The sequence below is a fragment of the Cherax quadricarinatus genome, chromosome 33 (genome assembly GCF_038502225.1).
Source record: "Cherax quadricarinatus isolate ZL_2023a chromosome 33, ASM3850222v1, whole genome shotgun sequence".
NCBI classification, from domain to species: domain Eukaryota; kingdom Metazoa; phylum Arthropoda; class Malacostraca; order Decapoda; family Parastacidae; genus Cherax; species Cherax quadricarinatus.
Genome location: NC_091324.1, coordinates 28,805,741 through 28,949,919, shown reverse-complemented (window position 1 = coordinate 28,949,919; position 144,179 = coordinate 28,805,741). Strand labels below are relative to the sequence as shown.

The 144,179-nt window shown below is 41.8% G+C and overlaps 3 protein-coding genes across 9 annotated transcripts in view; all 3 read right to left on the bottom strand.

The window, feature by feature from the left end:
- The window catches only part of Atg6 (Beclin-1-like Atg6), an 18,096-nt gene extending 1,251 nt beyond the window's left edge, over positions 1-16,845 (bottom strand). The window contains exons 1-8 of the mRNA XM_070090991.1: positions 16,724-16,845; positions 15,814-15,942; positions 13,298-13,449; positions 12,743-12,949; positions 9,335-9,522; positions 8,570-8,843; positions 6,803-7,026; positions 1-1,704 (exon numbers count right to left, since the gene is read on the bottom strand). The exon at positions 1-1,704 is cut by the window's left edge and continues 1,251 nt beyond it. Coding sequence (XP_069947092.1) covers positions 1,584-1,704; positions 6,803-7,026; positions 8,570-8,843; positions 9,335-9,522; positions 12,743-12,949; positions 13,298-13,449; positions 15,814-15,922 — 1,275 coding nt within the window. The 5' untranslated portion in view covers positions 15,923-15,942; positions 16,724-16,845 and the 3' untranslated portion in view covers positions 1-1,583. The remainder of the gene's footprint in view (positions 1,705-6,802; positions 7,027-8,569; positions 8,844-9,334; positions 9,523-12,742; positions 12,950-13,297; positions 13,450-15,813; positions 15,943-16,723) is intronic.
- Positions 16,846-31,635: 14,790 nt separating this feature from the next.
- Top1 (topoisomerase 1) lies at positions 31,636-86,572 on the bottom strand. 2 transcript variants are annotated; one of them, XM_053783863.2, is made up of 11 exons: positions 86,429-86,539; positions 86,128-86,155; positions 73,655-74,292; positions 70,249-70,428; positions 61,568-61,708; positions 51,336-51,466; positions 48,785-49,022; positions 47,565-47,921; positions 41,111-41,353; positions 40,745-40,996; positions 31,636-33,848 (listed from the first exon to the last, which is right to left on the bottom strand). In XM_053783863.2, the coding sequence occupies exons 1-11, from the start codon at positions 86,456-86,458 to the stop codon at positions 33,204-33,206; spliced, it is 2,883 nt and encodes a 960-aa protein (XP_053639838.1). In that variant the 5' UTR covers positions 86,459-86,539; the 3' UTR covers positions 31,636-33,203. The 2 variants fall into 2 exon arrangements, with proteins under 2 accessions (XP_053639838.1, XP_053639837.1); XM_053783862.2 differs by having other exon boundaries at positions 33,053-33,848; positions 70,174-70,428; positions 86,429-86,572.
- Positions 86,573-127,784: 41,212 nt separating this feature from the next.
- On the bottom strand, positions 127,785-143,368 carry LOC128693940 (uncharacterized). 6 transcript variants are annotated; one of them, XR_008407781.2, is made up of 5 exons: positions 143,315-143,368; positions 141,639-141,755; positions 130,242-130,413; positions 128,357-128,558; positions 127,785-128,034 (listed from the first exon to the last, which is right to left on the bottom strand). XR_008407781.2 is itself a non-coding variant. In XM_053783857.2 (4 exons), exons 1-4 carry the CDS (start codon positions 143,351-143,353, stop codon positions 128,422-128,424), a joined length of 465 nt encoding a protein of 154 aa, XP_053639832.2. In that variant the 5' UTR covers positions 143,354-143,368; the 3' UTR covers positions 127,785-128,421. The 6 variants fall into 6 exon arrangements, 5 of the variants coding, with proteins under 5 accessions (XP_053639832.2, XP_069947091.1, XP_053639833.2 ...); XM_053783857.2 differs by having other exon boundaries at positions 127,785-128,558; XM_070090990.1 differs by having other exon boundaries at positions 127,785-128,558; positions 130,349-130,413.
- Positions 143,369-144,179: the final 811 nt, after the last annotated feature.

The window sequence follows — 144,179 nt, the reverse complement described above, 5'->3', positions numbered from 1 at the left end:
AGTGTGTTGAAGCATCTTTGAAATGAAAATAGCTTTTTTTATTTTTTATTAGCACACTGGCCAATTCCCACCAAGGCAGGGTGGCCCGAAAAAGAAAAACTTTCACCATTATTCACTACATCACTGTCTTGCCAGAAGGGTGCTTTACACTACAGTTTTTAAACTGCAACATTAACACCCCTCCTTCAGAGTGCAGGCACTGTACTTCCCATCTCCAGGACTCAAGTCCGGCCTGCCGGTTTCCCTGAACCCCTTCATAAATGTTACTTTGCTCACTCTCCAACAGCACGTCAAGTATTAAAAACCATTTGTCTCCATTTACTCCTATCAAACACGCTCACGCATGCCCGCTGGAAGTCCAAGCCCCTCGCACACAAAACCTCCTTTACCCCTTCCCTCCAACCTTTCCTAGGCCAGCCCCTACCCCGCCTTCCTTCCACTACAGACTGATACACTCTTGAAGTCATTCTGTTTCGCTCCATTCTCTCTACATGTCCGAGCCACCTCAACAACCCTTCCTCAGCCCTCTGGACAAGTTTTGGCAATCCCACACCTCTCCTAACTTCCAAACTACGAATTCTCTGCATTGTATTCACACCACACATTGCCCTCAGACATGACATCTCCACTGCCTCCAGCCTTCTCCTCGCTGCAACATTCATAGCTTATGGATGCCACAAGAATGTACCAGAGTATAGTAATACCAACATTTTATATGGATGTGAAGTATAGGTGTTGAACACTGAAGCAAGGAGGCAGAGATTCCACGATTCAAGGAATTGGACATGACCTTTCCTTCTTTAAATCAAACCTGTATGATCCCTAATGGTTTAGCCTCTTCTTCCCTAAATGAATGTAATAAGAATTTATGGAGAAGTGTCAAATCTGTAGGTCATCAGTATTTTGAATGGGAAGTTATCAGGTCTGATTTGAGGAAGGACTGGTTGTTCAAGTTTAGAGCCTATTTATTACACAAGGGTCATTAAGGCTGCATGAAACATGTTCAATAACTGAAGAATACATTGCACTTTTATTCCTAAATTAAATTGAACTGTATATACTGTATACACTTTCTTTCAACACACTGGCTATATCCCACCGAGGCGGGGTGGCCCAAAAGGAAAAATGAAAGTTTCCTCTTTTACATTTAGTAATATATACAGGAGAAGGGGTTACCAGCCCCTTGCTCCTATTGTATACACCTATGTATATATTTATTGGTCTGAGAAAGAGGGTGACTCCAATTACTTGAATCAAAAGTCATTCATTGGCATTGTGACACATTCCTTGAAGAGTGCCATTTCAAATTAACTTTTCATATACACATTTTTTTAATTCCTATCTCTTAGCATTAGTTTATTTACACTAATTACAACCCAAGAAACTCATTTATTATTATTATAATCAAAAAGAAGTGCTAAGCCACAAGGGCTATACAGCGCTGCTAGAAACTCATTTATAAATACAGAAAATATATATATCACCTTTCCATTCCTTATTTTAGTATATCTAGAACAACCTCACCCTCAAGTCTTTCCCCAAGCCTATTTGATAGGTTTATCTTGAGTCCACAATTTTTGTACCTAACTTTCACCCTGTGTACTAGAGAAAAGGGCTGAAGATACCCATGTAAGTCCCCATTTCAGATTAGTCAAGAGGAACTTGAGAGCTTTGGTCCACTGTTCTTCACTGTTGAACTGCATCCTGTAAAAGATAACAGTTTTAAAGAATATAAAAGGCACAATACCATGACTGGAATAACCCACACTTAGGAGACAAACTTATGATGACATTTTGGTCCAACTTAGACCATTAACTAGTCTTACAAATACGATGGGAGAGGAGTGAGAATGTATACAAGGGGCAGGGGATGGGAGAGGTAGTATTAGCAGTAGTAGTAGAAGTGCAACAGTGATAGACATGGCAATGAAAAGGTAGTAGTGGTAGTGAAAAAAAAGAGGGCACAGAGTGGTGCAAGTGAAGGACTAGTAGTAATAGTGGAAGTAGTCTAAGGAACAAGAAAAACAGAGGAGCACTGTGGGAGAGCTAATGTTCCATGGGAGTAGGACAAACTCCTTGCAGGACAAAACCCTACAGGACAGAGTGCACCTAGACAGAAAATAGTAATGGCAAAGAAAATATAGGCAGGGTGAGGAAGCAGGGAAAGGAGATAAAGATCAGATCAAGTCGTGAGTATTTTAAGGAGTTGACACTGTAATGAGAAAAGGAAGTATTTACAAAGCCAGGACTAAGATTTATACTAATTATGTTGTGTATAAGGGATGCTTCAACAAGACAGTCTGTGAAGCCAGACAATTTTGGCAGAGGACTAGTTAATAGGATGATCATAATCTCTATCATGACCAAACAGAGCACTGTTAGTGTCAGCATCTTTTGTGTTCCTTATGTCTGTCAGAAAGTGAGCGGCCAGTTTCACCAAAGTAATGGAAACGACAAGAGGTGCAGGAAATGGAGTAAACTTCAGAAGCATCAGTAATAGGAGGAGAGGTATGAACAAGATTACTACAAAGAGTACTAGTTTAGCAAGAAGAAAGTGTGATTTCTAAAGAATAATGTGTTGTTAAGATATGGAAGACTGGAAATATAAGGAAGCAAAGGGTAGGAGATTTCACAGAAGAGAGTTTGGGAGAGCAGAAAGTCCATTTAGCATGTGAATAGGCAGAGTTTATGAAACTGGAGGGATAGCCAAAGCAAAAGAGCAAACTGCAAAGAGTAGAAATTTCTTAGTCAAAAAACTTTCTATCTAGATGGGTTCTGTTCTATGGGGTTTTGTCCTGCAGGGATTTTATCCTACCCTTGTGGGACATTAGCTCTCCTGTGGTGCTCTGTTCTTGTTCCTTGAACTACCTCCACTATTAAGATAAGAACGAAGGAACACTGCAGCAGGCCTACTGGCCCATGCGAGGCAGGTCCAAGTCTCCTACCGGCTTAAGCCAATGCACCCAACCTAGTCAGGTCAGGTCACCTTGACTTAAGGGAGGAACACGGCAACCGTCCTGGTAGCACAAGCTAATCAGGTCCAACTCACACCCACCCACACCCACTCATGTATTTATCCAACCTATTTTTAAAGCTACACAACGTTCTGGCCTCTATAACTGTACTTGGGAGTTTGTTCCACTCATCCACAACTCTATTACCAAACCAGTACTTTCCTATATCCTTCCTGAATCTGAATTTTTCTAACTTAAAACCATTGCTGCGAGTCCTGTCTAGGCTAGATATTTTCAGCACACTATTTACATCCCCTTTATTTATTCCTGTCTTCCATTTATACACCTCAATCATATCCCCCCTAATTCTACGTCTTTCTAGAGAGTGCAGTTTCAGGGCCTTTAGTCTATCCTCATAGGGAAGGTTTCTGATACATGGGATCAACTTTGTCATCCTCCTTTGTACATTTTCCAGAGCATTTATATCCATTCTGTAATACGGTGACCAAAACTGTGCAGCATAATCTAAATGAGGCCTAACTAAGGATGTATAGAGTTGAAGAACAACCTGAGGACTCCTATTATTTATGCTTCTTGATATAAAGCCAAGGATTCTATTAGCTTTATTGCGAACACTTATGCACTGTTGTCTTGGTTTCAGATTACTGCTAACCAGAACTCCTAAATCTTTTTCGCAATCCATAATATTAAGATCTACATTATTTAGTTTATATGTGGCATGGTTATTGTCCTGTACTACTATTCTTTCACATACGCTCCATTGTGGCCCCCTTTTCTCACTACCAGTACTACCTTCATATAGCCACCTCTTTCACTGTTGCACTTCTACTACTACTACTACTGCTGCTGTTGCTACTACTACATTATTGCTACTCCCTCCTCCAATTCTACTTCTCCTGTCCTCTGCCTCCCCCCCCTTTATATACTCTTACTCCAATCCCTTTGCACTTCTGTGTAACTAGATAATGGTTGAAGTCAGACCGAAATGTTGTCATAATTTTCAGTCTCCTAGGTGCAGGTTATGTATAAAAGATTTAGTTCCATTGGTTAAAAGTATTTCAGATCACAAGCTAACTTACTGTTATGCAATTAATTCTAAGTAACAGGAAAGCCAGTGTAATCTTATAAACATCAGCTGATCTTAATGCTTCATAAAAAATTAGTTTAAAGTACAAGAATAAAAAATTCCATGATATCAATCTTGTATGTAAGTCATCTGAAGAATACAGCATTAATTCATCTGAGAATAGTGCCTGAACGAAGCACTTTTAATGTATCCTTATTTACTTAATGTACAGTACAGTGGACCCCCGCTTTACGATCAGCTCCCAATGCGACCAATTATGTAAGTGCGTTTGTACGTGTATGTTTGGCGGTCTGAAATGGACTAATCTAATTCACAATATTCCTTATGGGAACAAATTCGTTCAGTAATGGCACCTGAACATACTTCTGGAATGAAATAATATCGTAAGCTGGGGGTCCACTGTACAGTTAAATACTGAAGCTTCAAATTGATACTTCGAAGAATTGTGAACTGTGTGTTTGTACTGAAAATAAGGATTACAATTTTCTTTCCTTTGGGAAAATCAAAACCAAATGATATATTTTAAACAGGAAAGTGATACATTTACAGGTGGTTCTTGACTTTCGATATTTCAAATTTACGATGGTGCAAAAACAATTACTTTGGAGATGAAACATAAGATAATTACCCAACATGAAAACAACAAATCCACAACTTATATTCTTTTTTATTTACTTTTTAATACTGGTATTTAATTAGTTTAATTATTTATTTACTTATTCAGTGACAGCGAGGGGCTTGGACTTCCAGCAGGCATGCGTGAGCGTGTTTGATAGGAGTGAATGGAGACAAATGGTTTTTAATACTTGACGTGCTGTTGGAGTGTGAGCAAAGTAACATTTATGAAGGGATTCAGGGAAACCGGCAGGCCGGACTTGAGTCCTGGAGATGGGAAGTACAGTGCCTGCACTCTGAAGGAGGGGTGTTAATGTTGCAGTTTAAAAACTGTAGTGTAAAGCACCCTTCTGGCAAGACAGTGATGGAGTGAATGATGGTGAAAGTTTTTCTTTTTCGGGCCACCCTGCCTTGGTGGGAATCGGCCAGTGTGATAATAAAAAATAAATAATAGAGGTAAGACAGAATGTAGGATTGCGGATGAGCAAGGAGGTTTTAGAGTGGGTAGGGGATGTGTAGATCAAGTGTTTACATTGAAGCATATATGTGAACAGTATTTAGATAAAGGTAGGGAAGTTTTTATTGCATTTATGGATTTAGAAAAGGCATATGATAGAGTGGATAGAGGAGCAATGTGGCAGATGTTGCAAGTATATGGAATAGGTGGTAAGTTACTAAATGCTGTAAAGAGTTTTTATGAGGATAGTGAGGCTCAGGTCAGGGTGTGTAGAAGAGAGGGAGACTACTTCCCGGTAAAAGTAGGTCTTAGACAGGGATGTGTAATGTCACCATGGTTGTTTAATATATTTATAGATGGGGTTGTAAAGGAAGTAAATGCTAGGGTGTTTGGGAGAGGGGTGGGATTAAATTTTGGGGAATCAAATTCAAAATGGGAATTGACACAGTTACTTTTTGCTGATGATACTGTGCTTATGGGAGATTCTAAAGAAAAATTGCAAAGGTTAGTGGATGAGTTTGGAAATGTGTGTAAAGGTAGGAAGTTGAAAGTGAACATAGAAAAGAGTAAGGTAATGAGGGTATCAAATGATTTAGATAAAGAAAAATTGGATATCAAATTGGGGAGGAGGAGTATGGAAGAAGTGAATGTTTTCAGATACTTGGGAGTTGACGTGTCAGCGGATGGATTTATGAAGGATGAGGTTAATCATAGAATTGATGAGGGAAAAAAGGTGAGTGGTGCATTGAGGTATATGTGGAGTCAAAAAACGTTATCTATGGGGGCAAAGAAGGGAATGTATGAAAGTATAGTAGTACCAACACTCTTATATGGGTGTGAAGCTTGGGTGGTAAATGCAGCAGCAAGGAGACGGTTGGAGGCAGTGGAGATGTCCTGTTTAAGGGCAATGTGTGGTGTAAATATTATGCAGAAAATTCGGAGTGTGGAAATTAGGAAAAGGTGTGGAGTTAATAAAAGTATTAGTCAGAGGGCAGAAGAGGGGTTGTTGAGGTGGTTTGGTCATTTAGAGAGAATGGATCAAAGTAGAATGACATGGAAAGCATATAAATCTATAGGGGAAGGAAGGAGGGGTAGGGGTCGTCCTCGAAAGGGTTGGAGGGGGTAAAGGAGGTTTTGTGGGCAAGGGGCTTGGACTTCCAGCAAGCGTGCGTGAATGTGTTAGATAGGAGTGAATGGAGACGAATGGTACTTGGGACCTGACGATCTGTTGGAGTGTAAGCAGGGTAATATTTAGTGAAGGGATTCAGGGAAACCGGTTATTTTCATATAGTCGGACTTGAGTCCTGGAAATGGGAAGTACAATGCCTGCACTTTAAAGGAGGGGTTTGGGATATTGGCAGTTTGGAGGGATATGTTGTGTATCTTTATATGTGTATGCCTCTAGGCTGTTGTATTCTGAGCACCTCTGCAAAAGCAGTGATAGTGTGTGAGTGTGGTGAAAGTGTTGAATGATGATGAAAGTATTTTCTTTTTGGGGATTTTCTTTCTTTTTTGGGTCACCCTGCCTCGGTGGGAGACGGCCGACTTGCTGAAAAAACAAACAAACAAAAAAAATATTCATATTCGACTTACGATGGGTTCATCGGAATGTAACCCCATTGTAAGTCAAGGAGTACCTGTATACTATGTTTTATACAAAGGATTCACCTTATAGAAAGAGAATTGCCAGATGTAGGATCTTCAATACAGTGTTTATTGATACGGTATGGCAGACAGAAACGAGCTGCTTGACCTTCCTGTGCCTCAACATGTTGCTGAAATTCTGCTACACATTCCAAGAAGGCTGTCATTCCTGCATCAAACTTGGTATCCCACAAGAATCGGAATCCACCAGATCCATACAAGGGTAATTCACGATTTTCACCAATAACCTGCAGAAAGTGGAAAAAATCTTAATCTTTTGTGCAAAGTAAAGCATAACTGATAACTGTCTCTGCTTATGAGCATTATTTCTATTTACAGTTGACCATCAGTTAACATGGTAGTTACATTTCTGAAAACAGCGTGTAAACAAAAATGCATGTGAAATGAACTGAAGAACATATGGGGAAAAACAGGGTTACGTTTATTACACCTCCACTTTTCTATTGCTGGCAAATGCACGTTTTTGCTGGCATCATCTTCCCATGAAGGCTTGTTTTGTCAACATTAAAACACTTGCTGAGGCTTGCAGCTACCCTCAGAAATAATTTCCTGTAATTCAGAAGGGAAATTCTTCCCTGTAGCAGTGGCCAGCAGAACCACTTTCAGCAGAAAATTTAATATTTATACAACTGACTGCAATATGAACTTGTGAAACTAACCTGTATTAAACAAGCACTCTTATTCAGGTGCACCTTTCTTGTTTTTTTGCTCAATCTGCTCAATAACTTGCATCTTATTTAGCTGTTCTGACCTATTTGTCATTCTTTTCAGGAGGTCACAACCTGGGTTACTCATAGAACAAGCTTGTATCTTTGCCTCATTCTTCCTAATTGTGTAAATTGATGCCTCATTCAGGCCATAGGCCTATGCCATCTCCACACGTGCACCCTCCTTAAGCTTATTTAATATCTAGAGTTTCTTCAAAACACAAAGACTTAAATGTTTATGTATCTTCTTTGCACACAGAATCACTCACATTCCTCTTGGGTGTCATGGTTACTATTTAGAGACAAGATGGGATGAGGAAAGCATAGAACTGAGGTGGGAGAGGGAAGTTGTGTATATTGCATAGGCCTGTCCCATAAAGCAATAGACTCTACCTAAGGCTCACTGTAAGATGGAAGAGAAAGAACCCAGCATATTCTGCATTTTCCCTATATGCACTCTGCTGTGTAAACTGTTTAATATGGAATGTTCACCAAAAATATGCCATATTTTTGCAACAACGTTAAGGTGAAAATGTGTTAACAGATTGTGTTAGCCGATGATCTAATGTAGAATGTTAGTAGTAAAATTGCAACATGAAATTTGACTAGACCAAAAACCCAAACTAACAAAATATAACGAACTACAGTACATATATCAATTATTTTGTTCTCAGATACATATGCCACAGCTGAACTATAGTATATATATTTGAGAGCACTGAAGAATGTGATTCTTTATCAACTTTGATTAATGAAAATGTAAGAAATGTCTTAAACTGAGTAAAGATAATGCACAATTAACATACATACAGTACAGGTAAAACATCACAGAATGTTTAATGGTATATTAATTTTGAATACAATGACTCCCTTAAAGGAGGTGTACTTGATGCTGGTGAGGCACTCTTGAGTCAGGGAAGCAGACATATCCTCTTCTTACTTGGATCAAGGCCAACTTGTGCTGTATGGCCCCTGTAGGTTTTGTGTTGTGACCCCTATGGGTTTAGAACATCCTTAATTATAATAATACATACACTGTCACTTGTTATTAAAAACCACTAACCTCAATATATGAATGGTTGCCATAAGGAACTAATCTGTATTTAGAAAACTTTAGTCCTATCTTCCTAGCTAGCGAAGCTAAGAGCAGAACAGTCTGGCCCCAGGCAGCATTTATTTCTTGCCAGGTGACAGGAGCAGTAGGAAGACGACCTAAGCGAAGATTGTTTATTGTTCCAAAATGGCCAGAATGCCAGATATGGAAAGTTGTATTAAACACATTTGTCTTTTTCAATCGCTCGAGTTGATTTTGCGTGTAGGTCAGTTGGCTTTTCAAGCTGAAAAGATACAAGAAAAAATAAGTTAACATTAGATTTTTCAAGGAAGCTTTCATTTAATTACTGTGTGACAATTATATTTCAATATACAGTACTTATTATCTACCTGTTAATTTTTTGTTCCAAAATAGGTCAATGTACTGTAAATGTAAACAAAGAAAATGCAAAGAACCATAAGAATGAAAGCAGTGTAAGTAGAGCACTGCACAAAGAAAACTTGGTCATTGCATAAGAACTCAGATCAACAACTCGTAATAAAAAAAGAAATGTAAAGTCTAAGGAAATACTTCTTATCATTTTATTTAAAAGAGAAATCCTCCTTTGTTAAAAAAGACAATAAAATTTAAGCAAAAACAAGTCTTCTAAGAGAGTGAGAAAGAGCTACTTGGCTGATGGCTGGACAGAATATAATACCTACACTGGGCCAACTTAAATGCCTTCCTCTATTACCCTCTTCTGCATATTATCTAACTAAATTTTGCATGTCTTGCCTTCTATTCTCATCTTCCATAGCAGTGAGCTGTGACTTGTGAGTACAATACTCCCTCCAGTAACGTTCTTCTTCATCTTCCAACTGTGCCTTTTCTTCTTCGTGCTTCTCCAACACCTTTTGAGCAGCATCTTGTTCAGCCTCCACCTCTGCTAACTCCTTGATCAGCCGTTCTTCTTCAAGTTGTAGCTGAAATATCAGAACTAGAATATATAAAAAATTGTCTTTGGTTAATAATATGCAAGTACAGTGGACCCTCGACTAACGCTATTAATCCGTTCCTGAGAGCTCATCGTTAGTCAAAATAATCGTTAGTCAAGTTAATTTTCCCCATAAGAAATAATGGAAATCAAATTAATCCGTGCAAGACACCCAAAATTATTGAAAAAAAAATTTTTAACACATGAAATATTAATTTTAATACACACAAACTGAAGAAGACATGCACAGTTACATGACACTTACCTTTATTGAAGATCTGGTGATGATTGATGGGATGGGAAGAGGGGAGTGTGTTGATGGTCTTAGTGTTCAGAAGGGGAATCCCCTTCCATTAGGACTTGAGGTGGCAAGTCCTTTTTTCGGGGTTACTTCCCTTCTTTTAATGCCACTAGGACCAGCTTGAGAGTCACTGGACCTCTGTCGCACAACATATCTGCCCATAGAGGCCTGTACCTCCCGTTCCTTTATAACATTCCTAACGTGTTTCACAACATTGTCAGTGTCACCATTAAACACTTGTTCAGGTTTCAGTCCTTCATTGTCTATGTACTCCTTGAATTCCTGCACATATTTTTCAGCTGCTTTTTGGTTCAAACTGGCAGCCTCACCATGCCTTATCACACTATGTATGCCACTACGATTCTTAAATCTCTCAAACCAACCTTTGCTGGCCTTAAATTCACTCACATCACCACTAGTTGCTGGCATTTTTCTAATTAAATCGTCATGCAACTTCCTAGCCTTTTCACATATGATCGCTTGAGAGATGCTATCTCCTGCTATCTGTTTTTCATTTATCCATACCAATAACAGTCTCTCAACATCTTCTATCACTTGCGATCTCAGTTTCGAAAACATAGTTGCACCTTTGGCAAGAACAGCTTCCTTGATTGCCGTTTTCTTGGCCACAATAGTAGCGATGGTTGATTGGGGTTTTGTGTACAGCCTGGCCAGCTCGGAGACATGCACTCCACTTTCATACTTAGCAATGATCTCTTTCTTCATATCCATAGTAATTCTCACCCTTTTTGCTGTAGGGTTGGCACTAGAAGCTTTCTTTGGGCCCATGGTGACTTATTTTGCAGGTGCAATCACTAAAAAGGCTGTGATAATATGAAATGTTCCGATTGTATGCTTGGAAGCGACCGTGGTGGCTGGCTGGCTTGTAAACACTGGCCAGAAGTGGACGCGTCTCAGACGGAAGGAATAGTGTTGGTCGAGTTTTTTAGCGCTAATCGAGGCAAAATTTTTGCGATAAAATGTATCGCTAGTCAGATTTATCGTTAATCGATGCCATCGCTGGTCGAGGGTCCACTGTACAGTACTGAACTGAAGCCAATGAGTATTTGCTACTGTGTATTTTGTGCAAGCAAACACACACGTATAAACCACCCAAGAAATTTGATTCTCAACAAGCAAAGCATAAAGACTAAGATAAAATTGTCTCTACTTCCAGGAATATAGAAAAGTCAGAGAACTACTGGTTTAAATACAGGTGTGCAGTATTGAATCCTTTTGGGTAAGACATACAAAATTGCCCAAATTTTACAATATGGCTAACATTACCCAGAATTGATGAAAAAGACACCAATTGTTTCTTTTTCACCACTTTTCAGTTTTGTGTCATTTGCTTGCAATGCCCAAAATTAACAATTTATTCCTAAAGCAATTAAAATATAATTATGGTGTATTTCACTAATGAAATAAACAATGTTAAGGTAAAACAAATAATTAGTAATTAAGAACATATACATAAAGGAGTGTATCTCACTTCATATAAGTTGAACATTTACTTTAATCCTTACTTTAGGAATTAAAGTATTCTTGACCTAAGAGTTATTAGTTAGAAATTGTCACTGGTGCTCATATATATCAAATTATGAGAAATCCCTATGCTACACTGGCTAACTATAAAATAGCTTTAAAATACAGTGGACCCTCGACCAACGATATTAATCCGTTCCTGAGGGCTCATTGTTAGTCAAAATTATCATTAGTCGAGTTAATTTTCCCCATAAGAAATAATGGAAATCAAATTAATCCGTGCAAGACACTCAAAAGTATGAAAAAAAAAAATTTACCAAATGAAATATTAAGATGAAATTAAGACACATGTGCAACATCTGAGTATCTTTATTGTAGACGTTTCGCCATCCAGTGGCTTTATCAATACAAATTCTAGGACATAACTTGAAGACAGTAGAACTATGTACAGAAGATGAGGTAATCAGTCCCTCAACCTAGGAGTAGGTGCGAAGAGCACCATAGTCGTGGAGATTCTGGATGGCGAAACGTCTACAATAAAGATACCCAGATGTTGCACATGTGTCTTAATTTCATCTTGTCGGTATTATATACCATTCTTACACAACATGAAATATTAAGTTTAATGCAATAGAATAATTACAATAACAACAACAATAGATTAATAACAATAGAATAATTGACACTTACCTTTAATGAAGATCTGGTGATGATTGATGGGATGGGAGGAGGAGAGAGTGTGGATGGTGTTAGTGTTTAGAAGGGGAATCCCTGTTTTCCATTTATATACCTTGATCATATCCCCCCTAATTCTACGCCTTTCGAGAGAGTGCAGATTCAGGGCCCTCAGTCTATCCTCATAGGGAAGATCTCATATGGGGGATATGATCGAGGTGTATAAATGGAAAACAGGAATAAATAAAGGGGATGTAAATAGCGTGCTGAAAATTTCCAGCCAAGACAGTACTCGCAGCAATGGTTTCAAGTTGGAAAAATTCAGATACAGGAAGGATATAGGAAAGCACTGGTTTGGTAATAGAGTTGTGGATGAGTGGAACAAACTCCCAAGTACAGTTATAGAGGCTAAAACGTTGTGTAGTTTTAAAAATAGGTTAGATAAATACATGAGTGGGTGTGAGTTGGACCTGACTAGCTTGTGCTACTAGGTCTGATGCCATGCTCCTTCCTTAAGTGGAAGTAACCTGACTAGGTGGGTCATTGGGCTAATCCGGGAGGAAGGGGGGACATGGACCTGCTTTGCATGGGTCAGTAGGCCTGCTGCAGTGTTCCTTCTTTCTTATCTTCTTATGTTATCAAATAAGCAATGAGAGCTAGCTGAATAGCTATACTATTTTAAAAACAAATGGAAAAATACTAAAGCTATACTATTCTTGTAATATTAACATAAAAGCATTTCACTTACATTTTTCAACTCATTCTCAAGAGCTGTAACATCAGTATCTGGCATATCTGTCAATGAAGCATATAACTGTTGTGACATCTGTGCCTGCTTTTGAGTTCTTGACAGTGTAGTGTCCATCAGGTCTAGCAGAGCATCAGTGCATTCTTCACAAAGAGGATGATCAATGCCACTGTTGGAGCTCACTAAGTCATAAAGATTTGTAGCTACCTGAAAAGGTATTCATATTTTGTGTTGAGGAACTAAAGAAAACACTGATGCTATAATAATACCTCATAAAAAGATGCAATCTGAAAACATATCAGCAACTAAACTTTTCTACATGTAATGTACATATATTACGCAGGACAGTATAGAAATATCTTAATTTCCAGGCTTTATAATAGCTTTTCAAATTTAACAAAATCAATAATTTAAATGCAAAATAAAATATTTTTGCTCTACTGATGGAGTCGACAATTAAAATGAGATGAAAAATAGGTTATTATTAACTATTTTTATTTATATGCTTACTAATTTACTATATTGAAAAGAAAAAAAAAAAGACTTTATAATGACCTTAAGAGGTTGTGTTTTTTCAGTGTCACCTGATTCTCCAACTAATGTAAAGCCATGAGGGTGGTGGCCTGAGTCAGTCAATGGAAGTGGAGGTACCAATTTATCTACCTCTGATGGATCAAACTCTACCTCTTCTCCAGGATAAATAGGCACTGAGAAAAAAGAAGTTTGCATATAAAATTTATTTTAAAAAATTTAAACAAAAAAAATTAGGAAAATTACTTCAAGTATTTTTCATAAATTAAAATACATACTGAATATACATTCTGTATTATCCAGCAAATCACCATTCACAAACATTGTTTGATATAATCTCTCTCAATGTCCAGAACAGCTATGTTTCTCAATATTGCTCTACTTCATATAAATATCAAGTACATTGCATTTATATGTAGTGTGTATCATATTAACTGGTAAAATTTAATCAGTACCTAAATTATCTGTTAAGGTAAACAAAAAATCAAAGTCCATGAACAAAATAAATCAACTGACTGTTAGAAACAAAAATTGAATTCATGTTAGGTTACTATAATCTTAATAAAAATGTAAACAAATTAGTTATGGAATGATACACTTGTTCAATAAAGATTCCCATTCTTCAACTTAAACCATTTACATCACATAAATTACTTATATTTAGTAAGGATCAAAACACACCAAAATTAAATGGCAATTCATTACAATGATGACATACACAGAACCTACATAAATTATATAATTTAGCTTATAACATTCAACAAAAATTCAACATAGTCCCATTAAGCTTTCAGACAAATAAATGAGTTCTCTTCATCTAATTTACCCATTTTCATGGTTTAACAAGAGATCTGGCTAAAACATGATGCAACATATGTGCAACATTTAGTTTATGTAGGTACAATGCTAGTCATAACTGTAGGCCCAAAAATGGGGAAGGGTGGTACTATAATCTATTATAAAATAAAATAAAATGAAATATATGTACATAGGTATTGTAAAAACAAAGCATATTTGACGAGGACAAATTCAAACAATTTGCCACCAAAAACACTATATACAAAATCCCTCACACTGTACTAACCCAAAAAAATCAGTAATACTATCAGAAACAAATACAATTCATAAAAAAGTAAGAAAAAAAGACACCTACCAACTGCTGGATATAGTACAGTACTTTCATATTAACCTACATCAACAGAAAACCAATGAGTCACTGACATAACTGATAGCATGTATTTCTGCCTGCTATTGCACTCCATTACAAAACCCTATCTTCTACATTAGAGTAAATATGAACTAACATATTAGTAACAGCCCAACAAGAAGCTTGCACAATTACTGACAGGGCAACTGCCCACCATACTGCAATACATACATTATCTATAATTTATTGTTAGCACTTAAATTGGCACTTGAATATATAGGAAGGATTATTTGGTATTTTAACTCATCATATACCAAATTCCATTTGCTGAGTGTAATTAGTTTGATGAAACAAATCATGAACATACCCACAAAAAATCATTTGAACAAACATGGAAATTTAAATGCATAATTTTAACCAACATATATTCCTTTAACCCGTAAACGGTCCAAACATATATATACGTTCACTACCGTACTGCCCCAACTTTTTTGAGAAAAAAACATTGTTGTTTTTTAATAGGAAAAAAGAGCATATGGTACCCAGGCATCCCCAATTATTTTAATATGGTGCACAGTGAGTGCTCACACCCATTCTCACATGTCTAGGCGACTCAGGCTTATCGTGGCAATGTTAAATGTAGGACACATAAAACGTATATATACGTTTGGGGCACTAGCGGTAAAAACGTATACTATATACGTTTGAACCGTTTACGGGTTAAAAAACATCAAGTTATTTGAGAATATTATAATACTACTTCAATTCACAAAAGATGATTCTTGCATATTGTACACTTGGAAAATCTAGTCCCAAATCTGCACATGGAAATCACTCCCTACGAATGCAAAAGCTTCAGCATGTGATGCAACATCCCCCCCCAATGAAAAGAAGGGGTGCCATGAGTAAGCTAAGAGACAACACAATACTTGTAAGTGTCAGAGGCCCAAGTTTATTCAACTGCCTCCCAGCATATATAAGGCACCTAAAGTCAGCTCCTGACCAGCAAGGTTGTGGTTTGTATGTCGGTTTGCATGCAGCAAGCATTAACAGCCTGATCAATCAGGCCCTGATCATGGACTGGGCCGCAGGGTCAAGAAAACACCCACCAGGTATACTTCACACCTTGTTCCATTGCTCGCAGTGCTTTTTAATACTGCATTTAAAGTTTTAATGCAAAATTAACTGAACACCATTAAAATTTATGTTCCTATTACCTTTTATACAGTTATTCTTTTAGAATTTAGCAAGTAATTCTGGGCTTGGTATATGGTACCATATTTAAATTTTGAGATAATACTATTAAAATCTACACATACTTGAAAGAGAAGATACTGTACTTGTATTGTAATGAAAACCAACATGTATACTGATAAGAATGGATATTACTTACAAGCAAGTTCAGCAAGTGTGTGTTCATTGAGATGCGAGAACCCTGGATCCAACTGAATAGGGTGCAGGCAACGCTGGCATACAAAGTTGACTATAATACGAGGTTCCATATTTGCTTCTTCAAACAAGCCTGAAGACATCATACAATACTTTATTATTAGTAGAAGTAATAGTAGTAGTAGTAAAATAAGATTTATTCCAATTTTTAACTCTTGGGAAAGTTAGCCACCCAGGATAACCCAAGAAAGTCAATGCATCATTTCTCTTATTTCTATTGGGGTCCTTTAATCTTGTTCCCCAGGATGTGACCCACACCAGTCGACTAATACCTGGGTACCTTCTTACTGCTGGGTAAAGAGCAAATTGTACGTGGTTTACCTTTATTAGAAAAGTCAGTGTGATAGTTATTCATGTGGTAGGTTCAGAAGAGTATGCACACACTCATGCCAATGACAAACTTAAAGCCACAAGTGTCCCATCAAGGGAGGTTCCTTGATGCTGGTGAGGGGCTCTTGATCTAGGGAATTGAATCTGTGCTCCAGTTTCCTGAATTGAGCCTGAATACCATCCATCCCCCCCCACTTATGCGCTGCATAATCCTAAGGGTTTAGCGCTGCCCCATGATTATATACAACCACTAGTGTACTGGACCTCAGGTTGTAAGACCAACACACATTAGTAATGAGACTGGGTAGTAAGTTTATTTAGGCACAGGTACACCTAAGTACACAGTGTGAATTATACAAAGTAAATTACCTAGGATAACCCAAAAAGTCAGTCGAAGTGACTTATTTCCACTGGGATAACCTATTGAAGTTAAACACTGACGTATTTCCACTGGGGTCATAATTAGTGCATATATAGGTTGTAAATAACAATCAATAAAAATCAAATAAAGCAATAGGTATTACCCAATTGTTATTAGTTAAAACTGGAAGCTTTTCTTGAGGTTACTGTTGTTGTTGTGGTGGTGGTCTGAGGGCCACTGACAGCTTCCCTCCTATTGAATCCAGCGTCAGTTAATAATAAAGTAAGTCAGTCAGTAAGTTTATTAGTAAGTAAGTTTATTCAGGTATACACAAATAGTTACATAGATTATCATATACATAGCAGCATATGTGTAGAGAATCTGGGATAACCCAAAAAAAAGTCAGGGTGACTTATTTCCATTGGGGTCCTTTAATGGAATGATCGCTTTCTTTTAAGAAAGTGACTTAAAAATTAAATAAGTAAGTAAGTATATTTTTTTTACTGCAATATACAGGTAATGTAGTTTACATGTAATAAAATATTGTTAAGCAAAAAGAAAGCCACTAACATGCAGTGCATGTGTTGCCTGAGTAGCTAGTTTATTGTGCTAGCACATGCATGCTAGTAGCTTTCTTTTGTGCTTAACAACATTTTATTACATGTAAACTACATTTTTATACTGTACAAATAAATAATATGTTTGTGCATTCCATGCACAAACAAACAGCATTACAGAAGTTACAATGTGTCTTTATCAGACCTCGCTGAGCATTGTTACATCACTAGGAAGGAATATTTAGTCATTTTGTATTTTACAGTTATTTTATATAGTTGCTGTACATGGTACAATAGGGAATACAATCTAAAAACAAAATGTTTCGTATTACCGCTAAAAAAAAAAGAGATTGGTCATAGTTGGGTTGCAGTCTCTATAAAAACGTAAGTTAATTCACGTACAAATACACATAAATAAGTTACATAGTTTTTATACATAGCAGCATATGAGACAAAACTGACCTAATTTTCCCGACATGCTCTAATTAACAAGTGAAGGACTTATGGGGTGGGGGTAAGAGTGCAAGCGATTTATTGGGGTGGTGGGATGGGGTTGCGAAGACGAGGATCAGGCAATATTATGTGCGAAGGGGAAAGAATGAGGCATGGATGACATATGGGCTTCAACAGTATTTAGAGGGGCGGTTGCAGGGTTGTTATCAGAGGGGTGCTGTGACAGGTGTGTATCCAATGGAGGAAATTGAAGCATTAAAGTGGCAGATAAGAGATATGCACAATGAGAGATTTGATGAGGTGAGGGTGCAAGGTGGGTTAGAGGAGGCGATTTGGGGTGATAGGCCGTCAGCCTGTGTGTTACGGGGTCAGCGGAGACGCAGGTTGGCAATGGAAATTGATAAGCTGGTAGTACACGAGAACTTAGGTGGGTATACGAAGGGTCAGGAGTTGCGAACTACTGAGGGTATGAGTGGTTTTATGGATAACAAAAAGGCACAATACCGTGACTGGAACGATACACAAATAACCCGCACATAAAAGAGAGAAGCTTACGACGACGTTTCGGTCCGACTTGGACCATCGACAAAGTCACACTGTGTGTGACTTTGTCAATGGTCCAAGTCGGACCGAAACGTCGTCGTAAGCTTCTCTCTTTTATGTGCGGGTTATTTGTGTATGGTTTTATGGATAGTTGGTTTGGAAAATATTTGCGGAGTGTAGGAGTGAACGGTGAGGATTTAGAGAGATTGGGAGAGAATGTATCTTGTGTGCTGAGTGGAAGTGATCGTATGGCATTGGGAGGGGATATTGAAGAGGGGGAGGTATGGAAAGCTTTGGAGAATATGGCGAGAGGTAAAGCGCCAGGTATAGATGGGTTACCTTGTGAATTCTATGTGAAGCATTGGAGTGTGTTGAAGGATTTTTTAGTGAACCTGATGAATGTGATGAAAAGTGTGGGGAGGATGGGTGAGTTGCAGCGTACTGCAGTAGTAGTATTGATTCCAAAAGGGGAAGGCCCTACTACAGTGCAGAACTACAGGGCATTGTCGTTATGTGCTGATTATAAGATATTCGCAAAAATCTTGGGGAACAGGCTGAAGTGCGTGATAGAGTTGTTGCGAGAGGTCAGTATGGGGTGCCTGGAAGGACGATGTATGAGGGACATGGAATAATAAAAGATTTTGTGGAAAGTATGGAGGGAGAATAAAAGGGGGGGGGAGGTGTCTTAGCATTGGATTGGTAGGCTGCGTATGATTGCGTAGAACGAAAGGCACTGTGGCATATCTTACGGAGGCAGGGTTTTGGGGAAGAGATGGTACGTTGGATTGAGACTTTGTATAATAGGGTAGGTGTACGTGTGCAGGTGAATGGGACATTGGGTGAGTGGGTTTCAATGGGTAGAGGCATAAGGCAGGGTTGTCCTCTGTCTCAACTGTTGTTTGCTTGTATACAGGACCCTTTTTATAGGGCAGTGGGGCGATGTTTAGGGGTGGTACGTGGTGTGGAGAATGGTGGGATGGGAATAATAGGGTATGTGGATGATACAACAATTCTAATGAGCAGGGAGGAAAGTACCAACAATACCACCAGTCCGATAACATTCTTCTTTGCAAATATACAGGGTCTAAAGCCAGCAACAAACAACAAAATACCTTTCATCCGTGGACTGCTTGCAGAGGCAAAAGCAATGTTCGCGGCTTTCACTGAGACCCACATAAAGGATCACTTGGACAACGAAATATGGATCCCAGGTTACAACCTATACAGATGTGACAGAGTGAACAGGCAAAAGGGGGGGGGGGGTTGGCCTGTACATTGCAGAGTCACTTGTTTGCACAGAACTGCTTAATGCCTCAAATGACGTAGTGGAAGTTTTAGCAGTAAAGGTCGAGAACCAAAACCTAGTCATTGTGGTAGTCTACAAGCCTCCGGATGCAACATCCCAGCAATTCCAGGAACAGCTGTTAAAAATTGACCACTGTCTGGAAAATCTTCCAGCTCCTGCACCCAACATCTTGCTCCTGGGGGATTTCAACTTAAGGCACCTAAAATGGAGGAATATAGCAAATAATATTGTTGCAGTAATAACACCAGGAGGCAGCTCTGATGAAAACTCACACTCACACGAGCTTTTAAATCTCTGCACAAAATTCAATTTAAACCAGCAAATAATAGAGCCTACTAGACTGGAGAATACACTAGACCTCATCTTCACTAACAATGATGATCTGATAAGAAATGTCACCATATCAAAAACAATATACTCAGATCACAACATAATTGAGGTTCAGACATGTATGCGTGGAGCCCCAGACCGACAAAATGAGACTAGTCACGAGGGAGCATTCACCAAATTCAACTTCAATAACAAAAACATAAAGTGGGACCAAGTAAACCAAGTCCTAACCGATATAAGCTGGGAAGATATACTAAGCAACACAGACCCAAACTTATGCCTAGAACAGATTAACTCGGTGGCACTCGATGTATGCACAAGGCTTATTCCTCTAAGAAAAAGGAGGAGTAGATGTAAAATAGAAAGAGACAGGCGCTCCCTTTACAGGCGACGGAAAAGAATAACAGAGCGGCTAAAAGAGGTCAATATATCTGAAATGCGCAGGGAGACACTGGTCAGAGAAATAGCAAGCATCGAACTTAAGCTAAAAGAATCCTTTAGGAGTCAGGAAGCGCGGGAAGAACTAAAAGCCATAAATGAAATCGAAAGAAACCCAAAGTATTTCTTCTCCTATGCCAAATCAAAATCGAGAACAACGTCCAGTATTGGGCCCCTACTTAAACAAGATGGGTCCTACACAGATGACAGCAAGGAAATGAGTGAGCTACTCAAGTCCCAATATGACTCAGTTTTTAGCAAGCCGCTAACCAGACTGAGAGTCGAAGATCAAAATGAATTTTTTATGAGAGAGCCACAAAATTTGATTAACACAAGCCTATCCGATGTTATCCTGACGCCAAATGACTTCGAACAGGCGATAAATGACATGCCCATGCACTCTGCCCCAGGGCCAGACTCATGGAACTCTGTGTTCATCAAGAACTGCAAGAAGCCCCTATCACGAGCCTTTTCCATCCTATGGAGAGGGAGCATGGACACGGGGGTCGTCCCTCAGTTACTAAAAACAACAGACATAGCCCCACTCCACAAAGGGGACAGTAAAGCAACAGCAAAGAACTACAGACCAATAGCACTAACATCCCATATCATAAAAATCTTTGAAAGGGTCCTAAGAAGCAAGATCACCACCCATCTAGAAACCCATCAGTTACACAACCCAGGGCAACATGGGTTTAGAACAGGTCGCTCCTGTCTGTCTCAACTACTGGATCACTACGACAAGGTCCTAAATGCACTAGAAGACAAAAAGAATGCAGATGTAATATATACAGACTTTGCAAAAGCCTTCGACAAGTGTGACCATGGCGTAATAGCGCACAAAATGCGCGCTAAAGGAATAACAGGAAAAGTCGGTCGATGGATCTATAATTTCCTCACTAACAGAACACAGAGAGTAGTCGTCAACAGAGTAAAGTCCGAGGCAGCTACGGTGAAAAGCTCTGTTCCACAAGGCACAGTACTAGCTCCCATCTTGTTCCTCATCCTCATATCCGACATAGACAAGGATGTCAGACACAGCACCGTGTCTTCCTTTGCAGATGACACCCGAATCTGCATGACAGTGTCTTCCATTGCAGACACTGCAAGGCTCCAGGCAGACATCAACCAAATCTTTCAGTGGGCTGCAGAAAACAATATGAAGTTCAACGATGAGAAATTTCAATTACTCAGATATGGTAAACATGAGGAAATTAAATCTTCATCAGAGTACAAAACAAATTCTGGCCACAAAATAGAGCGAAACACCAACGTCAAAGACCTGGGAGTGATTATGTCGGAGGATCTCACCTTCAAGGACCATAACATTGTATCAATCGCATCTGCTAGAAAAATGACAGGATGGATAATGAGAACCTTCAAAACTAGGGAGGCCAAGCCCATGATGACACTCTTCAGGTCACTTGTTCTATCTAGGCTGGAATATTGCTGCACTCTAACAGCACCTTTCAAGGCAGGTGAAATTGCCGACCTAGAAAATGTACAGAGAACTTTCACGGCGCGCATAACGGAGATAAAACACCTCAATTACTGGGAGCGCTTGAGGTTTCTAAACCTGTATTCCCTGGAACGCAGGAGGGAGAGATACATGATTATATACACCTGGAAAATCCTAGAGGGACTAGTACCGAACTTGCACACGAAAATCACTCACTACGAAAGCAAAAGACTTGGCAGACGATGCACCATCCCCCCAATGAAAAGCAGGGGTGTCACTAGCACGTTAAGAGACCATACAATAAGTGTCAGGGGCCCGAGACTGTTCAACTGCCTCCCAGCACACATAAGGGGGATTACCAACAGACCCCTGGCAGTCTTCAAGCTGGCACTGGACAAGCACCTAAAGTCAGTTCCTGATCAGCCGGGCTGTGGCTCGTACGTTGGTTTGCGTGCAGCCAGCAGCAACAGCCTGGTTGATCAGGCGCTGGTCCACCAGGAGGCCTGGTCACAGACCGGGCCGCGGGGGCGTTGACCCCCGAAACTCTCTCCAGGTAAACTCCAGGTGGAGGATGTAATTGGTGGTTTTGAAGGTGTTACAGGTTTAAAAGTGAATGTGGAGAAATCGAAATTATTGGTCTTAGGGAATTGGGTAGGGAGGGCGCGATGGGAAAGAGCTGTGCGTTGGTGTGTGGTGGATAGACTAAAGGTGTGTGGGATAATTTATATGGGGAATGCCGAGGAGGCACGGATGCTTAATTCTGGGAGGGCAGTGGATAGGTTGGTGGGTAGGTTAAATGTTTTGAGACCCTTGCATTTGACGATACATCAACGTGTAATAGTGGTGAATGTGATGTTATATAGTATGGTCTGGCATGTGGCAGCAGTATATCCGTTGGCAGGACCGGACATAACTAGAATGCTAAAAAAGGTTTTTCGATATATAAAGAAAGGTTTTCGATATATAATATGGGGTTCTGGGTGTGATTGGTTGGGTAGAAGTGTTGTTATGCTACCGGTCGACAAAGGTGGATTGGGTTTAATAGATATAAGATTAAGGGTTAAGTGTATATATTTGAAGAGGGGGTTTCTCCGAGTGGAAGGTCGTGTGGGGAAGGGTGTGCAAGCATTATATGAGGCACGAAGGTGGTGGGTAGGATCAGAGATGAGAGAGTGTGAGGATGTGCTGCGAGCTTTATTGTATGTTAGAGATCCGTCTAGGATACAGGTAGGTGTTCTGGAGCGTGCTGTAGGGGTGAGGGTGATTGGAAATGTTGAGGGCATATACCCAATGTATGCATGGGGAGACATTTGGGTAAGGTTGCGGTTGGTGCGCATCAGACCAAGAGTGAGAGAGGTAATGTTTCGTTTCCTTCATGGAATATTGCCGTCTGGTGTGGTGCTTCGGGAGAGAGGGTTGATGGTGGAGGACGTATGTAGGGTGTGTGGGGATAGGGAGACAGCTTTTCATGTAGTATATTTTTGTAAAAATTTGGAGTGTATACGGGAGTGGATGGGTGGGATTTTGAGGAGGGTGGGTGGGGGAGGGATATCGGTATTAAGGGCATTGAGTTTAGATGTGGGAGGTGTGGAAGAGTCTGTGCAGCGTGCTTTGGTGTACATCATAACTGATTTTGTTTTCGTATCATGGGCCATGAGGGGTAATGGGGATTGGATGGTGCGAAAGAAGGTATTGGCTGCAACAATGTACAAAACACTTAGTCGTAATAGGGGGATATATGGAAGTAGATGGGAAAGGGCTTTTCCTGAAGGATATCGAAGTATGAATGTCAGAGGTTTGTTGGCGCAGTAAGGAAAAAAAAAAAAGGGGGGGGGGATGTTTGGATTTTCAGGGGTTGCACCGGGCTCGTCTCAGAATTTGGGAATGTATGAGGAGTTCCATGATATGGTGTGAAATGGCAGTGTAGTTGTGGAGTGTGTTTTAAGTAAGTTTGTGGTGGTTCGTAAGGGAAAAGTTGTTGAGATTTTTATGGACATGGAAATGAGCAATATTTGTGTGCATGTGAAAAGTATACGGTCATACTCAGAATGGTATACTGATGTATGTTATGGATAAGTTAAATTTGGAATATGTTGTAATGTATTATCAGGATTGGTGGTTGTATTAAAGCAAAGGACATGAGGGCGTGATAAATATGTCTGTGTACCAAATGTACTGTTAATAATGAGATAATGCAATGTGTGTGATTTTTATCATACATCAAGTGTATATAGCAGTATGTAAGAGAGAATTTCATGTACTCAGTATGGGTTGTATATTGGTATTCGGTGAAGTTCAAGGAATATTATTGACGAGTGATGGGTATATAAGGACGTGTTCATGTACAATGTGTTAAGTAGTGTTAGGATGGTGAGGCAAGAAATGCTGCGGTCTGTAGAATAAGAATATAGTCTCGTTTAAGTTAATGTTTAATAGTAATGACTATGTATATTTCATTATATGGTAGAAGTTTGTTACTCAAAACTGGAAATTATATTTGAAAAATATTACTAAATATACCTGATTGTGTAAGTTCGCTTGTGGGATGAATGTAGTGTATGGAAGTGAGGTGGGACGAATGTAGTGTATGGAAGTGAGGTGGGACGAATGTAGTGTATGGAAGTGAGGTGGGACGAATGTAGTGTATGGAAGTGAGGTGGGACGAATGTAGTGTATGGAAGTGAGGTGGGACGAATCATTTGTTATATTATACTGTGTTTAGTTTTTCTGTGGTGAGGTGTGGAGATTGTTATTTTCTAACCTTTATTTGTTTCGTAATTATTGAGGTGTTACGTATTATGTATTTGATATGAAGTTTAATATACAACAATAGTAAGTGTGTAAAGAATTTTTGGATAATTGAGAATGTCTTCGTACATACAGTTTTTGTAAAATGTCAATACATGTGACATTCTTTGGGTTATATTGCATATTGTGTTTATGGCTGCAATTTTGGATGTAATAAACCCACCTGTATATGAAGCTGTGGGCTGTCTTTAGTTTAGTTCTTATGTATAAGTTTAGTGCTACGGTAGGGAATGTGGAGTTTTCTTTTGTTATATATAATGGATACGTTTCATTGCTTACATTATCTACATGTATAACTATGTATTGCGTTTTTTCAAAAAAAAAAAAAAAAAAAAAAAAAAAACAAGTGACCTCAAGTTGACATGTTAGCCAAGAAGAGTACCCAGAAGGAGACTGTAAAATATAACTTTAGTATATCTGTGTCTAGCATTAGGAATAATATTAGGAGAGAAGTAAATAATGAAAATGATTGTTATAGGAATGCGGTTAGAAGCCTGAGTGAACAAACTGACTGATGTTTTGTAGTGGCCAAGCTTAGTCTTGGTTACAAGTACTGACTGATGTTTTGTAGTGGCCAGGCTTAGTCTTGGTTACAAGTACTGACTGATGTTGTAGTGGCCAGGCTTAGTCTTGGTTACAAGTACTGACTGATGTTGTAGTGGCCAGGCTTAGGCTTGGTTACAAGTACTGACTGATGTTGTAGTGGCCAGGCTTAGTCTTGGTTACAAGTACTGACTGATGTTTTGTAGTGGCCAGGCTTAGTCTTGGTTACAAGTACTGACTGATGTTGTAGTGGCCAGGCTTAGTCTTGGTTACAAGTACTGACTGATGTTGTAGTGGCCAGGCTTAGGCTTGGTTACAAGTACTGACTGATGTTGTAGTGGCCAGGCTTAGGCTTGGTTACAAGTACTGACTGATGTTGTAGTGGCCAGGCTTAGGCTTGGTTACAAGTACTGACTGATGTTGTAGTGGCCAGGCTTAGGCTTGGTTACAAGTACTGACTAATGTTGCAGTGGCCAGGCTTAGGCTTGGTTACAAGTACTGACTGATGTTGTAGTGGCCAGGCTTAGGCTTGGTTACAAGTACTGACTGATGTTTTGTAGTGGCCAGGCTTAGGCTTGGTTACAAGTACTGACTGATGTTGTAGTGGCCAGGCTTAGGCTTGATTACAAGTACTGACTGATGTTGTAGTGGCCAGGCTTAGGCTTGGTTACAAGTACTGACTGATGTTTTGTAGTGGCCAGGCTTAGGCTTGGTTACAAGTACTGACTGATGTTGTAGTGGCCAGGCTTAGGCTTGGTTACAAGTACTGACTGATGTTGTAGTGGCCAGGCTTAGGCTTGGTTACAAGTACTGACTGATGTTTTGTAGTGGCCAGGCTTAGGCTTGGTTACAAGTACTGATTGATGTTGTAGTGGCCAGGCTTAGGCTTGGTTACAAGTACTGACTGATGTTGTAGTGGCCAGGCTTAGGCTTGGTTACAAGTACTGACTGATGTTGTAGTGGCCAGGCTTAGGCTTGGTATCAAGTACTGACTGATGTTTTGTAGTGGCCAGGCTTAGGCTTGGTTACAAGTACTGACTGATGTTTTGTAGTGGCCAGGCTTAGGCTTGGTTACAAGTACTGACTGATGTTTTGTAGTGGCCAGGCTTAGGCTTGGTTACAAGTACTGACTGATGTTTTGTAGTGGCCAGGCTTAGGCTTGGTTACAAGTACTGACTGATGTTGTAGTGGCCAGACTTAGTCTTGGTTACAAGTACTGACTGATGTTGTAGTGGCCAGGCTTAGGCTTGGTTACAAGTACTGACTGATGTTATAGTGGCCAGGCTTAGGCTTGGTTATAAGTACTGACTGATGTTTTGTAGTGGCCAGGATTAGGCTTGGTTACAAGTACTGACTGATGTTTTGTAGTGGCCAGGCTTAGGCTTGGTTACAAGTACTGACTGATGTTTTGTAGTGGCCAGGCATAGGCTTGATTACAAGTACTGACTGATGTTTTGTAGTGGCCAGGCTTAGGCTTGGTTACAAGTACTGATTGATGTTTTGTAGTGGCCAGGCTTAGGCTTGGTTACAAGTACTGACTGATGTTTTGTAGTGACCAGGCATAGGCTTGATTACAAGTACTGACTGATGTTTTGTAGTGGCCAGGCTTAGGCTTGGTTACAAGTACTGATTGATGTTTTGTAGTGGCCAGGCTTAGGCTTGATTACAAGTACTGACTGATGTTTTGTAGTGGCCAGGCTTAGGCTTGGTTACAAGTACTGACTGATGTTTTGTAGTGGCCAGGTTTAGGCTTGGTTACAAGTACTGACTGATTCTGTAGTGGCTAGGCTTAGGCTTACCTGGAGTTTACCTGGAGAGAGTTCCGGGGGTCAACGCCCCCGCGGCCCGGTCTGAGACCAGGCCTCCTGGTGGATCAGAGCCTGATCAACCAGGCTGTTGCTGCTGGCTGCACGCAAACCAACATACGAGCCACAGCCCGGCTGATCCGGAACTGACTTTAGGTGCTTGTCCAGTGCCAGCTTGAAGACTGCCAGGGGTCTGTTGGTAATCCCCCTTATGTATGCTGGGAGGCAGTTGAACAGTCTCGGGCCCCTGACACTTATTGTATGGTCTCTTAACGTGCTAGTGACACCTCTTGGTTACAAGTACTGACTAATGTTGTAGTGGCCAGGCTTAGGCTTGGTTACAAGTACTGACTGATGTTGTTTTGGCCAGGCTTAGGCTTGGTTACAAGTACTGGCTAATGTAGTGGCCAGGCTTAGGCTTGGTTACAAGTACTGACTAATGTAGTGGCCAGGCTTAGTCTTGTTTGCAAGTACTTCTGGCAGTTTGGGAGACACACAGATGATGATCAAACTAAATGTAAATTATGTGATCAGGCATATGGTCACTCTCTTGAACACTATGTGCTTAATTGTCCACTTATTGAGGAATACAGAGACAGACAGTATAATAACCTATGACATGTCAAGATATCTTATTAATGAAAATAAGATACCAGATATACTAAGCAAATTTCCTAAATTTGCCTGTAACAGATAACTGACGTATAGATATGTAGATATAAATCCATATGTATTCCGGTTAACCCTTTGGGGCCTAGTTCCTGGACCTTTTGAGTATCCATATGCTCTTGCTCTACCGTCCACAGGATGGATATGGGGTGCACAATAAACTAGCCACTTCGGTGGCAAAATCTAATAACAAGTGACTTTCTTGTTTTAGGCCTCTTGCAGTGTCCTGTGGCTTGGTTCAAACCGCACTTAGCTCAAATAATAACAAAAAAGGCACAATACCGTGACTGGAACAATACATAAATAACCCGCACATAGAAGAGAGGAGCTTACTACGACGTTTCGGTCAGACTTGAACCGAAATGGTCCAAGTCGGACCGAAACATGTGTCCGTGGTTCGATTCCTGACGTGAGTGTTATTATTATTATTATAATAAAAAAGAAGCGCTAAGCCACAAGGGCTATACAGCAGACGTGAGTGGAAATGTTGGGCACGTTTCCTTAGACCTACTGTCCCTGTTCACCTAGCAAGCAAGTAGGCACCTGGGTATTAGTCGACTGGTGTGGGTCGCATCCTGGGGGACAAGATTACAGGACCCCAGTGGAAATAAAGAGTCTTCGATGACGCGCTGATTTTCTTTGGTTATCCTTTCGGGTTAAAAATCCTAATTATTATTATTATTATTAATCACGGGGAGCGCTAAACCCGATGGGATTATACAGCGCCTGGGGGATGGAAGGCATTCAGGGAACTGGAGAACAGATCCATTTCCCTAGATCAAGAGCCTCTCACCAGCATAATTTAAACTATGTTAACCCAAAAATCAAATGATGTTACCAACTTTCCTTCGGGTTAAAAACTCGAACATTTACAGGAAAGCGCTAAACCCAAAGATCACAGAGCAGCTAGGGAATGGGAGGCAATCTGACTATCCTAGGGAAGAGAGTCCAATTCCTTAGATCAAAGAGCCTCTTCCTGGCATCAAGGAACCTTCCCTAGATGGATACAAGAACAATTTATTATTAAAAGATACGATTATTATATGTACGAGGTGCCATACCCGCAGTGGTCAAACATTATTATATTTATGGGGAACATTAAAGTCATATGGATCATATAGTACCTGGGAGGCATTCAGGTTCAATCCAAGGAAGCTGAGGGCAAGTCCAATTCTCTGGATTAGCAGCCCCTCACTGGCATCCAATAACCTCCCTTAGTGGGAGAGGTCATACATCACATGGGAGAATGGGAAGCAGTTAGATTTAATCCAAGGAAAGATAAGGACAGGGCCAATTAGATCAAGAGGTCCTCACTGGGATGAAGAAACCTCCCCTGAGGTTATCTAGCAATGAAGTTACTGTACCTGCAGATAGCAGTCACAAAAAAATGACCATTTCAATATTACAAACAATTCCTGATTACATTCATGGAAAAGAGTTAAACATATAGGGGTCCTGGAGCACCTGGGGAAATGGGAGGAATTCTGGTTCAATCCAAGGGAAGAAAGGGTTGGTTCAATTCCTTGGACCAATAGCCAATCACCAGCATCAATTATTATTATAGTCAAGGGGAAGCGCTAAACCCATAGGATTATACAACGCCTGTGGGGGGATGTGGAAGGTATTCAGGTTTAATTCAGGGAACTGGAGCACAGATCCAATTCCCTAGATCAAGAGCCCCTTACCAGCATCAAGGACCCTTCCTTGAGGGGTCACCAGCAAGGAACCTCAATTGTGGAAACTGAATCATGCAGTCATATCCTGGGCAAAATGTTAGTGAATAAGTATTATAATCAAATCAAGCGTTAAACCCATAAAAGGTATCTACACAATGTAGGGCATCGAAGGATGTTATATATCCAAAGAAAAGAAGGAAAAAGTCCAACTCCTTGGATCAAGAGCCCCACACCATCAAGGAACCTCTTGAAGGTTATCATTATTATAATCAATTTAAGCACTAAACCCCTAAGGGTCATACATTTGAGAGGTATCAAAAGATGGAGATTTTCATTATTATAATCAAAACCAAGCGCTAAACTCATTAAACCAGAAAATTTAAACCCATGAGTAGTGGCCCAATGGGAAACACGGTTGACAACATCCTAGAGTGAGGTTGCTATTAGGTGACAGTCAGCGCCTGCACAAGCTATAGCAAAGTCATAAATAAAGTAATGACCAAATATTAGAAGGGAGAACAGAGGCCAGATTATTTATAGCTAGCAGGAAGAGTGGTGCTAAGTACACATCCCTAAGGGACACCAGCTCTGACAAAGTCCGGGGAAAGCAAATTATTACTCCGAACGTGGAAATGTCTCTCGGATAAGAAGTTTTTAAGGAAAAGTGAGATTGCCTCGGAGGCCCAAATAATTAGCTTGGGCCAAAATGATGCATTCCAAATACTGTCGTATACCTTTTCAACATCAAAAAAGACTGCGATAACCGAATGGTTTCTAGCAAATACGTTGCAAACATAGGTATCTAAGCGGAGCAAGAGGTCAATAGTTAAGAGGCTATGAAAGCTAAATAGACTAATGGAAAGGCCATTGTCTCTAAATACCCCACCAAATGTCTGTTTACTAGATGTTTCATCAACTTGTAAACTGCATTGGTATGAGCAATCGGACGATAGTGTAAGGCATAATGGCCCGAAGTCCCTGCTTTACGAAAAGGCAGAACACCAGCAGTTTTCCACAACTGGGGAAGAACTCCTTGTGACCAAATAAGACTAAAAAGACAGAGGACTGCAAGGGCTGACGGATGTAAATGCTGAAGCATTCGAATATGAATGCCATCAGGCCCAGCTGCTGCTGATCGGCAAGCAGAATGCGTTGATTCCGGTTCTAGAAACCTAAACGGCACATTATAAGATTTGTCTCTGCTAGGAAAGTCTGGAGGTAGTGGAAAATGAGTAAGCAACGCTGAGAACAAAGTCGTGTAGATGGTTTAGATAAGTGAGGAGGAGGAGGAGTAGGCATGATGGGAAGTGGATCAGTGTCCATCATTGGTTTTGTCTCGTCAATATATTCAGAGATAGCTTCAAGCATTTCATAGGACAAGGGAGCTGCAGGTAAAACGACATCAGAGATAGAAGGGGAAGGGTGAGTAAAGATCGGAGACAATGGAAATTACCAAAGAAGGGGGGAGGGGGGAGGGGGGAGATGAGAGGTTACGGTGAACTTGGGAAGAAACGTGGGTGGGGACAGGAGAGGAAGAAACTTGGAAAGGTATAGAAGAGGAAGAAACTTGGGAAGGGATAGGAGAGGACGGAACTGGATGAGGGAGGAGTACGAACCTCCACATCCATAACACAGACAGTAAGAGATAAAGTACCAGGCACAGAGACTGGAAAGATGTTTGGGAAGGATAAGTGAAAGAGGGGCTAAAGGAGATCTGAACTTAGGGGATGTTTTAGACTTTGGAGGAGAGGTGATGGGAAGGTGTATTTGTGGAAGGTCTTGTAGACACACAAACATACGAGTGAGAAGTTGAAGACTCAAGGCCAGTATGAGACGAGCAGGGACTGTGGAGTCCAGGGCTGCAAAAGCTGGATACAGAAGTAATGAAGTTGTGACCAGAGGAGATTGTGGAAGTAGGTACCACCGAGGCCAGAGGCCACTTAGTAACTCTAGAATAAGAAAGTTGTGGAAGTCTCCCTTGGAGGCAGAGAGGACTGCCATAGTGTAAGTGAAACCGCCTTTCTCTGTGAGACAGCGGATTTTTCATTCTTTTTAAGTAAACTTGGCAACGGCAAGAATAAGCTGGGTGAGCTCATTACAATTAAGGCAAGAGGGAGGTAGGCTGCAGGATGTACTGGTATGGTCTGTAGCACTACAGACTGGGTATTCTGCCATGGACCTGCAATATTTTGCCAAGTGGCTGAAGCGCCAGCAATTTCCACACTGATGTGGTGTAAGGATCAACTCTCGGACTTGTAAATGGTGTCCTGCAGCATAAACTGAGGATGGAAGTTCACGGCAGTCAAAAGTAAGCGAGTTACATTGCAGGGGAAGCACCTTCGCCCACAGGTAGGTAGTAAATATATGTCCACTATGAGAATTGGGAGGTCTTGGAGCTCAAGTTGCTCAAAAGACGGAGAAAAAAGTGACAGAGAAAAACTCCTTGCATATGAACAACTTTTGAAGGTCATGAAGATATACAACAAAATTTCCATGATGAAGGTTTATTGATGATAATAATTATGTACACAGTGCATATCACATAATGGTATGGAATGGCCAGCTGAACTGGGAAGATCTATTATAAATTTTAGAGATGTGAAAACACAGACCATAATGTTAAGTCCAATTTTAGCCAAGTTCCAACAACTAGGTCCAGAATAACTTGTTTACTTTAATGGTCCCGTGAGTTTCTTGAAAGGCTATACATCCTGGTTTACAGTATACATATTTTCACATAGGATGCCTACATCATGACCCCTTATGTATCAAGTATTCCACTGGTGCATCAGCCAACACAATCAAATTCCATAAATTTACCAAAAAGTTACACCAATTATAACTTAAAAGACGTCTTAAAAAGCTATTCTAATTGACAGCCAGCAAGGGATGTGGTAAACAGCCATACAGTACATACCACTAGCTGCCCAACACAACCATCCTGTAACTAAGCCCCAAAAGTCAATTTACATAATTATAAAAACATAGGGTGGCACCTCATAGGCATAACTGATAATTAGCCTAGAACTCTGACGAAAACAGTGACTGGCTTGTGTTACATGCTACAGCAAATAATGTCTTGCTAACCCTGCCTAGTCAAAGGCTCAAACCTACCTCTTGGGTTGAAAGACCAGAGTGTTACTTTTCAACTATGAAACCCTCTTCAATAAATACTGATGTATAATGTAAATTTGAACTCTGCCTAGATACACCAATTTAAAATAAAGTGCAGTTTTAATATCAGTGGTGACTTACCTAGAATACGAGTTAGCTTCTTATTTAAGTCAGTCATAGTTAAACTTTAAGAGAGACCAGAGAGACTTCACTGCCCAAGTCACAAAATTCAGTCTTCTCTTTCCAGTTTAACACTTTAAATATGGTATGATGATAATTCACTATTCAATTATAAAAACTACCTGTGTATTCTTTGAGGATTTTGATCACTGTCAAATTATGCAGTGGCACGTGACCATAAAAGGGCTGTTAATTAGCCACTGCAAAATGCCCACTCAGGTGAAGTCACTCACTCTCCATACGAGATTCTTCAACAATTTCATATTTATAGGCCAATAATTTAAGATGTATACTTACTACACTTCTATATATGACAATTCATATAAAATAATAAATGATCTTTAATATAAATCATAAATACGTACAAACCAATCAACCCACAGGGCCTGAAGTCAAAGTGTTCAGTAAAAACCTTTTATTTCTGTTAACATTTCCAGACCTACACTATTTAATAGAAAAATCAATTTATACACGCAAAATAGTTTAGCATAGCAAAACTACATACAAACACTTAAAATTATGGATGTGTAATAAATACTCAAGGTACACAATTGAACCTCAATAAAATAGTTCTATAATTAAATTCTTATGTTCTGTTTCACAGTTGCACATTTTCACTATAATATAGTGATTTTAAAAACAGTGGACCACAATGGATCTCTAGGGTAAGATGTACAAGATACTCTGAGAATACATCTTCACTACAAATTACCAAAATATCATCTTTGGTCATTCTCAAGACAGTTTATGATAGAAGACTGCCTACTCATCTTCCTCCTCCTCTTCATCCTCAGGCTTAATGTTCATTGGTTCTCCCATGAAATTATAGTCTGCAGTTGCCATCTCAATTGCCCACTGGAACTTCTGCCGTTGAGTCTTATTGTAAACCTTCTCAATTGGTACTCCATATTTCTTGCACCATGCTACAGATATACGAGGATCCAAGTAGTTGAGCTTTGAAGTACCCAAGGCAATAGTTTTGTTTTCTTCCTTGTCTGTTGCAGAGAGTTCCAGCTTCTCCAACTGTTCCTTCAAACGTTCCAAAGCTTTCTTCTTCTTCTCGTAAGCTGCTTTATCTTTTTGAGAGCCAAATGATTTTACTGCCTTTTTTAATTGTGAGCATTCCTTCATTGCCTCCTCAACCTGTTCTTTCTTATCCTCCATCTTCTTCTGCAAACTCGCCATTGATTTATCAAAGGTCTTGGGGGCGGCACGCTGATGGTTACATAATATTGCAACTGCTCGGTTTGCTCTGTTATACGATAAGATTTTGGCAGGGATAGGATCATCATCATTTGTGAGTAAATCTAGCTGTTCTTGTAGGGTACGAGAGGCATTGTATGTACGGAAAACTTTTGCAGTTAGGCCATCCATCAGTTCATTCAAATGTTTATTAAGGATTTGCGTCTGAAAAAGAAATTAAAATAATATAGCTTATTTAGAAGCGGATGTGTCATCAGATGGTTCTGTGAGAAATGAGGTGAACCACAGAACTGACAAAGGAAAAAAAGTGGGCAATGCACTGAAGAATCTGAAGACACAGAGCTTTATCTATGGAGGCAAAGAAAGGAGAATGTACCAGAGTACAGTGGTACCACCACTGCTATATGGATGTGAAGCATGGGTTTTAAATGTTGCAGTGAGGAGTTGGCTGGAGGCAGTAGAGGTGTTGTGTTTAAGGGCAACATGTGGTGTGAATATTATGCAGAGAATTCAATGTGGAGATTAGGTAGTGCAGCAATGCTGAGAAGGGGTTATTGAGGTTATTTGGGCATTTAGAGAGAAAAAGTTGGAGGGAGGATGGGTAAAGGAGGTTTTTGAGTGCTAGGGGCTTGAACATCCAACAGGCTTGTATAAGTGTGTTAGGAGTGAGAAAGGTAACATTTATGAAGGGATTCAGGGAAACAAGTTAACCAGACTTGGGTCCTGGAAGTGGGAAGCATAATGCCTGCACTATGAAGGAGGGGTAAGGATGTTGCTGTTTAGAAGATTATTTGAACTATGGCAGCACACTTCTGGCAAAACAGTGACTGAGTGAAAGTGTCATCTTTATTGTCAGGTCACCATAGCTAGGCAGGACATGGCCGGAGCGTATAAAGGAAAAAAGTACAACATAATGCATTTTAAAAGGGCTAAATAAAAGCTTAGTGAAATAAGTTATACTGGGTCATACAAAGACCCCAATACAAACATAATCCAGGTTACAATAAGAAAATTTTTAACTATGAAAATGTGTCCATAATACTCAGAAGTGGTGAAGCAATGTAAAAAGAGAGCAAATGAGAGAGTGGGTGAGATGTTATCAACAAATTTTGTTGAAAATAAGAAAAAGTTTGGAGTGAGATTAACAAGTTAAGGAAGTCTAGAGAACAAATGGATTTGTCAGTTAAAAATAGGAGAGGAGAGTTATTAAACGGAGAGTTAGAGGTATTGGGAAGATGGAGGGAATATTTCAAGGAATTGTTAAATGTTGATGAAGATAGGGAAGCTGTGATTTCGTGTATAGGGCAAGGAGGAATAACATCTTGTAGGAGTGAGGAAGAGCCAGTTGTGAATGTGGGGGAAGTTCGTGAGGCAGTAGGTAAAATGAAAGGGGGTAAGGCAGCCGGGATTGATGGGGTAAAGATAGAAATGTTAAAAGCAGGTGGGGATATAGTTCTGGAGTGGTTGGTGCAATTATTTAATAAATGTATGGAAGAAGGTAAGGTACCTAGGGATTGGAAGAGAGCATGCATAGTTCCTTTGTATAAAGGCAAAGGGGACAAAAGAGAGTGCAAAAATTATAGGGGGATATGTTTGTTGAGTATACCTGGTAAAGTGTATGGTAGAGTTATTATTGAAAGAATTAAGAGTAAGACAGAGAATAGGATAGCAGATGAATAAGGAGGCTTCAGGAAAGGTAGGGGGTGTGTGGACCAGGTGTTTACAGTGAAACATATAAGTGAACAGTATTTAGATAAGGCTAAAGAGGTCTTTGTGGCATTTATGGATTTGGAAAAGGCATATGACAGGGTGGATAGGGGGCAATGTGGCAGATGTTGCAGGTGTATGGTGTAGGAGGTAGGTTACTGAAAGCAGTGAAGAGTTTTTACGAGGATAGTGAAGCTCAAGTTAGAGTACGTAGGAAAGAGGGAAATTATTTCCCAGTAAAAGTAGGCCTTAGACAAGGATGTGTGATGTCACCGTGGTTGTTTAATATATTTATAGATGGGTTTGTAAGAGAAGTAAATGTGAGGGTCTTGGCAAGAGGCGTGGAGTTAAAAGATGAAGAATCACACAAAGTGGGAGTTCTCACAGTTGCTCTTTGCTGATGACACTGTGCTCTTGGGAGATTCTGAAGAGAAGTTGCAGAGATTGGTGGATGAATTGTAGGGTATGCAAAAGAAGAAAATTAAAAGTGAATACAGGAAAGAGTAAGCTTATGAGGATAACAAAAAGATTAGGTGATGAAAGATTGGATATCAGATTGGAGGGAGAGAGTACGGAGGAGGTGAATGTATTCAGATATTTGGGAGTGGACGTGTCAGCGGATGGGTCTATGAAAGATGAGGTGAATCATAGAATTGATGAGGGGAAAAGGGTGAGTGGTGCACTTAGGAGTCTGTGGAGACAAAGAACTTTGTCCTTGGAGGCAAAGAGGGGAATGTATGAGATTATAGTTTTACTAACGCTCTTATATGGGTGTGAAGCATGGGTGATGAATGTTGCAGCGAGGAGAAGGCTAGAGGCAGTGGAGATGTCATGCCTGAGGGCAATGTGTGGTGTGAATATAATGCAGAGAATTCGTAGTTTGGAAGTTAGGAGGAGGTGCGGGATTACCAAAACTGTTGTCCAGAGGGCTGAGGAAGGGTTGTTGAGGTGGTTCGGACATGTAGAGAGAATGGAGCGAAACAGAATGACTTCAAGAGTGTATCAGTCTGTGATGGAAGGAAGGTGGGGTAGGGGTCAGCCTAGGAAAGGTTGGAGGGAGGGGGTAAAGGAGGTTTTGTGTGCGAGGGGCTTGGACTTCCAGCAGGCATGCGTGAGCGTGTTTGATAGGAGTGAATGGAGACAAATGGTTTTTAATACTTGACGTGCTGTTGGAGTGTGAGCAAAGTAACATTTATGAAGGGGTTCAGGGAAACCGGCAGGCCGGACTTGAGTCCTGGAGATGGGAAGTACAGTGCCTGCACTCTGAAGGAGGGGTGTTAATGTTGCAGTTTAAAAACTGTAGTGTAAAGCACCCTTCTGGCAAGACAGTGATGGAGTGAATGATGGTGAAAGTTTTTCTTTTTCGGGCCACCCTGCCTTGGTGGGAATCGGCCAGTGTGATAATAAAAAATAAAAAAAATCACTCAGATTCAATCTCACAAGTTTAAGTTTCCAGTCTTCTTACATTTTCTTATTCCAAATTCACCCAATAAATAACTTTATTTTTTTTTTATTATCACACTGGCCGATTCCCACCAAGGCAGGGTGGCCCGAAAAAGAAAACACTTACACCATCATTCACTCCATCACTGTCTTGCCAGAAGGGTGCTTTACACTACAGTTTTTAAACTGCAATATTAACACCCCTCCTTCAGAGTGAAGGCACTGTACTTCCCATCTCCAGGACTCAAGTCTGGCCTGCCGATTTCCCTGAACCCCTTCATAAATGTTACTTTGCTCACACTCCAACAGCACGTCAAGTATTAAAAACCATTTGTCTCCATTCACTCCTATCAAACATGCTCACACATGCCTGCTGGAAGTCCAAGCCCCTAGCACACAAAACCTCCTTTACCCCCTCCCTCCAACCTTTCCTAGGCCGACCCCTACCCCACCTTCCTTCCACTAGACTGATACACTCTTGAAGTCATTCTGTTTCGCTCCATTCTCTCTACATGTCCGAACCACCTCAACAACCCTTCCTCAGCCCTCTGGACAACAGTTTTGGTAATCCCGCACCTCCTCCTAACTTCCAAACTACGAATTCTATGCATTATATTCACACCACACATTGCCCTCAGACATGACATCTCCACTGCCTCCAGCCTTCTCCTCGCTGCAACATTCATCACCCATGCTTCACACCCATATAAGAGCGTTGGTAAAACTATACTCTCATACATTCCCCTCTTTGCCTCCAAGGACAAAGTTCTTTGTCTCCACAGACTCCTAAGTGCACCGCTCACTCTTTTCCCCTCATCAATTCTATGATTCACCTCATCTTTCATAGACCCATCCGCTGACACGTCCACTCCCAAATATCTGAATACATTCACCTCCTCCATACTCTCTCCCTCCAATCTGATATCCAATCTTTCATCACCTAATCTTTTTGTTATCCTCATAACCTTACTCTTTCCTGTATTCACTTTTAATTTTCTTCTTTTGCATACCCTACCAAATTCATCCACCAATCTCTGCAGCTTCTCTTCAGAATCTCCCAAGAGCAGTGTCATCAGCAAAGAGCAACTGTGACAACTCCCACTTTGTGTGTGATTCTTTATCTTTTAACTCCACGCCTCTTGCCAAGACCCTCGCATTTACTTCTCTTACAACCCCATCTATAAATATATTAAACAACCACGGTGACATCACACATCCTTGTCTAAGGCCTACTTTTACTGGGAAATAATTTCCCTCTTTCCTACATGAGCCTCACTATCCTCGTAAAAACTCTTCACTGCTTTCAGTAACCTACCTCCTACACCATACACCTGCAACATCTGCCGCATTGCCCCCCTATCCACCATGTCATACGCCTTTTCCAAATCCATAAATGCCACAAAGACCTCTTTAGCCTTATCTAAATACTGTTCACTTGTATGTTTCACTGTAAACACCTGGTCCACACACCCCCTACCTTTCCTAAAGCCTCCTTGTTCATCTGCTATCCTATTCTCCGTCTTACTCTTAATTCTTTCAATAATAACTCTACTATACACTTTACCAGGTATGCCCAACAGACTTATCCCCCTATAATTTTTGCACTCTCTTTTGTCCCCTTTGCCTTTATACAAAGGAACTATGCATGCTCTCTGCCAATCCCTAGGTACGTTACCCTCTTCCGTGCATTTATTAAATAATTGCACCAACCACTCCAAAACTACATCCCCACCTGCTTTTAACATTTCTATCTTTATCCCATCAATCCCGGCTGCCTTACCCCCTTTCATTTTACCTACTGCCTCACGAACTTCCCCCACACTCACAACTGGCTCTTCCTCATTCCTACAAGATGTTATTCCTCCTTGCCCTATACACGAAATCACAGCTTCCCTATCTTCATCAACATTTAACAATTCCTCAAAATATTCCCTCCATCTTCCCAATACCTCTAACTCTCCATTTAATAACTCTCCTCTCCTATTTTTAACTGACAAATCCATTTGTTCTCTAGGCTTCCTTAACTTGTTAATCTCACTCCAAAACTTTTTCTATTTTCAACAAAATTTGTTGATAACATCTCACCCACTCTCTCATTTGCTCTCTTTTTACATTGCTTCACCACTCTCTTAACCTCTCTCTTTTTCTCCATATACTCTTCCCTCCTTGCATCACTTCTACTTTGTAAAAACTTCTCATATGCTAACTTTTTCTCCCTTACTACTCTCTTTACATCATCATTCCACCAATCGCTCCTCTTCCCTCCCGCACCCACTTTCCTGTAACCACAAACTTCTGCTGAACACACTAACACTACATTTTTAAAGCTACCCATACCTCTTCGACCCCATTGCCTATGCTCTCATTAGCCCATCTATCCTCCAATAGCTGTTTATATCTTACCCTAACTGCCTCCTCTTTTAGTTTATAAACCTTCACCTCTCTCTTCCCTGATGCTTCTATTCTCCTTGTATCCCATCTACCTTTTACTCTCAGTGTAGCTACAACTAGAAAGTGATCTGATATATCTGTGGCCCCTCTATAAACATGTACATCTTGAAGTCTACTCAACAGTCTTTTATCTACCAATACATAATCCAACAAACTACTGTCATTTCGCCCTACATCATATCTTGTATACTTTATATTATTATTATATTTATGAAGTTAGAAAACCTGTGGGCCATAAAGCAAATGCAATTTTAATAATTTAAAATGTGTGATTTGTTAGAGGAATGAGGCTCCTCCTGGAATCCCCTTCAATGTCATAAGTCCTCAAATTAAAAGTGCTGACAATGTTGGGAATTTAAAAAAAAAAAAAAAGTATGAAAGGGTAGAGAAAATTTTTCTGACTGTAATGGGGGAAAAAAAAAAAAACTTGATGGAAAACTTCCGGAATTAAGCACGAGCAAAGTTTGTGGTCTGGGCACAATTTCCACATTTGCAATTATACCCACTCTGAATTCTATTTTATGTCAATTCCATTGTTCAATTTGACCAAATTCTTCACTATTTTGCTAGTATGCCATCCATTCTATCAACTGAACACAACAAACTACCCATCTACCTACCAAAACTACTCTATAAATTGCACATTAGTCAAAAATAGATAATGTATGCATTCCAGACATTAAAACATTTTTACTCAGTTCATTAATCAAATTATGAGACCTCTCCTTTATTGCACTCGCCCTCCATTTTCATGTCATCATCAAACAAAAAATGAAGTTTTACCCTATTTCTTGGATAATATAACTAATAACTGATGCAGACCTAGTAAAAACCCATACAAAAAACAAAGGGGGGGGGGGCATATCTATTATCAGGAAAACTGGCAAAAATCTAATATTTCTGCTACTGAGCCCCATTTCAAGCTACTTCCTGTCCTGAAACCAACCAATATCTATTAACTGATACCAACAAACAATCCAGAATATACCACACACAAGACCAGAAGTTTACTTTTTTCATCACACAACACTTGGAGCAGGATTTTTTTTATACCGTGCACACTCACCACACAAACCCATACTCTTATTTCTAGGCCAAAATTTAATGCTCATCACATATTTGGGGGAGATGTGCTTCAAACACAGATCTACGCGAGTAATGGTGGCATCAATGTAATATAAATTTATGTACAAGACAGTCAAAGGATTAATAAAACTAAGCAACAGATCACAACCAAGATACAGTGGACCCCCGCTTAACGATCACCTCCCAATGCGACCAAGTATGTAAGTGCGTTTGTACGTGTATGTTTGGTGGTCTGAAATGGACTAATCTACTTCACAATATTCCTTATGGGAACAAATTCGGTCAGTACTGGCACCTGAACATACTTCTGGAATGAAAAATATCGTTAACAGGGGGTCCACTGTATTTCAAAAAGTCTACGTGCACTACCCAACTAATGACAAAATATACACAAAATGCTCACAAAGACTTACATTAAGACGATCAAAGAGGTCATTTCCATCTTCCTTGTTTTCCTTAAATAGTTGTAGGTTCTTAAATACCCTCCTTTCCACGCTGACTTCATTATAGTAGCGAATTGAATCTTTACCCAAGAAGTCAAATTCGACAACATATTCTTTGCCATTCTTTTCTTCATGCAGTGTTATGTGCTCAACACGCAAAGAACAGCAACCCACCGTATCTGCTTGATCTTCATCCTTCTCATTGCCCGCTCGAAGGGCTAACTGGTACATAAATGCAGGGAATAGCTATAAATTAATTTGTTTAAGATAATATAGGTAATAAGCTCAAAATTATTTGATGACATCTAAGCATCCAGGAAATATGACTGATCTTACCTTATCAATGAAATACAGAGCTACAGCTCTTTGTCTTATTCGCATCTCTTTACTTTTCCAATCTAATCTATACTGTTCACGAATTCTGTCCACATGCTGATGAAGTTTTCGAGCCATTTCATATTTCTGCCAGTCCTTTTCACCTTTAAGTTTGGAGGCAGCATTAAGCATTACATATTTTGTTTGACCCTGCACATTTTCCACCCAACATGCTAACCAAGTTACCGAAGGGTCTGCTCTAACCTGTAAAGAAAAAAAAAAATAAAAAAAAAATAAAATAATTCCCAACTGTGTTAAGAAAAATACCCAGTAGAATTTTTAAGGTATGTATTGTATACTGATTTAGTATTTCTTTACAAATTCTCTAAGCAGCTACTGCTGCTTTTTCCCACATGACTGCAGTACTTATTCAGTAGCATTCATTATTTATATATCCATTTCTTATCACAATCAATCATTAGTCAACAAATAAGAATAGTATGAGTAAGAGAAATTAACCCTTAGACTGTCGCAACCCCAAATCCTGAGGTGTCTCCTGGTGAGGGGGGGGGGGGTGGGCTTATGAAATGATAATCTTTTCCCGATTGTAATGACACCAAAAGAACAAAATTTGATGGAAAACTGACGGAATTACGCTCTCTTGAAGTTAGCGACCTCGACGATATTTAAGAATCAGCTATTTCACCCAATTTGAGCCCTATTTTAGGCTAATTCCATTGTTCCAGTCGACCAAACTCATAGCTATTTCTTTAGAACTCTGTTTTCTATCAACTGCGTACAAGAAACTGCCCATTTACTGATTTCAACTACGCAATAACATGGTCAGAAATTTGTAATTTGGCCAATTTCACAAAAATGAAAAAATATGAGAATTTCAAAATAGGGTCCAGAATGAACAATGCAGACATTCCTGGCTCTAAAATAACATTTTCTATGTTCATCAGTCACGTCTCCAGGCCCCTCTGATATTATTCTTGCTTTCTATTCTGAATTTTTACTCAAACAAAAAATAAAAGATTTACTGTTACGCAGACTACTGCAATATTGTAATAATTGCATAAATAATGTTAACCCCTTCATGAATGTACATTAAAATGGCTACTTGGACATTTATTGGGAAATGACATCATTTGTTTACTTTTGAGCATCGGCAAAAATCCAACACTTCCCCTACTTTGAGCTCCATTTCAAGGTTCTTTTCATAGTAAAACCAATCAAAATCACCTCTATTTCTATAATATGTTTTCCATTCTATCAAATGAGACCAAGAAAACGAGAATACAACCATAAATACTATATAAAAATTGACCGCAAAGCAAACATTTTAATTAAAAAAAGAAAAACAGTCGGAGTTTTTATTTCTCATTATGCACTGCATGCTACAGTTTTTTTTTATATGGTGCACACTGACCACACAGATCCATTCTCTCACATGTGGGCCTACCAGCTTTCTCCTGCTTGATTTGAAGCCGCTAGAATTTATGAGTATATATACATCAAAAACGGTGGCTCGTAAGACGTATATATACGACCAAAACAGTCAAAGGGTTAAAGGTCAAGAGTCACTTATTCATCAAAACTATAACTGTTTTGGGTGCAGATCGGTACCAGAAGAGTAAAAAAAGCACACTGTACATCCAGTCATAAAACACTACATAATGATGAATAGAAGTTCCAGACAATTTCAAGAGTATTCACTAATCCGAAGACACCCTTGGAATCCAATAAAAAAAAAAGTGCCGATAATTTCATATCTATTCGCAACAAGGGTTGTATTTGTCTCCAGGCTTGCCTCCCTCCCTCCTAGTTTTAAGCATTGCCTGATGTGGAATGACTTGGCAATGCATTAAAGATAACTTGCAGACATATCAAACCTTCCTAGGTAGTAGGTTGGTAGACAGTAATCACCCAGAGAGGTACTACCGTCCTGCCAAGTGAGTGTAAAATGGAAGCCTATAATTGTTTTACACGATGGTAGGATTGCTGTTGTCTTTTGTCTCATAAACATGCAAGATTTCAGGTATGTCTTGCTACTTCTACTTACACTTAGGTAACACTACACATACATGTACAAACATATATATACACATACCCCTCTGGGCTTTCTTCTATTTTCTTTCTAGTTCTCATTCTTGTTTATTTCCTCTTATCTCCATGGGGAAGTGGAACAGAATTCTTCCTCCGTAAGCCATGCGTGCTGTAAGAGGACTAAAATGCTGGGAGCAAGGGGCTGGTAACTCCTTCTCCTGTATAAATTACTAAATTTAAAAAGAGAAACTTTCGTTTTTCTTTTTGGGCCACCCTGCCTTGGTGGGATACGGCCGGTTTGTTGAGAAAAAAAAAAATCAAACCTTCCTTGTAGATAGCTGTATAGCTGTATTATTTTTTTTTTTTTTTATTATCACACTGGCCGATTTCCACTAAGGCAGGGTGGCCCGAAAAAGAAAAACTTTCACCATCATTCACTCCATCACTGTCTTGCCAGAAGGGTGCTTTACACTACAGTTTTTAAACTGCAACATTAACACCCCTCCTTCAGAGTGCAGGCACTGTACTTCCCATCTCCAGGACTCAAGTCTGGCCTGCCGGTTTCCCTGAACCCCTTCATAAATGTTACTTTGCTCACTCTCCAACAGCACGTCAAGTATTAAAAACCATTTGTCTCCATTCACTCCTATCAAACACGCTCACGCACGCCTGCTGGAAGTCCAAGCCCCTCGCACACAAAACCTCCTTTACCCCCTCCCTCCAACCTTTCCTAGGCCGACCCCTACCCCGCCTTCCTTCCACTACAGACTGATACACTCGAAGTCATTCTGTTTCGCTCCATTCTCTCTACATGTCCGAACCACCTCAACAACCCTTCCTCAGCCCTCTGGACAACAGTTTTGGTAATCCCGCACCTCCTCCTAACTTCCAAACAACGAATTCTCTGCATTATATTCACACCACACATTGCCCTCAGACATGACATCTCCACTGCCTCCAGCCTTCTCCTCACTGCAACATTCATCACCCATGCTTCACACCCATATAAGAGCGTTGGTAAAACTATACTCTCATACATTCCCCTCTTTGCCTCCAAGGACAATGTTCTTTGTCTCCACAGACTCCTAAGTGCACCACTCACCCTTTTTCCCTCATCAATTCTATGATTCACCTCATCCTTCATAGACCCATCCACTGACACGTCCACTCCCAAATATCTGAATACATTCACCTCCCCCATACTCTCTCTCCCTCCAATCTGATATCCAATCTTTCATCACCTAATATTTTTGTTATCCTCATAACCTTACTCTTTCCTGTATTCACTTTCAATTTTCTTCTTTTGCACACCCTACCAAATTCATCCACCAATCTCTGCAACTTCTCTTCAGAATCTCCCAAGAGCACAGTGTCATCAGCAAAGAGCAACTGTGACAACTCCCACTTTATGTGTGATTCTTTATCTTTTAACTCCACGCCTCTTTTCAAGACCCTCGCATTTACTTCTCTTACAACCCCATCTATAAATATATTAAACAACCACGGTGACATCACACATCCTTGTCTAAGGCCTACTTTTACTGGGAAATAATTTCCCTCTTTCCTATGTACTCTAACTTGAGCCTCACTATCCTCGTAAAAACTCTTCACTGCTTTCAGTAACCTACCTCCTACACCTGCAACATCTGCCACATTGCCCCCCTATCCACCCTGTCATACGCCTTTTCCAAATCCATAAATGCCACAAAGACCTCTTTAGCCTTATCTAAATACTGTTCACTTATATGTTTCACTGTAAACACCTGGTCCACACACCCCCTACCTTTCCTAAAGCCTCCTTGTTCATCTGCTATCCTATTCTCTGTCTTACTTTTAATTCTTTCAATAATAACTCTACCATACACTTTACCAGGTATACTCAACAGGCTTATCCCCCTATAATTTTTGCACTCTCTTTTGTCCCCTTTGCCTTTATGCAAAGGAACTATACATGCTCTTTGCCAATCCCTAGGTACCTTACCCTCTTCCATACATTTATTAAAAAATTGTACCAACCACTCCAAAACTATATCCCCACCTGCTTTTAACATTTCTATCTTTATCCCATCAATCCCAGCTGCCTTACCCCCTTTCATTTTACCTACTGCCTCACGAACTTCCCCCACACTCACAACTGGCTCTTCCTCACTCCTACAAGATGTTATTCCTCCTTGCCCTATACACGAAATCACAGCTTCCCTATCTTCATCAACATTTAACAATTCCTCAAAATATTCCCTCCATCTTCCCAATACCTCTAACTCTCCATTTAATAACTCTCCTCTCCTATTTTTAACTGACAAATCCATTTGTTATCTAGGCTTCCTTAACTTGTTAATCTCACTCCAAAACTTTTTCTTATTTTCAACAAAATTTGTTGATAACATCTCACCCACTCTCTCATTTGCTCTCTTTTTACATTGCTTCACCACTCTCTTAACCTCTCTCTTTTTCTCCATATACTCTTCCCTCCTTGCATCACTTCTACTTTGTAAAAACTTCTCATATGCTAACTTTTTCTCCCTTACTACTCTCTTTACATCATCATTCCACCAATCGCTCCTCTTCCCTGTATGCATTTATATAATTATGCATTACTCTTATTTCTTTACACACTGCCCATTTCCCAACTCAAGTCAAGTTAACAGCTTTTCCTGAATCCACAAACATCTCGACTGCATCTAACCTTCTCTTTATTGCAATATTCAGATATCATTCCTTATGCCAAAGTAAACACAAAAGTGTCAATGTATGTCACATTTCCCTTCTTTGCATCCACTGATAAACTTCTCTGTCCCTATGTTCATTAACAGTACAGCAATTTCTTTTTTTATTTAATTTATTCTATGACACCTTGCTTTTCACAGACCCACCCCTTGACATATTTCACTCCCAAAATTGTGAAAGGTTTAACTTTTAGCGCTTGACTTCCAACCCACAAAACCAAAATTCAACACAAATTTAACTACCAAATGTATGGTATATAGGAGAAACTCATCCAATCATATAATGGCCTGCTTTGGGTGTATCTAGGGTAAATAAGATGAGCTGTGACATTCCTATGATAATCACATCATAGAATCCTGGAAATCTACAGAGATAGATTTAACAAATACTCAAAATATGGAACTAGAGTGAGAATATTATAGAATTAAAAGGTCTTGACATTTGTTTTTCATTTTGGGCCACCCCCTCAGTGGGATACGGCTGGTGCATTGGAAGAAAGAAAAGGTCTTGCTGTTTTATTTACACTGCTAATGCATAATGCTGTCAAGCTATACAGTGGTACCTTGACTTATGAGTGCCCCAACTTACGAGTTTTCTGAGTTATGAGCCGTCACTCAGTTGATTTTTTTCTCTGAGTTCTGAGCTAAAATCAGAGTTATGAGCGAGCTTCAGATACACCGCCACTCACAGGAGATACCGAGGAAATATCAAAATCCCCAATAATAACCAATGTGTAACATCCTTTCAATTTTGATACCACTGGTAATGTCATCCTGCCAGAATGTTCTATAATGTATGCCCTAAGTAAAGAGATACAATTCTGGAACACATGTAATACATGTTCAGCAGGCTGGCTGGTTAGGTGGCCAGCTGGCTGGCTGATTTGCTTTGGCTATCTCTATCTCCTTCTCTGTCTGTGTGTCTGTCAATCTCTATCTCACAGATACACACAAATAGTTATAGTGTAAATTACCTAGGATAACACAAGAAATCCAGACATAATGTTATACTATGCTTGTAGATACAAGGCATAATAAGCATGACTGGCAAGTAATACACATTTACACTTGTTCAGGAATCAGCCATGACAACTCTGCATCCTGTGTAATACGTTGTTGGTTCATGAGCAGCTCTCTCTCAGACAGACACACAAGTAGAGGCAGGAAGACAGAAACACAGGCAGACAGAAAGACAGAAACACAGGCAGACAGAAAGACAGAGATAAACAGACAGCCAGACAAATAGATAGAAACAAAGACAGACAGATAGAAACAGACATGTTTATGTGTAATAGTGAAAAATCGAGCCAAGGCAGGGCACGATCATCAAATGTCACTCCACTGCCATCAATGGAGTGACACTCATCTTGTACCGTGCTTCAAGGAGTTTCATATATACTCCAGCATTTCTAAAACATTGCTGGGACCTGGCGAAAAAGGCAAAAATTGATTTATAAATACATTTTTCTTATTTAAAAACCCGTAACAAAAAATCTGGGGTGGTTTTTTTGGGGGGCTGGAACGGATTAATGGCATTTCAGTTAATCTCAATGAGGAAAATTGATCTGATATACGAGCAAATTGAGTTACGAGCTTGGTCACGGAACAAATTAAACTCGTAAGTCAAGGTACCACTGCACTTGTATTTTGGCTGAAAACTTGCAAGAATATATAAATTGTGCATAATTATTATTACTAACTTCTTTCCATTTATGTCCAGATGGTGGTTTAGGTATCGCAGAATCTTTTGAACAGTTGATGATGACATCTTCTGGCATTGTGCGCTTCTTCAGCATGCCTTGTTTTGGATGCTCCCCACGACCTCGAAACAAGCCTGGAGGTTCTATCTTGAAGTTTCCAATCCGTTGTCTGTGACCGTCTATGTTGCACCATCCATATTCAACAATTAAAGCTTCATTCTTTTCTTTGAGGGCTTTCCTTTCTTCTTTAGTACGATTCTTTCTTTCTTCATTTTGTTGCACATAGAAAGCATGAATCCGCCGGAAATCACATTTCTTTAAGTCTGTGATAATTTCTTTCTCCTTTGGTGTCATAACCTACAATGAAAAAGGACAATATTTATAGCTCAGCATTGTTTCATAGTTCTATTATACTAATCAACTGGTATTATTCAATTAGTTTTATGCAGGTTATCGGCCTTACATGATTCTCAAAGGAACAGTGCAGAAGCACAAAAATGAACTGCAAAGAAATTTTTATAATTCATATATTTCTTAACTCAAGAATTAAAATAGAACAAACCAGTACTTATTGCATAAAAATTCAGTTATAATGTTTATTCAAAATAATGCCAGTTTACTTTTACTGAAATTTACATTTTCAAGTGTTACACTATTAACTGCTCAGTGTGAATGATCAACAAAACAACACTCCCAGCAATTATTCATTACTACTTAATTCTCGTAAAATATCTATACTACTATTTATGGAAATCTTTTTGAAGAAACATTGCCACACAGTGGCTTCATCAGTCCATCACTACAAGAGTGATGGACTGAACACATCGATTCCAGGCTGAGGGACTGATTACCTCAACTCCTCCTCTCCTTACACCTTTCTGCTTTGTATTGGACTGATGAAGCCACTGTGTGGCGAAACGTTTCTTCAATAAAAATTCCCATATACTGCACGAGTGTCTCAATCTTCAACTTGTCGGCTTTCAAAACCATTTATCACTACTATTTATGACCAATTTAATTAAAACATCCTATCTTCAAAATGGCAAACATTTTAAGCAATTACTATTAAAACTTATTAGTAGCAGTAGTCGTGATTATGTCAAGCTAATTATAAATTAAGAAAAATCATGCGTCATTTTCCTAAAGCAATGCAATCAATCATTAAAAAAATTAGATTAAACAGCAGTTACAGACTGTAAAACGAAAAATGAATACAACACCTTTCTCCAATCCCTCATGAAATTTGTATTAAAAACTTCTTTAGTTGTATACGCATGGTCTAACATTCGAGCATAAAACCCTGCCACCTCCTCAGTCTCTTCACTAAGCTCCATTGGTTCCCCATTATAATAAAACTTGACGTGGCTTGGCAATCGCACATATGCTTCTGCCATTAATGGCCCTTTGTGTTCCAAGAAAGTCCATTTAAGTCCATCGTCTCGTTTAGTCTCTTCCCACCTGAAATGTAGAAATAATTTCATCAGTTGCAGTATAACATTCAAAAGCAAATACACAATAATGAGAGGAAAGCTAATTATACAAGCACTCATAACTGCCATTCAGACATGTCTGAAATTGAGAGAAAGCACTTTATTTGACAAATGGAACTGCATCTAATAAATGCTGTAGCTCTATAATGACTACCAAAGTAGGCCAATTAGACTACCATGACCAGAGGTCTGATTATATAATTAACCCTTTCATTGTCTGTGAATGATGGTGAAAGTTTCTTTTTTTGGCCGCCCTGCCTCAGAAGACAGACTAACACTCTTCGCACTAATCTCGTTCATACCTCTCCTCCCTCTACAGATGTTCCTGGTGTCTACTCTATTTCTTGCTCCTCCTGTCCTCTTCAATACTTCGGAGAAACTGGTCGATCTCTTTCTGACAGACTTAGGGAGCACAAAAATAGTGTTAGGCTTGCCGACACTAACAATGCTCTTTTCTGTCACGTCAGAGATCATAGCCATCCTATTGACTGGTCTTCTGCTAAAACTGTCTTCCCTACTTCCAACTCGAACAGTCGCAGTCGAGTTGAATCCTCTCTAATACACAACTTTCCTTGTATGAACCTTAGCCCTGGCTTCGTCTCTGTAGATGCCTTCCTCTCCCACTACATTGTAAAATGCTCCAAACTTCAGAACACCCGTGACTTAACCTGACTTCTCATTTTTTCTTTTTCTTTTTCTTTTTCTTCTTCTCCCTCTTCCCCTTTCCTCTTTCCTTTTCTCCTCTGGGTTGTCTTTCTCTCCTCTGTCTCGTGTTTCTTTTCCTTCATTTATTTCACCACTTCCCCTTTCACGCACCTCTGTGTGCTTGCTCTCCCTCAGTGGGCACCTACCTCTCTTGCAGTGCTCCCCTTCCTTTGTATTTGACTGGCTCGTCCTCCTTATTTCCCACTTCTACCACTACCACTACTACTACTACAACCACTGATGAAATTAAGACACATGTGCGGCGTCTGGTTGTCTTTGTTGTGGACGTTTCGCCATCCAGTGGCTGGCTGGATGGCGAAACATCTACGATAGGGATGCCCGGGTGTTGCGCATGTGTCTTAATTTCATCTTGTTGGTATTATATACCATTCTTGTACTACTACTACCACCACCTCTTCCTGCCTATATATAGCCGTCCTGCCCCACTTCTGGTTAGTGTGACTTTGTCAATGGTCCAAGTCGGACCGAAACGTCGTCGCAAGCTTCACTCTTTTATGTGCGGGTTATTTGTGTATTGTTCTACCATATTGTATTAGTACTACTACTACTACAACTTGTTTAACTACTACTACTACTACTACCACTAGTATTGACCTCACTCGGAGCCTATATATACCCTCTGTGTCCATGTACTGTTTGTAACGGCTTGACAAAGCTCCTGGAGAGCGAAACATTGCCACAATAAAAATGTCACATTAGTTGCACTTATGTCCTTTTACTTTACACATTGTTGGTAATTCTACCAACATTATTACAAGCTACTGAAAGGGTTAAAAAATCACAAATATAGATACCCAAATACATCTTTGCTCCCAATGAAATAATGTATCTCAAGATATTGTAAATATTTAACACTTTTATAGGGCAGAAAGTGTACTTTCCATATTTACCATTGACCATAGACATTATCCATCTCTAATACAGCACATTCAATTGCATAGCATAAGCAATATGTGGGCTAACACCTGGTAGATGTAGAAAATGCATAATTACACCACAACATATTTGAGAGTGGATACTGATCTGATCCCGATTTATGAACAGAAATAATGCCATACGTTTTGTGTTATAAGGCTCATTTGATGCTGCAAATAACACTATCTCACTTAACACTCATCTCCTTACTTACGTCTTACCAAACACCAGCATGTGGAGTAAATGTCACATTACATTTTTATTATTATTCTTATTTTGGGAAAGTGGTAAATCCACAGAAGTCATACGGTGCATGAATAAAGGGAGGCAACTGGGTGGAAATAAAAAAAAAGGGGGAGGATAGGCTTAACTGTTTAGATCAAGAACACAGTGGCATCAAGGTATGGTGGAAGACAACAACTACCAAGGGAGGTTTTACTGTACTAAGGAGTGTACACAAGACTGACCTTACACCTCCATGATTAACCAAAATGTGGGGAAACAAAAAAAGACAAGCTTACAAGACTAAGTAAATATATTCTCAAAATACCATCCAGGAATGAAGCAGAAAGTGATACGAGAATGCCTAGTATGGTAAACAGAAAAATAGTTGTTCCCTACTAGGGGACACAATACAAACCATTTCCAAACTGGCTCATCTTCCTTCTTGCCCTTTTTGCTAGGCGATTCAGGTAGTGAATCTTGACTGCTGTTTAATTTAGCTCCCCTCGCTTTCTTTTCCTTTTTCTCTTTTTTAACCTTCTTTTTCTCCTGTGTAGAGAAAAAAACAAATTATTAAGAAGGAAAAGTTATGCAATTACGTCAGGTTAACTCTTTGAGTGACTGTCATTTGATCTATGTTATTGATACCAAGATCTCTCATGGAGATCTATGTTTTGAGCACAGTTCCCTCAGACATGCTGTGAGTGGTAAATTTTGGCCTGTACAAGAGAGAAGTGGGTCTGTGCAGTGAATGTGCAATGTTTAAAAAAATCCTGCCCCACACTGTGCATTATGGGAAATGCAAAACTCTGACCTTGATATGATTTTAGTTGGTTTCAGGACTGGAAGTAGCTTGAAATCAGGCTCAAAGAAGCAGAAATATTAGATTTTGGACAATTTTCCTGAGGATGGGGAAGGCCCCCTACACCCCTTGGTCTGTTTTATGGGTTCTCAATCGTCTGATTCAATTATTGGGATGACATAAACATAAGAAAGGTGGAACACTGCAACAGGCCTGTTGGCCCATACTAGGCAGGTCCTTAACAATCCTTCCCACTAACAAATTATTTGCCCAACCCAATTTACAATGCTACCCAAGAAATAAGTTTTGATGATTTTATTTACTCATTATGCAAGTTTCACTCAAATCCAACCCCTCTCACTCATGTATTTATCTAACCTAAATTTGAAACCACCCAATGTTTTAGCTTCAATAACCCTACTAGGCAGACTGTTCCACTCATCAACTACCCTAATTCCAAACCAATGCTTTCCTATAACCTGGCCAATCATTTCTGCTTACATTGTATTAGCTGAGAAATAGGGTAAATTTTCAATAATTTATGTGATTATGAATTCAAAATGTAAACCAAGTGTAATATAGAAGCCTGGGGACATGAATAATGAACAGAGGAAATGTTTTAGTGCCTGGAATGTCTACATTTATTTTGGATTATTTTTAAATTGGAATTGAAATGTGTAAAATTTGCCAAATTACCGACTTCTGTGTACTTTATACACTAGTTTTAACCCTTTCAGGGTCCGTCCCGTAGATCTACGGCTTTGCATTCAGTGTCTAAACCGTAGATCTACGTCATGAGCTCAGCTCACTCTGATAAACTGTGAGTGGTACACTTGGGCCTAGATATGAGAGAATACATCTATGTGGTATGTGTGCACCACATAAAACAAATCCTGCAGCACACTGTGTATAATGAGAGAAAAAAAAACTGAAACCAAGATTTTCGATTAAAACAGCAATTTTGCAGTGTTTTTTCGTATGTTTTTTATAGTTGTATTTGCAATTTCTTGGTCTCATTTGATAGAATGGAAGACATATTACAGAAATAGAGATGATTTTGATTGGTTTTAGCACTGGAAATGGCTTGAGACTGAGCTCAAAGTAGCAGAAATGTTAAATTTTTGTCGATGTTCAAGAGTAAACAAACGACCTCACACGTCTAATACACGCCAGCTGGTGGATCTAATACACATTCACAAATGTGGTGATGATATTTATACAATTATTACAATATTGCATAACAGTAAATCTTCTATTTTTTGGTGTGAATAAAAATTCATTATGTAAATAAAAAATAAAAATGGGATTTATTTGTAAAGCCTCAAAACGTAACTAATGAACCGAGGAAATGTTAGTTTAGTGCCAGGAATGCCTACATTGTTTATTCTGGATGCTATTTTGAAATTGGAATATTTTGAACTTTGTGTTAAACTGGCCAAATTACCAATTTCCGATCACTTTATTTTGTAGTTGAAACAGTTGACTTGGTGATTTCTTGTGCTCAATCGATAGAATAGAAGTAATACTAGTAAAATAGCTAAGAATTTGGTTGACTGGAATGATGTAATTGGCCTAAAATGGAAGTCAAAGTCGGCAAAATCGCCGATTCGTAAATATCGCTGACACATCAAAATTCGCGAGAGCATAATTTCGTCAGTTTTCCATCAATTTTCGTACTTTTTGTTTTATTACCTTCGCAAAAAGATTCTCTACCATTTCATAAGAAAAAATAACAAATTGTTTTTTGAAAATTCTTGGACACTGGGACACCACTTCAGATTTGGGCCTTGGACCCTGAAGGGGTTAAGTTGAATGGGTAGTTTCTTATGCTCATTCAAAAAAATCAAAAGGGAAACTAGTGAAATAACTAAGAATTTAATCAAATGCAGCAATGGAATTGGCTTAACTTAAAAATAAGACTCAAAGTGGGTAAAATCACTGATATGTAAATTACACCCAGACCTCTTCAACAAGTTTTCCATCAAATTTTGTAATTTTGGTATCATTACCTTCAGAAAAACATTCTCTACCATTTCATAACTTTTTTTTTTATATAAATGTCATCACTGAGGGCAATTTTAATTTTGGGGGTATGGATAGCAAAAGGGTTAAGCTGTACAATGTTGAGCCATATAAAGCAAAAAAAATGTTGAATTCATGTCCCCAGGCTTCTCTTATATTACAGTTGCCTTCCATTTTGAATTCCTCACACACACAAAAATTGAAGATTTGCCCTTTTTCTTGGATAAAATATAACCAGGAATGATGGGTTATGGTTTACAGCATCCCAACAGTTGAATCAGACTTGTCATACCCCCAATCTGCACATGGGTGGGACAGCTAATTTGTGATACCACACATGCATTGTGGAGTTCAAATGTAGGCAGACACCTAACTGACAACCTACAGCTGGCAGGCTCACATATATCTTTACTCCCTAAAGCAGACAGAGCCATTGTGCATTCTTCCAAGGGCTCCTTACCACTCTCAATCATACAGGCAGATAATCTAACAATACATACAATATAAACAAACTGGAAGATTCTACAGAGATTATTATCAAGCAATCATTTTATATAATGCAAAAGAATGTTGTACAACAAGATATATGTATATCATACTCATGCATCATAGTGAGTAGAGGGGACCAGAGTGGATCATTGGGGAATCAATTAATCATTATTCAGGTGGTCTACAAATTCTTCAGTGAGTTATATACCAAAGGGATTAAAAGTAATTAACAGGGAAGGATAACCTGGTACATGGAGGTCACATCTGCTAAGATCCAGAATTCTTAGGACATGAATATTCAATATACTATAGAAAGTGATAGTCAAATAGTAACACAGTCATGCAAACTGACACCAACACACGCACGCACGCACGCACACGCACACAATAAACCCTTTATAAAAACAGACCTTCATAAAGTGAATATTGACTAAAACAGACAAGCAATCAGGCCAGACAATGGGTCAATATATGCATTTAATGGAGTGTCTGATAAAATGCAGTGGATCATATCCACTGTACCACACAGATATCCAGTCTAGTCATACCATCAATAAAGTGGACCAAGTCTGCTTAACAAGTCTGTCTTGTCCAGGTTTCATCCAGGAACTGTTCATTTTCATAGTTCCTTTGCAAGAGGGGCAACTGGCCAAGCCCCCTCAATTTATTAGTGTCTTCATGCCCCCTCCTTCCTTCTCCATGTCTTGGAAGAAAACACCAATGTTTCTGATTCACAATTATACTGCAAGTTATTAAATGAAGCTCAACAGCTATTCATGCATTCAACATTCACTGGTGGAAGAGCCATGAGTGGCAGTGGTATGAGGTATTTGAAGTGACTGATGTCTTATGGTGAGTAAAACAATGCTTTAATAAATGTCTCTAAGTTTCATGTGTCCATTTAACTACTGCAAGTTTTTTTTTTTTTTTTTTTTAACAAGTTGGCTGTCTCCCATCGAGGCAGGGTGACCCAAAAAGAAACCTGTAACTGTTTTGCATGATGGTAGGATTGCTGGTTTCTTTTTCTGTCTCATAAACACGCTAGATAACAGGGATATCTTGCTACTCCTACTTACACTTTGGTCACACTTCACAGACACGCACATGCATATATATATACATACATCTAGGTTTTTCTCCTTTTTCTAAATAGCTCTTGTTCTTCTTTATTTCTTCTATTGTCCATGGGGAAGTGGAAAAGAATCTTTCCTCCGTAAGCCATGCGTGTCGTATGAGGCGACTAAAATGCCGGGAGCAATGGGCTAGTAACCCCTTCTCCTGTAGACATTTACTAAAAAAGAGAAGAAGAAAAACTTTATAAAACTGGGATGCTTGAATGTGCGTGGATGACAAGAAACAGATGATTGCTGATGTTATGAATGAAAAGAAGTTGGATGTCCTGGCCCTAAGCGAAACAAAGCTGAAGGGGGTAGGGGAGTTTCGGTAGGGGGAAATAAATGGGATTAAATCTGGAGTATCTGAGAGAGTTAGAGCAAAGGAAGGGGTAGCAGTAATATTGAAGGATCAGTTATGGAAGGAGAAAAGAGAATATGAATGTGTAAATTCAAGAATTATGTGGATTAAAGTAAAGGTTGGATGTGAAAAGTGGGTCATAATAAGCATGTATGCACCTGGAGAAGAGAGGAATGCAGAGGAGAGAGAGAGATTTTGGGACATGTTAAGTGAATGTATAGGAGCCTTTGAACCAAGTGAGAGAGTAATTGTGGTAGGGGACCTGAATGCTCAAATAGGAGAAACTTTTAGAGAGGGTGTGGTAGGCAAGCTTGGGGTGCCAGGTGTAAATGATAATGGGAGCCCTTTGATTGAACTTTGTATAGAAAGGGGTTTAGTTATAGGTAATACATATTTTAAGAAAAAGAGGATAAATAAGTATACAAGATATGATGTAGGGCGAAATGACAGTAGTTTGTTGGATTATGTATTGGTAGATAAAAGACTGTTGAGTAGACTTCAGGATATACATGTCTATAGAGGGGCCACAGATATATCAGATCACTTTCTAGTTGTAGCTACACTGAGAGTAGAAGGTAGATGGGATACAAGGAGAATAGAAGCATCAGGGAAGAGAGAGGTGAAGGTTCATAAACTAAAAGAGGAGGCAGTTAGGGTAAGATATAAACAGCTATTGGAGGATAGATAGGCTAATGAGAGCATAGGCAATGGGGTCGAAGAGGTATGGGGTAGGTTTAAAAATGTAGTGTTAGAGTGTTTAGCAGAAGTTTGTGGTTACAGGAAAGTAGGTGTGGGAGGGAAGAGGAGCGATTGGTGGAATGATGATGTAAAGAGAGCAGTAAGGGACAAAAAGTTAGCACATGAGAAGCTTTTACAAAGTAGAAGTGATGCAAGGAGGGAAGAGTACATGGAGAAAAAGAGAGAGGTTAAGAGAGTGGTGAAGCAATGTAAAAAGAGAGCAAATGAGAGAGTGGGTGAGATGTTATCAACAAATTTTGTTGAAAATAAGAAAAAGTTTTGGAGTGAGATTAACAAGTTAAGGAAGCCTAGAGAACAAATGGATTTGCCAGTTAAAAATAGGAGAGGAGAGTTATTAAATGGAGAGTTAGAGGTATTGGGAAGATGGAGGGAATATTTTGAGGAATTGTTAAATGTTGATGAAGATAAGGAAGCTGTGATTTCGTGTATAGGGCAAGGAGGAATAACATCTTGTAGGAGTGAGGAAGAGCCAGTTGTGAGTGTGGGGGAAGTTCGTGAGGCAGTAGGTAAAATGAAAGGGGGCAAGGCAGCCAGGATTGATGGGATAAAGATAGAAATGTTAAAAGCAGGTGGGGATATAGTTTTGGAGTGGTTGGTGCAATTATTTAATAAATGTATGGAAGAGGGTAAGGTACCTAGGGATTGGCAGAGAGCATGCACAGTTCCTTTGTATAAAGGCAAAGGGGACAAAAGAGAGTGCAAAAATTATAGGGGGATAAGTCTGTTGAGTTATAGGTAGTAGGTTGGTAGACAGCAACCGCCCAGGGAGGTACTACTGTCCTGCCAAGTGAGTGTAAAACAGAAGCCTGTAATTGTTTTACATGATGGTAGGATTGCTGGTGTCCATTTATCTGTCTCATAAACATGCAAGATTTCAGGTATGTCTGCTACTTCTACTTACACTTAGGTCACACTACACATACATGTACAAGCATATATATACACACCCCTCTGGGTTTTCTAATATTTTCTTACTAGTTCTTGTTCTTGTTGTTTATTTTCTCTTACCTCCATGGGGAAGTAGAACAGAATTCTTCCTCCGTAAGCCATGCGTTTGTAGGAGGCAACTAAAATGCCAGGAGCAAGGGGCTAGTAACCTCTTCTCCTGTATATATTACTAAATGTAAAAGGAGAAACTTTCGTTTTTCTTTTTGGGCCACCCTGCCTCGGTGGGATACGGCCGGTTTGTTGAAAGAAAGAAGTCTGTTGAGTATACCTGGTAAAGTGTATGGTAGAGTTATTATTGAAAGAATTAAGAGTAAGACGGAGAATAGGATAGCAGATGAACAAGGAGGCTTTAGGAAAGGTAGGGGGTGTGTGGACCAGGTGTTTACAGTGAAACATATAAGTGAACAGTATTTAGATAAGGCTAAAAAGGTCTTTGTGGCATTTATGGATTTGGAAAAGGCATATGACAAGGTGGATAGGGGGGCAATGTGGCATATGTTGCAGGTGTACGGTGTAGGAGGTAGGTTACTGAAAGCAGTGAAGAGTTTTTACGAGGGTAGTGAGGCTCAAGTTAGAGTATGTAGGAAAGAGGGAAATTATTTCCCAGTAAAAGTAGGCCTTAGACAAGGATGTGTGATGTCACCGTGGTTGTTTAATATATTTATAGATGGGGTTGTAAGAGAAGTAAATGCGAGGGTCTTGACAAGAGGCGTGGAGTTAAAAGATAAAGAATCACACATAAAGTGGGAGTTGTCACAGTTGCTCTTTGCTGATGACACTGTGCTCTTGGGAGATTCTGAAGAGAAGTTGCATCTTGGGAGATTCTGAAGAGAAGTTGCAGAGATTGGTGGATGAATTTGGTAGGGTGTGCAAAAGAAGAAAATTAAAAGTGAATACAGGAAAGAGTAAGCTTATGAGGATAACAAAAAGATTAGGTGATGAAAGATTGGATATCAGATTGGAGGGAGAGAGTATGGAGGAGGTGAATGTATTCAGATATTTGGGAGTGGACGTGTCAGCGGATGGGTCTATGAAAGATGAGGTGAATCATAGAATTGATGAGGGGAAAAGGGTGAGTGGTGCACTTAGGAGTCTCTGGAGACAAAGAACTTTGTCCTTGGAGGCAAAGAGGGGAATGTATGATAGTATAGTTTTACCAACGCTCTTATATGGGTGTGAAGCATGGGTGATGAATGTTGCAATGTGTGGTGTGAATATAATGCAGAGAATTCGTAGTTTGGAAGTTCGGAGGAGGTGCGGGATTACCAAAACTGTTGTCCAGAGGGCTGAGGAAGGGTTGTTGAGGTGGTTCGGACATGTAGAGAGAATGGAGCGAAACAGTGTGACTTCAAGAGTGTATCAGTCTGTAGTGGAAGGAAGGTGGGGTAGGGGTCGGTCTAGGAAAGGTTGAAGGGAGGGGGTAAAGGAGGTTTTGTGTGCGAGGGGCTTGGACTTCCAGCAGGCATGTGTGAGCGTGTTTGATAGGAGTGAATGGAGACAAATGGTTTTTAATACTTGACGTGCTGTTGGAGTGTGAGCAAAGTAACATTTATGAATGGGTTCAGGGAAACCGGCAGGCTGGACTTGAGTCCTGGAGATGGGAAGTACAGTGCCTGCACTCTGAAGGAGGGGTGTTAATGTTGCAGTTTAAAAACTGTAGTGTAAAGCACCCTTCTGGCAAGACAGTGATGGAGTGAATGATGGTGAAAGTTTTTCTTTTTCGGGCCACCCTGCCTTGGTGGGAATCGGCCAGTGTGATAAAAAAAAAAAAAAAAAAAAAAAATTACACATCTTAAGCAAACTTAAAAGGCAGGAGAATAGTACTAAATATTGTGCGCACATTCCTCATGCAGATACCTAGACGACATAACAATAGCAACAAAATAAATTCAAACAAAGATACATGTTGTCAGAGATAGAGAGCTAGACAGACAAAAAGAGGAGAGAGGGAGGGAAGGAGGGGGAGGGGGAGGTGGGTGAGTCTTGTATATTGAACATTTTCTTTAAGTGCACATAAGAATGCTCTCCATCACACTAAACTGAACTATCATCTGAGGTACTCCTGTAATAAAATTCTTAGTGCAGTAAAAATGAATGCTGACATGTGTATCACTTATTGAACAATGAATTGCCAAGAAGTACAGCAAGAGCACAACATCTACAATTATGTGCAACTGATAAATCACTGGAGCACTCTATACAGCACATAGTTGTGTTTAAGGCACTGGACTGATGGACCTTCTTTGGTATTAGACTCAATACACTGTTCATTGCTGGTTTCAGGCACACTAGTTACTGCTTCATGTCAAATGACACTTCAAAAAATCCTAAGTCCTGAAGACTTCCTTAGAATTTCTTCTTTGCATGGGCTGGGGATTCAGTTGCCTTTGCTGGTTTACAAACTTTTACTTCACCATATATAAAGCCTGAAATGATCTCCAGTCATTCAGCTGATAATCAGGTGATCATGTATTATTTTCATATGTAACTAGCAAACAGTAACTTCTGTTGCTTCACTTTCTCAACCAGAATTTGTACTGCTTAGATATACAATTTTTGTCATCCTCGTGTTAAAACTAAACTGATTTAAGACATGAGCTTTCTGAAATTTTTTGTCAAGCTTACCTCTTTGATGATAAGCAAATACAAGAAATACTGCCAGAACAAAAGTAGAAGTCTTCAAGAGGAAACTAGGTAAGTTCTAGCAGATGCCTGATCAGCAAGTGTTTATAGGCTGTGGGGACCTGCAGGCCAGCAGCACCAATAGCTTAGGTATCAGTCGGTCACCAGGGAAGCCTGACCTCAAGCTGGGCTGCAAGAGTAGAAAAACTCTCGACACCAGTCACAGGTATGACAGTGATCACGAAATGTAAGATTTCTCTTGTTGCAATTACGATATTTTGGCACAATTATACCACGTGGGAGAGAAAAATATCATCTCAATTACTGTGCAGCAATGAATTACTAAAATTACACAACACAGCATGAATTGTCAACTATATTTCATGGCCCAAATTTGGAAACGATTTTAGACGAAATTAGGAAGCGGGGGTGGCGGAAGGTGAAGGGCAAAGAATGGTAGTGTAAAAGGAAGTGATGTAGAATGAATACTGTAAGGAAAGTGATGTGTTGTTGTAGAAGTATAGTATTATAGGGAAGATTGTAAAGTTGTAGTTGGGGAGTGGAGGGTTGTAATGGAGGTGAGGAAGGTTGTAGTGGAGGGAAATGTTGTAGTGGAGGAGGGAAAGGCTGTGGTGGTGGTGGAGGAGGGGAAGGCTGTGGTGGTGATGGAGGAGGGGAAGGCTGTGGTGGTGGTGGAGGAGGGGAAGGCTGTGGTGGTGGTGGAGGAGGGGAAGGCTGTGGTGGTGGTGGAGGAGGGGAAGGCTGTGGTGGTGGTGGAGGAGGGGAAGGCTGTGGTGGTGGTGGAGGAGGGGAAGGCTGTGGTGGAGGAGGGGAAGCCTGTGGTGGAGGAGGGGAAGGTTGTAGAGGAGGAGAGTTGCTATTACAAGAGTTGTAATAGAAAGGAGGACTGTAACAGAGGAAGGGTTGTAACAGAGGGGAAGGGTTGTAGGGGAAATGGGGGGGTTGTAGGGGAAGTCAGGGTTATAGGGGAAGTGGGGGGTTGTGGGGGAAGTGGGGGGGGGGTTGTAGGGGAAGTGGGGGGGTTGTAGGGGAAGTGGGGGGGGTTGTAGGGGAAGTGAGGGGGGTTGTAGGGGAAGTGAGGGGGGTTGTAGGGGAAGTGAGGGGGTTTGTAGGGGAAGTGAGGGGGGGTTGTAGGGGAAGTGAGGGGGGGTTGTAGGGGAAGTGAGGGGGGGTTGTAGGGGAAGTGAGGGGGGGTTGTAGGGGAAGTGAGGGGGGGGTTGTAGGGGAAGTGAGGGGGGGTTGTAGGGGAAGTGAGGGGGGTTGTAGGGGAAGTGGGGGTCATAGGGGAAGTGGGGGGTTGTAATAAAGAGTAGGGGATTAGACAAGAGTATACAGATTATATAAACCACATCCCTATATGCATATCAAATTTCATTCAAATTCACCCACCAGCTTGCTCATCATGTATTGTGATATGAGCATGCCATACAGTTGAAAAGAATACGGTACCTTGCATTAATGAGGCATGGACAATGCTAATAAAAATGCACAAAAATGTTTACAATAATCCTTACTGGTTTAAAGTCATCTTCATCATCCTCCTCTTTTACTTTTTTCCTCTTTTTCTCTTTAGGCTCTGTTTTTACTTTCTTCCGGATGGCCAATGGCTTTTCGTCATCATCCTCCTCCTCATCTTTTATACGTTTCCGGTGAGACTGAAAAAAGGGGAGAATCACAATTAGTTAAATTCTTGTTAACCCATTTAAAGAAACTTCATTTTCAATCATAATTAAGCTATCTGTTTTTATTTACTTTCTCGAGAACTGTCCTCATTTCACATCACATCCATTACATAATTATTCTTGAAATATAAATGATTGAGCTAATTTTAACAAAGTCTTCCATAATTCTTAATGTTTTATATATTCAAGTCACAGATTACTTAATATCACCACCCTCACGCCTCACCCTTACGTGTAGACAGCCTGCACTGTCTGCACAGACAGCCCATGCTGTCTGCCAGTTTAGTTCATATTTTGTTTACCTGGAGTTTACCTGGAGAGTGTTCCGGGGGTCAACGCCCCCGGTCTGTGACCAGGCACTAGGTGCTGCCCTCTGCAGCCAGGCCTCTCGGTGGGCACGCCAGCCTACCTGCCCTTGCCTCTGCCTCACTCACACAGCGGCCTAGCAGGAAGACACAAGGCCTACTAGCTCTCTCTTGTGGCCATGGCCCTCCCGGGCCATGGGTACAACACACAAGCCGGTGTACCCACCACAACTTCAATAAAGTAAGAAGCCTCCGAAGAAGACTTATCATTAACCACCCGCTTTCAGCTCTACCAAACAAACCCGTTATAAATGGTGGGAAGCGGTGATCGCAGCAGTTGCTTGCCTGGAGAGAGGAAGGAAGGAATGAAGTCATCTTCACTTCATCACTCCATGCAAGACGCATCCGTCTCTCAGCGAGTTATCCTGATGTCGTGTCTGCACGTTTCAGCATCCAGACACAGGTACAAGCAGGATCTAGCTGAAATTTGCCGAATTCCTTCGAGAATTGTAAGTGGCGTCCCAGCGACCCCACGCTACAGCGTCCCACGCTGTTTCTCAAGTCATGTGTTCAGCGTCACTTGTATGTTGCTGTTGTTGTTCAGCTCAGCACAGCTGTTTCAGCAAGCCAGAGGTGAGTTTTGTGGTGATTTCTGCGTCCTGTGTTTGTGGGTGGGAGAGGAGGAAGTGGCCGTTCCTCACCTTGCCCATGCTCGCCCTACCCACGCTCCTCGCCACCACACTACCATACACTCACCACTACCCACTCCCTCTGCTGTGTTTTCTGCTGTTTTTCGTGTGAATTTATCGCCAATGCTGTGTATCCGAGTGCCAGAGGTCACTCGATGCCATGTGGATCAGCATGCCATGTAGATCACGACACCACGTGGATCACGACGCCACGTAGGTGTGGGCGATGTCATGTGGACCTACGAGCCACGTGAGTTACCAAGCCAGATGTCCCAGGCCACATGCTGTGGTCTGCTGCCCGCATCACATTGATGTCACCCACGATGCTGCCTGACTTCATGACGTCACGATGTCTGCCTGACGTCACCTTGAGATGTCTGCTGATGTCACAGTGCTGCTGACGTCACCTCGCAACATCACATGATGTCACATCGAGTGTTTCTAGTAATTATTTCAGTATTGTCGAGAAGATATATGTCGTGTGTTAATTAATTCCTCTCAGTCAGTGTTCTCACATGTTAGTGTACCGCATGTACCGCGGGTGTGTAAAGTTTCCATGTGTCCAGTGAGGTCTGAGCCAGACCTGAGTAGCACCACTGTGCTAAGTCACCCAATGTGACCAGTGCGTTTGGCAGTTGTTATCAGTCAGCTCTGAGTGTATGAGCCCCCTTTGTACAGAATGCTCTTATGCTCGTCGCTCGTGATGTTCTGCAGAATCGTACCTGCTACGATTCCCATTGAGATTTGTTTCACTTCACCTCCAGACCTTCAGAGTGCAGTTATATGTAGAGAAACAAGTCTGGGGACACTTAGACTAACCTCTGCTATAACTCCAACTGCCGAGAGAATGACACTTGTCAAGCCGCAGTTAGCCCTGTCGGCAGGCGCTGTGTCAGCCTCGTATCAAAAGCTTCAGTGAGCAGCCTGCACAAAGATGATGTCACTTTGACTACTAGCTCGCTCACTGCAGTCTGGTGTATGATGTTACGACTCCCAGATGTTTCGCCCAGTAGTCTCTGCCACGACTTGCTCCACAACTTGCTCCACGCTCGCCGGCAGTGACAGCCCAGCGACAGTACTAGTCGAGAAGTGTCCTCCCGAGTCGCTTGCCAGAAGTCCTGCCCAGTTGCCGAGTTTTGTCGACGCCTCACTCGAGGGCGCCAGCATATCGTGCCCCAGGTTGAGTGAAAACCTGCAGTGACTCCTACGATGACTGCTTCACCGTTCTAGAGGAGACCGTACCCCGTTACGTCACAGCTCAGCCGCAGCGATGTCTCCTTTGTTGCAGTATCTGTCCAGACACAGGAAGGCGTGCAGTGATGCCCTTCAACGCTCACTGCCTATGACCACGATGTTTAGCACACCCCACGTTTTTTTCTTCCCTCCCTGTAGGAAGTTTTTTTTTCCATGTCCATATGTATATATATGTTTTTTATTTTGTGTTCTGTGCCCTGTGCCTACGAGAGAGAGACCGAGTTTTTTTTTTTTTACCACCAGTATTGTCGTGTCAGGACGACGCGCGGTAGGTGGCCGAGCGTATGTAGACAGCCTGTACTGTCTGCACAGACAGCCCATGCTGTCTGCCAGCTTAGTTCATATTTCGCGGCACTAGGTGCTGCCCTCTGCAGCCAGGCCTCTCGGTGGGCACGCCAGCCTGCTTGCCCTTGCCTCACTCTCACTCTGGCCGCTCACATCACTCAGTCAAGAACTGTCCACTCCTCTCTCCCTCGTGGGCATGGCCCTCCCGGGCCATGGGCACAACACACAAGCCTGTGTACCCACCACGACTTAACAATAAAGTAAGAAGCCTCCGAAGACATATCATTTACTCCCCGCTACCAGAACACCAAACAATCTCATTAAACATACGTGATGCATGTGAACTCGCACTATACAACCACAAACATGAATTTATATCACTGAGGAAACCAAAAATGAGTTCCTGTAGACCACTTGTTAAAATCATATATTGCCCCTTTTTCAAAATTTGCAATTTCAAAAATGTGAAACTATCTTTTCTGGATAAAAGATCAATGTCCCTGGGTTTATCTGGAGAGAGTTCCGGGGGTCAACGCCCCCGCAGCCCAGTCTGTGACCAGGCCTCCTTAGGTCAGTGTCCCAGGATGCGACCCACACCAGTCGACTAACACCCAGGTACCCATTTTACTGATGGGGAACATAGACAACAGGTGGAAAGAAACACGTCCAATGTTTCTACTCTGGCTGGGAATCGAACCCAGGCCCTCACCGTGTGAAGCGAGAGCGTTAACCACCAGGCCACCAGAGCCATTTCACACAACACTAATTGTTTAAGACCTCATTTAAATATTAAAACACTTCTATAATAACAGTTTAAGCTATATAAAAACTTTATACTATATGCTAGAACATTCTAAGTTCTTCACATTCACATTTTGTTAAAATTATGGACTTTCATTTTTCTGAACTGGTTGAATTTAAAATAGCAATTCTAATTCCAACACGGTGGTACCTTGACTTATGAGTTTAATTCGTTCCATGACTGAGCTCGTAACTCAATTTGCTCGTACGTATATCAAATCAATTTTCCTCATTGAAATTAAATGAAATGCAATTAATCTGTTCCAGCCCCCCAAAAAACCACCCCATTTTTTTGTTATGGGTTTTTAAATAAGAAAAATGTATTTATAAACAAGAAATATTGTATACTCCACCCACCATTATCACTACTCCACCCACCATTATCACTACTCCACCCACCATTATCACTACTCCACCCACCATTATCACTACTCCACCCACCACCATTACTACTCCACCCACCACCATCAGTACTCTACTCACCACCATCACTACTCCATCCACCACCATCACTACTCCACCCACAACCATTAGTACCCCACCTACCACTATCAGTACTCCACCCACCTTAATGTTTCTGGAAAAACTGAGTGTTGAAATGGAGGTTACCTCTTCCCTGGATTTACACTAGAACCAAACAAGGGACAAGGTGCCTCACTACAATCTGGGATTAGTGTGGGAGTATTATCCTTCAAGTTATGTCTTGGAAGAGCATGTGGGATGAGACAAAGTACCTGACATTCCTCTGGGTACAGAGATGGATTTGACTTCAGATACGCTGCCAACTAGTGGCGGCGTATCTGAAGCTCGCTTGTAACTTGTATTTTGGCAGCTCAATGCAAAAAATCAACCAAGGGACAGCTCGTAACTCGGTAAACTTGAAAGTCAAGGTACCACTGTATAGAAACAAAAAAAATTCATCTGCAAGATTTGAACTTCAAAATGCACTCACTTTTGAATTCCATGCATATACAATGTAATTTAATATGTTTATCATGCAATTTAAACTACAGTATAAATCAAGTTCAAAACTATTAACCCAATTACTGTCTTATGTAGATCTCTTGTCAGCGCCAGCATCACTCTCATAGATCTATATTTTAAACAAGTATGCTGTGCGGCATAAATTTTGGCCTGGACATAAGGGGGAATGGGTCTGTGTGGAATGCGTGTAAAACAAACAAACAAACAAAAAAAAATCCTGCCCCACATGGTATACGAGATAAGGAAACCACTGACCACATTATTATTTTATTTATTTTTTATTTTTTTTTTTTATTATCACACTGGCCGATTCCCACCAAGGCAGGGTGGCCCGAAAAAGAAAAAACTTTCACCATCATTCACTCCATCACTGTCTTGCCAGAAGGGTGCTTTACACTACAGTTTTTAAACTGCAACATTTACACCCCTCCTTCAGAGTGCAGGAGGGGTGTAAATGACCACATATTTAGTTTAAAGTAGTGAGATTTTTTCTGGGACAGTTTTTATTGGATGTTTCTTGGTGTCCATTGATAGAATGGAATACATACTAGTGAAATGATTTTAGTTGACTTCAGAACCAGTAGCAGCTTGAAATATGGCTTAAAGTAAAAGAAATACTCTATTTTTGATGTCCCTAAGGAATGATAAGGCCTCCCCCATGCCTTCTCTGGTCTGTTTTTTGGGTTTTTACAAGGTCTGCTGTAATTATTGGGATGCCTTAAACAATTACCAATCATTTTGGGCTAAAGCTTATATTTTTTGTGATGACGAATTAAAATGGAGGGCAAGTGTAATATGGGAGAAGCCTGGGGACATGATTAGTGAAGAGGATAGATTTTTTTGGTGTTTGGAATATACACAGTGTTTATTTTGAACCATTTTAATATTGGAATTTGTTTAATTTTGTGTAAAATTGGACAAATTACCAACTTCTGTGCACTTTATACAGAGTAGTTCTGATAGATGAATGGGCAGTTTCTTGTGCTCAATCTCTAGAATTGAAGACATACTAGCAAAATAGCTAGGAATTTGATCAAATTGAGTAATGGAATTGGCTTAAAATAATACTCAAAGGGGTGCAATTACAGATGCCTAAATTGTGCCCAGACCTCCAACTTTGTGCCTGTGTAATTCCTAAGTTCTTCATTAAGTTTAGTATTTTTAAGCATCAGAAAAAATTTTCTACAGCTTCCAAAGAATTTTTTTTTTTTTGAAATTGCAACACTGTCAGCTGTTTTAATTTTGGGGCCACAACAGTGAAAGGTTTAAAAGTATTTACTTGAGCAAATTTGAATTTAATTCAGTCTATCAGAAAAATATTGTGTAAGAAAACATAACAATTTTTACATAAATCAATTTGTAAACATAGCATTTTGCACTGCACTGGAACAAACTCTACAATACAGCCAGAACAAAAAGAAATACTAACTGTTCTATTCCATGCCATGCAAAAATGGGCAAGTCCCAAAGTGGTAAAATTTCTTTACTAGGAATAACTTAGGAAATAAATACTTTATAAAATAAGTACAACTACAAAACCCAACCACTGAACACAATTATAAAGAGCTCCTTAATTTTTTGCTTTTAAATAAGAATAATAATAATAATACCACCACCACCACCCTGCCTTGGTGGGAGATGGCCAGTGTGTAAAAAAAAAATAAAAACTCATTCCACAAGATACATGGATTTTACAATTACCCGCCCCCCCCAACAAAAACAATAGTGGCTCAAAGAAAATGCATTCACCATCATTTGTTCTCTAGCAGTACTGCCAAAAGTACATAGACAATCATAATTCCAATGACCCTTATATAAACTATCATTTGATGATGGTAGATGGTATAATGAGACCAATAACATGGATTGGTGCCTACAATTTAGGACATCATTAATGTATACATGTCAGTCCTGGACCTTAGTCACTAAAAATGAAAGAGAATTATAAAGCACAGTATACACTGTGGAGAATGCAAGTCACAGGTGATGGTCAAATGAAAGCATAAAGTCATCTAATTGCAATAACATGTAATGGTAATATCACACATGCTGGAGTAGTAACATAGTAGTTACCAGCCCTCTGCTCTAAGGTGCTGACAGCAGGAATTAAGGATGCTTTTATATGCCACTGTCAAGAAAATTAAATTCTTGATTTTATCTGGAGAAGTGGCCAACAATACTGTTGGCAAAGCTGCCAATCCCACATCTTCTCTCAGACTTCATCGGGATGAGACACCCAGTAGTGAAGCAGTGAGTATACACTATACCATGTAGGGGATACAACAAAACCTCCACAGAAACTGGGAAAAATCTTTCCACATGTGTTTAAGACCACAAATATGCTGATAACTGAGAAAACACCAGCAATGTGTTAAACATAGGTCTAAAGTGGGACACCTCTTGCAATGGAACAACATAGAAATGATCTACAAACAATCCGAAAGGGACAGAAACCATTATACAGATGCATTCTTTACTTGATGCTTCCAACAATACAGAACACAGGGCTGGCAGCTACTCTCCACAACTCTAGCACACAATTCTGCTACATACTTCTACTCAGCTATCACGTGAAATGGCTATTAGATGTCCTCACCCCTTCACCTGATATCACCTATAACTTGCATTCTCCACAATATATAATGCACTTTCTCTTTCCAGCCTATCATTTGGAATGATTAACCCTTTGACGGTTTCGGCCGTACTAGTACGGCTTACGACCCAGGGTTTTTGACGTACTAGTACGCCTAAATTCTAGCGCCCTCAAATCTAGTGGGAGAAAGCTGGCAGGCCTACATATGAAAGAATGGGTCTATGTGGTCAGTGTGCACAGTATAAAAAAAATCCTGCAGCACACAGTGCATAATGAGAAAAAAAAACTTTGACCGTTTTTTTGGAATAAAACAGTGACTTTGCACTGTATTTTCGTTTGGTATTTATTGTTGTATTCTAGTTTTCTTGGTCTCATTTTATAGAATGGAAGACATATTACAGAAATTGAGATGATTTTGACTGGTTTTACAATGAAAAGTACCTTGAAATTGAGCTCAAAGTAGCAGAAATGTTCGATTTTTACCAAAGTTCAAAAGTAAACAAATCATGCCAAGCGTCCAATACACGTCAACTGGTGAGTCTAATATTCTTTTGCATGTGTGCCAATATTATTTATACCATTTTTTACACTAATGCAATAGTCTGCATAACAGTAAATCTTCTATTTTTTGTGAGAATAAAAATTCAAAGTGGAAAGAAAAAGAATGTAAGAGGGGCCTTGAGACATGACTAATGAACAAAGGAAATGTCATTTTAGTGCCAGGAATGTCTTTCTTGTTTATTCTGGACCCTATTCGGAAATTGGCATCTTTTGAAATTTGTGTGAAATTGGCAAAATTGCTAAATTCTGACCACTGTACTGGATAGTTGAAATTGGTAAATGGATGGTTTCTTGCACTCATTCGATAGAAAAACTGGAGTTCTAGCGAAATATTCATGTTTTTTGTCGACTAGTGCAGTGGAATTAGCCGAAAATGGGGCTCAAAGTGGGCAAAATCGCCGATGCATAAACATCGCCGAGACCGCTAACTTCGCGAGAGCATAATTCCGTAAGTTTTCCATCAAATTTCATAATTTTGGTGTCATTATGATCAGGAAAAGATTCTCTATCTTTTCATAAGAATTTTTTTTTTTTTTTAAATTTGGCCGACCCTGAGAACAAGTCTCGGAGAGGGCCTGCCGACCCTCAAAGGGTTAAGGTCCCAAGATTGGAGTATATCTATTAAAAGACATCCATAAATATATTCAGTAAGTTGAAATATGTTTCAACTTACCATGGTAACAAAGCTTTGCAAAGCAATTTTCTAGAAGGTAAGTACAGTAATCCTCAATAATAAACTGAAACAGGACTTTTAAAATTAAGAGTGCAATGGTGAACTAATTATGACAACATAATGCAGGCCTAAAAAAACTAAAATTACACAAACAATAAATAAAAGTTGTTGACACTTCCACAGCCATTTCTTGGGGTCACAATACAAGGAATGCAGCATGATCTACGAGCAATAAAGAAGACTGATAAGATACGAGAGCTTCCAGTATACCTTTACACAATTCAGGCACTTACCAATGGGATGTCATCCTCCTCCTCCCCCACATCCTCATCATCATCCATCTCTTCCTTAGTCTCTTCATTACTCACCAGGGGAATATCATCATCTTCCTCCTCTACCGGCTCTTCTTTTATGGGTTCATTTATCACCAACTTGTCCTCTTCCTCTGATTCAATGGTCTCTTCTTTGATGACCAGATCCTTATGTGGTATTGGGTCTGGTTCATTTTCAATTTCAACATTCACCTCAGTCTTCACTTCAATCTTCACCTACAATTAAGAAAATTATTTAGAACCTGTGAACTGTCCATTGTAAATCTAAGGAACACTCCAATACGGTATTTATACTACTTTATCACCCTACCAATTAATGACATTTATAATTTACCATTCTCCCTTTAAACTATATTTACACTAATTTATGTATTAACTATATTTGCTTTGAAATTATCATTTTATAAATTAACCATCTTATGAGTAGAGCTCAATGCCACAATCTGAAATCAGATATATTACTGTTGCCACTAAAACCTAGCACAGCGGAACCCCAAGTTTCGGCCGCATCAAGTTTCGACCGCTTTTTTTGGCCAAATTTTTTCCCAAATTTCAGCCGGCGTACCAGACCTGTCCGCCTCCCCGTACAAGCGTCGCGAGCCAGTCTAGCATTGTTTATCCTTGAGTGAACATTACCCTGCAAGCTCATTCTGCCTGTCATCCAGCCAGGCAGCCATCCAGCCAGTCAGGTAGCCATCCATCCAGTCAGCCATCCAGCCAGCCAAGCAACCAGCCAGGCAGCCAGTCACCCAGGTAACCAGCCAGGCAGCCAGTCACCCAGGTAACCAGCCAGCCAGCCAAGCAGCCAGCCATCCAGCCAGCCAGCCAGGCAACCAGCCAGCCAGACAACCAGTCAGACAGGCTGTCAGCCAGCCAAGCAACCAGCCAGCCAGGCATCCAGCCAGCCAGGCAACCAGCCAGCCAGGCAACCAGCCAGCCAGGCAACCAGCCAGCCAGGCAACCAGCCAGCCAGGCAACCAGCTAGCCAGGCAACCAGCCAGCCAGGCAACCAGCCAGCCAGGCAACCAGCCAGCCAGGCAACCAGCCAGCCAGGCAACCAGTCAGCCAGGCAACCAACCAGCCAGCCAGGCAACCAGCCAGCCAGGCAACCAGCCAGCCAGGCAACCAGTCAGCCAGGCAACCAGCCAGCCAGGCAACCAACCAGCCAGCCAGGCAACTAGCCAGCTGAAAAAATTGTGCATGAATTTAAGAGGTACGCAGAGACTGAAAAATTCAAAGCTCAATAAGTGTTCAATTGTGATGAAACAGGCCCATTTTGGAAGAAAATGACAAAGAGGACCTACATTACTCAGGAGGAAAAGGCCTTGCCAGACACAAGCATATGAAAGACAGGCTAACTCTTTTGTTCTGTGCTTGCATCTCAAAGATGCCAGCAAATCTCTTCAATAAAGGTAAGTAAATGTTATTTTAAATGCTTATTTAAATTTTATTTTATCTATTGTATACTAGTATATGTATTTATCTGTGTTGTGTGCATGTAAAACCCTAGTTATTCTTTAAAAAAATGTATTTTTTTGTGAATATTTTTGTGGGTCTGGAACGGATTAATTTTATTTACATTATTTCTTATGGGAAATATTGCTTCGCCTTTTGGCCATTTCGAGTTTAGGCCTAGCTCCTGGAATGAATTACGGCCGAAACTCGGAGTTCCATTGTAGTAGTTTCTCTTCCCTCACTTTTAACGTTGTCCTATCACTACATATCTAATTAAAGAAACAATGATAAGTTCATTCTTCATGCCTCACAAAGTGGTGAGGGCAAGTGTTGCAGAGGTGTGGGAGCGAGTTGCAGGGATGTGAGGGAGAGTTGTAGGGGCGCGAGAGGGAGCTGGAGGGGCGCGAGAGGGAGCTGGAGGGGCGCGAGAGGGAGCTGGAGGGGCGCGAGAGGGAGCTGGAGGGGCGCGAGAGGGAGCTGGAGGGGCGCGAGAGAAGGCTGGAGGGGCGCGAGAGGGAGCTGGAGGGGCGCGAGAGGGAGCTGGAGGGGCGCGAGAGGGAGCTGGAGGGGCGCGAGAGGGAGCTGGAGGGGCGCGAGAGGGAGCTGGAGGGACGCGAGAGGGAGCTGGAGGGGCGCGAGAGGGAGCTGGAGGGGCGCGAGAGGGAGCTGGAGGGGCGCGAGAGGGAGCTGGAGGGACGCGAGAGGGAGCTGGAGGAGCGCGAGAGGGAGCTGGAGGGGCGCGAGAGGGAGCTGGAGGGGCGCGAGAGGGAGCTGGAGGGGCGCGAGAGGGAGCTGGAGGGGCGCGAGAGGGAGCTGGAGGGGCGCGAGAGGGAGCTGGAGGGGCGCGAGAGGGAGCTGGAGGGGCGCGAGAGGGAGCAGGCGGGGCGCGAGAGGGAGCTGGAGGGACGCGACAGGGAGCTGGCGGGGCGCGAGAGGGAGCTGGAGGGGCGCGAGAGGGAGCTGGAGGGGCGCGAGAGGGAGCTGGAGGGGCGCGAGAGGGAGCTGGAGGGGCGCGAGAGGGAGCTGGAGGGGCGCGAGAGGGAGCTGGAGGGGCGCGAGAGGGAGCTGGAGGGGCGCGAGAGGGAGCTGGAGGGGCGCGAGAGGGAGCTGGAGGGGCGCGAGAGGGAGCTGGAGGGGCGCGAGAGGGAGCTGGAGGGGCGCAAAAGGGAACTGGAGGGACGCGAGAGGGAACTGGAGGGACGCGAGAGGGAACTGGAGGGACGCGAGAGGGAGCTGGAGGGACGCGAGAGGGAGCTGGAGGGACGCGAGAGGGAGCTGGAGGGACGCGAGAGGGAGGTGGAGGGACGCGAGAGGGAGCTGGAGGGACGCGAGAGGGAGCTGGAGGGACGCGAGAGGGAGCTGGAGGGACGCGAGAGGGAGCTGGAGGGACGCGAGAGGGAGCTGGAGGGACGCGAGAGGGAGGTGGAGGGACGCGAGAGGGAGCTGGAGGGACGCGAGAGGGAGCTAAATGGGGTGAGAGTTTTAGTCATGAGAGGGAGTTGCAGCAGCATGAGAGGGAGCTGCAGAGGTGTGAGAAGGAGGCGAAGGGGTGTCGAAGAGTTGTAGTTTGTAGGAGTTGAAGGGTTGCAGTTGTATGGGTGTGGAAGTTGAAGTTGTAGGGGTGATAGAGCAAGTTGTACTGATACACAGATAGACTGCCTATATTTAAAAATATCCTTTAATTTGTATGAAGGCAAACGTACAACAGATAATTAGGAAAATGACATTTCTTGTGGTTGCCAGACAGATGAATCACTAATTATGTCAAAATAAGCTTAGTGTGTTATATAAAATTTGGTAAGCATCAACATAATTGTTTAACAAAATGAAGCTTCTAGAGGTACATCTAACAAGTCAATTGCTTAGATAAAATTTCCTGGAGAACAGCTCATCTTCAGAAAACAAGCCTGGGCACAACACCTGATCTTTTGAACCCCTATCATTCTTAATCAGCTATAGTCACAAAACATTAGAAGTTTCTGCTTACTTTCTCCTTTTCTTTGTCCCGACTCTTCTCTTTATCTTTGTGCCTATCACGGTCTCTGTCCTTTTCTTTGTGTGGACTCCTATGACTAGAGGTAGAGTGACGGTCCTTGTCACGCTCTTTATCCCGCTCCTTCTTCTCACCATTGCTGCTACTACTACTGTGCTTCTTATCATCACGATGGCGATCCTTGTCTTTGTCGCGAGATTTTTCCCGTTCACTGCGTTCTTTGTCCTTATCTCTATGTTTGTCTCTGTCACGATGTTTGTCCTTTTCACTTCTTTCTTTATCTTTTTCTCTGTGTTTGTCTTTTTCACTCCTTTCCTTGTCCTTATCCCTGTGTTTTTCCTTCTCACTTCGTTCTCTGTCCTTTTCTTTGTGTTTGTCTTTATCACTTTGTACCTTGTCCTTACTGCGTTCCTTGTCACTGCTGCGTTCCTTGTCACGCTCCTTATCTTTGTGAGAGCTTTTATGACCAGATGAATGCCGATCTTTATCTCTGTCCTTATCCTTGTGGGAACTCTTGTGGCGATCTTTGTCTCTGTGGCGATCCTTCTCCCTATCTCGATCTTTGTGCTTGTGTTTATGTTCTTTGTGCTCACGATGTTCTGAAGTACCATTGGAAATGCCATTGGGAATTCCTGTAATTAAAGATTAATTATTTTAAATCAAATTCACATCTCATATACCAATCAGCTAAAGGCATCAATAAACTGGTATTATAAAGGTCAAAACTAACAAACCCAGTCTGCATGTAAATCTTCATAAATATCTATTACCATATTTTATGGTGCCAACAATGCTATTTATTCCCCAAAATAGGTCTCAAAAATTTACCAGTGTTTTGGAGGCCAAAATACCCTTTATCTTTTTTTTCCCCAAAATTAAGCCAATCAGAATGCAGTTGGGATCCTTTACTCCAGAACGTCTTGTTTGCCATAAAATACAGTAGTAATTTTGAAGTTTCTTTTTCAGAAAGCATAATATTGTACACTGTATAGTACACTGCATCAGTAGGTCAGTCCTATACCAAAATCATTTAGGGCAATATTTTGCAACTTAAAAATACATACTGCATTACTTTAACATGTCACTTCATCGAATATTTCTATCAAACGTTGCCGACAAGAAAAAAAAAAACTAAAATCTAATCCTGTTCTGTGAGGGTATGATTAAACATACTGTACTATTAGACACATAATAAATATATTTTTTGGCGCCATATATAATGCAGATTGGGTTGTGCTATTTATTGAACTACAAAACACAATTTATATGGGTTAAGGAGATATTGAAAAAATAAATACTGATCTCCAAATCCATAACTAATCAAAATAAAATTCTGCATTCGAAACTCTCTCCAGGTAAACTCCAGGTACACAGCATAACAATGGAAATATGTCAGAAACAATTTTTTTACTTTTCCTTATTGTCCTGGGCTTTGGAGAACTAATATGACATGCAATATTTGTTTTACTGTATTCATTTCCATATATGTACAGGTACAATCACTCCACACTGTATATTACAGTATAACAACTTACTACTGAATCAAGTGAAGCACTGGGATGGATAGCCTTCAACTTGAGAGAGAGAGAAAAAAAGCAGCTAATGTAAAATTTGTAAACTGGTTCCGGTCTTACCTAGACAAAAAGAAACAATGCTTGCCCACTAAAGCTTGCAAGACCCTATGTTAGGCTGATTTTTTACAATATCATGTAGATTACAATTGTTCATTAGAGTACTCTGCTTGGACCAAAAATAAAAAGCAATCCCAGGTATTAAAAATAAGATAATGGTCATCCTAGGATAAGGGTGCATGAGAATATATAGGACATGAAGTATATATATGTATTGTCCTACAAAAACAGATGGTAGATGGAGAAGATAAAAGTAAAACAGATAAAATTAAATTACGTCCATAAATTGCCATCAACCTGTGTCCAGATTACCTTTTGTCAAATTCTTTATCAAAATCAACACGATGCACAGCAATGTGCAATATCTAATGAATGCAACCAGGTCTAAATTATTATTATATTCATGGGGGAGCACTAAACCCATAGGGGTCACACACTGCCTGAGGGATTGAATAGAATTCTGACTCGATTTAAAGAACTGAAGCTCAGGTCCAATATCTTTGATCAAGAGCCCTTCACCTACATCAAGGAATCTCCATTAAACAGTACAAAGTTAAAATTAAAAGGCACCTTGTTGTTGAAGAAACAAGAAGCAATATGCAATGATGAGCCTTTCGAATATGAAACTTGCATTGACCGTAAGTGTTACCAAATAGATGATACACAATAGTAAAGTGGTTACATGTGAACCACCAGTCTAAGACATTGTCAAAACACAAAATTTATATTACTATATAATTAAAGCCATTTTACCGACATTAAAGATAACGCAGTGACCAACTGATGAGGTCAAATGATATTTTGCTTTGCTAAAATATTCATAATTATTTTTTGATCTGATATATTCATTATTCGAGTGTATAAATCTGTAGTGGAGGGACGGCGGGGTAGGGGTCAATCTAGGAAAGGTTGGAAGGAAGGGGTAAAGGAGGTTTTGTGTGCGAGGGGCTTGGACTTCCAGCAAGCGTGCATGAGAGTGTTAGATAGGAGCAAATGGAGACAAATGGTTTTTAGAACTCGACGTGCTGTTGGAGCGTAAGCAAGGTAACATTCATGAAGAAATTCAAGGAAACCAGCAAGCCAGACTTGGACATGGGAAGTACACTGCTGGCACTCTGAAGGAGGGGTGTTAATGCTGCAGTTTTATAGCTGTAGTGTAAGCATGCCTCTGGCAAGACAGTGATGGATTGAATGATGATGAGTTTTTCTTTTTCGGGCCACCCTGCCTTGGTGGGAAATGGGCGATGTGTTCATAAAAAAAATGCTATTCATTATCACATTGTCATTAACACCTCTAAGGACAGAAAATAAGACGTCTATTTACGTCTAAGGTAAATTAACATGACTCCAAAAACAAGTCACACTGACTTACCTAGATTATCCCAGGTTAAATTCTACATAATTTATTCTTCTTGTGATGCACAGTTTTTTTTTTTTCAACAAGTCGGCCGTCTCCCACCAAGGCAGGGTGACTCAAAAAAGAAAGAAAATCCCCAAAAAGAAAATACATACCTACCATCCTACTTACAACCGAGTTTGGTTCCGAGAAACCGGTCGTAAGTCGAACTTTACTACTGAATATCAACAAAACATTTTTGTAATGACTTTATTTTATTGTTTTATTTTGGTATTTCATGTTTTACTTTACTTTTTATGTTGTTAGTACTGTATTTTATACTGTAAGGTTTAGGATAAACACTGTGTACAACACAAATAGTTGTTTATTTCCCAGAAATTTGGCATAAAAAACACGGTCGTAAGTCGAGTGGTCGTAAGTCGAGCAGGTCGTAAGTCGGATGGTAGGTGTACTTTCATCATCATTCATCACTTTCACCACACTCACGCATTATCACTATTTTCACAGAGGTGCTCAGAATACAACAGTTTAGAAGCATATGTACATATAAAGATGCACAACATATCCCTCCAAACTGCCAATATCCCAAACCCCTCCTTTAAAGTGCAGGCATTGTACAGTGGTCCCTCTCTTTTCGTAGTTCTCGGCAATCATAAATTTCGCCAATCATAGGGGTATTTTCGTATAAACATGGACTCGCTTTTCATAGGTTGACTCGCGAATAGTAGTTCGTCTGGGACGCGTACGCACGGTGTGAGCCGGGGCGGCCTCCCTACCCAGCCAGTCTGGCATTGTTTACCAGTGAGTGAAGGTCCCCTCAAGTGCTCCTACGAAATATTTCATAATATTCCACTCATTTTAGTGCTTGCAATTACTAAATAAGCTACCATGGCTCCAAAGAAAGCTCCTAGTGCCAAGCCTGTGGTAAAGAAGGTGAGAAATATGTACAGTGACAAAGTCTTGGGCCATTTTCCGGGAAGTGTTAAAGAGACGCCAGAAACAGAGCTCTCTCCACAGTTACTTTGCGATACAGGACTCCAGTGACTCTCAAGGTGGTCTTAGTGGCATTAAGAAACAGAGAAGAGAAGCAACCCCAGAGAAGCAATTGGTACCTGAGGTGTTGCTGGAAGGGAATTCCCCTTCCAAACTGTAAACAATCCAATCTCTCTCCTCCTCCAGTCTCCCATACACTAAGAAGAATCTCCAATAAAGGTAAGTGTTATGCTGTTAATGTTTCATTCATCATTTCCCATTGTATTGTTTATGTACTATACGTATATTTCATGTAAAAAATTTTTTGTTTTAATACTTCTGGGTGTCAGGAACGGATTAATTGTATTTACATTATTTCTTATGGGAAAAATTGATTCGCAAATCGTAAATTTCGTTTATAGTAACGGCTCCAGGAACGGATTAATTACGAAAAATGAGGGACCACTGTACTTCCCATTTCCAAGACTCAAGTCCGACTATATGAAAATAACCGGTTTCCCTGAATCCCTTCACTAAATATTACCCTGCTCACACTCCAACAGATTGTCAGGTCCCAAGTACCATTCGTCTCCATTCACTCCTATCTAACACGCTCACGCATGTTTGCTGGAAGTCCAAGCCCCTCGCCCACAAAACCTCCTTTAACCCCTCTTTCCAACCCTTTCGAGGACGACCCCTACCCCTCCTTCCTTCCCCTATAGATTTATATGCTTTCCATGTCATTCTACTTTGATCCATTCTCTCTAAATGACCAAACCACCTCAACAACCCCTCTTCTGCCCTCTGACTAATACTTTTAACTCCACACCTTCTCCTAATTTCCACACTCCGAATTTTCTGCATAATATTTACACCACACATTGCCCTTAAACAGGACATCTCCACTGCCTCCAACCGTCTCCTCGCTGCTGCATTTACCACCCAAGCTTCACACCCATATAAGAGTGTTGGTACTACTATACTTTCATACATTCCCTTCTTTGCCTCCATAGATAACGTTTTTTGACCCACATATACCTCAATGCACTAAACCCACTATGGTCATACAGCATTGTGATGTTCATGTCCAGGCATCAGACTTAATTTTAAACATAAGGTTGCTAGTAGATGATAAAATAGTAAAACATGCATGTATTCAATTTTTTTTTATGCGAGTATATCCTACATCATCATATCATGACACCTACATACATGTAGAGTATTTTTATGTAATCATACAAAAATTAAACTACTTAAATGTACTACTGTATATGATTTCAAGACAGTATACATACTGTGTGTTCAAATGAGTTATAAAGCAAGGGGATCCAATGACACTAAATATTTATAAGCTGGCCCAAAATGCTTTACATAATTGTGGATGTTTCTATGTAGGGAATAAAAAGGTAACATTTTCCAAACTAATGTATTTGCTTGCAAAATGAAATTATAATTCTTACAGTATTTTTATTAAAATCAGCTACTATGCTATCAAGTTATTTATATAATTTGGTTGCCTGACAGATTTACTGACCTTCAGTAAAGCATTCAAGGGAATGGACCACAATAAAGAATATGATATTTATTTGGATTTCTGCAAGGCTTTCAACAAAGTATCACATAAGACTTGAGAAAAGTGGCAAGAATGGAGGAAAGGTTCTAACATAGAATAAGGCATAGCTGACCAAGAGAAAGCAGTGTTTGCATAAATGGGACAAGTCACAAGTGGCAGTCCACAAAGATCAGTTTTAGGCTCATTGTTGTGCATTATTTATATTAATGGCCTTAGCATGGGAATAACAAGTGACCCGAGTAAATTCACGGACACAAAAATAAGCAGAGTAATCGATACTGAGGAGAATACAGTGAACTTTAGAGAGATTTGGGCAAATTAATGTCACGGTCTGAAAAGTGCCAAATGCAGTTCAATGTGGACATCCTTGGGAATGAAAATAATAATCATAGTTGTAGACTAAGTGATGTAGAGCTTGGTCGTACAGAATGTGAAAAAGACCATACAGAATGTGATGACTTAGTAGTCATGGTAAACAGAAGTCTGAAGCCAAGACAACGGTGCCTAAATGTGTACAATAAGAATCACAGATCACTTAGATTTATATCAAGAATTATAAAAACAGGAGTCTTAAAAGTTATATTACAGCTCTATACCTCACTAGTAAGGCTTCACTTAAATTATGAAGTTCAAGTTTTGGTTGCCATACTACATAATGGATATAAATGCATTGGAGAACATAGAGGGTGACAAAATCAATCCACTTTATAAGGAATCTCACATGAGGATAGACTGAGCCTTGATAAGATTTGTTCGGATTTTTATCCTGGAGGGTTAGGTGCCCAGGATAACCCAATAAAGCCAGTGCGTCATCATGGGACTGTCTCATTTCCCTTGGAAATTTCTCATTTGCTCCAGAAATGAGACAGGACAACTTTCCCAATGTTTCCACCCATACTGGGGATTAAACCATGGACACTCAGTATGCAAGCCGTGTGCTATACCAACTGAGGCAAGGTATAATTAAGTTATAAAAGTTGAAGAGTGATGTAAACAAAAGCAATATAAAGAAAGTGCTGTGGATATTGAGTCAAGAAAAAAACTCGAAATAATGGATTTAAATACATTAATTTAGATTAAGAAAGACGTAGGAATGTACTGTTTTCAAAAAGTTGTCGATGAGTGGAACAATCTGCCAAGTGGGGTCATAATAGTTAAGACCTTGAGGAGCTTTAAAAATAGGTTAGACAAGTATATGAGATGGGTTAGTGTAAGCCCTGTTGTGTTGTATATTAACATAAGGATTAAAGCCAACTTCTTTAGCAGCTTTGGGTATAGGCTGGACAAATATGTGGGTAGGAATGGTTGAATGTGAGAAAGACCTGCCTAACATGGGCTAGTAGGCCTGGTGAAGTGTTTCTTCATTATGTTTCTACACTGTTAAGCTTTTACAATGATTGTATATAGTACATTATGCAAAACGTAACATATAAGCCAATAATGTCAAGCACTGACTTACTGCAATAAAACACCATTTGTATTAATTAAGTGTTCAATAAATAAAAATTTACAATCAAGAATCAAAAATTTTTGTATAGGTACACAAGTACAATTATCACACAGTAATGTGTAAAGTACCTAGGATAACTAAAAAATCAAATGTGGTGCATTTCCACTGGGATCCTTGTAATATTTTATTACTTAAAGCCTAGCTGAAGTAACAGTAGAAATCAAGTCAAGGCAGGAGATTTAAATACCTTACCACCCTTTATATACAAAAAAGTGTCACAAGTGCTATCACCAATCATTGCAACACTCTTTAACAAATCCATTGAATCCTCCACCTTCCCTACAGTACTCAAAATAGCAAGGGTCACCCCGATCCACAAAGGAGGAGACCAAACAGAGTTGAATAACTATAGGCCAATATCCAACTTACACCCTCTCTCAAAAATCTTCGAAAAATTAATTCATAAACGAATCTACTCCTACCTTATCTCCCAAAACATACTCAACCCCTGCCAATTTGGATTCAGGCCTAATAAAAATACTAATGATGCTATTATACACATGCTAGAACATATATACACTGCAATAGAGAAAAAAGAAGTCCCACTGGGGATCTTCATTGACTTACGTAAAGCTTTTGATACAGTTGACCATGACTTGCTCCACGTAAAATTATCACACTATGGTATAAGAGGGCACTCCCTCAACTACCTCAAGTCATACCTCAGCAACAGAAGCCAATATGTGTACGCAAATGGGGCAAACTCTTCTGCACAACCAATTACAGTTGGTGTCCCACAGGGAAGTGTCCTTGGCCCTCTTCTCTTTCTCCTATACATAAATGACCTACCAAATGCTTCTCAATTACTCAAACCCACACTATTTGCTGATGACACAACATACGTCTTCTCCCACCCGAGCCCAGTCACGCTAGCCAATACTGTAAATACCGAATTACAGAAAATATCTACCTGGATGAGTACTAACAAACTTACACTAAACATTGACAAAACCTACTTCATTCAGTTTGGTAACAGAGCTACAGATGTCCCTCTTAACATAATGATAAACGGATCACCTATCACAAAGCTAACAGAGGGAAAATTCTTAGGAATCCACCTTGATAATAGACTCAAATTTCATACACATATACAACAAATTTCTAAGAAAATTTCCAAGACTGTAGGCATACTATCGAAGATACGGTACTATGCTCCACAGTCAGCCCTCCTGGCCCTATATCACTCTCTTATTTACCCCTATCTCACCTATGGAATTTGTGCATGGGGCTCAACAACAAGTAACCATCTCAGACCACTAATTACCCAACAAAAGGCTGCAGTTAGAATGATAACAAATTCTCACTACAGGCAGCACACTCCACCAATATTCAATACACTCAACCTACTCACCATACAAAACATCCATACTTATTACTGCACCTATTACATACATAGAACACTCAACTCTGATATTAACCCTCCCCTCAAACATCTCCTTGCCAACCTCAACAGAACACATGACCATAACACAAGGCACAGATCACTCTTTGATATTCCTCGTGTCCATCTCACGCTATGCAAAAACTCAATGCACATAAAAGGCCCTAAAATCTGGAATTCATTACCTGTTAATATAAAAGAAACACTACCTGTTTATAAATTCAAGTCTCTTCTCAAAGATCACTTACTCACCCAAAACCAAATAAATACTGAATAACTGAACCTTATAAATTGTATATCTTAAATGTTTCTCACAATTATATCACATAAATGTTAAACCTAAAACCCAATCTAACTTTATTATTTTTTAAATTCACTACCTAACAGAATACTCCATTCTACTGAATTTACAACAATGCAAGCAACCATATGACCTGTCTTTGTAATACTCACTTGTGCTTTATAGTAATCAGTTTACATTAATGTTTTTCACTGATTTCATCATTGCTTAGTTAATCTTAAGTTAATTTTAAGCCAGCCCGTAATGCTATGCATAGTATAAGTGGCTTTGGCATGCTGCTCTTATCTGTATTTTTTTTTGTACCTCTGTAAGTGTGCTCAAATTATAAATAAATAAATAAATAAATAAATAAATTATAAAACAAATAAAACGAGGCAGCAGACAAACTAGCCTCATATACCTATTGATTTTACAAGAGGAGGTACGATGACGTCTGATTAAAATCAAGAAGTAAAGAAACAGTTGTGAAATACACTAAACCAGCTGCAGAGAACTAAAAAAAAATTGCTGAATATTGGGCGTCCGGGTAACTATGGCAACTTGCAAGACCCTGAATACCAGACACGTGGGTGGTGTCCGTATATCTGGTCCTAAGTCTCACCATATACATAATAAATTCATTTAAGTTACAAATAAAACAAAAGTGTGGAATACACAAGTCAAAATAAAAAAGGAAGTAATGTATATAAAGCCAAACGGTGCTGCAATTAAAGTGCACAGCATAAGAAATTGAAGCAGAAGTCGTGGCCAACATACAGAGTCAAGACACGTGTTAGGTTGGGGAGGGGAGGGTAGGGGAGGGGGAGCACTAGGGGAGTCTAGAGGGGGAAGGTGATGGGGATCCCTGGAGGAGTGGGAGGTAATAAGATGTTAGTGCGGAGTATAAAATTTTAGATGAAGATAAGGATGAAACAAAATTCCATTAGTAATTGCGAGAGCTGATGAAACCAAAAGGGCAACAAATAAAGAGGACAAAAAAAAATAAGAGCAGATAGCTGCAAAGAACTCTCACTTTTAGACATGATGCTCAACCTACCCTCATCCACCATATTCTTAACTTATACAATAACAAGTATGCTAGCCTAGACGGTTTAAGCTACGACTCGTCACCAAGCTGTAGATGCGAGTTGGCGTCCCAGTGACGAAATGGAGAGAGAATGAAGTATAGGGAGAACAATGTTGATAATAAGGCTGATGGGAGGTGGGGAGGGAGGACGAGGAGGGGAGGGAGAGAGGAGGGATGATGAGAGGGGAAGAGGAGGGATGAACAGAGGGGAGAGGAAGGATGGAGAGAGGGGGATAGGAAGGACGAAGAGAGGGGGATAGGAAGGACGAAGAGAGGGGGAAAGGAGAGATGAGATGAGAAGAGAGGAGGGGAGAGATGAGAGCGGGAGAGATGAGAGCGGGAGAGATGAGAGCGGGAGAGGAGAGATGAGAGCGGGAGAGGAGAGATGAGAGCGGGAGAGGAGAGATGAGAGCGGGAGAGGAGAGATGAGAGCGAGAGGGGAAGGGAGGGGATGAGGTAAGGCAGGTGGGATGGAGAGATAGGCACACATTTAAAGGTCTAGCTACAACCTGAATTAAATGCACGCGGCCATGAAGGCTGGGCGCCATGGTGTCCCTCACTACTTACAGCTTTCATATATACTTAACTTTTCTATTGGTGAGGCGAAGGTGAACAGAATGCACAACACTCTCTCATTAAGTCCATCTGAACTAGCAGAGGGACAATTCTCCTACAATACCTCATACTACTCTAAACTAGCAATGGCAGACCCCCCACCATTTCCAACTGCAATACTGCAGTGGACGGCCCCCACCTTTGCCAATATCCTAACTTACGACGAACACCTCTTCCCATAAATCCTGTAGCCGAACTAGCAAGAGGTATCTCCCTCAACATACACCGAACTCCACTACTTTAACTAGCAGAGGGTCTCCGTCCCACCATTTCGAACCCAGTGAGTGTACTAGCACTTTTACATGTGCTAGCAGAGGGATGCCCCTCTCACCATCCCCAACCCCGCCCCTTCCTCCATCCTCTATGTTTAACAGCTAGGGACGTGTTCTAGCAGATCCCCCTCCCCCACAAAACCTCAACCCTTTATCTGAACTAACGGCTACCCCCCTTACCCTCTTCCAATCCCTTACCTGAACTAACAGGGACGAACCCCTACCTCTCAACCCCCTAATTGAACAAGTGACCAACCCTCTAGCTGAACTAAGCGGGGGCCCCACCTCTCCCAACCCCCTAAATGAACTTACAGGACGACCGCCCAACCTCTCCTAACCCCCCGAAATAAACTAGTAGGACGAACGCCCAGCCAGCAGCAACAGCCTGGTTGATCAGGCGCTGATCCACCAGGAGGCCTGGTCACAGACCGGGCCGCGGGGGCGTTGACCCCCGAAACTCTCTCCAGGTAAACCCCCCCCTAAATGAACTAACCCAACCTCTCTCAACCCCCTAAATGAATTAACAGAAGGACGATCGCTCAACCTCTCCCAGTCCCCCTAAATGAACTAACCCAACCTCTCCCAACCCCCTGGCCTAAATGAACTAACAGAAGGACGACCGCCCAACCTCCCCCAACCCTCTACTGAACTAATAGGGACCCCCCCTCCCCACTTCTCCCGTCTACCTCAGAATATACCTCCCTCTCCCAACCATCTACCTCAGAATATACCCTATACTTCTCTCAACCATCTACCTGAACAGGTGAACCCCTCCCTACAACACCTAGCCCTCTACCTGAACTAACAAGAGGAACGATCCCCCCCTTTCATTCTCTCCCTAAAATTGAAGGTAGACCCCCACTTTTCCCAACTCTATCTGAACACAGGGACTCCCCATACCTCCCAACCCCTAGCTTACTTAAACAAGGAGACACCCACCTCCCCAACTAGATAAGAGGGGCCTTGTGAGGAATACATCCTTGTATAATATAATTATACAAGTCATTACATATTCCTCACAGCCTCCACCTCTCCCAACCCACTACCTACGTGAACTAACAGTGGGAACTCCCATCCCCAACCTCTCCCAACCCTCTACCTGAATGAACTACGAGACTGGAGAAGGACCTGCACAGTTCTCTTAATTACCCAACACAAAAATAAAATACCTGAACTAGCAATATAGGACCATGAAGTGTCATGTGGCAAATTGGTGGGCCAGACGCCAGCACCAACTTAGACCAAGCTAAATGGTCAGCATCCAGTAGCCAGATGCTAGTAACATTTTTCACGTTTCTTTCCACGAAAATATGCAATGAATTTTCCCACAAGCCGGCAAATCGAGTTCTCTGGGGAAAACAATGAGTCATCTTTCACACGAATACGGCTTAATTGCGAAATCCTTTGACAAACCTATATGTATGCCTAGCTTGTAAATACCATGTTAGCAGCGATATACGCATTAAAAATCTAAAATGGCGTGGCAGGTGAGGCAGTGAGGCGCCGGGACTACACATTGGGAAATTCCTATGTGGCTACGGGGCGCCCAGAGACAAAGTCCCAACGCCAACCACTGACGCCAATCACATTTGAGTAACATTTTCTCATAAACTATGCATCATATTGCGTTTAAAAGTTAAAAATACTTAATATAAACCCGATGTAGACCGTTAGAAATGAATTAAGAGGCAAATGTAGTAAAGAGTGAAGCAGGTTGTAGCTCCGGCTGTGCTAAGTCTTGCAACGCTTGGGGACTTTGTCTCTGCACGGCCCAGCCACCTACACTTACCGTTCGATATTGCCTCCGTCCCGTCTCCCTGAAACAAATAAATGCCACGATTAGCATACAATTCCTTCGGGAATATGGGAAAGTTCAAATATCACTATAATTCGCCAAGAAGATAGTGCTCCACTTATAGGGGAAACGGGTTCAATGTACGAACTTAGTCTCTGGCAGCCATCTTCCACTTAGAATACTGTCATGATCAGAACACTTACACCAGCTAAATATTCCAAATTCGGCACTTTCAAGACACTTTAAGTGGCTGCATGATCAACATTACCACAAAGGCACTTAATGCACTACTTACCGGCAAGCTAAAGTCGTCCATCTCGGACATCACTAAGAACAGCTCTGAAATTTGACAAAGTCCCGTGTGTGTGTCCAGCAACAGAGTCTAGCGGGGCGGCGAGAGACAGAGTACAACAAGCGCACCTCTGCGCCTGCGTCAGTCTCTTGCCACCACCACACACTCTAACTACATTATTTTTTACCGCACACTTACACTTTTAGCACTTTCTTCGGGTAGATTCTTAATATAGCTCGTTATATTCATTACTTTAGGTGGAAAGTTTACGCCTATATAGAAGAGAGTGTTTGTGGTATAGTGTGGAATATAGCATGATACTGGCTCAAGTATCACCGCTGATTTCAAATTAAAAGGAATCAAGCTTCATTGATTGATTATTTAAACAATGAATAAATCGGTGTTGTTGTACGCTGTTAAGAAATGTTCTTTAAACTTCAGTTAAAGCTTCTTCTTAGACGGGCAGATAAATGTATATTTATACACACACCGAAAGACTTAATAACGTTAATTAATGCCTACTGCTGTAATAAACCATTCTCGCCTAAAAATAAATAACTAAATCTTCGCTTCCTCACCTATTTTTAGTTTATCTGAAGAGCACATGTGCTGAAAAATAAAATATACAATTATATAAACTGTGTAAAATATAAGCTTCATAAAAACCACTAATTACAACTATACTATGGGTTATTTACTGTAAAGCCAGAATTCTACCGTGGTTATAAAAACTAAATTATTATTATAATCCAACTAAACGCTAAACCCACAAGGGTCTTACATTATTATTATTATTATAATCAAGGGGAAGCACTAAACCCGTAGGATTATACAGCGCCTGTCAATTATTATTATAATCAAGGGGGGGCACTAAACCCGTAGGATTATGTAGCGCCAGTGGGGGGTGTGGAAAGTATTCAGGCTTAATTCAGGGAACTGGAGCACAGATCCAATTCCCTAGATCAAGAGCCCCTCACCAGCATAGCGCCTGTCAAGGGTCTTACAGAGTTGCTATAAAAACTAAAACTATATTGTAACTTCTTATAAACATACCTATTAAGTTATAGCTTGTAACAGGAACATACAAGTCTGATGTTTAAGTTCCTTCCTAACATAAAGAGTACACTGTAGGAATACACAAGCTCATAGATATGTATGGAACAGGTAAACACAAATATAATTATCATACATAGTGTAAATTACCTAGGACAACCCAAAAAGTCAGTGACTTATTTCCATTGGAATCCTTCTGTTATATTTTTTTTTCATGGAAGATATATTCATGATGAGTTAGACACCTGAGCAACATCTGGGTATCTTTATCCTGTAGATGTTTCGCCAGCCAGTGACTTTATCAGTACAGTACAGAAGACTGAAGAGAGAGAAGATGAGGTAATCAGTCCCTCAGCCTAGGTGTTCAGTACCGCAGTCTTGATAAATCTGATGGCTTATGGATGTCCTTGACGAAGGTGGTTATCCACCCAGTTCCTGGACAGACCCAATGGTGCTTAACATTGGTGAGTGATGCACATGCCACACAGAGATAGATGACCACTGATTCAACTGATGTACACATAATTATTATTATTATTATAAGCGCTAATCCACCAGGGTCATACAGCGCTGAATTTACGCATCAGAACGTAAGATAAGAAGGAGCGCTACAGCAAGCCTACTGGCCCATGCTATGCAGGTCCAAGTTACCCACCTGCACCCACTCATGTACTTGTTTATTAACACATCGGCAGTTTCCCACTAAGGCAGGGTGACCCGAAAAAATAAAACACTTTCATAATCATTCACTCAATCACTGTCTTGCCAGAGACGCGCCTACACCACAGTTAAACTGCAATATCAAGACCCCTCTTTCAGAGTGCAGGCACTGTACTTTCCGCCTCCAGGACTCAAGTCCATCTTGATGGTTTCACTGAATCACTTCATAAATGTTACTTTGCTCACACTCCAACAGCACATCAAGACATAAAAACCATTTGTCTCCACTCGCTCCTAACACACTCATGCAGACTTGCTGGAAGTCCAAGCCCTTTGCACACAAAACCTCCTTTACCCCCCTCCCTCCAACCTTTCCTAGGCCTACCCCTACCCTGCCTTCCTCCCACTACAGATTTATATGCTCTCGAAGTCATTCCATTTAGTCCCATCCTCTCTATATGTTCGAACCACCTCAACAGCACCTCCTCACCCCTCTGGAAATAATACTTTTAGTAACTCTGAACCTCTTCCTGATTTCCAAACTACGGATTCTCTGTATTATATTCACACCATACATTGACCTCAGACACGACATCACTGCCTCCAGCTTCTCCTTCTTGCAACATTCATTACCCATGCTTCACATCCATATAAGAGCATTGGTATAACTATACTTTCATACATTCCCTTCATTGCTTCCATGGATAACGTTCTTTGTCTCTACAGACTCCTCAGTGCACCACTCACCTTTTTCCCCTCATCAATTTTATGATTCACCTCTTCATTCATAAATCCATCTGCTGACAAGTCCACCCCCAGATATCTTAATACATTCACTTCCGCCATATTCCCTCCCTCTAATTTGATATCCAATCTTTCAATGAGTATTTTTTCTTGTTATCGTCATCACCTTACTCTTTCCTATGTTCACCTGTAATTTCCTTCTTTTACATACCTTACCCAACTAGTCCACCAACCTCCACAACTTCTCTTCAGAATCTCCCAAAAGCACGGTGTCATCAACAAAAAGCATCTGTGACAACTCCCACTTTGTGTTAGATTCTTCATCTTTTAATCCCACACCTCTTGCCAACACCCGAGCATTCATTTCTTTTACAACTCATCTATATATATTGAATAACCATGGTGACATCACACAACCCTGTCTAAGGCCTGCTTTTACTTGGAAATAATCTCCCTCTTTCCTACATACTCAAACCTGAGCCTCATTATCCTCGTAAAAACTCTTCACTGCTTTCAGTAACCTTCCTCCTATTCCCTACATTTGCAACATCTGCCACATTGCCCCCCTATCCACCCTGTCATATGCCTTTTCCAAACCCATAAATGCCACAAAAACCTCTTTACCGTTATCTAAATACTGTTCATCTGTATGTTTCTCTGTAAACACTTGGTCTACTCACCCCCTACACTTCCTCAAGCCTCCTTGTTCATCTGCTATCCTGCTCTCCGTCTTACTCTTATTTCTTTCATTAATAACTCTCCCATACACTGTACCAAGTATACACAACAGGCTTATTCCCCTATAATTTTTACATTCTATTTGTCCCCTCTGCCTTTATACAGAGGAACTATGCACACGTACTTATATACTTGTCTAACCTATTTTAAAGGTTCCACCTTTAAAATAGGTTAGACAAGTACACATATATTACTTATGTATGCTAATTTGAGTAAGTGTATTTATGTGTACTTGTACCTAAATAAACTTACTTATACTGTACATTATTGCAATCTGTCAACCTCAGCGGGAAGATTTGAGGACAATTGAGGATATAGTCAAGTATTTAACTCTGTGTATCCTTGGTATATCTGGAGGGGGTTTCGAGGGGTCAACGCCCCCGCGGTCCGGTCTGTGACTAGGCCTCGTCGTGGATCAGGGCCTGATCAACCAGGCTGTTACTGCTGGCCGCACGGAAACTGACGTACAAACCACAGCCCTGCTGCTCAGGTACTGATTTTAGGTACCTGTCCAGCTCCTCAAAGACAGCCAGTGGCCGAATTTAGATTGTGAGGCACAGTTCTGGTGATATAAATCTTGATACCTGATTCTGACAAAGTAGTTTAAAATAGATACGCAAGCAGACACATCAACATATATATCGGAGAGGGTTTCGGTCCTGGGACAGAAATCCGACGTTTTCTGGTGGATATTATGTGCCAGTGTTTCCGCACAGTTTTGGTCTCCATATTACAGAATGGACATGGGTGAGCTGAAAAGCACACAGAGAAGGATGAAGTTGAACTCTGCCCCAGGGCCAGACTCATGGAACTCCGTGTTCATCAAGAACTGCAAGAAGCCCCTATCACGAGCCTTTTCCATCCTATGGAGAGGGAGCATTGACACGGGGGTCGTCCCACAGATACTAAAAACAACAGACATAGCCCCACTCCACAAAGGGGGCAGTAAAGCAACAGAACTACAGACCGATAGCACTAACATCCCATATCATAAAAATCTTTGAAAGGGTCCTAAGAAGCAAGATCACCACCCATCTAGAAACCCATCAGTTACACAACCCAGGGCAACATGGGTTTAGAACTTGTCGCTCCTGTCTGTCTCAACTATTGGATCACTACGACAAGGTCCTAAATGCACTAGAAGACAAAAAGAATGCAGATGTAATATATACAGACTTTGCAAAAGCCTTCGACAAGTGTGACCATGGCGTAATAGCGCACAAAATGCGAGCTAAAGGAATAACAGGAAAAGTCGGTCGATGGATCTATAATTTCCACACTAACACAACACAGAGAGTAGTCGTCAACAGAGTAAAGTCCGAGGCAGCTACGGTGAAAAGCTCTGTTCCACAAGGCACAGTACTCGCTCCCATCTTGTTCCTCATCCTCATATCCGACATAGACAAGGATGTCAGCCACAGCACCGTGTCTTCCTTTGCAGATGACACCCGAATCTGCATGACAGTGTCTTCCATTGCAGACACTGCAAGGCTCCAGGCGGACATCAACCAAATCTTTCAGTGGGCTGCAGAAAACAATATGAAGTTCAACGATGAGAAATTTCAATTACTCAGATATTGTAAACACGAGGAAATTAAATCTTCATCAGAGTACAAAACAAATTCTGGCCACAAAATAGAGCGAACACCAACGTCAAAGACCTGGGAGTGATCATGTCGGAGGATCTCACCTTCAAGGACCATAACATTGTATCAATCACATCTGCTAGAAAAATGACAGGATGGATAATAAGAACCTTCAAAACTAGGGAGGCCAAGCCCAGGATGACACTCTTCAGGTCACTTGTTCTATCTAGGCTGGAATATTGCTGCACACTAACAGCACCTTTCAAGGCAGGTGAAATTGCTGACCTAGAAAATGTACAGAGAACCTTCACGGCACGCTTAACGGAGATAAAACACCTCAATTACTGGGAGCGCTTGAGGTTCCTAAACCTGTATTTCCTGGAATGCAGGCGGGAGATATACATGATTATATACACCTGGAAAATCCTAGAGGGACTAGTACCGAACTTGCACACGAAAATCACTCACTACGAAAGCAAAAGACTTGGCAGACGATGCACCATCCCCCCAATGAAAAGCAGGGGTGTCACTAGCACGTTAAGAGACCATACAATAAGTGTCAGGGCCCCGAGACTGTTCAACTGCCTCCCAGCATACATATATTTACCTGGAGAGAGTTTCGGGGGTCAATGCCCCCGCGGCCCGGTCTGTGACCAGGCCTCCTGGTGGATCAGCGCCTGATCAACCAGGCTGTTGCTGCTGGCTGCACGCAAACCAACGTACGAGCCACAGCCCGGCTGATCAGGAACTGACTTTAGGTGCTTGTCCAGTGCCAGCTTGAAGACTGCCAGGGGTCTGTTGGTAATCCCCCTTATGTGTGCTGGGAGGCAGTTGAACAGTCTCGGGCCCCTGACACTTATTGTATGGTCTCTTAACGTGCTAGTGACACCCCTGCTTTTCATTGGGGGGATGGTGCATCGTCTGCCAAGTCTTTTGCTTTCGTAGTGAGTGATTTTCGTGTGCAAGTTCGGTACTAGTCGCTCTAGGATTTTCCAGGTGTATATAATCAAGTATCTCTCCCTCCTGCGTTCCAGGGAATACAGGTTTAGAAACCTCAAGCGCTCCCAGTAATTGAGGTGTTTTATCTCCGTTATGCGCGCCGTGAAAGTTCTCTGTACATTTTCTAGGTCGGCATTTCACCTGCCTTGAAAGGTGCTGTTAGAGTGCAGCAATATTCCAGCCTAGATAGAACAAGTGACCTGAAGAGTGTCATCATGGGCTTGGCCTCCCTAATTTTGAAGGTTCTCATTATCCATCCTGTCATTTTTCTAGCAGATGCGATTGATACAATGTTATGGTCCTTGAAGGTGAGATCCTCCAACATAATCACTCCCAGGTCTTTGACGTTGGTGTTTCGCTCTATTTTGTGGCCAGAATTTGTTTTGTACTCTGATGAAGATTTAATTTCCTCATGTTTACCATATCTGAGTAATTGAAATTTCTCATCGTTGAACTTCATATTGTTTTCTGCAGCCCACTGAAAGATTTGGTTGATGTCTGCCTGGAGCCTTGCAGTGTCTGCAATGGAAGACACTGTCATGCAGATTCGGGTGTCATCTGCAAAGGAAGACACGGTGCTGTGGCTGACATCCTTGTCTATGTCGGATATGAGGATGAGGAACAAGATGGGAGCTAGTACTGTGCCTTGTGGAACAGAGCTTTTCACCGTAGCTGCCTCGGACTTTACTCTGTTGACGACTACTCTCTGTGTTCTGTTAGTGAGGAAATTATAGATCCATCGACCGACTTTTCCTGTTATTCCTTTAGCGCGCATTTTGTGCGCTATTACGCCATGGTCACACTTGTCGAAGGCTTTTGCAAAGTCTGTATATATTACATCTGCATTCTTTTTGTCTTCTAGTGCATTTAGGACCTTGTCGTAGTGATCCAGTAGTTGAGACAGACAGGAGCGACCTGTTCTAAACCCATGTTGCCCTGGGTTGTGTAACTGATGGGTTTCTAGATGGGTGGTGATCTTGCTTCTTAGGACCCTTTCAAAGATTTTTATGATATGGGATGTTAGTGCTATTGGTCTGTAGTTCTTTGCTGTTGCTTTACTGCCCCCTTTGTGGAGTGGGGCTATGTCTGTTGTTTTTAGTAACTGAGGGACGACCCCCGTGTCCATGCTCCCTCTCCATAGGATGGAAAAGGCTCGTGATAGGGGCTTCTTGCAGTTCTTGATGAACACAGAGTTCCATGAGTCTGGCCCTGGGGCAGAGTGCATGGGCATGTCATTTATCGCCTGTTCGAAGTCATTTGGCGTCAGGATAACATCGGATAGGCTTGTGTTAATCAAATTTTGTGGCTCTCTCATAAAAAATTCATTTTGATCTTCGACTCTCAGTCTGGTTAGCGGCTTGCTAAAAACTGAGTCATATTGGGACTTGAGTAGCTCACTCATTTCCTTGCTGTCATCTGTGTAGGACCCATCTTGTTTAAGTAGGGGCCCAATACTGGGCGTTGTTCTCGATTTTGATTTGGCATAGGAGAAGAAATACTTTGGGTTTCTTTCGATTTCATTTATAGCTTTTAGTTCTTCCCGCGATTCCTGACTCCTAAAGGATTCTTTTAGCTTAAGTTCGATGCTTGCTATTTCTCTGACCAGTGTCTCCCTGCGCATTTCAGATATATTGACCTCTTTTAGCCGCTCTGTTATTCTTTTCCGTCGCCTGTAAAGGGAGCGCCTGTCTCTTTCTATTTTACATCTACATAAGGGGGATTACCAACAGACCCCTGGCAGTCTTCAAGCTGGCACTGGACAAGCACCTAAAGTCGGTTCCTGACCAGCCGGGCTGTGGCTCGTACGTTGGTTTGCGTGCAGCCAGCAGCAACAGCCTGGGTGATCAGGCTCTGATCCACCAGGAGGTCTGGTCACAGACCGGGCCGCGGGGGCGTTGACCCCTGGAACTCTCTCCAGGTAAACTCCAGGAGGCTGGACTTGGGGTGCTGAATCTGCACTCTCTGGAGAGGTGTGAAGTTGGAGAAATATATGATTGAGCATACAAATGGAAGACAGATATAAATAAAAAAGATATAAAACATGTACTGAAAATATCTAACCAAGACGAGACTCACAGCAATGGGTTCAATTGGCTGACGGACTCATCACCTCATCTTCAACCTCTTCAGTTTTCTGTGTCTGTCCGTGTATTGTGCTGATAAAGATCAAGACATGTGCAGCAGTTGGGTAACTTTATTGTTGAAAAGTTTCGCCTATACCGTAGGCTTCTTCAAATACAGAGGGAGCAGTAGTAGTGAAATGAGATGATGATGAAACTGGTCCACTAACCTTGAAGAAAAAGTATTTGAGGTGTTTATTCTCTCAGCCTGGAGAGAGGCCAGAATCATGATCAAGGTTGAGTGAAGATCAGAAGATTTGAAAGGATCAGTTAGAACTTCTGTACCGGAGTCGAGTAACTAGGTATTATCCAAAGGCGGTACCAGGTTCTTGAAAAGATCCATAGAAAGGTCCGTGGGAGTGTTCGGGTCGTGTAGGGATGCCGCTGAGGAAGGACGGGGCCCAGGAGAAGGTAGATTATGGATACGAGTGTCTATAAGTATTTCTTTTAAAGGGGGGTAAAGGGAGGGAGGGGAGGATAGCTCCCATGAGAAGCTGTACGTCACCCTCTGCGTCTAAGAGGTCCCTTGACACAGCAGGTAATACAGATGCTCATTCATCACTCGACCTCTGTAGTGAGCGGATGTATGTTACACTGCCCTCTGCTGGCCGTTGGGACAAGCTGAGATTTTCTCAATATGGCGGAGCAAATATGAAGGCGGATCAACACTGTCTGTATACAGCTGGTGCGTGGGGCTGTGATGGCCCAAACAGCTTCTGTTATTCTACCAGCAATCATCAGGGAGACTTATGGTGTAGCTGATGAAGAACTTTATGGAGTGGCGCTTAATGGAGCCTATAGGGTCTTCGTTAAGCTAAGAACAACGAGTGTCTACGAGCAGTTAGTAAACAAATATCAAGACCATTGTGTGGTTGTCAACCCGGCGGTCACAGTGAGGCTCATTGATGTTTCGCGTTACTACACATGAGTTAAGGTACGAAACGTGCCTTTTGAAGCTGATGAGATGGACTTACGGCAGGTATTCGGCAGGTATGAAATGGTACATGTGGCGACCGTCGGAAAGTGAACGGAGGAAGCATATGCTGGCCTCCTTGAAGGTACCTTCTCGCTGAAAATGTCTTTGAAACATCCCATACCGTAGTATGTTGTGATGAATGAATTTCGTACACAAGTGATGGTGTCCTATGCTGGGCAACGCCGCACTTGTCGTCTTTGTGGCGAGTACGATCACGTTGCAGCACAATGTGGTTGCCAACAGTGGAAGAAGGACGTAGGGAGGCCACCAATGGGAGAGACCGTCCAGGAGGTGACTGTAGTGCCTGAGTCGGGTGCACGTCCAAAGTCGCCATTGTGGAGTGAAGAGGTGGAGCGAGAGGAGCTGCTTGAGGAGTCTTGTATGACTCTACCTGGAGATCCTTCCTCCGTTGGCCCGATTACGCTGGGCGTGGAGGGCAAGATAGTCACAGAGGAGAGAGTGGACGACACATTAGCAACTGTGTTGAAGGGATTGTTGGACACACCGGGAGAGGTAGAAGAGGAGGGAATTGAATTATCCCTTGGGAATGTGTCTTGTGTAAGGTCCCAGGATGTGGAGGAGCTGGTTGAGAAACAGGCTGCTGGGAAGGGTGTCATCACCGTAGAGGCAGTGGTGCATTACAAAGGCCTTCTGGAGGTAGCTATGGAGGCAGTGGGAGGATCATGCAAGCGGGCGGCGGCATTGTCAGACTCTGATGATGTCCTCACCCCGGCGCAGAGGCCTGGCAAGAAGGTGTGGGCAGAGGTGGCACGAGGCGGCCCTAAGGAGCCAAGGGGTCCGGCGGTGGACACTGGAAGACCTCCAGCGTCTGGTCGTGTGCATGGTATTAAACATCGGCAGGCGTCTAAAAGCAGATCAGTGCTGACAGGGCACAAGGTATAGCTGGCTTAAGGTGTGTTTCAGCAAATGTAAATGGGTTGTGAGACAGAGTGAAGTGTATGTGGTTTGTGGGTTTTCTACGAAGGTATGGAGTGGATGTGGCTTTTGTGCAAGAGCACAATTATAAAGCCGGGTGTGAGTTGGTGCTGGATGGATTTCAGGTGTTTGTTGCACATTCACCTCGATTGAAAGGGGGGGTTGCCATCCTTTTGCGAGAGACCAGCCCGTTTGTGGTGTATCGTAGTGAGGTAGGGGAGGAAGGATGGGTCGTGCGAGTGGATGGGCTGTGGATGGGGGAGAGGGTAGTGCTAGTGAGTGTCTATGGGCCCGCAGAGGGGGATGGTCGTGTCAAGACTGCCTTTGTGAGGGATGTGTTAGTGTATCACCTCCGGTTGCTTCCCCCCATGGTGGTTGTGGGGGGTGACTGGAATTGTGTGGTAAGAAGGAAAGATGTGGAGCTTCGAGGGGCAGGGTTAGGGGATCTTTTGCGAGGGGCGGGGTTGTGCGATGTGGCTACAGGTGAGGCATGGGAGGTGGAGCACACGTTTGTGCGACAAGGGTATGCTGCTCGTCTGGACCGTTTGTATGTAACACAGACTGCAAGGGTGGAAAGGGTGTGTGTGGTGGATGTAGCATATTCAGATCATCGGGCTGTAATTGTTGAAGTAGGGTGGGACGGGTTGCCTAAGAGGCATAGGAGTTTTTGGAAATTGAATGTTCGGCTCCTTGAAGATGGAGGGGGAGGGAGGGGTTTGTGCGATTGTGGAGGGAGTTGTGGTTGGGGAGGAAGCTGTTGGGGATATGTTGGCATGGTGGGATGGATTGGCAAAGGGAAGGATTAGGGCGTATTATGTTAGACAGGGCAAGAGGGAGGTTCAGATGACTTTTGGGCTTATAAGATATTTAGAGGGGCGGTTGAGGGATTGTTATGGGAGAGGGGTGGGGGGCAGGGGCTATCCTGTGGAGGAAATAGAGGGGCTGAAGCAACGCATCAGGGAATTGCAGAATCAGAAATTTGATGCAGTTAGAGTTAAAGGTGGGTTAGAGGAAGTTTTGTGGGGTGACAGGCCGTCGGGGTGTGTTCTGCGGGGGAAGCGGAAACGTCAGGCAGCTACAGAGATGGAATGTTTGTTAGTGCAGGAGGAGGTTGGAGGTTTATGTGTGGGGCAGGTGCTTCGTACAACAGAAGGGATGGGTTGTTATGTGGATGAATGGTTCAGGACTTCTTTGAGGAGTTGTGGAGTGCAGGGGGGGGGCGTTAGGGCAGTTGGGAGGGCATGTGGTCAATATTCTGAGCAGGGGGGACCGTCTGGCGCTGGGAGGGGACATAGACGAAGGGAAGGTGTGGCGGGCATTGTCGGGCATGAGTAGAGGTAAATCCCCGGGGATTGACGGTCTGTCATGTGAGTTTTGCTTACAAAATTGGGATATACTTAAAGGGTTCTTGGTGAGGTTGTTGAATGCAATGAAAAGCAAGGGTGAGCTGGGGGTTTTGCAAGCAACTGCAGTGGTAGTCTTGGTCCTGAAGGTGGCCAGTCTGTGCACGGTGAAGGACTATAGGGTTATTTCTTTACTGTGTGCGGATTATAAGTTATTTGCTAAAATTTTGGGGAATAGGTTGAAGTGTGTGATCAATAGGGTAGTGGCAGCGGGCCAGTATGGGGTGCCAGGAAGGACCATGTATGAGGGGCACGGGGTGATTCGGGGGTTTGTGGAGTGTGCAAGGAATGGCGAAGGGGGGGGTGTTGGCCTTAGATTGGAGGGCTGCATATGATAGTGTCGAGAGAGAAGCATTGTGGGGGATACTGAGGAGACAAGTGTTTGGGGATGAGATTGTGAGGTGGGTACAAACGTTGTATCATAGAGCGGGTGTTCGGGTACAGGTGAATGGAAGGGTGGGGGAGTGGATCCCTATGGATAGAGGTCTGCAGCAGGGATGTCCTTTATCCCAACTACTTTTTGCATGTTTGCAGGATCCGTTTTATAGAGTGGTGGAGGTATGCGTGAGGGGGAGCGATAGGGGTGGGTGGGACGAGGTGTGCCAGGAATTGTCGGTTATGTAGATGACACGACGATTCTTATGCAGGAGGGGGAAGGTTTAGGAGGGGTGGGGAGGATTGTGGACCTGTTTGGAGTGGCGACTGGTATGAGGGTGATTATAGAGAAATCTAAGTTTATGGGGTTGGGGGATTGGGAGGGGAAGGTTGGGGGAGAGGGTAGTGGGAGGTGGGGTGTTGTGGATCGGGTTAAGATTTGTGGGACTGAGTATATGCAGGATGTACAGCAAGCTAGGATGGTTAATTCTGGCAGTGTCGTGGAAAGGGTGAATAGACGGTTGGATGGGTTGCGGCCGGGACATTTAACGCTTCATCAGAGGGTCATTGTAGTGAATGTCTTACTATATAGTAAAATTTGGCATGTTGTCGCTATGTACCCTATGTTGCAATCAGATATTACAGTATTATTGAGGAGAGTCTTTAAGTTTATTTGGGGGTTGGGATGTGATTGGTTACAGAGGGGGGTTGTTACTCTCTCAGTGCACAGAGGTGGGCTGGGGTTAATTAATTTAAAGAATAGGATTATGAGTGTATATGACTTTGTCAGTCACTGGTTTAAGTCTAGTCGAGTCGTGAGACATAGCAAGCCTAGTGAACCTCCGCTCACGCCTTGCAACGCTCCCAGATTCTACGCAGGAATCCTCCAACAGACTAGCAGGTCTGAGGTTCTACATTCACGGTATGCTTGACCAATCCTCCCAGCTAAGAGGGGGTTTCTCCGAGTGGGGGGGTGTAAAGGTGGTGGGTTGCACCTTTTGTATGAGGATGTCAGAAGATGGTGGGGAGGGAAGGATTTGCGTGTGTGTGTGGACATGTTGCGGGTGCTCTTGTATGTTAGGGATGTGACACACATGAGGGTGGGGGTTTTAGAGAAAGTGGTGGGGGAAAGGGAAGTGGCGACTGTGGAAGGAGTGTATCCAATGTATGCATGGGGGATATTTGGAATAGGTTGTGTAGGCTATGAATCCGGCCACGGGAGCGGGAGGTGATGTTCCAGTTCCTGCATGGTATCCTGCCATCAGGTGCGGTTCTTCGAGACTGGAGGATTCGTGAGGAGGGCATCTGTGGGGTTTGTGGGGGTGAGGATACAGCCTTTCATGCAGTCTATTTCTGTGAACGATGGGGGACGTACGGGAGTGGATGGGGAGAGTGGTAAGATGGGTGGGGGGGGAGGGATTTCGGCCTTGTGAGCTCTAAGTTTGGATGTGGGAGGGGTGAGAATCCCAGTGCAGCGGACAATTGGTTACCTTATTGTGGATTTTGTGTATGTGTCGTGGGCAATGAGGGGTTAGGTGGAGGAGGGGGGGGTGCGCAAAAGAGTATTGGCGGCAACCTTTTATCGTACGCTGTGTCGGAATCGGGTTCTTTATGGGATAAGGTGGGAGAGGGATTTCCCTGTAAGCTATCGTGGTTTAACGGTGGGGGTTCTCTTGGGGATGTATGAGGGGGAGGGGGTTAGGGGATGCGGCTGGCTGGTCTCCCCGGGAGGGGGGGGCTAGTGTGTGTGAGTACGACTGGAACACAACTTATATGTTAAAGAGACAGGGTGTTTTATGGTGAGTAGGTTATGAGAGTATTGGGTATGAGGTATGAGGTTGCCGTGTGTTGTAGCGTCAGTATACATTGTGCTTCTTTTATTATGGTGAAGTGGTATGCGTGTGGGGGGGAATATGACAAACTTATAAAGTCAAGATTGGTAATCATACTATTTGTATAATGATGGGTGCAGAATGATGTTACGTGTGCGGGTGTTTTACAACTGTAGTGTATGGTGTGGTTTTTATGTTTGGAGCCATTTTGGGATTCTTGTGTTATATGCACGCCACTGTTATATTAACGGGTGCTTAGATTAGCTTTGTTGCTGTAACATTATACTTCATGCTTGTTATTTGGTAGAGTTTTCATATCATGTATATGTATATTGGGGAAAAGTGTTTTTAGTTGCTAGCTATGTTAGGAAGACAGGGATTGTGCCAATATGTTGTGGCGGCAGCAAGGGTTTCCTCATCCTGCATATTGCAGGTTTTGAGTCCGTGTAATCAGAGTGCATAGGTTAGTGTTCCCTGGATTGGGATGATTATGTTGATGTTGTATTGTGCATAAATTTTGATGTTGGGCCAAGTGTTGGGCAACATTTGGACGTTCATGTAAATATTGTGTATTCTGTAAGTTTTTATATAAATTATAACAATAACTGTAGTTGGGATAGTGCTTATAGACAATGCTAAGACTTTTGTTAGTTGGTATGCAAATAATCAAATGGTTGGGCAAAAACTGTCTTACAATAACATGATACTTAATGATTTAGTTTATAATGAGTTTTTTCATATATATATATATATATATATATATATATATATATATATATATATATATATATATATATATATATATATATATATATTTATATATGTATGTATATATATGCAACAAGAACACAGTAAACAGGTGATTTCAGAATATGCAAAACAACCACTCTGAAAAAATAGAGAAATTCCAAGCGCTTTCGTGACTACTCACATTATCAAGGAACTATGAAAGTAAAGCATCCAAGGAAGCTATATAAGGGGTCTGGCTAACACCTCACTATCAGATCCCACAACGGTTAAACACCTGACGTGCGCCGACTCAACTGGAGAGGTCCTTTGCAAAACTCACCCCCAAACTATTCTACCCAAGAAAGTTTAAAAATTATTATTTGTCCAGTGTATTATTAAATTCTTCCCAAATTCTATTAATTATAAATGGATCTAATTTATATAAACCAAAGGAAATATTCATATTATTGTCAAAACTGCTTTTTATGAAACAAGATTCAATTATATTCCTGTCGACCATGGACTTGCTTGATACTACTTTCTCAACTTTTTGAAAATCAATTGGATGGTTAAAATCTCTTACATGAATAAATAGAGCATTGGAATCTTGTCCAGTTCTAATGCTATATTTATGTTGTTTTAATCTTAGTTCGAGATTTTTACCAGTTTGACCGTAATAAATTTTATCGCAAATTTTACACGGAATCTTTTAGACACATCCATCAGCATTTTGGGGGGAATTCTTTATCAAAAGTTTTTTTACTGTATCAAGATTTTTGAATACAACTTTAATATTAAAAGACTTAAGAAGAGAAGGCATATCAACCAAGTTTTCATGGTAAGGGAGAACCAACATATTTTTAGTTGAATAAGGCTGGTTGTCCCTTTTTGGATTGTAAAAAGTATTTCTAGCAACTTTAAAAGATTTATCAATTACATTTCTTGGGTATTTTAAATCATTACCTATTTCATAAATTTTGGATATTTCCTCATCTATGAACTCAGGACTACAAATTCGTAAAGCTCTCAAAAACATTGATGAGAAAACAGACAGTTTGACTCTATCTTGATGTGAGGAATAATAGTGGACATAGGAACAGTTATTTGTAGGTTTTCTGTAAATTTTAAATTTTAATTCATTATTACCCTTAATAATTAAAACATCTAGAAAAGGCAATGAATTATTTTCTTCAAACTCAACAGTAAAGTTTATAGAATGGGCTAAGCTATTTAATTTTCCAAGGAAATGGTGTATATCTACATTTTTGGGCATAAGACACAAAATATCATCAACATATCTGAACCATTTAGCTCTATTAGGGAGGATTGTGTTAAGCAACCTTGTTTCAAAAAATTCCATGTATAGGTTACTAAGAACAGGTGAAAGAGGATTTCCCATTGCCATACCAAACTTCTGAGTGTAAAACTTATCATTAAATACAAATTTTGCATCAACAATGCAAAGTTTAATAAGTTTAATGATAGTAGGAACTGGCAATGGTAAATCATAGTTAACGAGTTCTTCAGATAAGAAACTTAATAAATCATCAACAGGAACTTTCGTAAACAAGGAAGTAACATCAAAACTAACCATGTTAAAGTCATTTAAGTCAGTCAAGGAGCTTAATTTATCAACCAAGTCTATGTTATTTTTAACATTAAAGTTAGAAATTTTGCCAACAATAAAGCAGACAAAATAAATGCAATAGTAATTATGAAAGAAAATGATTACCAAGAAAAAATGAATAATCTCTTAGATGATACTGAAACCTATTCTAAACTTAGGAAAAATCCCCTAGAAACCGTTAACAGCAATTTCAATAAAACAATAAAACTTCTACTGAAAGGCAAAGATGAATTAGTCAAACAATTTACTTCCACTAATCCATCTTTACCTTACATGTATGGACTAATAAAAACACACAAACCAGGGAATCCAGTCAGACCAATTATTAGCTCCATAGGGTCAGTTTCATATAAATTATCCAAATGGCTTGTTGATATTTTGAGCCCTATTGTTGGCAAAATTTCTAACTTTAATGTTAAAAATAACATAGACTTGGTTGATAAATTAAGTTCCTTGACTGACTTAAATGACTTTAACATGGTTAGTTTTGATGTTACTTCCTTGTTTACGAAAGTTCCTGTTGATGATTTATTAAGTTTCTTATCTGAAGAACTCGTTAACTATGATTTACCATTGCCAGTTCCTACTATCATTAAACTTTGCATTGTTGATGCAAAATTTGTATTTAATGATAAGTTTTACACTCAGAAGTTTGGTATGGCAATGGGAAATCCTCTTTCACCTGTTCTTAGTAACCTATACATGGAATTTTTTGAAACAAGGTTGCTTAACACAATCCTCCCTAATAGAGCTAAATGGTTCAGATATGTTGATGATATTTTGTGTCTTATGCCCAAAAATGTAGATATACACCATTTCCTTGGAAAATTAAATAGCTTAGCCCATTCTATAAACTTTACTGTTGAGTTTGAAGAAAATAATTCATTGCCTTTTCTAGATGTTTTAATTATTAAGGGTAATAATGAATTCAAATTTAAAATTTACAGAAAACCTACAAATAACTGTTCCTATGTCCACTATTATTCCTCGCATCAAGATAGAGTCAAACTGTCTGTTTTCTCATCAATGCTTTTGAGAGCTTTGCGAATTTGTAGTCCTGAGTTCATAGATGAGGAAATATCCAAAATTTATGAAATAGGTAATGATTTAAAATACCCAAGAAATGTAATTGATAAATCTTTTAAAGTTGCTAGAAATACTTTTTACAATCCAAAAAGGGACAACCAGCCTTATTCAACTAAAAACATGTTGGTTCTCCCTTACCATGAAAACTTGGTTGATATGCCTTCTCTTCTTAAGTCTTTTAATATTAAAGTTGTATTCAAAAATCTTGATACAGTAAAAAAACTTTTGATAAAGAATTCCCCCCAAAATGCTGATGGATGTGTCTAAAAGATTCCTTGTAAAATTTGCGATAAAGTTTATTACGGTCAAACTGGTAAAAATCTCGAACTAAGATTAAAACAACATAAATATAGCATTAGAACTGGACAAGATTCCAATGCTCTATTTATTCATGTAAGAGATTTTAACCATCCAATTGATTTTCAAAAAGTTGAGAAAGTAGTATCAAGCAAGTCCATGGTCGACAGGAATATAATTGAATCTTGTTTCATAAAAAGCAGTTTTGACAATATGAATATTTCCTTTGGTTTATATAAATTAGATCCATTTATAATTAATAGAATTTGGGAAGAATTTAATAATACACTGGACAAATAATAATTTTTAAACTTTCTTGGGTAGAATAGTTTGGGGGTGAGTTTTGCAAAGGACCTATCCAAGTTGAGTCGGCGCACGTCAGGTTTTTAACCGTTGTGGGATCTGATAGTGAGGTGTTGGCCAGACCCCTTATATAGCTTCCTTGGATGCTTTACTTTCATAGTTCCTTGATAATGTGAGTAGTCACGAAAGCGCTTGGAATTTCTCTATTTTATCAGAGTGGTTGTTTTGCATATATATATATATATATATATATATATATATATATATATATATATATATATATATATATATATATATATATATATATATATATATATATATATATTGGGGGAATAGTGTTTTTTTACTTGCAAACTAAGTTAATTATTATTATTATAATAAAAAAGAAGCGCTAAGCCACAAGGGCTATACAGCGCAAAGTAAGTTAAGGGGAAGGGATTGGGCCACTATTTTGTGGCGGCAAGGGTGCCTCATCCTGCACTTTGCAGGTTTTGAGGGAGTGTTATCAGTGTGTGTGGATTTAGTGTCCACTGGAGTGATATGGATTGTGTTGATGTAATTTGTGTAAGTTTTGACAATGGTCCATATGTTGGACAGCATTTTCATGTTGTGTACAATTTGTATTCTGTGAGTTTTTAAATAAAATATAAAGAAAAATACAGATGCTACATGGAACCCGATCCCTCCCCTACCCTTCATGACAATAAACCCGCAGTTCAGAATAGCAACCTCACATCCACCGAGCCACCTCGGCAGACAAGATTGGGCGGTTGAAAACCAGCAGAGGCATACCCTCTTCGGGCGTAACCTCCCAGACCCGACAGGCAGTCTCCAGAGATACACCCGTCACCTTGAGAACACCCAAAGACGCCCACCGGAACTCCGGAGAGCAGATCAGCACATCCATATATAATCCAGATTAAACGGCAAAAGCTACCACCACCATGACCACTGAGGGCCTTAATGGAATGTGACGGACAACTATCCCTTTTTATTCAACCTAGGAGCTATAATTTCCAAGGGAAAATCCCCAAAGGCCGAATGAAAGAAAGGGAAGGGAAGGGGATGGTAGGATGGGGAAGGGGAAGCGAGGAATGGGAGCAATTAGGCTTGGTCTGAGGAAATAAGACAAAGGTCCAATTTCTTAAGATCAAGAGCCTCTTCACCACGTCAAGGAACCTTTGAAGAGGTTATTACCAAATAGTATTTATAATTAATTTTGTTGGCCATTTACCATGTGTGGATGTTTTTTAGTTCACTATTCATCGTTTCATTTAATTAAACTGGATAGACTTGAAAAGACATTATTATAATCATACCCATGCACTAAACCCATATGGTCATACAACACTGCAGGTTAGGGTGTGCTAAAAGGTATAATATGCATGATCAGAGATCAGTGAAGTGTATAACAGACGTAGAGCTAGGAAGGGCGGCGAGAAGTGCTAAAGGAAGCAAGGTATAATCAAAGTTGGTATAATAAAGCTGTTGCTGACAAAAAGTCAAAGGGAGTGTGTCAAAGGTGGGTCCGTCAGGGAGGAGGGAAGATGAAGTAAGGGCGTTAGAGCGGTGACGGTGACGATTTCGGAGGTAAATTCCGTGTGCCCGCTGATAGACAGGACAGTATAATAGAATATGGCAAACAAACTGGAACTTGACAATTCTCAGTGGCACTGGGCGTCTCTCCACGAGATACCCGTGAGTGATGACGTGTGCGCCAGATGCGAAGACGAGATCGCGTAAGTCTCCCAACCACAACATCGATAAGTCCAACAACTTGAAAGACGAATATTGGCATCTGGTAAAATTCAAATTCAAATTCAAAGTTTATTCTCTATAAGGATTACAATGCTGAGTTTACAGAATTTGGTTATTGTGTGGTTTACATGTAGTAAAATAATAATTACAGAGTGTACCACTAGAACGCCTAGCATGGCTAGGCATTTCGGGCAGACTTAGATTAAATCTTAAGTTTAAAATATTACAAAATTATGAGATAAGTTGGTATTATGGCTAAGTGACTAAATACTAGTTTGAGAGTTTAGCAATGTGAATGCTTTTGTTTTGGCACTATACATAGTTTCAGTATTGGAGTATCACAGGCCAACTTATGACTAGTTAAGATTCATTATTTTGAGATTGAGATTGATATTTCTGTTTATGGTCAAATAAGTGAGTGAGTGTAAGTGTGAACCACCAGGTGGTATTCGTATAATTAGTTGACAGGGTGTATCAGGGAGATAAGATGTTTTCTGATGGTAGTTTTGAAGGTGATGAATGTATCTGCAGTTTTAGAATTTTTAGGTAGGGTGTTCCAGATTTTAGGGCCTTTGACATACATTGAATTTTTGTAAAGGTTTAGTCGGACACGGGGAATGTCATAGAGATGTTTGTGTCTGGTGTTGTGCCTGTGGGTTCTGTCACAACTATCATGAAAGCGTTTAAAGTCAAGGTTAATATTGGAATTTAAGGTCCTGTAGATGTAGAGTGCACAGTAGTAAGTGTGGATGTACTGAACAGGGAGTAAGTTTAGATCTATGAAGAGTGGGGAGGGGGGTGTTGCCAGAGATGGGATTTAGTGATTATTCTTAATGCGGCTTTGTTGGATTATTGGCTTTAGGTGTGTTGCTGCAGTTGAACCCCAAGCACAGATAGCATAGGTGAGGTATGATATAAGTGAATGGTATAGTGTGAGAAGGGCAGTTTGCGGCACGTAGTATCGTATCTTGGAGAGGATCCCAACCGTTTTGGATACTTTTTTGGTTATGTGTTGGATATGGGTGCTGAAGTTCAGGTTGTTGTCGAGGTATAGGCCTAGGAATTTGCCCTCATTATGCCTGGCAATTAGAGTGTTGTCGATCTTAATGTTAATTTGCGCATCTCCTGCTCTGCTACCAAACATAATGTAGTAGGTTTTGTCAGCGTTAAGCGTAAGTTTATTGGCTGTCATCCAAGTCGATATTTTGATCAGCTCCTCATTAACAATGGTGTTGATTGTGGCAAGATTAGGGTGAGAGATGACATAAGTCGACCATACCCCCGGCCGGGATTGAACCCGCGGTCATAGAGTCTCAAAACTCCAGCCCGTCGCGTTAGCCACTGGACCAGCTAGTGGCTAACGCGACGGGCTGGAGTTTTGAGACTCTATGACCGCGGGTTCAATCCCGGCCGGGGGTATGGTTTATTTGCAATCGTGTCATTACGATTTCTTAAGTCATGACATAAGTCGTGTCGTCAGTGGTCACGTGAGGTCACAGACCCTGAGCTGCTTTGGGGATTAGCGTGGACGGTTACAAAGCATGGCTTGCTTCTGCAGTGTTTTAAAAATTGAGGTTGGAGAGTTGAAGGAGGAGGTCTTGCTTCTCCAGGAGGAGATTAGGAGGCTGAAGGTCCACCTCAATGGGTCTGGGAGAGAGTGTGAGGTGGCTGGAGTTGTGGGGAATGAGGCTTCTAGCAGTGAGGTGCAGTCTGTCTCTCGCTGTGAGGAGGCTGTAGTTGGGGAGGTAGCAACGGCTACCAGCAGTGAGGTGCAGTCCAGCACCTGCTACAAGTGGCGAGTGGTTCACAGTAATGGGAGGTGCATCAGAATAAGGAAAGTTAAGAGTGAAGATCTGAAGGTAGGAAATCGCTTCTCTGTTCTTCAGGATGAATGTACTTCAGTGGCCAGTGAAGGTAAGGGTACTACTGCCCCTGCTAATGGAGGTAAGCGCATTCTTGTGGTTGGTGACTCTCAGGTAAGATATATTGACCGTGCTTTTTGTAATAGGAATAAGAAGATGAGAGATAGAGTGTGCTTCCCTGGAGCTGGTGTTGGGGACATTGTCAACAGGCTGGATAATATCATGTCAGGTAATGGGAACAAGCCCATTATCTGTCTCAGTGCTGGTGGAAATGATATTGGGAAGGGTAGGAGAGAAGAGCTGCTAGATAAGTACAGGTCAGCTATAGATTTCATTAAGTCTAAGGGAGGGATCCCAATCATATGTAGCATCTTGCCTAGAAGGGGAGTAGGAAATGAATGGTTGTCTAGGGCAATTGGTGTAAATTGCTGGCTAGACAGATACTGCAAGAAACTTGCAATCCCATTCATTGACAACTGGAACAGCTTTTATGGCAAACATGATATGTATGCAAGGGGTGGGGTACATCTCTCTAGGGCTGGGGTGGTAGCACTTGCAGACTCGATTGAGAAGGCCATTGGTGAAATGCCTATGATTTTAAACTGATGGAAGATAGAGGTATGGGTGTGTGTGGGAAACAAGCAGGTTGCAACACTAGGGTTGGAATCAGTAAATGTATAAAAGGCATTCAGCATGAAGTTATAAATAAAGACAATAGATCAGGTCAGCAAACAAAGGGGGACAGCAGAGGACAGCAAGGGACTAGCTCCCTTAAGGTTTACTATACTAATAGCAGGAGTGTAAGAAATAAGATAGATGAGCTAAGATTAATTGCAAGTGCAGGAAACATAGATATTATTGCTATAACAGAGACCTGGCTCAATCTGAAAGATAGAGAGATGCCCTCTGAATGTCACATACAAGGCTATAAATTATTCCACACTGACAGGGTCAACAGGGTGGTGGAGTAGCGATGTATGTCAGAGACAATTTAAATTGTTGTGTTAGACAAGATATAAAAGTAGAAGCGTCAGCCACTGAATCTGTTTGGTTACAGCTTCTTGAGGGCCGAGAAAAACTAATTTTGGGTGTGATTTACAGGGCCCCAAATCTTGAAAGGGAGTGCAGTAAACTTCTATGGGACGAAATTCGTAAGGCATCTACATACGAAAATGTTGTGCTAATGGGAGATTTCAACTATAGACAGATTGACTGGAGCAATTTGACAGGAAATTTAGAGTCAGGTGACTTTCTTGATACGATCCAGGATTGTTTTTTAAAACAGTTTGTGACAGAGCCAACTAGAGGAAATAACCTCCTTGACTTGGTTCTTGCCAGTAGGGAAGCACTAATTAATAATCTTGAGGTTAATGATGAGCTTGGGGAAAGTGATCACAAATCACTCAGTTTTAATATATCATGGAATTCCCCTAATAATGGCAATCAAGTCTCCGTCCCTGACTTTCGCTTGGCTGATTTCATAGGACTGAAAAATTACTTAGGTGGGCTGAACTGGAATGACCTGACTAAGGGTCAGGTAGGTGGTGATGGTTGCCGATATGATGCTTTCCAGGGCATAGTTCTAGCTGCTCAGTCAAATTATGTTCCAAATAGGGAAATCAGATCAAACAAAAATGATTCTAAATGGATGAACAATAGATTAAAATATCTGATTGGTCAAAAGAGAGGCATATATAGGCAAATCAAAAGAGGAGAGGGGCAATTAAGAAATCGATATATTCAGTTAAAGAGAGAAATAAAAAAGGGAATTAGAAAAGCAAAAAGAGATTATGAGGTTAAAGTTGCAAGAGAATCGAAGACTAACCCAAAAGGATTCTTTCAGGTATACAGAAGTAAGATCAGGGACAAGATAGGCCCACTCAAAAGTTCCTCGGGTCAGCTCACTGGCAGTGATAAGGAAATGTGTAGAATTTTTAACACATACTTCCTCTCCGTTTTTACACAGGAGGATACCAACGATATTCCAGTAATGATAAATTATGTAGAACAGGACGATAATAAACTGTGCACGATTAGGGTCACAAGTGACATGGTTCTTAGGCAAATAGATAAATTAAAACCTAACAAATCCCCAGGCCCTGATGAACTGTATGCAAGGGTTCTAAAGGAATGTAAAGAGGAGCTTAGCACACCTTTGGCTAATCTTTTCAACATATCACTACAAACTGGCATGGTGCCAGATAAGTGGAAAATGGCAAATGTGATACCTATTTTCAAAGCAGGTGACGGGTCCTTAGCTTCGAACTATAGACCAATAAGCCTAACCTCCATAGTGGGAAAATTTATGGAATCAATAATTGCCGAGGCAGTTCGTAGCCACCTTGAAAAGCATAAATTGATCAACGAATTTCAGCATGGTTTTACAAAGGGGCGTTCCTGCCTTACGAATTTATTAACTTTTTTCACTAAGGTATTTGAGGAGGTAGATCATGGTAATGAATATGATATTGTGTATATGGACTTCAGTAAGACTTTTGACAGGGTCCCACATCAGAGACTATTGAGGAAAATTAAGGCACATGGAATAGGAGGAGAAATTTTTTCCTGGATAGAGGCATGGTTGACAAATAGGCAGCAGAGAGTTTGCATAAATGGGGAGAAATCAGAGTGGGGAAGCGTCACGAGCGGTGTTCCTCAGGGGTCAGTGTTGGGCCCCCTGCTGTTCACAATCTACATAAACGACATAGATGAGGGCATAAAGAGCGACATCGGCAAGTTTGCCGATGACACCAAAATAGGCCGTCGAATTCATTCTGACGAGGACATTCGAGCACTCCAGGAAGATTTGAATAGACTGATGCAGTGGTCGGAGAAGTGGCAGATGCAGTTTAATATAGACAAATGCAAAGTTCTAAATGTTGGACAGAACAATAACCATGCCACATATAAACTAAATAATGTAGATCTTAATATTACGGATTGCGAAAAAGATTTAGGAGTTCTGGTTAGCAGTAATCTGAAACCAAGACAACAGTGCATAAGTGTTCGCAATAAAGCTAATAGAATCCTTGGCTTCATATCAAGAAGCATAAATAATAGGAGTCCTCAGGTTGTTCTTCAACTCTATACATCCTTGGTTAGGCCTCATTTAGATTATGCTGCACAGTTTTGGTCACCGTATTACAGAATGGATATAAATTCTCTGGAAAATGTACAAAGGAGGATGACAAAGTTGATCCCATGTATCAGAAACCTTCCCTATGAGGATAGACTAAGGGCCCTGAATCTGCACTCTCTAGAAAGACGTAGAATTAGGGGGGATATGATTGAGGTGTATAAATGGAAGACAGGAATAAATAAAGGGGATGTAAATAGTGTGCTGAAAATATCTAACCTAGACAGGACTCGCAGCAATGGTTTTAAGTTGGAAAAATTCAGATTCAGGAAGGATATAGGAAAGTACTGGTTTGGTAATAGAGTTGTGGATGAGTGGAACAAACTCCCAAGTACAGTGATAGAGGCCAGAACGTTGTGTAGCTTTAAAAATAGGTTGGATAAATACATGAGTGGATGTGGGTGGGTGTGAGTTGGACCTGATAGCTTGTGCTACCAGGTCGGTTGCCGTGTTCCTCCCTTAAGTCAATGTGACCTGACCTGACTAGGTTGGGTGCATTGGCTTAAGCCGGTAGGAGACTTGGACCTGCCTCGCATGGGCCAGTAGGCCTTCTGCAGTGTTCCTTCGTTCTTATGTTCTTATGTTCTTATGTCAGCAAAGAGAATGGGGTTCAGGTATTGAGATACGTTTGGAAGATCATTGATGTATACGAGGAAGAGCAGGGGACCAAGGACACTTCCCTGCGGAACTCCAGTATCAAGTGGCTGCGTTGTTGATGCTGTGTCTTTAATGGTGACATACTGATACCTATTAGTAAAGTAAGATTTGAAATATGCAAGCGCATGGCCTCTTATACCATAATGGTCAAGTTTGTGGAGTAGGATGCCGTGGTCTACTGTGTCAAAAGCTTTTCTTAGGTCAATAAAAATTCCTAGTGGATATTCCTTATTTTCCAATGCCGTGTAAAGCAGATCTAGCATTTTTATGATTGCATCGTTAGTGCTTTTATTTTTCCTGAATCCAAATTGGCAGGGGTGGAGTATGTTTTGTGCCGTTATAAATGAATATAGTCTCCTGTGCACGAGTTTCTCAAAGATTTTGGATAGCAATGGTAAGTTTGATATTGGCCTATAGTTGTTTAAATCTGTAATATTATTATTATTATTATTATTATTATCAAAAAGAAGCGCTAAGCCACAAGGGCTATACAGCGCTGCAGGGTAGGGAAGGAAGCGAGGGTATAGGATGGCAGAAGGGAGGAGGGATGATCAGTAGGTTACAGAAAACAGCGGGGCAGGGGATAGTACGGGGGTAGAGGGTAGCAAGAGATTGAAGTAGAAAGGGCTGAAGGTATCAGAATTTGTGAAGTAAGTCAGTTGCTGTCAAAAAGTCAAAAACAGTTACTGTAATTACTACACAGCAGAACAATCAAAGGCACTTCTCAGAGCCAACAACAACATAACTATCTTTAACTACAATATCAGATCTTTAAGCAAGCATTACGATGACCTCCTAGCATTACTAAATTCCTTGCATGCCAATATGTCCATCATTACACTAACTGAAACCTGGCTAAAGCCTGATACTACAGATGTCTATGCCATTCCTGGTTACACAGCCATACACAACTGTAGGCCAGACCAACAAGGGGGTGCCACAGCTATATACTACTCAGACCAACTAGAATGTATCACTAATACTTGCACAAGGGATGAACATGGGGAATATATAATAGCTAAATTCAAATCCAAATACCTACAAAAACCTCTCACAGTGATAAACATCTACAGAGTTCCACAATCAAACATTAGCCAATTTAATCAAAACCTAGGAAGTATGATAACTGATGCACGCATGAACAAAGATCACTTACTACTCTCAGGTGACTTCAATATAAATCTCCTGCAAGACCAGGACCCACACGTTACTGAATTCACAAACACAATGAGTAACTGCATGTTTCGCCCACGTATAACTTGTTGCAGTCATTACAAGGGATTATGTATACCCCTGCAGAGGATGGAGGCTTGTCCTGCCTACTACTGGTGATGTCCTTGATGGTCGTGGTTGTGGAGGTAGATACTACAAAGATGTTGGAAACATGTTTGGCAATGGAGTTGGTGGGAAGGACTATGTATCTCTTCTCGGCAGTGTCTTCTCTGGGTGTGTTGAAGATGTTTAGTGCTCGCCGTCTGCAGTCTCTGATGAAGTGGAGGATAGTGGAGTTTGGAAAATACTTGTTCAATTATAGTGCATTCTCCCTCAAGGAACTCATTGCTGCAGATTCTGAGTGCAGGCAGGAAGAAGCCTATAATTACACCACGTTTGGTTTTGGTGTCGTGGTGAGAGTAGAAGTGGAGAAGATCGTTTTGGTTGGTGGGTTTTCGATAGACTCAGCTTTGCAGAGCAGAACATCAAGGAAAGGAAGAGTGTTGTCGACCTCTTCTTCAAGTGTGAACTGGATTGAAGGCTCGACCTGGTTGAGATACCTACAAACCTCTCACAACTAACCAAGTGGACAACCTTACTAAAACTTTTCTTCAAAGGACTCGCCGCATTCTGAGGAGCTCAGAACAAGGGAAGAAACTTCTGCACACCATGCCCAGCAACCCCAGACCTGCCAGAATGTACCTCACAAGCCTGGTATCCCACTGAGGCCCATATCCTCGGGAATAGGCAGTGCTCCCCACAACATTCTCGCCAAACACCTCTCGAAACTCTTGGGCACTATCAGTGCACATCTCAAACACTCAGGTGATCTTCTCAAACATCAGGAACAAGAAACTTTCAGCCTTGACGTGACCTAAAGTACCTATATCTCTTGCGCAAGAAAATTGACGATTCACTTGATCTTCCCATTCCAGCCAGCGACTTCATCGACCTGGTTGAACTATGTGTTGGCTTTACGTGTTTCTCTGAAAATCACCTCTTTCAGCAGACTTTTGGACTACCCATGGGTTCGCCACTCAGTGCAGTCCTAGCGAACCTATACATGGAAATCTAGAAGCCGAACGTTTCTCCACCATTCCTTCGTCTGTCACCTGGCTCCGTTATGTTGACGACATTCTCCTCATAACTCCTAAACGCTTCAACGTTCAAGCTCTCCAAGACAAGCTCAACCAGGTCGAGCCTTCAATCCAGTTCACACTTGAAGAAGAGGCACAAGGGATGAACATGGGGAATATATAATAGCTAAATTCAAATCCAAATACCTACAAAAACCTCTCACAGTGATAAACATCTACAGAGTTCCACAATCAAACATTAGCCAATTTAATCAAAACCTAGGAAGTATGATAACTGATGCACGCATGAACAAAGATCACTTACTACTCTCAGGTGACTTCAATATAAATCTCCTGCAAGACCAGGACCCACACGTTACTGAATTCACAAACACAATGAGTAACTGCATGTTGCTACCAACAGTAACAAAACCTACAAGAGTTACGGAGACTAGTGTTTCCCTACTTGACCACATCTGGACCATCACCATATCCCCTTTAAAATCAGGCATAATTACAGATAATACCACAGACCACTACCCTACTTTCCTCATAACAACTCTTGGTAAAATACCTCAAGACACTACTAAAGTCACCTTCAGACTTCACAATGAGGCAGCCATTAATAACTTCACAACAGCAGTAACAAACATTGACTGGCACACTGAGCTAGAAATCTATACAGATATTGACGAATGTTTTAATAATTTTCTAAAAAAGACCCAATACCTCTATAACAAGCACTGCCCTAAAAAAAAACTAAACAGATGACAGCTAAGAGACTGAACAGTCCCTGGCTAACACCCAGCATTCTCAAATCCATAAATACAAAACACCGATATGAAAAACAGTACAGAATGGGTTACATAACCAGAGACCAAACAAAACGTTACTCGTCAATCCTAACCAGCCTGATAAGAAGGGCAAAAAAACTATTATGAGAACAGATTATCCAACTTACGAGATGATATAAAAAAGACCTGGAAGACCCTATCAGAAATTCTGGGAACAAAAAAGATATCACGAAATAGCGAAATAAAATTAGCAAAATCAGATGAACCCCAACTCCCACCAACAGAAACAGCAGACTCAATGATTTCTTCTCCACTATAGGACAAAACCTTGCCAATAAAATCCCAAGCTCAGATACCCCACCAAATGACTACCTTACTGGCAACTACCCGAACACACTGTTCCTAGCTCCGACTAACCCATACGAAGTCTCCCTTATTATCAACGCACTAAAAAACAAGGCAGGAGATTTAAATACCTTACCACCCTTTATATACAAAAAAGTGTCACAAGTACTATCACCAATCACTGCAACACTCTTTAACAAATCCATTGAATCCTCCACCTTCCCTACAGCTCTCTCCAGGTAAACTCCAGGTCTCTCAAAATAGCAAGGGTCACCCCGATCCATAAAGGAGGAGACCAAACAGAGTTGAATAATTATAGGCCAATCTCCAATTTACACCCTCTCTCAAAAATCTTCGAAAAATTAATTCATAAACGAATCTACTCCTACCTCATCTCCCAAAACATTCTCAACCCCTACCAATTTGGATTCAGGCCTAATAAAAATACTAATGATGCTATTATACACATGCTAGAACATATATACACTGCAATAGAGAAAAAAGAAGTCCCACTGGGGATCTTCATTGACTTACGTAAAGCTTTTGATACAGTTGACCATGACTTGCTCCACGTAAAATTGTCACACTATGGTATTAGAGGGCACTCCCTCAACTACCTCAAGTCTTACCTCAGCAACAGAAGCCAATATGTGTACGCAAATGGGGGAAGCTCTTCCGCTCAACCAATTACAGTTGGTGTCCCACAGGGAAGTGTCCTTGGCCCTCTTCTCTTTCTTCTATACATAAATGACCTACCAAATGATTCGCAATTACTCAAACCCACACTTTTTGCAGATGACACTACATACGTCTTCTCTCACCCGAGCCCAGTCACGCTAGCCAATACTGTAAATACCGAATTACAGAAAATATCTACCTGGATGAGGACTAACAAACTTACACTAAACATTGACAAAACCTACTTCATTCAGTTTGGTAACAGAGCTACAGATGTACCAGTTAACATAACGATAAACAGATCATCTATCACAAAGCTAACAGAGAGAAAATTCTTAGAAATCCACCTTGATAATAGACTCAAATTTCATACACATATACAACAAATTTCTAAGAAAATTTCCAAGACTGTAGGCATACTATCGAAGATACGGTACTATGTTCCACAGTCAGCCCTCCTGGCCCTTTATCACTCTCTTATTTACCCCTATCTCACCTATGGAATTTGTGCATGGGGCTCAACAACAATTAACCATCTCAGACCACTAATTACCCAACAAAAGGCTGCAGTTAGAATAACAAATTCTCACTACAGGCAGCACACTCCACCAATATTCAAAACACTCAACCTACTCACCATACAAAACATCCATACTTATTACTGCACCTATTACATACATAGAACACTTAACTCTGATATTAACCCTCCCCTCAAACATCTCCTTGCCAACCTCAACAGAACACATGACCATAACACAAGGCACAGATTACTTTTTGATGTTCCTCGTGTCCATCTCACGCTATGCAAAAACTCAATGCACATAAAAGGCCCTAAAATCTGGAATTCATTACCTGTAAATATAAAAGAAACACTACCTGTTTATAAATTCAAGTCTCTTCTCAAAGATCAGTGATCATGTCGGAGGATCTCACCTTCAAGGACCATAACATTGTATCAATCGCATCTGCTAGAAAAATGACAGGATGGATAATGAGAACCTTCAAAACTAGGGAGGCCAAGCCCATGATGACACTCTTCAGGTCACTTGTTCTATCTAGGCTGGAGTATTGCTGCACACTAACAGCACCTTTCAAGGCAGGTAAAATTGCCGACCTAGAAAATGTACAGAGAACTTTCACGGTGTGCATAACGGAGATAAAACACCTCAATTACTGGGGGCGCTTGAGGTTCCTAAACCTGTATTCCCTGGAACGCAGGAGGGAGAGATACATGATTATATACACCTGGAAAATCCTAGAGGGACTAGTACCGAACTTGCACACGAAAATCACTCACTACGAAAGCAAAAGACTTGGCAGACGATGCACCATCCCCCCAATGAAAAGCAGGGGTGTCACTAGCACGTTAAGAGACCATACAATAAGTGTCAAGGGCCCGAGACTGTTCAACTGCCTCCCAGCACACATAAGGGGGATTACCAACAGACCCCTGGCAGTCTTCAAGCTGGCACTGGACAAGCACCTAAAGTCAGTTCCTGATCAGCCGGGCTGTGGCTCGTACGTTGGTTTGCGTGCAGCCAGCAGCAACAGCCTGGTTGATCAGGCTCTGATCCACCAGGAGGCCTGGTCACAGACCGGGCCGCGGGGGCGATGACCCCCGGAACTCTCTCCAGGTAAACTCACTCAAAACCAAATAAATACTGAATAACTGAACCTTATAAACTGTATATCCTATATGTTACTCACAATTATATCGCACAAATGTTAAACCTAGGACCCAATCTAACTATTTTTTTAAATACACTACCTAACAGAATACTCCATTCGACTGAATGTACAACAATGCATGCAACCATAAGACCTGTCTTTGTAATACTCATTTGTGCTTTATAGTTATCTGTTTACAATAATGTTTTATCACTGATTTCATCATTGCTTAGTTAATCTTAAGTTAATTTTAAGCCAGCCCGTAATGCTATGCATATATGTGGCTTTGGCATGCTGCTCTTACCTGTATTTTTTTGTACCTCTGTATGTATGCTAAAATTACAAAATAAATAAATAAATAACTAAATCAGCGAGAAGGGAAGGTAAAGAGAGAGCAGTGGAGCGAAGACGACGACGGAGGTAAATTCTGCGTGCTCGTTGATAAAGTGGGCAGTCCAACAGAATGTGGCTGACTGATAATGGAGCTTGGCAATTCTCACAGAGAGGAGCAGGGCGCCTCTCCATGAGATATCCATGAGTAAGACGAGTATGGCCAATGCGAAGATGGGAGAGAGTAGTCTCCCAACCTCGACACTGGTGATAAGAAGACAGCCAACGGGTGTGAAGGTGGGAAGATATTGCAGCAAAATAGTCCGTAAATGGAATACCTCTATATGAAACTGGTAGGTCATGTACTGCTGACCGCGCAGCAGTGTCTGCCTGTTCATTGCCCTGTACATCAACATGACTAGGGACCCAACAAAAAACAATATCTTTATGCTTGGTAAAGATGCGGCATAGCCAAAGTTGGATACGGAGGACTAAGGGGTGAGGTGTATCAAATTTCTGTATAGCCTGTAAAGCACTAAGGGAGTCTGAGACAACCACAAATGATGACACAGGCATAGATGCAATACGGATAAGTGCTGCAAGGATGGCATACAATTCAGCAGTAAAAATACTAGCCGAAGATAGTAAATGCCCTCGTACGATGCTGTCCGGAAACACTGCTGCGAATCCTACGCCGTCAGAAGACTTAGAGCCATCTGTGTACACAGCAATGGCATGAGAATGAGAGTGAAAGTGGTCAAGAAAAAGAGAGCGGGAAGCGACCGTAGACAGTTGGGCTTCCGAGCAAGGGAGAGACAAAGAACAGACTCGAACAGCTGGAACTTCCCAGGGGGGTAGGGAAAAGTGAGATGCTACATGAACATAGAAAGGTGGTACTTGAAGAGAAGACAAGAGCGAATGAAGGTGAAGAGAGAATTATTATTATTATTATAATCAAGGTGGAAGCGCTAAACGGCGAAGAGAGAAGGGACGGCGTAAACAGGGGTGGCGAACAAATAAAGAATGTCTACTAATATCAGTGACCATTCTATAAATGGAAGTCAGTTCCGGATCAGCCGGGCTGTGGCTCGTACGTTGGTTTGCGTGCAGCCAGCAGCAACAGCCTGGTTGATCAGGCTCTGATCCACCAGGCGGCCTGGTCACAGACCGAGCCGCGGGGGCGTTGACCCCCGGAACTCTCTCCAGGTAAACTCCAGGTAAACTCTCTCCAGTGCGGAGATCATGAGAGCATACATAGTAGCGAAGGCAATGGGCATCACGGCGATCGGATAAGGATGGAATGTTTGCTTCTGCATAGAGGCTCTCGACAGGGGAAGAGCGAAAAGCACCAAGGCACAAACGTAATCCTTGGTGATGAATGGGGTTAAGGCTAGAGAGAGTAGCAGGAGATGCCGCTGAATAGATCTGGTCACCATAATCAAGTTTCGATAAAATTAGGGTGGAATGTAGGCGAAGGAGGGTTCGACGATCAGCTCCCCTTGAAAGATGAGCAAGGGTTTTAAGAAGGTTCAGCCGGCTGTGACAAGTTGCCTTCAGAGAGGTAATGCGAGGTTTCCAGGATAACCTACGATCAAAGAGGAGGCCCAGAAACTTGACTGTATCACGTTCAGGGATACAGGAGCCATAGATATACAAAGGATGATCTGAGATGACAGAGCATCTAGTGAAAGTAATTTGGTGGGTTTTAGTGCTGGAAAATTTAAACCCACGTGTGATGGCCCAATTGGAAACACGGTCGACTGCATGCTGGAGAGAAACTGCAATGAGGCGACAGTCGGCGACAGTCAGCGCCTGCACAGGCAATAGCGAAGTCATCAACATAGAGTGATGACCAAATATTTGATGGAAGACTAGAGGCCAAATCATTAATAGCAAGGAGAAAAAGTGTGCTCAGAACACATCCCTGGGGGACACCTTCAGCTTGGATAAAGTCCGGGGAGAGCACATTATTAACCCGAACACGGAAATGCCTGTCAGTTAAAAAGTTCTTAAGGAAGGATGGTAGATTGCCTCGAAGGCCTAAGGAGTGGGCTTGGGCTAAAATATTATACCTCTGAGTTGTGTCATATGCCTTCTCAAGGTCAAAAAATATGGCAATAACTGAGTGGTTATTCGCAAAGGCATTATGAACATACGTATCCAAGCGTAGTAAGGGGTCTATGGTAGAACGTCCCTTATGAAAGCCATATTGACGAGTGACTGTTGTCTCTCTCTAAATACCACACTAAACGTCTATTTACTAGGCGTTCCATCACTTTGCAAACTGCACTGGTAAGAGCAATGGGACGATAGTGGGAGGTTTCATGTCCCGTAGTGCCTGGTTTGCAGAAAGGGAGAACAATGGCTGATTTCCACAGCTGTGGAAGAACTCCTTGTGACCAAATGAGATTGTAAAGGCGTAATAGGACTGCAAGGGCTGACTGATGTAAATGTTGTAGCATACGAATATGAATGTCGTCGGGCCCAGCTGCCGATGATCGGCAAGCTGAGAGTGTTGCCTCCAGTTCTTGAAGTGTAAAAGGCACATTATACTGTCCTTCTCTGAGAGAAGAAAAGTCCAAGGGTGCTAACTCTCTGGCAGACTTTGAGGAAAGAAATGAGGGGCATAGATGGAGTCCCTGAGAAATATGGACCAGATGATTGCCAATTTCATTGGCAACATCTAGTGGGTTTGCTATATCAACACCGGCAACCCGCAGAACAGGAGCCGGGTCAGGAGAATATTTACCACTCAGTTTTCGTATTTTCCAGACTGCACTCAGAGGAAGCAGAGGTGATGGTGGAGACAATCTCGCCAGCAAGTGCGTTTAGCGTCACGGATGACACGGCGAGCGATTGCACGCTTCTGCTTAAAATCAAGAAGTCTCTGTGGTTCTATTGTACCGGTACCTGCCCCATGCAGCGCGTTTCAAACGTACTGCACGAGCACAAGCAGGAGACCACCAAGGCACGCATTTCTGAGAATGCCTGCCTGAATTTTGGGTATAGAATGAGAAGCTGCGGCTAAAACGGAGGACGAGAAGAGGTGTAAAAGCTCATCGATGGAGGACAAAGAAGGAACCTCTCTAAAAACAGGTGTGAGTAAAGGTTCCAATTTGCCTGATCAAATTGCCAGCGTGGGATGCAAAGAGGTGGTGAATACGAAGGGGAAGTAAGAATGATTAGGAAATGATCGCTGTCATGCAAGTCCGGGAGAACAGACCAAGTGAAGTCTAATGCGGTGGAGGAAGAGCAGACTGAGAGATCGATGCAAGAGAGTGAGTGAGTCCGAGGATCAAAATGGGTGCGAGTACCTGTATTTAAAACATGGAGGGGGTGGGTGGCAAGAAAAGCCTCTAACTGAATGCCACGGGAATCACAGCGAGACCCCCCCCCCTAGAGGAAATGGTGGGCATTAAAATCAAGTAACCGAATCGGTGGCGGTAATGACGAAACAAGAAAGGCAATATCTGGAATAGATAATGCCCGAGGAGAGAGATATAAAGAACAGAGTGTATACCACCTATGCAAGTGGATACGGGCTGCTGTGTAATGCAGTGAAGTACAAACAAATAGCTGATGGAACGGAATATCAGTGCATAGAAGGGCACTTTCATTAAAGGTCCCATCAGGAAAAGGATCTGAAGAATACAATAAATTATAGCCTGATTATTATTATTATTATTATAATCAAAAAGAAGCGCTAAGCCAAATTATAGCCTGAGATGGGAGAGATAACAGCAGAGTGTAATTTTGGTTCCTGTAAGCAAACACCAACAGGGGAAAACTGGGAGAGTAACATCTGAAGCTCACCCCGATTACCCCTGAGGCCGCGTATATTCCACTGTAAATAGGCCATGATTGGCAATGATAAAGATACCTGAAATCCACAGGTAAGGGTTCCTACGGACTAGAGGGGTTAGAAAAGTCCACATGCGGAGGCAGTGGATTATTATTATAATCAAAAAGAAGCGCTAAGCCACAAGGGCTATACAGCGCTGCCGGAGGCAGTGGAAAACGTTCAAGCAGTGAAGGAATGGTGCGCTGTGAAGAAAGGAGTTGCGCAGATGGAGCAGAGGAGAGAGAAGGAGTGGAGGGTGGATCAGTGTCCATTGATGGTTTGGTCTCTGCAATATATTCAGAGATTGCTTCAAGTGTTTCAGAATTCAGAGACGTCGTATGGGAGACAATATTGGAAATGGTAGGGGGAGGATGAGTAAAGATTGAAACTGTATTGGACTCTACCAAGGTAGGGGGGGGGGCGAAAGGGTGGAGGGAACTGGAGAAGCATGGAAGGGGACAGAAGAGGCAGAAACCTGGGAGGTGGCAGAAGAGGAAGAAACTTGGGAGGGAACAGGGGAGGAAGGTACAGTACGAGGAGGGTGAACCTCTAGACTTGTAACAGAGCCAGTGAGAGGGGGAGAACCAGGTACAGAGACAGGGAAGGTAAAATGAGGTGGAAGATGGGTAGGAGGTGTTAACGGACCTTTTCTTGACTTTTGAGAATTAGAGGGACGATTGGGAGGTGTCGTCATACGAGATCTTGTCGCTACTGAGGCTTGTGAGAGAGAACACAAAGAAGCGAGATCAGACTGAGGCATTGAAGTAGGGACGTCAGAGCCGAGGACAGCAAAAGAATTAGATACAGGAGTGACTATGGGAGAGGTAACCACAGAGGTGGGTGCAGATGGGATACCAGAAGTGGGGGGACGTTTTGAAACACGGGAATAAGAAACACGAGGTAGTCTCCCTTGGAGGCGGAGATGAGAAACTGCCATGGCATAAGGGAGACCTTCTGCCTCTTTGAGGTAACGGATTTCCCGCTCGTTTAAGTAGACTTGACAACGGCGAGAGTACGAAGGGTGAGCCTCATGACAATTAAGGCAAGAGGGAGGTCGATTGCAAGACGTATTAGAATGGTCATCGGCACCACAGACTGGGTATTCGGCGATAGATCTGCAATATTTCGCTGGATGGCCAAATCGCCAGCAATTTCTACACTGTTGCGGTGTAGGGATCACCTTTCGAACTTGTAACCAATGTCCTGCTACATAAACTGAGAATGGGAGTTCACGGCTGTCAAAAGTTAAACGAGCCACATTGCTAGGATATCGTCTCCACCCACGGGCAGGAAGAACGTAAGTGTCTACCTTGAGGATTGGGAGATCTTGGAGTTCCAGCTGTTCAAGAATGTCAGTGCCACATGTCTGGAAATTTTGTTGAACTATGGTATGGGGCAGAATGACGGTACCACTACAAGAATTGAGGGAATGATGTCTTTCAATAGTGACAGGAACAGAATCAATGTGGGAAAGACGAGAAAGCTCACGAGCCTGGGTAGCATTCTGTACGGTGATGATGCGCGTACCGCTCTTAAGAGCACGAAAAGAAATATCTTTACCAACATGGCATAGGAGTGCCTTGCCAATACTGTGGTCAGATAGGCAGTAGAGGAAGTCGGTCGTAAAGTGAAGAATTTAGTCCATTGTGCAGTCTGAAACTGAGCGTGGAAAGGTAGTGAAGGACGTGTCGATCTTTTCTGAGAAGAACGAGAAGGTGGAGAAGTATCATCAGCAGGTAAATGTTGGCGTTTAGGCGTGGGACCAGAGTTGGTCCGACGTTGAACGGGTCGGCGATTCGAAAATTGCCACACCGTAGAGGGAGAGGCCGGAAGCATAGTCAGAGGAGAGTGAAGGTCAGATAAATCGAAGGAGTCAGTCGAGGCCTCAGTACCTGAAGCGGGTGAGGAAACAGCACCGGCAAGAGGTACAGAGGCATGAGGAGTGTCCGAAGAGTGGTCCAAAGAAGAGGTCAGAACAGGGTGCAGTATCAAGAAGGGGCCCAGGGGTAGCAGGTTCATGGACTAGGGCTGCCATGGTTAGGTTACTTTTCTTTTTGTTGAGAAAAAAATAAAAAAAAAAAAATAAAAGGGGGACCGGGGAGGGATAGTTCCTAGGAGGAATGAAAGGGCCAGAAATCTCCCTCCACACCCAAGAGGACCTCAGCACCGCAAGTAGCGCAGATGCAGCATGGAACCTGTGCCATACCCTACCCATCATGCCAGTAAACCGGCAATCCGGGATAGCAACCTCACATCTGCCGAGCTACCTTGGTGGACAAAAGAGGGCGGCTGGCAATCCGCCACAAAGCATACCTCCTTCGGCCACCACCCCTGGAATCCGAAAGGTGGCTTCCAGAGATACACCCGTCGCCCGAGAGAGACCCAAAGCCACCCTCCGGGATACCGGAGAGGGATCAGGACATCCCCAGGCAATCCAGATTCCACGGCAAACTATGCCACCGCCAAGAACCTGAACGGAATGGACCCCGGTACCCTTTCCCCTACCTAGGAACTAGCGTGCCTGTGGGGAGAGAGAAAAAAAAAAAAAAAAAAAAAAAAAAAAAAAAAAAAAAAAAGGGAGGGCAAAAGGGAGGGGTGGGGAGGAGGAGGAAAGGAAAAAGAGGAGGATGGGATAGGGAACGGGGGATTGGGGGGTAATTAGGTTCGGTCTGAGGAAGGAGACCGACAGGTCCAATTCCTCAGACCAAGAGCCTCTTCACCACGCCAAGAGGTTTAAATCTGTAGGGTCACCACCTTTATGTATTGGTGTAACCCTTACCATCTTGAGTAGTTTCGGGAAGGTGCTAGTTTCTAGTGACTTGTTAAAAAGTAATGAGATAGTATGCGAGGGGACATGGGCCGCTCTCTTGTACAATAATGGTGGGACACGAGACAGATTCCCAGAGTTATTTTTAAGTGACTTTATAATCTCGGTGACTTCCGAGGGCTCAGTTGGAGCAAGATAGAAGGAATTTGGGAAATTCCCATCTAGGTAGTCCCCAGCATGGGCATTGGTACGTGGGATTATTGGCGAGATTAGAACCTATGGTTGAGAAGTCGTCGTTTATCTTGTTAGCTGTGTCAGCGAGAGCCTTGAATACTGCTCTGGGGGGTAGCTTTTTTTTTTTTTTTTTTTTTTTTTTTAGGCAAGAGTAGAATTAATGTCAATTATGTCTGCTTGTTGATGTTATGTTAATCAAGGGGAAGCGCTAAACCCGGAGGATTATACAGCGCCTAGGGGGGGAATGTGGAAGGCATTCAGGCTTAATTCGGGGAACTGGAGCACAGATCCAATTCCCTAAATCAAGAGCCCCTCACCAACATCAAGGAACCTTCCTTGAGGGGTCTGCTTGTTGAAGCCTGTTACTTAAGCAGGATTTAATATAATGGGAGAGTCCATGAAGCTCTAGTTTTAGAGGTAATGGTTAACCGTCAACGTGTTCAATGGGTTAATACGACAAATGTTGGGCAGCTCATTGAGAAGTCTAGAATAGTCTTCAGCTGTCATTTTGACACTCCAAATATCGAAACTAAGCACTAAACCACAAGGGTCATGGAACTATGCTAGGCTCCAAAACACTAGTCTAATATTTATGGGGAGCGCTAAACCAGTTAGGGTTATACAACGCCTGGGAAAGGGGAGGTAACCAGATCTGTTCCGAGGAATGAGGCAGCTTCAACTGTTCGGACCAACAGCCCTTCGCAAGCATCATTATGCACCCTTCCCCTCCTTGAAGGGTGTAAGGTTCTTCAGTAAGAGTTAAAATTCAGTAGTGCACACTATCTTACTATCCTGGAATGAAGAACGGCAAGAGAAATGTAGACCTCGGGGAACTCCAGTTGATTTTTCACATTGTAATTAAAGTGAAGCGCTAAATTCAGTGGTCATTTAGCACCTGGGAAGCATTCATGTTAGATTCAGTGGGGAATATAAGTTCAGTTTCTTAGCTCAAGAGTTCCTTTTTTTGACACTAAACTACCATGAAGAATAATTGTTACATTTACATGGGAATGGGTAGCATTCATTATTATAATCAAAAGAAGCGCTAAACCACAAGGGCCATACAGCACTGTGGGTAGCATTCAGGTTGTGGTCATGTCAAACTGACTGGATCAAGAGTCGCACACAAGCATCGAAGAACCTCCCTTGAGGGGTCGGAGTCTATTGTAGGGGTAATTACTTAAAATACTTGCACAATCCGCTAGTTAATGGAGGTGTATTAAACAAGAAGTTGTATTTAAAAAGCCCAAACTAAGTCAATGCTAAATATCCCTAAATTAATGGAGGAGCGCTAAACCCAGTTGTCATGCAGTGTCTGGGGAACGAAAGGTTATCAGATTCGATCCAAGAAAGGGAAAACTGCACCCTTTTCTGTTTAAGGGAGTCTTCGTACAAGGCACAAATAACTAACACGCCGGGCGGCCCCCCCCCCCCCCCCAAAAAAAAAAAAAAAAAAAAAAAAAAAAAAAATTGGACTCCATCACTCCAAATACTTATTTTGCCAGAAGTGCCTAGCCATCACAATTCAAGACCCTCTGAACTGCAATATCCCCACCTCTCGAGTGTGGGCACTGTACTGCCCACATCCAGGACTTAAATCCGCCCGTTATTATGACGTAAAAGGGTTTAAACCAGCAGGGATCTTTCAGCGCCTGGAGAATGGGAAAGCAGGTCCTATGATCTTTAGCCTTTTACCGGCATGAAGGCACGATCCTCTAAGACGGTGTGGATAGGAACGATGGAATACTATCTTGCAGCGAACGTCAGCCGCGATTTCTCAGTTGGAAACATTAAGAACGTGTGAAGAGTACAACCTGCAGAACAACCAGCATGGTTACCAAGCTGGAGTGTTTAGTTTAAACGAATAAATGGGAGTTTGGGCAACTCCTCCATTTTTTAAAAAAGCATGAAGTTATTACATTCAATGGGTGGAGCGCCGAGCCTATATGGGCCATACACTCGTGGAAAACTGAAGGCAATCAAATTTGATCAAAGACGGGGTAGGTTAGCTCTTATAATTATCAACAGCCCTTCATCAGCATAGTCAACCTTCTAGCTAGGCCTTGAAGGGATTACGTACGAGTGCGCGTGCTAACTATAGTCCTCGGCAATCTTTGTTACAGAGGCGGCAGGCTCTGGGGTTTGTGAAATCTGGCGAAGGTCTATATTAAAAATAACTGGGCTTTAACAAACTGAGCTATTTACCATATTTGCTGCTCTCAAGCTTGTGGGAACTACGACTGCACACTGACTTTCCTCATTACTTGCTTTAAATACCCTGAGACCTGAATGTATTATTATAATCAAAGAAAGCGCTAAACCGACAAGTCATACAGCGCTGCAGGGCAGAAAATAATGTTGAGGCTATAAACAGCTAGGTGAAGGGATCAGGGGAGACCTGAATGTAGCATGCTTGTGTACGAAGCTAGGCTCAAATATAGTTAAGGGGCTAAAGTTCAATTTTTGTGGATTCTCTCTCTCACAAGCTAGTGCTCCAGGAATAGGATCAAGTTGATGAATTAATTCAACAAGCATTAAGAGAACCTCTAGTATAATTTTTTTCTAAATGAAGCTTACGGAAAAAAGCGGCAAATGAGCTTAAGGAAAGTATAACAGTACAGATAAGAACTAGCAGATCCACCAATGAAATATCTAGGTAAACATATCTATGGAGAAAGTAACAAGGTCAGTAGACTGCAAAATGTTCTGTTAGATTACGGCTAGGCTACAAGTATCTCTGGCAATACCGCTTGTAGGGAGATGTCAATGACGAAATGCAGTGTGTACAGACAGGGCCACACACTACAGCATTATAGTGTCCAGACATCCAACCTTTCAGACACCTTAGCGCTAACCTTGCAGGATATGTCAAAACCCCCGAAACTCTCTCCAGGTCTCCAGGTAAACTGACAATATCTGAAGTCTTGCGGTTATATCCACTTTGCATCGAGTAGATGAATGAACTGCTTTTACAGATTGCAACCCAGCATGACCATTTTTTAATAGTAATAAATCAATGACTAGTATTTATTTCTAGTGATGTTATGATGCTCAGTGGGAGGGGGGTCTAACAGACCTACCGAGACTTTTCCCTACCGCTCACAATACTAACATGGGGTGCACAATAAGCTGCTCAAGCGGCACAACTGGCGGAGGTCCACCAATGTTTAATAAGGAGCACACAAGAAAGGTAAAGAGCAGAACACCAACGCTACATGGCGAAGACTGTCTACTACTACCACCTAGATGTTTTCAACAGGGAAAATAAAGCAGAAAGCTCTTTGCTCAGTATACAACAGGGGTGAAAAGAATACTGAAAAGTATTTTTGTCTTGACAAACCGTTAAATTCTGATAATGCCAATGACGCTTATTGAAGCAGGTACTGATAATGAGAGGCTCACAGGAGCAAGTCAGCAATTAAATTAAACTGCTTTAGTATTCTTCATCTAAAATTAATGCAATATCTTCAAAATTTAATTTATATTATTCCTAAAAACAGACTGCATGAGGGGTTTATAAGATTAGTGTACACAACAGCACGTCAGATATATATTTTTCCTCACTACAATTTTCATCCTCTCCGTTGCTCCAATTATTCAGTACGTCTTTACAGACTTCTCAACTGCTCAATATTTCTTGGACTCCATCCCAATTGTCCATTTGCAGAGAGTCCTAAAGTCATTCGAACTGTCCAGTGCACTCGGGTGGTGTTCCCATTGTCTTGTCCCAGCAGGTGGTCATTTCAGATTAGAGCCCAGAGGGGCGTTCCAGATTATGCATCATGTCCTGGGGGAGATTCAGTGTTAACAGTACGGTACACAATGATAATCATTCTTGAACATACAACAAACCCTGATGGTCGTTGCAGATTGCATGTACTCTTGAAGTAACTATAGTAGCAAACAGTATATCACTATCAGTGATAGATGTACAGACTCTTACTGCGCAGCTGTCACTGATAGTCTGCTCAGGAATTAGAGCAGTCATTTCCAAGGAAAGCCTAACGCCCTTGAGGGGGATCCTGAATTCCTTCAGGAAGACCTTAACGCCTTCAACGGAAGTCATGATGTCCTCTGAGAAGCCTGACGTTATCCACGGGGATTCTCACCCTATGTGCAACATGTTCCCAGAAGACGTAGTGTTTCCCAGACGCACCCACGCCTGTGGCTAGCGTCACAATCCGGTCAGCTGCTGAAGGAAGTCGCCCTGGAGGCGAGTGACGGGGCCGTAACCAATATACTTGGAGAGGACTATACTGGCGTAGTAGATGTACCCCTCACTGCCTACTATCCTCGCCATAGTTCGCTCCCCTGCAAAACACCCACTGTCATGACCAAACTACCAAAAATCTTTGTACTGTGTGCATTTCTTTAACATTTCTCACTTGTTGATCTACTCTTATCATAAATTTATGAACCTGTGATAATTATTTTCACGAAAATTACTAAACCCATGGGGCTAAGAACAGGAACTCTACAGGAACATTGATCGCATTAGTTGGACACAAATTGAACAAATCAGCAAAGTCTGCATACAAAGTGCTGAAAATGGCATCATTAAGATGGTACTTTTGAGAGGAAAGCCTAAACAATAAATATAGCCAGCCACTGAAAATATTAAGATGACCTTCGTGTTCTTAAACGAGATAATCTACCAGAACTTGTTGAACAGCCTTACTTTCTGGCAGTGGAGCAGGGCACTCTTCCATGAGATGACAGTGGGCGAGTGGCTGGACCACCCTGGAACCACACGACAACTCTCACAATCGGCAGTGATGAAATTATTATAACGAAGCCCAGGAATCCCTTGACAGGTAACTTATTGGCGAGGATGATTTTACTCAGATTATTAATCTGGAGGGTTAGTAACTCGGGATAATGCAAGGAAGCCCCCCATCCCTAGAGTTTACGACTTTTTACATGCGGGTTCACTGATCATCTTTCCTCGGGCGAGACCCACAGTCTGCCAGCACTGGCATCTTACTGCAAGGCAAGTAGGGGCAATAGGTATAAGGAAACATCCTAAAGTCTCCATTTTTTCCTAGACTGAAATCAGGTCCTTCAGATGCGAACCAAAGATGCTACCCATTCATGCTATGAGTACCCTGATCACCAGTGCCGATCATGACCTGGATCAGGACGGGAAATACCCTGAAAAGGTGTTTCAGGTAAAAGTTTGTAACTGGTGAACGCACAAAAGTTCCAAAACTCGGTGCCTGGAATCACCGGAATTGATGAGGACCCATCAAAAGATGCTGAATACGAAGAGTAAGAAGTTGGGGAAGGTTAGAAAGCTTCGACTTTGTAATACACTGGGTCAGAAATAAGTTATGATAATATCAATGCCGTCAACAAGGGGTAAAACGTTGCACTCAATACTAGCATACTGCAGATATCTCCTTTGTAAAATATAATCAGAAAAAACAGGAGACCCTACTCCAACAGGACTTCAAACCAACAGTTTATACAGAAGGGATAATGTTGTGACCACAATTTAAAAGCAAATGCGAAGCTTTGAGAAAGGACGGAGCGAAGAGCAAACTTTAATAAAAAGATTTCTCCATGGAAGGAAAATAAGCAGCACAAGGCACAAAGAGCCTGAAGGGCGACGACAAACTATTGGTTTTGCTGATATAACATGAACGTCGCGGAATCACGAAAACAAAAGGTAGCACATTCAGCGAGCCAAAAATGTGAAACTGCGCTTTATCACCAAAACATTTTCGAAGTATTTCATTGAAGCTGTCAGATCTGTTTCTATATCCATTAAAGACCGAAAAGAAGAAATGCAAGTGAAAAGCAAAAGAAAGTAACCCTACAGAAGCAGCGCATTCTCACCCTTTTGACCAAAAACTTATTTCATGGAATTCCTGACAACAGCATAGGATGAGAGACGGACAGGTGTAAACAAGCGAAATAAGATGCATAAAGCCAGAGTATAAAATACATAAGAAAAAAAACTAGGATACTTTATTATGCATTTTGCTACCTCACCGAAGAGTGCGATGCAAAGTGTCCTGAGTGTGAAAGCGATGAGGGTCACTATGATTATTTTAAGGAATGGTAGTAGTAGTGTGCCCAGGAGATGAGTCAGCACTGACCTAGCAAGAGCCCACAACCCTGTTGTTCTGTCTTCATTACTCAGCCTCAGTAGAGCATCATTCTCCTGGAAGGTAAATGAATACTATAATTTTTTATAACCAAATTATAAATTTAAATCTTCTCATTCCTGGAAAATATAAAAGATTTGAAAAAAGGCAAGTGCCAAAACATACAAACCCTCATACATCCTTTACTATTAGTAATGAATATTACTTCATATCAACTTTCTAAAGGGTAATATAGGAAGTATCAATTTTCCAGTGTATAGATATTATACATTTAACAATATAAACTAACAAATTTCACAAATACAAGTATATAACATTTGTGAAGAGTCCTTCCATTTCACACAATTTTAATTACGGCTTATTGAAGCAAGATAATATCTAACGATTTTTCAAATTTAGGCATGTGACTGGGGAAATGTGCCGAATGTTACACCATACTGTACTTGATAACTTCCAATTGTTATTATTATTATTATTATTATTATAATCAAAAAGAAGCGCTAAGCCACAAGGGCTATACAGCGCTGCAGGGTAGGGAAGGAAGCGAGGGTATTGGATGGCAGAAGGGAGGAGGGATGATCAGCAAGTTACAGAAAACAGCGGGGCAGGGGATAGTACGGGGGTAGAGGGTAGCAAGAGATTGAAGTAGAAAGGGCTGAAGGTATCAGAATTTGTGAAGTCAGTCAGTTGTCAAAAAGTCAATGAGAGAGTCCGGATGAAAGGTGGGTCCATCAGCGAGAAGGGAAGGTAAAGAGAGCAGCGGAGCGAAGACGACGACAGAGGTAAATTCTGCGTGCTCGTTGATAAGTGGGCAGTCCAACAGAATGTGGCTGACTGATAATGGAGCTTGGCAATTCTCAGAGGAGCAAGACGCCTCTCCACGAGATATTCATGAGTAAGACTAGTATGGCCAATGCGAAGACGGGAGAGAATAGTCAACCAACCTAGACACTGGTGATAAGAAGACGGCCAGTAACCTATACTCTGTTTAATAGATTGAAGTTTGTTGCCGAGCATAGTAGACCAACGTTGTTGCCAACGGGTGTGAAGGTGGGAAGATATTGCAGCAAAATAGTCCGTAAATGGAATACCTCTATAAGAAACTGGTAGGTCACGTACTGCTGACCGCGCAGCAGTGTCTGCCTGTTCATTGCCCTGTACGTCAACATGACCAGGGACCCAACAAAAAACAATATCTTTATGCTTGGTAAAGATGCGGCGTAGCCAAAGTTGGATACGGAGGACTAAGGGGTGAGGTGTATCAAATTTTTGTATAGCCTGTAAAGCACTAAGGGAGTGAGACAACCACAAATGATGACACAGGCATAGATGCAATACGGATAAGTGCTGTAAGGATGGCATATAATTCAGCAGTAAAAATACTAGCCGAAGATAGTAAATGCCCTTGTACGACGCTGTCCGGAAACACTGCTGCGAATCCTACGCCGTCAGAAGACTTAGAGCCATCTGTGTACACAGCAATGGCATGAGAATGAGAGTGAAAGTGGTCAAGAAAAAGAGCGGGAAGCGACCGTAGACAGTTGAGCAAGGGAGGGAGAAAGAGACTCGAACAGCTGGAACTTCCCAGGGGGGTAGGGAAAAGTGAGATGCTACATGTACATAGAAAGGTGGTAATTGAAGAGAAGACAAGAGCGAATGAAGGCGAAGAGAGAAGGGACGGAGTAAACAGGGGAGACGAACAAATAAAGAATGTCTACTAATATCAGTGACCATTCTATAAATGGAAGGATTGCGGAGATCATGAGAGCGTACATAGTAGCGAAGGCAATGGGCATCATGGCGATCGGATAAGGATGGAACATTCGCTTCTGCATAGAGGCTCTCGACAGGGGAAGAGCGAAAAGCACCAAGGCACAAACGTAATCCTTGGTGATGAATGGGGTTAAGGCTAAAGAGAGTAGCAGGAGATGCCGCTGAATAGATCTGGTCACCATAATCAAGTTTCGATAAAATAAGGGTGGAATGTAGGCGAAGGAGGGTTCGACGATCAACTCCCCATGAAAGATGAGCAAGGGTTTTAAGAAGGTTCAGCCGGCTGTGACAAGTTGCCTTCAGAGAGGTAATGTGAGGTTTCCAGGATAACCTACGATCAAAGAGGAGGCCCAGAAACTTGACTATCACGTTCAGGGATACGGGAGCCACAGAGGTACAAAGGATGATCCGAGATGACAGAGCGTCTAGTGAAAGTAATTTGGTGGGTTTTAGTGCTGGAAAATTTAAACCCACGTGTGGTGGCCCAATTGGAAACACGGTCGACTGCATGTTGGAGAGAAACTGTAATGAGGTGACAGCGCCTGCACAGGCAATAGCGAAGTCATCAACAGTGATGACCAAATATTTGATGGAAGACTAGAGGCCAAATCATTAATAGCAAGGAGAAAAAGTGTTGTGCTCAGAACACATCCCTGGGGGACACCTTCAGCTTGGATAAAGTCCGGGGAGAGCACATTATTAACCCGAACACGGAAATGCCTGTCAGTTAAAAAGTTCTTAAGGAAGGATGGTAGATTGCCTCGAAGGCCTAAGGAGTGGGCTTGGGCTAAAATATTATACCTCCAAGTTGTGTCATATGCCTTCTCAAGGTCAAAAAATATGGCAATAACTGAGTGGTTATTCGCAAAGGCATTACGAACATACATATCCAAGCGTAGTAAGGGGTCTATGGTAGAACGTCCCTTACGAAAGCCATATTGACGAGTGGAGAGACTGTTGTGTCTCTAAATACCACACTAAACGTCTATTTACTAGGCGTTCCATTACTTTGCAAACTGCACTGGTAAGAGCAATGGGACGATAGTGGGAGGTTTCATGTCCCAATAAATTGTTAGCTATTGGCTCACCTCTATTCTTGAAACCTAGCACAATATCGGTATTATTATAATAATGTGCAGTGTCCGCCAGAGACTCGTCAATAAAGATCATTTATAGCCCCTAGGTAGTAAAAAAAAAAAAAAAAAAAAAAAAAAAAAAAAAAAAAACATACCCAGCACACTAATCTTGAAACCTTTTAATAAATGATATACATTGCCGACAAGTTGATTAGCAAGACATTTGCAACAAATCTTCACTGACGAAACTTCAACACTACAAGCTTCATCAGTCGAATACAGAGATGAATCAAATTTCAGGAGACATCAGTCTTTTCCATCAACGCTGATGTCTCCAGGATTATGAGTGGTGTCTATTCGACCGATGAAGCCTGCTGTGTAGGCGAAGCATTTCGTCAATAAAGATTCTGGTGTTAGAAATATATCTTGCCTAGTTTGGCAGCAAGGTCTCAAGTCACGTGGCATCATTTACTACAAATGTAACAAGGGTTAGAACAATATATGTCTTTTTAGTGTTTACTGGTTTGTATTTAAGTGGAGATAAGTTATTACTGAGATGTGTCTCTGAACAGTGTTGAACGACTATATAACCTGGAGTTTACCTGGAGAGAGTTTCGGGGGTCAACGCCCCCGCGGCCCGGTCTGTGACCAGGCCTCCTGGTGGATCAGCGCCTGATCAACCAGGCTGTTGCTGCTGGCTGCACGCAAACCAACGTACGAGCCACAGCCCGGCTGATCAGGAACTGACTTTAGGTGCTTGTCCAGTGCCAGCTTGAAGACTGCCAGGGGTCTGTTGGTAATCCCCCTTATGTGTGCTGGGAGGCAGTTGAACAGTCTCGGGCCCCTGACACTTATTGTATGGTCTCTTAACGTGCTAGTGACACCCCTGCTTTTCATTGGGGGGATGGTGCATCGTCTGCCAAGTCTTTTGCTTTCGTAGTGAGTGATTTTCGTGTGCAAGTTCGGTACTAGTCAGTGCAAAACTATTGTTTCACTATAGTTAATGAATTTTGAAGTTTCACTTTCCATAATGTCACAGGCCTAGCGAGTTTGTGATCCAGGAAGACTTAAGAGTATAGCACTTTCGTGTTTACCTGGGGAGGGTTTCGGGGGTCAACGCCCCCGCGGCCCGGTCTGAGACCAGGCCTCGTGGTGATCAGGGTTTGATCAACCAGGCTGTTACTGCTGGCCGCACGCAAGCTGACGTGCGAACCACAGCCCGGTTGGTCAGGTACTGACTTTAGGTGCCTGTCCAGTGCCTTCTTGAAAACAGCCAGGGGCCTATTGGTAATCCCCCTTATGTATGCTGGGAGGCAATTAAACAGTCTTGGGCCCCGGACACTTATCGTGTTGTCTCAGTGTACCCGTGGCGCCCCTGCTTTTCATCGGAGGAATGTTGCATCTCCTGCATCACCTTTCAAGGAAGGTGAAATTGCCGACCTAGAAAATGTACAGAAAACCTTCACAACGCGCATAACCGAGATAAAACACCTCAATTGCTGGGAGCGCTTAAAGTTCCTGAGCATGTACTTCTGGAACATTGTCCTCTTCGCTTTCGGGCTGAGTGGACGCACTGCGCAAACAGCTCTTGCGATCTCTGGTGCGCAACTTCCTGTTTTCACCAAGATGGCTGCCAGCTACCGCAGGAGGAGCAACACCGTGTGTGTTGACCTTGTTAAAGGGGCAATATACCCCACGAATGCCCCTGTTTTATTACCAACGATTATACGGGACACGTTTGGCATTGATGTTGAAGACTTACACGGAATAGCACTTAATGGATCATCACGAATCTTCATAAAGTTCTGCACAGTGGAGGCATATGAAAGGACGGTGACTCAGTACCAGGAGAAGAACATCACTGGAGGTACGCCTGCGGGATGCCTCAAAATACTACACCTGGGTGAGGATCCGCAACGTTCCTTTCGAGGCAGACGATGTAGATATCAGAGAGACATTTCAAAGATATGGTGAGGTGCATGACATTACTTTAGTTCGATGGACGGAGGGAATCTATGAAGGGTTGCCGGCTGGATCTTACACCGTCAAGATGTCTTTAAGAAGACCTATTCCATCGTATGTTGTCCTGGAGGATTTTAGGACACAGCTGTACGTGACCTACACGGGACAACGAAAGACGTGTCGCCTGTGCGGCGCTTTTGACCACATGGCGGCCGGATGTGGTAGAGCAGCAGCGCCGCGGCCTTGGGAGCGGCAAGTAGCCACGGAGTCTCAGGCGGAACCTCTACCGAAGAATTTGAGTGCGGCAGGCAAAGGTAATTGGGCGGACGAAGTGGAGGGCGTGTTGGAGAATTGTGTGACACTACCAGTGGCTTCGGATATTCCCCCGCAAGCGGGCCCGGGAGTTGAGCAGCAGCCTGTGGGGGTGGGAGAGACCGGTGCTCCACAGGAGTTATCTACGCCCCTACAGGAGATGATTAAGTCTTTCCTGGACGTGCCTGCGGAGGAGAACCCAGCTACAGACAGGAGCATTCTGACGGTTGAGAAGGACTTGATTGAGCAGATTCCAGAGCCTCTGGGGTCAGAGCCTGGCATGTTGCAGTTGATACAGGTGGAAGCTGAGGTGCACAAGGGCAATGGAAATACTGATATGGAAATTGAGGGCACATCTAGAAAGAGGGCTGGAGGCTCGTCGGATGAGGAGGTTATAACACCAGCTCAGCGTACAGGGACGAAGACGTGGGCAGGAGTGATTAAGAAAGGGCGGAGTAGTGTACAGGGGGGGGAGGGGGTACAGGCGGGAAAGAGTGTACGAGAAAAGACAGAAGCAGCAAAAAGTGGAACAGACAGGACACAGAGACAGAGGAAAGCCACCCTTTCTGAATCTTTAAGTGTCTAACGATAAACGTGAATGGCCTTAGAGCTGACGGTAAACGAGTATGGTTGGAGGATGTTTTGCGGCGTTTTAATATTGATGTGTGTTTTATTCAAGAACACAATTTCAAGTATGGCAGAGAGTTGAGGCTGAACGGTTTTAGGATGTATGTTGGTAGTTCAGGGAAATTAAAGGGTGGGGTGGCAGTGGCAGTGAGGGAGTCCAGCCCATTCCACATGCTCAAGTGGGAAGAGGGAGGGGAGGGGAGGGTGGTGAGGGTGGAAGGGATATGGGGCGAGATTAGAGTATGTTTTCTGGGGATATATATGCCGGCAGATAGTAACATACGGGTTAAGGTGAATTTTGTAAGGGAGGTTTTGCTTTTCTACATGCGGGGTTTACCAATGGTTTCTATAATAGGTGGGGATTGGAATTGTGTAATCAGGAATAAGGATGTGGAACCGAGAGGGGCAGGGTGTGTGCTTGGGGTATTGAGGGATTTGTTGAGGGATGCAGGGGTTTATGACATAGTCAGGGGCGATGGGTGGAAAGTAGAGCACACGTTTCTGCGGAGGGGTTATGCTGCCAGGTTGGATTGTATATATATAACTCGAGATATAACAGTAGAACGTGTAATGACGATAGATTTAGGTTTTTCGGATCATCGTGCCGTTTTGGCAGAGATGGCATGGGAAGGGATGGTTCGTAGGTATGTGGGTTATTGGAAAATGAATGTGAGGCTACTCCAGGGAGAGGAGGAGGGGTTGTTTTTTAGGGAATGGTGGAAGCAACTATGGGAGGCTCGCAACGAAGAGGATGTTTTGGAATGGTGGGAGAAGCACGCTAAATTGCAGATTAGGGACTATTACCAGCATAGAGGAAGGGATGAGGCGAGGTGGAGGTATGGTTTACAGAAATATTTAGAGGGGCAGCTAAATGATTGTTATGAAGGGGGAGGGGGGGCTAGACATGGAGAAATAGAGGTTTTAAGGGGAAGATTGAGGGATATACAAAACTCTCGTTTTGATGCGATACGTGTGAGGGAAGGTTTAGAGGAGGTTCTATGGGGTGATAAACCGTCAGGATGTGTTTTGAGGAGATTTAGGAATAGGCAACAGATGACCACGATTATGGGATTAGAGGTGTGTAAAGGGGTGGGGGGATATAGGGTGGGACAGGTACTTAGTACCACCGATGGAATGAGCAATTATGCTGATTATTGGTTTAGGGAGAATTTTAAGCAGAGGGAGGGTGGAGAGAGGGAGGGAGAGATTCTGGGAGAAGGAATTCGAGGTTTTTTAGGGGAGGAGGAGAGGGCGGTAATAGAGGGTAGGATCAGTGAGGAGGAGGTGGAGGAGGCGATAATGGGCTTGAGTAGGGGAAAAGCGCCGGGCATTGATGGAATTCCTAATGATTTCTATATTACACATTGGGATTGTATGAAGGAATGTCTGGTCCGGTTGTTTAACTGTATGAAGGAAAGGGGAGTGTTGGGGGAATCGCAGGGCACGGGGGTAGTAGTTTTGGTCTATAAGGGAGGGGGGGGGGAAGACCTTGGGTGCTTTTAGGGCGATCTCCCTCATGTGTGCAGATTATAAAGTTTTTGCGAAGGTTTTAGGTAACCGTATGAAAAAGGTGCTTGACCGAGTCCTACATAGAGGACAGTGTGGGATTCCAGGTCGAAGTATGCGTGAGGGGCATGGAAGAATTAAGGATTTTGTGGAGGGTAGACAACGGGGGGGGATCTTGGGGATTGATTGGAAGCAGGCTTATGACAGTGTAGATAGACATATGTTGTGGTGTATTTTGAAAAAACAGGGTTTTGGTGATGAGATTGTGCGCTGGGCGACTACTTTGTATACGCCTGCAATGGTCAGGGTTCAGGTTAATGGGAAGTTAGGGTTGCCAGTGCAGATGGGGATGGGTTTGCGACAGGGTTGCCCCTTGTCTCAAATCCTCTTTGCATGCATGCAGGACCCTTTTTATAGGCTTATAGAGGAAGGAGTGTGGGAACAGGGAGAGGTGGGTCCTGGGAGATGTGGTATTGTGGGGTATGTGGATGACACCACAGTTTTGGTTGGAGGGGAAATAGGATTGGGGAATGTGGGACGTATAATAGAGATTTTTGGTGGGGCGACAGGGATGAGGGTTAATGGAGCAAAGTCAAAGTTATTAGAAGTAGGCACGTGGGTGGGGGGGGGTTTGGGGGAACAGTATGGGTGGAACATAGTGGATAGAATTAAGATATGTGGGGTTGTGTATATGGCGGACGCTGGGGAGGCACAGAGAATAAATTCCAAAGAAGTAGTGAGTAGAGCGATGGGTAGGATGCGCGGGTGGAGGGCTGGGGATATAACATTGCAGCAGAGGGTGGTGGTAGTAAATACACTTGTGTACAGTAAAGTGTGGGGCGTGGCAGAAATATATCCCCTGAGGTCGTGTGATATTCAGGAACTGGAGAGGGTGGTTTTGAGGTATGTGTGGGGTTATGGGAAGCCATGGCTACGGAAGGAGGTGGTGACGATGGGCGTGCGGCAGGGTGGGCTGGGTCTTATACCTTTGGACACACGAGTGAAGGCAGTGTATGTGAAGCAGCGATACTTGAGGGTGGGAGGGGAGAGGGGTAGAAGGGTGGGAGAGGTCATGAAGGATGTGCGAAAATGGTGGAAGGGAAAGGAACTACTGGAGTGTGAAGATATGGTGCGAAATTTGTTGGCAGTAAGGGAAGCAAAAAAAGTAAGGGTAAGTAGGCTTGGGAGGATAGGTAGGCAGGGTACAGTGATACAGGGAGTAGCTACATACCCAATGTATGATTGGAGGGGCATTTGGGAAGACTTTCGGAAGATCAGATTAAAGCCAAGGGTTCGTGAAGTGGTTTATAGATTCTTTATGGGAATTCTAGCTACAAGGTCAGTGTTATATAGAATGGGTTATGTAGGTGCTGGCACTTGTTTGCATTGTGAGGAAGAGGAGACGGCTTTTCATGCCATATATTTTTGTGAAACCTTGGGTTTTGTAAGGGCATGGTTAGCGAGAGTTCTGGGTATAGTGGCGGGAGGGGGAAGAAACATTTCGACTTTGAGGGCTTTGCATTTCGATGTGGGAGGGGTTTCCAAGGACATTCGGAGGGCAGTGATGTATATAGTGGCAGATTTTTTGTACGTGTCTTGGTGCATGCGGGAGGTGGGGGGTGAATATAGGGTGCGGGCGCTTGCGGCGAGTGTGTATCGTACAGTATGCAGAAATAGGCTACTATATGGGAGGTTGTGGGTAAATAGTTTTCCCTTGGGTTATCGTAATCTATCGGTAGGTGTAATGTTAGGGTTGGGTGTAGTTTAGAGCTGGATTGGGCTGGTTCTCCCTAAACTGGCATTTTTGTTCTTTTTTGAGATTAGTGGAGGATGGAAGGTGGAATAAAAGTGTGTGGTAGTGGAGCATATGGGTGTAAAGTCGTAAGGAAAGGGGGGGGCGTAGGGGGGGGGGTGAACTGGTGACATTTGGTCGAGACAGGGGTTTTATGACTTTCGACGTCAGGTACGAACTTGAGCATGGAAGGGAACGTGAGTTTTTTTTTTTTTTTTTTTTTTTTAATAAAGATAGCACGGGGTCAGGGGATGGCAGGGGGTGGCTTTCTGAAGTGTCTTTTGCCAGGTTGGTTTTGTTCATGATTGAGGTAGTACTGCCCGGTACATGTTTTATTAGGAGCCATAAGTTATATTGTGTAACTTAGTGCATGACAGAGTAAGTCTGATATTGCTCTGGAACATTGTTTAAATGGCTTTAGATTTAAAGGCATAATACATCTATAAGTTTGCATGAAGTGTATATATTAGACTTAGTACTGAATCTAACATTGTATAAAACTTTGATATTTAGCATAAGATGTTTTTGACGTTTTGTATTGTGTAAAAGTTATTGTTGGTCCATTTATTTGAACAATTTTTCATATTTTGTTAGTTAGTTTTTATTTATATATAACTTTTATAAAATGTAAGTTAGTAAATGCTAAGATCTGTTAGTTTGTATGTACTAACTGTCAAAAAATAACATGATTCTTTTTGATTTAGGTTATACACTTTTGTCATGTCATGTGTATATATGCACATTGTTTCAGGCTAAGTACATGAAAAGGGGGGTTACCACTATTATGTGGCTGCAAGGGTTTATCATCCTGCACATTGAAAGGGATTGAGAGAGAGATACTATAGTGTAAGGGTTTAGTTCAATGGATTAGGTATATTTTGTGGTGAGATTATAAATTGTGTAAGTTTTGTTTTCTTGTCTTTTGACAAAAACAGTTTTTATGTCTATATTTTGGTACCATGTAAGTTTTCAATAAAATATAAAAAAAAAAAACTTCTGGAACGCAGGCGGGAGATACACGATTATATACACCTGGAAAATCCTAGAGGGACTAGTACCAAACTTGCACACGAAAATCACTCCCTACGAAAGCAAAAGACTCTGCAGACGATGCAACATCCCCCCAATGAAAAGCAGGGGTGTCACTAGCACGTTAAGATACAATACAATAAGTGTCAGGGGCCCAAAACTGTTCAACTGACTCCCAGCATACATAAGGGGGGATTACCAATAGAACCCTGGCTGTCTAAGCAGGCACTGGACAAGCACCTAAAATCGGTACCTGACCAGCCAGGATGTGGTTAGTACGTTGGATTGCGTGCAGCCAGCAATAATAGCCTGGTTGATCAGGCCCTGGTCCACCATGAGGCCTAGTCACAGACCGGGCAGCGGGGTCGTTGACCCCCGGAACTGTCCAGATGGCAATGTCCAGATGGCAATGTCCAGATGGCAATGTCCAGATGGCAATGTCCAGATGGCAATGTCCAGATGGCAATGTCCAGATGGCAATGTCCAGATGGCAATGTCCAGATGACAATGTCCAGATGACAATGTCCAGATGACAATGTCCAGATGACAATGTCCAGATGACAATGTCCAGATGACAATGTCCAGATGACAATGTCCAGATCTCCTGCCGAGCCTTTTTCTTTCATAGGGAGTGATTTTCGTGTGGAGGTTTGGTACCAATCCCTCCAGGACCTTCTAAGTGTATATTATCATGCATCTCTCGCCTGCGTTCGAGGGAATACAGATCAAGGACCTTCAACCGTTCCCAGTAGTTTAGGTGCCTTATCGTAATGTGCCGTGAAAGTTCTTTGTACACTCTCCAGGTCTACAATGTCGCCAGCCTTGAAGGGGGCCGTTAGTGTACAGCAGTATTCCAGCCTAGAGAGAAACTATTTGAAGAGAATCATGGGCTTGGCATCCCTAGTTTTGAAGGTTCTCATTATCCATCCTATCATTTTCCTAGCAGATGAGGTAGATACATTTTTGTGGTCTTTGAAGGCGAGATCCTCTGACATTATCACTTCCAGGTCCTTCACATTACTTCTCCGTTCTATTGTATGGTTAGAATTTGACGTATACCCTGCTAATTTACACGCCAAGGAAGGGACTAACAGTGCAACAGGTGTAAAAGTCTTCCTGCAATATTTTATTGTACAAGTTTTATGCTATGTCCCCTTTACAATTAACCCTATAAAAGAAACTGGATAACAAAAATTTATCTTACCATAATGTCTGGCATGATGGCTTGAAGGAATTCTTGTATGACATTCCCTACTTCATCGCGTGCTAGTGCAGTCTTATAGCTTGCTATACCCTCTTCCTTCACACCCACATCGTTCATCTGAGTATGCAGTAATACAATAAGTTATCACATTGACGCAAATTAACGAAGAACATGTCCTCTATAATGGTAAACGAAAAAAAAAAAGCGTCTGAGGGAACTTGCCACCAAGGAGTCAGAGCATGGGGGAAACGAGAGGTAATTAGGTTAGATCAGAGGAAGGCGAGGCTAGGTTCATTTCCTTGGATCAAGGCACCTTCATTGAGGGTATAATTAGTAAAATAAAATCCTATACTGCATAGCCCTTTGTATGGAATGTGATAATTTATACGAACCTTTACCAAAGTATCCCTAAAAATGAACACAAACGCACTAGTGACAAGAAAAACGATGCAGCCCCTAGTTAGTTTAATATATATTATGCACCCCATACTCATTCTCATGGCGGTAGTCAAAATATTACAACAGTGGTTCTGGAAATCAAGGACTGGGAGCCAGTTTCATCAGGTAGGCAAGCCAGTGTTAACCAACTATTTACGATGGAAGAAACTAAGCTAGTATAGTTTTACTGTGGCACTTGAGTGACAGTAATTCGAGCCAGTAGTACACAGATCCCAAATGCTTACTTAATTTTACAAGCTTAAATTAGACGTTTCCGTGCTAGACAAACTTTCATCCAATCGGAAATTTGAGGTGAACAAGACTAGAACACGTGATTCCACCTCCCATCTGGTAACAGCAATACGTGAAGAACTACTACAGGGTGAGCACTGTCAAGTAGTGGTGGTAATAAAGAATAAAAAGGAATAATACTGTGATTAGAACAATACACGTTTAACCCTCACGTAGGAGAATTAAATTTATGACGACGTTTCGGTCTGACTTGGACCATTATCTAGTTAATGGTCCAAGTCGGACAGAAATGATAATAAAGACGTTAAATGCTGTGAAGTGTTTGTCGGTATAACATTTCACATACAAATAGGCTTCATCAAGAACAACCCACTCGTGGGAGCAACTTCGTCCCAACAAAGACCTGTGTTGTCTGTTTTTACCACTTGTGGAGTTGCCCCTCATGAATATACAGAGGAAATAGTGCTTTACCTCGCAAGAGTCCAGATAATGCAGTTAAGACGCCTCCCTCACCACCCTCTGCTCTACCTTGCTAGCACCTCACTCACCACCAGCTTCATGTGACTCGAATGGAAACGAACTTAATGTTTTTATGTCTTAAAGAGTCACACAGGTTCAACAAGGAATCTCAGCCTCACTTTTCGAATTATTATTGTTCTTATGGGGGAAGTATTAAATCCGTAATGGTCTTAAGGAGCCAGTGAGCTCTGAGGCAATCGGGATTGATCTAAGAAATGGGAAAGTAGCTCCAGTTCTTTGGAGCAAGAGCTATGCATCTTCTAGGTTCCCACTTGAAGAGTTTTCCTCTCAAACGCGTAAATATTTATTCAAACCTTCTCTCATACATGTAACAGCATATAGGGCATAGTTTTCGACTAATAATTAGCTTTATTAAATTAAAAACTTATCCAAAGGAGAAATAATAAAAAATAAAGTGTTTGTTGGAAACTCCATTCGTTTAGACTGAAAGACATGGAATTACTCACTGATGAAACATATTTATCCACAATAAACAACAAACTCATCAGTCATGTCTCATGCAGCGTGTTATACTGCAGCCATGCTGAAGAAATATATGCATCCTAAGTCGTGCTTGAAAGAGTAATGTTAGTAATCGGCAACAGGTGTCAAGTGAGAGGTCAGTATCTACCATAGTAATGCTCTGGCAACTCTTTTGCATATACACAAAGTTTACTTTAGTCTCCATTTTGGGGGACTAAAGTATTCTTCATAGATAAAATCCAGTTTACATTAAAAAAAAATGTGTTAAATGGCCCTTGGTGCTCGAAGCACTAAAAGCAAATAAGAAGTTCTCGATTCAGGTGGATTATGAACAGCTTGACAACGACACTGTTCCGAACTCCCTTTTCCTGGAGTTAATATGACAAGCAAGTAAATAAGTTTATTCAGGTATACACAAATACAGTTACATAGATTATCATACATAACATCATATGTGTAGAGAACCTAGGATAGCCCAAAAAAGTCAAAGTGGCTTACTTATTTCCACTGAGGTCAGGCGATATTGAGATTGTCACGAGACTGTATTATGTACAGTAACAAGCAAGATTATACACACCGAGAGGTGTGTATCTCGGTATGGTTAGTTTCTCTGCATACACCACTAGTGCTCAGAATCTTTGAGCTTACACCCGTAATGGTCAGCATCATTGTATACACCCTTAGTGCTCAGCATCTCTGTGAATACACTCCCTGGTAGCCAGCATCTCATTGTATACACCCCTAGTGGTCAGTATCAATGTATACATCCCTGGTGGTCAGCATCTCAACACACATCCCTAGTGGTCAGCATCTTTTTGTATACACACTCCTAGTGGTCAGCATCAATAA

Bases quoted from the DNA above. Each gene is read 5' to 3' on its own strand.
- Top1 (XM_053783862.2), bottom strand. From the start codon at position 86,458: ATGTCCGAGATGGACGACTTTAGCTTGCCG. The intron at 51,467-61,567 runs GTAAGGATTATT...TTCTCTACACAG, and splicing joins ATGAAGATGACTTTAAACCA to GAGAAAAAGAAGGTTAAAAA. The intron at 49,023-51,335 runs GTTTGTATTGTG...TCTACATTTCAG, and splicing joins GATGAGCCAGTTTGGAAATG to GTGGGAAGAGACTAAACGAG.
- LOC128693940 (XM_053783857.2), bottom strand. From the start codon at position 143,353: ATGAGTTTGTTGTTTATTGTGGATAAATATGTTTCATCA. The intron at 141,756-143,314 runs GTGAGTAATTCC...CTGCATACTCAG, and splicing joins TGGATAAATATGTTTCATCA to ATGAACGATGTGGGTGTGAA. The intron at 130,414-141,638 runs GTAAGATAAATT...TTTACCTTCCAG, and splicing joins CCATCATGCCAGACATTATG to GAGAATGATGCTCTACTGAG.